Here is a 140,422-nt window from a genome sequence, read left to right on the forward strand (position 1 = left end):
GGGGGAGGCCTCCCCTCTGACCCCAGCCCCAGGGTAGCCTGCCTGCACCCCAAACACATCATCCCCAGCCCCGCCCCACCCCAGAGCCCACACCGCCCGCACCACAACCCTCTGCCCCAGCCTGAACCCCCTCTTGCACCATGAACCTCTCATCCCTGGCCCCACCCCACAGCCCTCACCCCCACACCCCAACCCTCTGCCCAAGCCCCTCCCACACCCCAAACCCCTCATCCCCAGCCTCACCCCTCACCCCCCACATTGTGCAATATAGGGAAACTGTTAAACACGTATTGTTTCCTGTCCGTTTTTACATTATTTTAAAAAATATATATCGGTGTACAAGGCAGTTGCGGGAGGGCGGGGGCGGACGGACGACTTGGACCCATTCTGGGCACCACCAAAAATTATATAAACCTGCCGCCCATGGGTCCAGCAGGGTCCTGCTCACAGCCCAGGCTGCAAGGCGGCCTGGGATCTGCAGGCACCGCTGTTGACTCATAGGAACAAGGCACCCCAGGGTACTTCCTGGCCGAGACTGATCCTGCCACCCCAGCTCAGACCTTCTGGGCTTCCCTGCAGCCCCATCTGGCTCCAGTAGCAGCTCCCCCCTGCACCTTGGCCCCTCCCCACCCTCCTGCCACCACACACCCTCACCTCTGGCTGTACAAACATCTTTAACAGGAATTAATCAGTCAGCCATGAACCCTGGCTGCTGCTGAGTCACCGCCTCAGAGCCCAGATCTGCGCCTCTCCTGCCTGGAGCAGGGTCTGGGCAATCGATTCACTGGGATATTCCCATCCTACAAGTGCAGACATCTGTTTGATAGATTACAGCCTTCTCCTTTATAGGATGAGCTCCAGTCCCCGTGGTGTTTTCTTAAACCCCCAGCTCCTGGAGTCATGTGATCGTGTGAGACTGCTTTCATAACTGTTGTTCTTTGAGAGGTGTTGCTCATGTCTATTCCATTCTAGGTGTGCGCCACGTGTGCGGTCGTCGGAGATTTTTGCCTTACTGGTATCCATAGGGTCTGCTCGGCTGTGGTGCCCCCTTGAGTGTCGCACTCATTTGTCAGTATATTAGGCTCCGCCAACCCTACACCCCCTCGGTTCCTTCTTGTCGGCAACTCTGACAGAGGGGCAGGAGGGCGAGTAATGGAATGGACATGAGCAACACATCTTGAAGAACAACCGTTATGAAAAATAGGTAACTGATTTTCTTCGAGTGCTTGCTCATGTTGATTCCATTTTAGGTGACTCACAAGCAGTATCCCTGGAGGTGGGCTCAAAGTTCACGGTCGTGCGGTATGCAGCACTGCTCTGTCAAAGCCAGTATTGTCTCAAGCTTGCTGGCTAAGCGCATAATGAGGTGCGAACATGCGGCCAGACGACCAGGTAGTGGCCCTACAGATCTCTGGGATTGGTACCTGTGCCATAAAGGCCGCTGACAACGCTTGTGCCCTAGTTAAGTGTGCTGTCACGATCGCCAGCGGAGGCACCTTCGCCAGCTCATAACAGTAGCGGATGCAGGCCATGATCCAGGATGAAATCCTCTGAGCAGACACTGGGTGACCTTTCATTCTGTCTGCCACTGCAATGAATAACTGCGTTGACTTACAGAACAGCTTTGCTCTATCTATGTAAAAGGCCAGCGACCTCCTGACGTCCAGGGCGTGTAGGCTGCGCTCCTCATCTGACGCATGAGGCTTTGGAAAGACGGGTAAGTAAATGTCCTGGCCAGTATGAAACTGGGAAACGACTTTGGGCAGAAATGCTGGGTGCGGTCAAAGACTGTATAGGGCAACTCCAAAGTGAGCGCCCTGATCTCGGACACCCCGCAGGCCGACGTTATTGCCACAAGGAACAAGACCTTCCAGGAGAGAAGCAGGAGAGAGCAGGAAGCCAGAGGCTCAAATGGAGACCCTGTGAGTCTCGGCAGCACAAGATTCAGGTCCCAGGGAGGGACAGGATCCCGGACATGCAGTAGACACGCTCCAGACCTTTCAAAAACCATGCCGTCATGTTGTGAGCAAAGATGGACCTGCCTTGGAAAGAGGATGGAAAGCTGAGATAGCGGCCAGGTGGACCTTGATCGATGACATGGACAAACCTTGGAGTTTGAGGTGCATCAGATAATCCAGGATCTCCTGCAATGGGGCCTGCTCGGCCTGAATATCCCGTTCTGAGGCCCAGCATGTGAACCTTTTCCATTTGGCCAGGTAAGTCGCTCTGGTGGAGGGTTTTCTGCTACCCAGTAAGACCTGCTGGACACGGGCCAAAGCATGCCCGTTCGTCCGTGCTTAGCCATGCGGTAATCAAGCCATCAAGTGCAGCACTGCCAGGTTCAGGTGCAAAAAGCTGACGTGGTTCTGGGACAGCAGATCTGGCTAGAGAGGCAGTTGCAGCGGGGCAGCTACCGAAAGGCTCAGCAACGTGCCGAACCAGTGCCAGCGAGGCCACACAGGGGCTATTAGGATAATTCTCATCCTGATCTTCAGAAGGACTCTGTGAATCAGTGGCACTGGCGGGAAGGTGTACATCAGCACCCCCAACCACGGAATGACATAGGGGCCCCTGCCCATCCCCCGGATCAAACAGAACACATGGCATTTTCTGTTCTGCCTGGATGCGAACAGGCCCACCTGGGGAATCCCACACCTCAGGAAGATCAGGCTGACCGTCTGCGGATGGAGTGACCACTCGTGGCGAGACAAGAAGGTTCTGATGAGGTGATCCACCAGGATGTTCCTGGTTCCAGGCAGGTACGCGGCTACCAGATGAATGGCATGCCGCACACAGAAGTCCCAAAGGCAGAGAGCTTCTTGACAAAGGCCCGAAGACCTGGCACCACCCTGCCTGTTGATGTAATACATTGTGACAGTATTGTCCATCAGGACCTGAACCACCTTACCCTTCAGGTGGGGCAAGAAAGCCTGGCAGGCCAGGCAAACCACTCTGAGCTCCCTGATGTTGATGTGGAGGCCAGACTGTCCCGCACCCAGCGGCCTAGACGCTTAGCTTGCACAGGTGGGCATCGGAGACCAGGATCAGTGACAGGGATGGGGTTGCGAAGGGAACTCCCTCCAACACTGACCCACAGTCCAACCACCCATCCGGGGTGACCCAATCTGATCCAGCACCCTGACTACCCAGTCCAGGTCGTGCCTGTTGGGGACGTAGACTGACGCCAGCCACGCTTGCAGAGGCCGGAGATGGAGCCGGGCATGATTGACTGTGTATGTACCTGCAGCCATGTAGCCCAACAACCGCAGCAAGTGTGAGCCATGGTGAGCGGGTGGTTCTTCACATGGGAGATCAGATCTGACAGGGCCTGAAAATGTGCTTCCAGCAGGAAGGCTCTGGCTCGCATGGAGTCGAGAACTGCCCCAATTCGCTGGACCGGCATTAAGGTGAATTTTTTCTCGTTCATTAACAGGCACAGCTTGCGGCAGGTGGAACTCACCAGATCGAGGCTCCTCTGCATTTGCTCCCGAGACCTGCCCTTGATGAGCCAGTCATCGAGATATGGGAAGACCTGGATCCCTCAACATCTCAGGTTACATTTTGTGAATGCCCTCAGGGCCAATGAGAGGCCAAAAGGGAGAGCAGTGAATTGGAAATGGTGTCCACCCACTATGAAACGTCTGTGACCTTGGTCCTTCAAGTTGAGGGTCGCGTACCAGTCTCCTGGATCCAGGGAGGGGATGATGGAGACCAGGGAGACCTTGCGAAACTTCAACTTTCTGAGTGACTTGTTGAGGCCATGCATGTTCAGAATGGGTCTGAGGCCTGCTTTTGCCTTCGGGATTAGGAAGTAGCGGGAATAAAACCCTTTTCCCTTCATGTCCCGAGGGACCTCCTTCCCCACCCCCAGGTACAGGAGGTTCTCAACCTCTTGGACAAGGAGTTGCTCATGAGAAGGGTCCCTGAAGAGGGATGGGGGAGGGGGTGGGTGGGAGAGAGGGCAGCTAAAAATTGCAGGGTATAGCCCTGAGATACTATGTCCAGCACCAGTGGTCCGAGGTGACCCCCGACCAGGCTGAACAATAGGGACGAAGACGGCTGAGGAGAGAACAAGTTGGATCTGGGGAATTTACTGGGACGTCGCTCTCAAGCGCACCTTCAAAGTGAGCTTCTGGCCCACGGCATGCTTCATTCGCCAGGCCGGGCTGTGCGGGTGAGCGGGAGGAGGAAAGGCAGCGACGACTAACGCTTGTGTCTCGGTCCCTGCTCCTTGCAAACCCCTGACAAGGCTGACAAGGCCTTGGGGACGGGGGCGGCCGGAACTACTTCTGTGCAGACTGCGGCGTGTGCATTCCCAGCGAGTGAAGGGTGGCCTGAGTGTCCTTCAACCCATGCAGCCTTGCGTCAGTCTGCTCCGAAAATAGACCGTTCCCTGGATCGAGGTCTGCATCTCGCGGGACAGGCCGGTGGTCTGAAGCCAGGAGTTGCACCTCATAACCACTGCCGACGGGACCACCCTGACTGCCGAGTCACACGCCCTCTGGGGAGAGCACCTAGCCACAGGGTGCCGAATTCCTGGGCCAAACCCTGCAGGAGGGCCTCCTTGAACTTATGGAGGGAGTCCCATAAGTTACAATTGTACCTGCCCACAAGGACCTGATGGTTCGCCACCCGGAATTGCAGGCTGGCTGTTGAATACATTTTTCTCCCCAAAAGGTCCAGTCTTTTGGCCTCTTTATTTTGGGGAGTTGAGCTGGTGTGCCCCTGCTTATCCTTTTTGCTGTTCCACAGAGACAACCAGCGAGCCCGGAGGTGGGTAGGTATAAAGGTACTCAAACCCTTTGGCCCGGACGAAGTACTTCTTTTCGGCCCTTTTGGATGTGAAAAATCTAGTGCCCATCTATAAAAAGGGAAATAAGGGCCTTGGCTACACTCGGGACTTCCCAGCGCTGCCGCGGCACGAGTGTAGCCAAGGCCCTTCCCAGCGCTGGGAAGCGCGAGTGTAGTCGCGCCGCCAGCGCTGTGAGACCTCTCTCACAGCACTGTATGTACTCCACCTCTCTGAGGGGGATAACTTGCAGCGCTGCGAGCGAGCGTGCAACGCTGCAGGCTCGGATTATACTGGCGCTTTATGGCGCTGTACTCGCTGCGCTCAGGGGGGGCGTTTTCACACCCCTGAGCGCAGCAAGTTGCAGCGCTGTACAGCGCCAGTGTAGCCAAGGCCAAGGACAACCTGGGAAATTACAGACCAGTCAGCTTAACTTCTGTACCAGGAAAGATAATGGAGCAAATAATGAAGCAATCACTTTGCAAACACCTAGAAGATAATAAGGTGATAAGTAACAGTCAGCATGGATTTGTCAAGAACAAATCCTGTCAAACCAACCTGATAGCTTTCTTTGACATGGTAACAAGCCTTGTGGATGGGGGGGGGATGGGGGAGTGATAGACGGTATCATTCTGGGATGTATTAGCAGGAATGTTGTAAGCAAAACATGAGAAGTAATTCTTCCGCTCTACTCTGCACTGATTAGGTCTCAACTAAAGTGTTATGTCCAGTTCTGGGCATCACATTTCAGGAAGGATGTGGACAAATTGGAGAAAGTCCAGAGAAGAGCAACAAAAATGATTAAAGGTCTAAAAAACATGACCTATGAGGGAAGATCGGAAAAAGGGGGAGGGGGGTTCTTTAGTCTGGAGAAGAGAAGACTGAGGGGATGTGATATCAGTTTTCAAGTACATAAAAGATTGTTACAAGGAGGAGGGAGGTAAATTGTTCTTCTTAACCTCTGAGGCTAGGACAAGGAGCAAGGGGCTTAAATTGCAGCAAGGGAGGTTTAGGTTGAACATTAGGAAAAACTTCCTAACTGTCAGGGTGGTTAAGCACTGGAATAAATTGCCCAGGGAGGTTGTGGAATCTCCATCACTGGGGATTTTTAAGAGCAGGTTAGACAAACACCTGTCAGGGATGGTCTAGATAATCCTTGGTCCTGCCATGAGTGCAGGTGGCTGGACTAGATGACGTCTTGAGGTCCCTTCCACTCCTATGACTCTATGTTCAGAGAGAGGCGAATAAAGGGGTGAGATGGCAGGATCTGGAGTGATGAACGGTTTGGAGAAGGGCACTCAGGCATCACCATTCACCCTTGCTCACAACATGAGACTAAGGGCCAGTGCAGGGACACTCCAGGGCAACACACTGAACATGGAGACAAGGAAATGCTTTTTCACACCCCAGAATTGATCTGTGGAACTCACTGCCACAAGGTGTTGCTGAGGCCATGTGCTTAGCAAGGCTCAGAAGCGGATTGGACAGTGACGTGGGTGATGACAACCAGAGTTCCATTAGCCAGGCTCAAAGCCAGGACGACTCTGACTGCTGCCCATTATACTAAAGCCCAGTTGTTATTCCGTGTGAGCACCAGACTCAGTGCAATGGGGCCCTGATCCCACCCAGGGCCCTGGACACTACTGCAAACACCACCATGCAAGCAGGGCCATATTATCCCAGCACTAGGCCCTAGGCAGGCAGGGCCCTACCTTCCACACCAGAGAATGGGAACAAACCTGGTGCATCCCCAGTACTACATGGGCTGCCTACAGCTGCACCAAACATCACACTGCACGGATAACTCTCTCCTAGTCAGGTCAGACAGAGACTGGCGCCAGCTGTTCAGTCACTGCCCTATTAACCCCTTCATGTCTGCCCCCCACCCCAGGCTCCCCGCCATCCATCTCGCAGCCAGCTCCCCCGTGTGGGCACTCGCTGCCAATTCCTGTCCAGTGCCTGGTGACGAGAGCGAAGCTCCAGCTGGTCTGGTTCAGGGACCTGTCGCAAGTTGTAAGATGGTCGCTGGGCAGAGCGGAGGAGACATGGGCAGTTGGACGCAGGGCAAGGCCATGCAGGCTCCCAGGGGAGCCCTGGTGCAGGAGCTGCCCTCATGGCGCTGGCCACCCCACTGCCCACTCAGGTTTGGCCCAGTCACCCATCCATCAAGACGGAGGGGCAGCTGGGCCAGACTTGATTGGTGCTGCAGCCTGATGCGTGGGGTCCCAGCATTGCTGAAGTTCGCCCCCGCCCCATTTTGGTCCCTAGGCACGTGCCTGGTGTGCTTAGGGGTTAACCCAGCCTCCACACAGGGCACAAGCCAGGTCTACCTGCAGGCGCGACAGTGACATTTCCCCATGGCAGCTGTTCCAGAACGGCCCACTAGGGGGCACTGACCTCAGCAGCGGCTGGTCCTAGCCCCTGAAGCTGCTGGAGCAGGGGACGAGCCGGGCGGCCAGGCCGACCCGACCCCACTGCCTGCCCCACACCTGTGCCCCTGGCCCTGTGCCCCGCTCCCTGGCCCCCTGCCCTGACTCCCTGCCCCACATCTGCGCCCCTGGTCCCCTGCCCTGACTCCCTGCCCCACATCTGTGCCACCTCTTCCAGTGCCCCACTCCCTCACCCCTGTCCCTGTGCCCCGCTCCAACTCCTTACCCCACACCTGCACCCCCTGTTCCCCTGTCCCGACTCCCTGCCCCACACCTGTGCCCCCTGTTCCTCTGCCCCCGATTTCCTCGCCCCCTGCCCCTCCCCCAACTCCCTATCCCACACCTGCACCCCCTGCCCCACGCCCACACCTCCTGCCCTGACTTCCTGCCCCGACTCCCTCGCCCCCTGCCCCTCTCCCCCAAATTCCTATCCCACACCTGCACCCCCTGCCCCACGCCTGCACCCTCTGCCCTAACTCCCTGCCCCACACCTGTGCCCCATTACCCTGCCCCGCTCCAACTGCCTGCCCCACATCTGTGCCCCCTGCCCCAACTCCCTATCCCACACCTGTTCCCCTTACCCTCCTGCCCCGACGCCCTCACCCCCTGCCCCTCTGCCCTGCTCCAACTCCCTACCCCACACCTGTGCCCCTTGCTCCTCTGCCCTGACTCCCTGTCCCCTGCCCCTCTGCAATTCCCTGCCCCACGCCCACACCCTTTGCTACCCTGTCCCGACTCCCTCACCCCCTTCCTTGACTCCCTCACCTTTTGCCCCCATGCCTTGACTCCCTGCCCCACACCCGTGCCCCCCGCCCCACTCCCTCACCTCAACTCCCTACCCCATGCCTGTGCCCTTTGCCCCACACCAGCACCCCCTGCCCTGACTCCCTTGCTCCCTGACCCCCACCCTGGGCCCCCTGCCCCTCTATCCCGGACCCCTCTGTCCCCCACCCTGCTCAAGCCCCAGCAGGCGCAAAAACAGCTCCCTCCTCTCCACAGGGGTGTGACGCCCCTGAGGGAGCCGTGCCAGGGCTCAGACCTGTCCTGCTCTTATCCCGAGGAGGCCCACGCAGGGTGCCCGGACCATGCCATGGGGCAGGGAGGGCAGCACAGGGCCGGTGGTAGCTGCTGTATTAGCTCCATTTCCATCACTTGTTATAACTCCCTGTGGGCAGAGGGGCCTTTGCACGCTGTGCACGCACAGACGGCAGCCCAGGAGGGGGTCGGCTCGGGGTGGAGGCCCCTTGTGCCCAGCACAGACACCCAGAGCCATTTCCACTCCTCCTGTCAGTGCTGCTTGAGCAGCAGCAGATGGGGCTGTGGGCAGGGACCGTAACCCCCCCATCCCCCGGGCTGGATGGGGCAGGCAGGAAGGGCCCAGCCCAGCTGTGCGCTCACTGGGCCAAGGGCCAGGGGCACTGCAGGGAGCGGTGACTCAGCCTCCTGCCAGCGGATGCATTAACCTCCAGCTGCAGACAGAGTCTGGGACCCGCACAGGCAGGCAGGAGGCTTCCCTCTCTGGGTCCCGTGCCCGGCTCCTCCCCAGTGTAGGGGATGCTGGCAGGGTGCCCGTCCCATGAGCGGGTCCTGCAGTCACTGCTGGGCATGTGCTGAGATGGGGGCTCCTGGGCCATTTCCCCCCTTCTGCTTGGGGTGCCGGCTGGGTTGGAAGGAGCCCTGGCTTCCCTGGGGGAGTGACTCAGCACAGAGCATGTTCCTCGAGGTGCCTGGGCACATGGGACAGCGCCAGGCCGTCTGGGCCGGGCCGTCCCCTGGAGCTGTGCCAAGCCATTGTTCTGGGGCCCAGACGAGGGCACGAGCCCTCCCCCCTCTGAACCCAACAACCCGGATGCAGAGGGACCAGGTGCTCCCGCCTCAAGGCTCAGCCTGCAGCAGCAAGCCCCCACCAGACCCCCACCCTGCAGCACTCGCTGGGCTCAGACCACAGCCGGCCAGCAGCTCCCGGGGAGTCACCCTCAGCCTATGGCTGTCAGCCAGCCCAGCACAGACCCTTTGTGCTGCCCTACACCCCCAGCTGGGGAGCAGAGACCCGGAAGGAGCCTGGGGTCCCACTCGCAGGGGCACATATGGCTCACCAGCACCTGCAGTGCAGGCACAGCGCAAAAGGAAGTGATGGGCGAGCCAGGCCCACACGCAACTCAGAGCAAGTACCGGCGAGCACCCTGTGACCTCAGAGTGCCTGGCCCCCCAACAAGGCACAGCCCCACCTCAGCCCCCACCTCCAGCCTCGCTCTCTGCAAGGCGATGCTGCTCCCGCAGGGCACAGGAGGGCATGTTTGTGTGCGCATTGACCTGCCCTGGCCAACGCATTGGGCTCCCCACCTTCCAGCACCTGGCCCTAGGCCACCCCTCCAGCTGGCCCAGTCTCTGCCACCTGCAATCCATGCCCTGCTGCATGGCCTGAGTCAGGGCCATCCCACAATCCATCCCCCCTGCGGCCATGCCCTTCCGCATGCTGGCCCACCTCCCAGGCAGCCCATGCCTTGCTCTCTGTGCTGCACCATTCCCGATTGCCTCCATCCATTGGCACCCAAACGAGATGCTGGTGCAGGGGCAGTGGCTGCACTCGACCTTGGACCACGCCAGGACACCCCCGAACCTCAACACTTCACAGTGCCTGACTTACCTGCCATCAGCAGCCAGTCCCCTCTGCCAGGGCAGCCCAGGCGGAGAGCTGGCTGACTCGGAGCCATGCTGGGACAGGGGCTAACCCCATCTGCACAGGGCAGCCCAGAACAAACATTCAAACGCAGACTGGAGACAAGAGCCGCCCGTTCTGGAGGATCCCTGCTGTGGGCCAGCCTCTGCCCAGCTCGCTCAGCAGCCCTTCCTGGGGCTGGGCTGCAGGGCGGAGGCTAGCGCTAGCCAGCCTGCAGCATGGAGGTGGGATGTGGTAGCAGGCACGGAGGGTGAGACCATGCACTCAGCCAGGAAAGGCTCGCTGGAGCCTGCTCCCCGGGGCACAGCGCACCTGGCATGGAGGAAGCAGGCACCCAGCAGCAGCAAGGGAACCTGGGTCTCGTGCATCAGCCCCCGGCCTTGGGGAGCCAGTGCCAGCTGTAGGGCACCAGATGCTTTTGAGTGCTCGCCCTGCCAGGGGTGCCAGTTGCACCTGGGCAAACATCTCCTCTGGACAGAGGGACACTAGCTTGGCTGTACCGAGCACAGCCGCTACGGCCAGGACTGGATGGAGCCTCCCTGCAGAGCCACAGGCTGGAGCCAGACCCACGCCCAGAGGAATGGCTCAGCACCGGTGCTGTACTACCTCTGCACATGGCGCCCCCGTGTGCTGCTCCTGCACTCACCTGGTGCTCGAGAGGCCCCCGCCTGGCCAGGTGGGCAGCCCCTGCCTGCCCGCTGCTCTTCTGTTCCCCCAGCTCCACTCAGGCTCATCCGGCTCCTGTGTCCTGAGGCTGCAAGGGCGCTCTGGATCTACAAGGTGGGTCTTGCTGGCTCTGGTGGCCGGTGAGTCCCAGCACCACACATGGGCAGAGTAGCCGAGCCAGGAAGGGCCCCCAGGAACCCCAGGAGAACCTGCAAGGCTCCAACCCCTAATGGACACATGGGGACAGGGAAGTGCTGCCAGCAACACCCCAACCCCTGCAGGTGGGGCTGAGCACCCCAAGCACTGCTGGGCCTAGCAGGGGCAGGGAGACCAGCCACTCCCTATAGCACCCCACAGAAAAACAACCAGCTAGCTATCTGCCTTGCCCAGGCCAGGCTGCCCTGGAGCCACACACCAGGGCCCCCCAGGCTTAGCCCCCATACCCCTTTAAACTCAGCAGCCCCACCTCTCTTCCCCCCAGGCACAGGCCAGTCTGCTCATTAACAACCCTGCAGCCACCTGCTGCCTGGCTATTTCTCCGCCCTGGTGGCCAGCTGAGCCCAGGTTCCCTGGGACCCCTTTGCAGGGAGTACAGCCTGGCTCAGCCCCTCTCCCACGATGGCCTCTCTGCAGCTCCAGCAGTTCTGCTGCCCAAGTCTCGCTACCCGCCTGGTGTGGCGCTTCCACCCGCTGGTGTGGCATGGGCTGTGCCTGGGCAGTGCTGCGCTGGGCCTGGCCGGGCTGCTCCTGCAGGCTGTGGTCAGGCACCGCCGGGGCTGTGGCAAGGTGGCTGGCAGAGGCTCTGAGCGCAGGCTCCGTGCTGCCAGGGGGATAGTAGCTGCCATTACTGTCAGCAGCTGTCTGGGCACTGCAGGTGAGAGCAGGTGACTTCCCAGCTGCACAGAGCCCTGCTGCTGGGCTGCTCTCACAGGCTCCCCTGCCTTCCTCTTTCCACCAGGGATCCTGAGCCGCTCCGTGCTGTGGCTAGCAGCCCCCCCTGGCTCTGCAGGCGAGCTGCCCATGAATGGGACGGCAGGCTTTGCCGGGCCACTCTGCACTCTGGCTGTGGTATGTAGCATGAGCCCTGGGTGCTGTGTCTGGGGGGCTGGGGGAGGTGCTGTGTCTGGGGGGCTTGGTGGGGGGCTGTGGCTGGGGGCACAGTATCTGGGGGGCTGGGTAGTGGGCTGGGAGAGGTGCTGGGGTTGGGGCAGTATCTGGGAGGGCTGGGGGAGTTGCTGTATCGGGGGGCTGGGTGGTAGACTGAGGGAGGCGCTGGAGCTGGGGGGGCTGCTTGGGCTGGGGGCAGTATCTGGGAGGCTGGGAGGGAAGTGTCTGGGGGCACTGTGTCGGGGGGTTGGGTACTTGGAGCGCACTGGGGGGGCCGTGGCAAAGGGGAGCAGGGCTGGAATAGTGGGTGGATGGCAGAGCTGTGTGGGGCACAAGGAGGGCTCTGGCTCCCTTGCAGGTGGGGGACCCGCTGGCTTGGGGATAGCAGGGCAGGGCACAGCCCTTTCACATCTCCTGTCACCCCTCAGATGTGGGTGCAGTACTTCTACACGGCTCACTTCTGGGCCTTGTTCTGCTACGCGCTGGAGGCTGTTCAGTTGCTGCGGAGACCTGCAGGCTGCAGGTGGGGCCACGCGCCTTCCCTTGCACTCCCCGGCCCTTTGGGGGGGACAGGCCCCTCCCCCCCCCACGCCCCATCCTTTATTCCCTCCCCATCCTCTGAGGACGCGGCCCTTCCGCAGCTCTGCTCGGGAGCCAAGCAGGGGCGCCGGTGACTCCATTTCCCACCCCACTCAGTCCCACGTCCTACAGCGCTTCGTGCTCAGGCCACCCTACTTCAGCTTGGGCCTGTGAGCAGGAGCCAGGCCTGGCTGCAGGGGCCCCGGCGATGGCTGGCACTGCCCCAGCGGGAGCTATGCTGTGGGAGGGCCCTGCCAACCACTCTCCTCTTGCTTTGCTCAGGTCCCTGACTCCCTACTACCTGTTGTGCTGGGGCCTGTCCAGCACCCAGTGCCTGTGGGGCGTCCAGCAGCTCCTGTCCCCCGCCAGTGCCAGGTAAGCTGTAGCCCCTCCCCTGTCCTGCCCCTGCCCAGTCACAGGCTCATGCCCCCTTCTCCCCCAGGTGTGACGCGCAGCGCCCACTGGCACAGATCCTGGCCGTGGCTCACTACACTGCTGCCTACGTGCCGCTCTCGCTGGTCCTGCTGGTGAACCCGCTGCTTCTCTCCAGGGCCCTCTGTGCAGGTGAGCCAGCCCCACGCCCTGCCCCGGGCCCTCCCGGGAACACTGGCAGTGGAGCAGGGGGCTAACGGCATCTCTCCTGCAGCCACAGCCCTGCTGAGGGGGCAGACGGGCAGGTACACAGCCAGTGAACGGCTCCAGGAGCAGCAGCTTAGGAGGAGATTCACCAGCATCTCTGTCACCTTCACTGCCTGGTAATGCCCCCCCCCCCCCCCGGCGCCAGCCAGCGCTCTGCCCCCCCCCCCGCCAGCCAGCGCTCTGCTCTCTTTCCTTCCCCCCCCCCTCCCCAGCCAGCGCTCTGCCTCAGTGCCTGGTAATGCCCCACTTCCTCCCACCAGCCAGTGCTCTGCTCTCTTTCCCCCCCCCCCCCAGCCAGCACTCTGCCCCAGTGCCTGGTAATACTCACCTTCTCTCCCCCCCCCCAGCCAGCACTCTGCCCCAGTGCCTGGTAATACTCACCTTCTCCTCCCCCCCCCCCCGCCCCCCCAGCCAGCGCTCTGCCCCAGTGCCTGGTAATACTCACCTTCTCCTCCCCCCCCCCCCCCAGCCAGCGCTCTGCCCCAGTGCCTGGTAATACTCACCTTCTCCCCCTCCCGCCAGCCAGCACTCTGCCCCAGTGCCTGGTAATACTCACCTTCTCCCCCTCCCGCCAGCCAGCGCTCTGCCCCAGTGCCTGGTAATACTCACCTTCTCCCCCTCCCGCCAGCCAGTGCTCTGCCCCAGTGCCTGGTAATACTCACCTTCTCCCCACCCCCACCCCCACCCCCCAGCCAGCGCTCTGCCCCAGTGCCTGGTAATACTCACCTTCTTCCCCCTCCCGCCAGCCAGCGCTCTGCCCCAGTGCCTGGTAATACTCACCTTCTTCCCCCCCCCCCCCCAAGCCAGCGCTCTGCCCCAGTGCCTGGTAATACTCACCTTCTTCCCCCCCCCCCCCAGCCAGCGCTCTGCCCCAGTGCCTGGTAATACTCACCTTCTCCTCCCCCCTCCCCCCCCAGCCAGCGCTCTGCCCCAGTGCCTGGTAATGCCCCTCCCTCCCCCCTGCACCAGCCAGCGGCTGCCCGGCTGCCTACAGTGTCCCTGCTGGAGGGCTGCCGATTCAGTGGGGAGGGGTGGCTGCTGTAGCCCTCCCCCGATCAGTCAGCAAGGCCCCATCTTTGCTCCCCGCAGCTGGCTAGGGAATGTGGTGAATGACGGGCTACTCCTGCTGGAGCCTGCATGGCGCACGGAGACCCTGCGGCTGCTGCACGTGGCCATCCGAACCTCCTGGATCATTGTGGTGGGAGAGGGCAGGGGGGGCAGTAAGGCTAGGCTGCCCTGGAGTCATGTATGGGGGTGGTGGGGTGCCTGTGAAGGGAGGGGGTAGTGGGGGTGGGGTGCCCTGGGGTCACTTATGGGGGTAGCGGGGGAGGGGTGTCCCGGGACGGGGTAGCGGGGGAGGGGTGTCCCGTGAAGGGACGGGGTAGCGGGGGAGGGGTGTCCTGGGACAGGAGTAGCGGGGGAGGGGTGCCCTGGGAGGGGGTAGTGGGGGAGGAGTGTCCCGTAAAGGGAGGGGGGCAGCAGGAATGGGGGTCCTATGTGGTGAGACCAGTAGGGCAAGAGGCTGCAGGGCCATGCTCACCTGATGGGGGACACCACACGTTGGGAGGTGGGGGGTTGCTGTTGGTGTCAGCACAGTTGCACTGGGGCCCTGCCTGCGCCTGCCCCCTCACTGACCCCCTCCTTCCTCCAGGCCATCCTGAACCCCGTGTCAGGGCTCCTGCTGTCCCTGGCGTTGGTGGGCTGGCAGCGGGCAGGCCAGCCGGTGGGCAGAGCAGCAGCGAGGACTCTCCTGAGCCTGTCCTGGGCCTTGCGGCCGCGCCTGGCCAGCTGCGGGCCCCCAACCTGCTCGACCTGCCGACCTCCAGGGCGTCCCTGGGTGAGTAGGGGCAGAGCAGCCCTGCCCCCGAGGGCACTGCAGGCCAGGGCGGGCAGCAGCCCGCACTAATGGCTCTGCCTGAAGGTCAGGGCTAGGGGGGCCGTGTGACTCACCCTGCCCTCGGGGGCGCCCCTAGCTGGGGTGCAGGCAGACTGCTAGGGAGCCTGGAGCAGCTCGCGTGGCGGGAGCCAGGTGCACCTGAAATGCTGAGTCTCTGCCCCTGTAGGACTCTGGTCAGCCGCCTGCCCCTCACATGCAGCGGCTGCAAGGCAGGGGGCTTCTCGCCTCTTTCCCCCCCCCCCCCCCCCGATCCCGTTTCTGGTGCCGTCTGCATCTTGTACCTCCTCCCCAAATGGAGCTGGCCTGGGGGGACAGGGAGAGCAGAGCTTCCCTGGGAGGCAGTGGGGCTCAGCCCTGTGTTGGCCCAGGGTGGCAGCTGGTTACAGGATGCCGTGGGGCTGGCGGCCCAGCATATCTCCCTCCCTTGGCAAGACCTGCCCCCACCCTCATGTCTCCCCCTCCCCCTGCAGAGTTAATCTCCGTGTGGCAGAGACCTGTGCTCTGCGCCCAGCCAAGCTGCGATGGACGGCTGGAGGGAGCGGCAGGGCGAAGCTGAGGGCGCCTGCCCCACGGGATGGCTCAACGGCTGGACGGACGGACTGACGGCTGCTGCAGTGTGAATAAAGGCTGCTGGGCTCAAGCCCACTCACTGCACCTCCCCCAGCTTGGGCCAGGCTGGCCTGGGGGGCTGAGTGCCTGGGGGAGGGGGCCACAGCATCTGCCTGGGCTGCAGACGGCTTCGCCTGCTTCCCCAGGCTGGTGTGGGGAGCAGACTGGCTTTGGGCCTCAGCCAGCCAGGGCCTGGCAGGAAGAGCCCCTTGTCCTTTGAACTTGTAGCACAAACTGTGCCCCACTCCCCCGCTCATACGAGGGGTTCCTGGGCCTCGGGGTGGAAGCTCTGCCTGCATTTCTAACTACAGCGGGAACAGGCTCAAACCCCATCTCCCCCCCCAGCCATTCCAGCCTCTGTCCCCCTTCCACCCAGGGCTAGGGGGCTCTGCACCCCACCCTTGTATTCAGGGGGTCAGGCAGGAGCGTGAGGGCAGATAGTAGCTGGGGGGACAGATGGGGGTGGAGGGAGGGCGCAGCGCACGAGCCCAAGATTGCACCTAGCTGACTCAGTCAATTTTATCATACCAGCCACCGCCCCCAGGCCCTGCCCTGCCCTGCCCAGCTTGGCAACTCACTGCTGATGCAAACTTCCCCCCCCACCCCGCCCTGCTCCCCTCACTAGCCACTGCCCTGCTCACACGGCCAGCCACAGCCAGCACCCTGTCCTGCCCCCCACAGCACCCCTTGTGGGAGACGCCGGGCTGGAGCAGCCAGGAGCTTCCCCCCACAGGCAGGGCCCTGCCCTGCCCCCCCCACAGCGCCCCCTGCTGGGAGAGGCTGGAGCAGCCAGGAGCTCCTCCCACAGCCAGGGCCCTGTTCTGCCCCCCCCACAGCGCCCCCTGCTGGGAGACGCCGGGCTGGAGCAGCCAGGAGCTCCTCCCACAGCCAGCGCCCTGCCCTGCCCCCCACAGCGCCCCCTGCTGGCAGAAGCTGGGCTGGAGCAGCCAGGAGCTCCCCGCACAGCCAGGGCCCTGCCCTGCCCCCCACAGCGCCCCCTGCTGGCAGAAGCTGGGCTGGAGCAGCCAGGAGCTCCCCCCACAGCCAGGGCCCTGCCCTGCTCCCCACAGCGCCCCCTGCTGGCAGAAGCTGGGCGTTCCCTGCAGAGCTCAGTTTCATAATCTGTGCTCGTTGTTTGGCTTCCACTCTGGGCCAGGCCCTTCCCTTCCTGTGGGCAGAGCGAGCGCTGAGCCAGGAGATAATGCTGCTGGCAGCCACCCCCTGGCAGGACCGGACCCTCTGCCCTGTGTCACTCCTCCTGTGAGCGTGGGGGCTGTTCCAGGACACGGGGAATCATTGGCTCTGGGGCTGTTTAATTCCCCTGGGGGCTCAGGCTGCAGCCCAGCTCTGGGACCCTTCACCTCACAGGGTCCTAGAGCCTCGGCTCCAGGCCAAGGCCAAGGCCAATGCCAAGCAGCTACACCGCCCCATAGCGCCCGCCCCACGAGCCCGGGTCAGCGGGCGTCTGAGTGCAGAGCACACATCCCCAACGGGACATGCCCAAGCTCCACAGAATGAGTGTGGCCCAGTGGGGAACTGAACCTAGGTCTTCACCCAGGCTTGCGCCCTACCCACTGGGCCAGCCTTCCTAGCCAACTGCCCCCTCCCAGCTAATCCCACCTCCCACCTCTCCTAATGCTAACCCCCCACCTGCCCCCCGACACAGCCCCCCAACCCCCTCAGACACAGCTCCACAGCCAGCTCCCGATGTCCCTGATACAGCCCCCCGACAGCTCTCCATCCAGTTCCCCACTGCCCCTGAGACTGCCCCCCAGACAGCACCCTCCCAGACACAGCCCTCCCAACCTGAACAACCTGCTGCCCCCCACAGCACACCCAATATGACTCCTCAGCTCTAACCCACCCACAGCCCCCCAATCCCCAACCACCCTACCTAATACAGCCCCTTCTAACACAATCCTCTATCCCACACACTCCTTCAACCTCCCCCCACGCCTAACCAGCCCCATAGCTCCCCTACCCAACTGCCCTTCCAAACCAACTCTAACCCAGTCACCCCCAATGACCCACACACAGCACCCTCAAACCAACACAGCCCCCCAACTTCTCCTGCCACCTCGTCCCTCCCAACCCCCTCCTGCCCCACACCAAGTTGTCCCCCCCCCCCCAAGCCATGTCGCCTGAAGGCTGGGAGCTGGGTCCCTAGCTGTGCTGGGTGGGGGGAGGGCCCAGCTGCCCCAGGAGCAGAGGGCCTAGCTCAGTGCCCGGCCGCGAGCTGAGATGAAGGCTGGTGCCGAGTTTGGAAGCTGCATTTCTTGCTGTTCCCTCCTGGGCCAAACAGGAGCCAGGGTCCGGAGGTCACCAAGTGCCAGGGCAGGCAGGGGTTGCAGAGGCTGCTTTTGGCTCTGTGTTCAGCTGCAGAGACCTTGGAGCTGGGTGCAGGCCCCAGTGTCCGAGTTAATCGGTTACAGCCTGTATTTGCCTTTGCAGCTGTCCCCAGCAGGGTTGGACTTGTTGAAATTCAGCGTCCCAGGGAAGCCGGGAGGGCCTGGGCCGAGGCACCGAGTACTAGGCGATATTTGGCCGTGCGGACCCCGCCAGCCATTGTCATGGGGAGACAGGAGAGGCTCATGGGCTAGGGGGTCCCTGCCTGGGGGCCCTGCCGGAAAACTCGGGCTGCTGCAGCCCCCAGCTGGAGTCAAGTCCAGGCCCTCCCATGCTCTCCTGCAGGTGGGCCTGGCACTGCCAGCTCTGGGCTCTCCCCTGCCTGAGGAGTCCAAGCTCAGCAGTTAGTTCTGGTGCAGCTGCCCTGGTGTGGGGCGGAGGGCACGTGGCTCGTGGCTGACCAGGGAAGGGCTGTGGCAGTCAGTGGGTGCGGGCCTGTCTGCCTGGCCCAGAGAGGGGATCCTGCAGAAAGGCAGGGCTGGCAGCCAAGTGGCACAGCTGGACACACCTGAGGCTGTTTACCTGGAAAGTGAGCAAGGCTGGATGGCGTCAGCCCCACTCCCCGGCTGATTCCGAGGGCTGGCCTGTGCGGCAGGGGAGGGCCAGTATAAAGGTCCCAGCGCTGCTGAAGCACGGCACTTGCAAGAGGATAATTGCACAGTGCCCTACCTGTTCTTCGGTGCCAGCGGTGAGTCTGGGGCCCTTCTCCACAGCATGCGCTGCCTCAGCCTTCTCCAGAGGCTGGCCCCCACTCCCACCCCCTGGGAGCGGGCTCTGGCTCCAAGCTCTCCATGCTGCCCCAAGAGCCTTAGGCAAGGGGTCCCGGAGGTAACCTCCCTAGCTGAGGGGGTCTCCTTTCCACAGCCCAGCCCAGCCCAGCTGAGGCAAGCTCTCCCCTCCCCTAGGGCTGGATGAGAGGTCTCTTACCTCCCCTGTCCCTTCGCCAGCTGGAGGAGCAGTTTGGGTAGGCAGGGAGCGGAGGGTGGTGTTGGCCAGCTTTCTGCCAGGGATGTGGGAGGAAAGGCGCTCGCCCCCTGGGTGCCAGTGGCAAGGGGGGCCCAGGCAGAGTCAAAGGGGTTCTGCTGCTTTTCCAGGCTTTCATTGTGGGGGTGAGTGTGGCTTCACCTGGACTCTCAGCCACAAGCGAGAGTGTTTTCTGCTCCGTCTCCACCACACTCTGCCGGCTGCCCTGCCCGGGGAGCCGTGGCTGCCCCAATCGCGAGCCAGGAGGCATGTGAGTGGATTTACTCCTCCTCTGTGGCTCCCCCTGTAACGCAGTCCCTGCTGAGGCCCGTTCTCCAGCCGCCTTTACCATATGGGCAGCTAGCTCACAAATGCCCCAAAGGGCTCTGCAGCCCTCTGAAGCCCCAGCTACCGTCCCAGCTCAAGGGCGCTAAGCACCATCCAGCAGCTCCTGGGGGCGGTGCAGGTTCCTCGGCGCGGCTGCTGGATTTTCCCAGCCATGGAGCCTGGGGCCAGAGGAGACAAACCTCAGATCCAGCCTGCTCCTCGCCTAGGGGCCTCCAAGCCTGCTGTTCCCACATCCGACACCCACCCCACGCTCCTTGGGCAAACGGGCCACAGCTGAGCCTTGGTGCTACTTCAGCTGCCAACCCCAGAATGATGCCCAGCGCCCGCTGACCCTCTGGGGGCAGGGCTCCCCCCTCCCATCGCTGCCCAGCGCCCGCTGACCCTCTGGGGGCAGGGCTCCCCCCTCCCATCGCTGCCCAGCGCCCGCTGACCCTCTGGGGGCAGGGCTCCCCCCTCCCATCGCTGCCCAGCGCCCGCTGACCCTCTGGGGGCAGGGCTCCCCCCTTCCATCGCTGCCCAGCGCCCGCTGACCCTCTTGTGGGACATCCTGGGCCATTTCCCAGCATGCTCCAGTTGCTTTCCAAGCGAAATCCTTCCCTCCCGTGCTGCCCCATGTGGCGCCTGGGCTGGGGAACAGTGGGGCACAGACCCACACCAGACTAGACGCTGGGGTCTCTTCTTAGTCGCTGGGCCATTTCCAGTGAGACAGCCTGAGCGCCCACCAACCCTCTGTGCCGCCCCAGCAGGCAGGGTCCCTTGGTGGCCATCGCAGCCCCAAAGCAAGAACTCAGCTGCACTCTGGCATGGACCTGCCGTGGCTGGGGGAGAGGCGCCCTTCCCCACCAGCCCCAGCACAGACCTGCCCCGGACTTGCTGCAGCCGGGGGAGAGGAGGCCCCCTCCCTCAGCCTAGCCCAGGCCCACCAGAGCTGCCACAGCTGGGGAGAGGAGCCTCTCCTCCTGCCTGCATCCCAAACCCCTCATCCCTGGCCCGCACCCCCCAGACCCCAAATCTCTGCACCAGCCCTGAGCCCCCTCCCACAGCCCAAACCCCTTGACCCCACCTCAGAGCCTGTCCCCCCGCACTCCAACCCTGTGCCCCAGCCCTGAGCCCTCTCCTGCACCCCGAGCCCCTCATCCCCCACCCCAAAGCCCACACCCCCAGCCAGAATCCTCACTCCCCTGCACCCCAACCTTCTGCCCCAGCCCTGAGCCCCCTCTCACACCTTGAACCCTTCATCCCCACCCCCATCCTAGAGTCCGCACCCCCAGCCAGAATCCTCACCCCCCCTGCACCCCAACCCTCTGCTCCAGACCTGAGCCCCCTCCCACACTCTGAACCCCTCAGCCCCACCCCCACCACATGAATTTTGTTATGTGCTCCAATATGACGGTCATGTGTCACACATCACCTCCATAGTGGTGCACATAACAAAAATAATTCCACACGTGAACATAACAAATTAGAGGAAACACTGCCCACAAGGACTCTAAGGTGACCAGCAGACAGGTTTACAGCTGCCCAAGAGAGGCAAGTTATTTGCTGCTTTAGGGATGAGGTCCTTTCCCTTTCCTTTAGCTGGGCCTAGTGGGCATTTCCTGGGTTTATTATAATACTGTGGTTTGTCTACAGCTCAGATTGATCCAAAAACAGCTTTAACTCTGACCCCCATTAGGGCCTGTCTCCTAGTCAGCCATTCACCACCCCTTGCAGCCAGCCACCGGGGTTCTTCAGCAGCAGCAGTGTCTGCATGATCACAAACATCCCCTCACGCTACACGTACTGCCCTGAAAAGCCCCCGCTACTGCCTGAGAGCGCCCCACACCCTGGGCCAGCTCCGCCTACGGCAGTGGACCTCATTGTGACGAGGGACACAAACCGCTCTAGCCTTGGAGTGCCCGAGACACAGACGCCTGCTGCAGCTCAGCCCCAAGGCTCTGTCCCTGTACACACTCATGCCTGCACCTAGATGGGCTTGTGAACAGCGTGAATGAAACTGCCCGTGTGGACTCTCTGAATTCAGCTGAAGCCTGGCTTGTATCAGTGGGGAAGTGAGCTAAGCTACATTGGTACAAGCCAGGTTTACACTGAATGCAGAGCATCCAGGCAGGGCCTTGTACCTTGTGCCTGATTAACAAAAGGGGAGATTTTAAACCAGAGCAACTTTGAACATGGACTAGTCCCAGTTCTATTTCACTGCACAGGAATAAGGTGGTTACTTATAGCCCATCATTTTTTTGGGAGACTCTTGAAAAGGATTGTTTATGCTCTGCAAAATCCCATACAGGCTCAACACATCACTCCTTCTCCCATAAATAGAACGCTTTGGCAACAGGGCAGTTAGTAGCTAGAGAACAAGAGTGGACAACATCTCTGTCTCTTTGAGCCCCAGGATTGTCATGCCCCTGTTAAATCTACAGGGCCTCTAAATCGGGGCCTCGGCTTGTCAAGCGACAGGCAATTGTGGGGTGCCAGAGATCTAACCTCCGTTATGGGACAGTCTGGGAAAACCAGCGCTGCCCGGGGAGGCTTCCGAAGAGCACGGCCATCTCTACGGGGGCGAAGAACACTCGGTCACACCTTTGTAAGGACACCAGCCACGTAGCAGGGCCACCCCCTTGTGCACAGAATGGCGCTGCAAGTACCCTAGTGCTCCCCTCCCCCCACCCCCAATTCTTGGTGACTTGGCCCCCCAGCTCAGCCACAAGAGGCGCCCCACCCCACACCCCGTTGGGGTATCAAAGTCCAAACCAAGCCAGTTTCCTGCCCCAGCGTAAGCTAGACACAGCCTGGCTTCCTGAGGGTCTCGCTTCTCTTCATTTCTTTTTAGCCCAACCTCTGGACTCAGCCCTCCTGAGCCTCGTGGGGCAGCCTCCTTCCTGGGCTGTGCGGGAGCCCCACAAGAACCCTCGTCAGAGGGCTCCCCAGCCTGCAAACTCTCTGTTTAGAGCTGCCTGCCCTCTTCTCCTTCCCAGGGCCTCTCCCTGCACAGCTGGGCTCCCTCCCACTGGCAGCCCTGCTCACTTCGCAGCAAACTCCACCACTTTCCCTCTCCCCTCTCGGCCTCTCCCAGGGCTCCTCCTTGGCCTCAGGCCTGGGCGCAAACGTTCTCCCTTGGGGCAGGCTGTCACGGACTCACAGATCGTGCCCACTCTTGGCCCCGTGCGGTCCGTGGGGGGTGCCCCTTCCAGTGCGACAGCCCTTCTCGGGGGTCCACTCTCTCTCGGGGTCAGGCCCCTCCACCTCCTGGATCCGCACCTCTCTGAGCCTTAGCACGTCTGTCTCTGCCATGGGCCCCCTCAGGGAGTCCACTTGCTCTGGACCCCCGGGGCCTCCACCCCCGAAGGGGTTGATGCCACCCTGTTCTCTAGACCGGAGTGACGCTCAGCCAGCATGAAACAGGAGGGTTTATTGAGAGTTGAACACAGCACAGGAAACTCTCAGGGCCTCAGGCCTGGCCTCCCTCAGCCCAGCACATCCCAGTCTCCCTGCATCCAGGTGGGCTCTGCCTGCTCCCCCTCTCCAGCCCAGAGCCCCCCTGATCCCAGCTGGGCATCTGAGATCACCGGCTCTAGGCCCCGCCTCTGTTCATTGTCTTCTCTCCAGGTAAACGGAGTTGTAAACCGGGGCCTCCTCTCCTCGCTTCTGTCCTCTGGCTGGAACCGGCTGGTTAGGTCACAGGGTCCTCACTCTGCAGCCCATTGTCCTCCCACTGGCCAGAACCGGCTGCGTCTCCTCAGCTGGGCCTCCGGGTCGCCAGGTCACCGGTCAGTGGGGTATCCATCCTCCCGGCCATCGGCTGGGTCCCCACATCCTCTGTCCAGTCCTCTGCAAAACACACTCCCTCTCCCCTCACCTCGTTAAACCAGTAACACCCAGGGAAACTGGGTCCCACCCCCTCCGCATGCAAACCATTGAACCTCCGCAGAAAACAAGAAAAACCCCCACTACGTCACACAGGGTAAGCCCAGTCCTGCTTTCCAGGGCTTTCCCTTGGCCCCCCGGCGTTGGGGCTCTGCTGGGGCATCTCAGCCTGCAGGTCTCTGCCCAGCTCCCCCTCACCAACCCACTGGCTGCCCATCCACTTCTGTCTCCCGCACGCCCGGATGGGCCCCTTGTCCCCTGACCCTGTGGGGTGGTGGGCTGCATCTGGCACAGGGGCAGCCCCGGAAGGGCCAGCTCACCCTGTGACATGTCTCTGTCCTGGCGGATGCTGTCCCATGGGCACATGGGGATTACGTCTGCCAGAGGCAGGCGATGGGCCGAGATGGGCCATTGGCCTGCAGCAGTCAGGGTTCAGGTATGTTCACACCTCTTGGGCTGTCTAGGAACCGGCTTCTCACTGGGCCCTCCTCTGGCCAACGCCTCCTGTGGCCGGGACCATCCTGCGGCGGCAGCAGCTTGGTAACCCCCGCAGGGAACGTGGCGCGTGTTTGGGAGCAGAGTGCTCTGCTGTGGCCAGGCTGGTGCCTGGGGAAGCTCCCGGGACTTACCGCTGTGGCGTGCTGGCCCAGTCTGCACTGCTCCTTGCACTCCCTCAAGCCAACTCCTGCAACCTCAGCAAGCTGCCTCTGGGCTCTGCATGTGGGCTCCCTTAGCAAGGGCCATCTGGGCAATGCTGTGTCGGGCCCTCTAGCCCAGAGCCCCTGCCATGGGGCCTGTGCCAACACTGCCCCACAGAGCCTGGGCGTGCTGGAGCTGGGTCGTGGCTGGCCTGCAGTCCTGCTCCTCATGCTGTGCTCCACGAGGTGCATTCCCAGCTCTGCCCCGCAGGGTGGGAAAGTTCCTGTCCCCACAAACCACGCAACAGCTGCTGGCCGGGGCAGCACCTGTGAACAGTCACAGACCCACTCCCGCTCAGGGAACTAACCCTCGCTGGACCCGCTGGCTGTGTTCCCCAGCGGCGCCCCAGCCTGCTTTCCATGCTGCCTTTGGACCTGTCTGCTCCAGCCTCTCTCAGGAGCAGGGAGACCCAAACGCTGAGCCCTGAAACCAGCGCCCAGACGGGTGCATCACGGACCCTGCCCTGCCCCCCACTCATACAGATCTAGTTAGGGTGACCAGATGTCCAGCTTTTAAAGGTTTCAGAGTAGCAGCCGTGTTAGTCTGTATCTGCAAAAAGAACAGGAGTACTTGTGGCACCTTAGAGACTAACAAATTTATTAGAGCATAAGCTTTCGTGGGCTACAGCCCACTTCTTCGGATGCATCCGAAGAAGTGGAAGCTTATGCTCTAATAAATTTGTTAGTCTCTAAGGTGCCACAAGTACTCCTAGCTTTTAAAGGGACAGTCCAGTCTTTTGGGACCATTTTCTTCTATGGGCGCCTATTACACCCCACCCCGTCCTGTTTTTTTCACAGTTGCTATCTGGTAACCCTAGATCTAGTTAGTAACGCCTGAATTGCAAACACCAGTCCCTGCCCCGCTGCTATCATCGCCCAGCCCTGGCCCCGTCTAGCCTGCCCCACCCACTGGTATCGCTGGCCCGACTCCCTGCCTTCCCCCGCAGCCCATTTCCACCCCCCCCCCAAGGCTCCTCAGCCCACCTCCATCTCTCCCCCCCAGCTCCCCTGACTGACTCCACCCCCCAGGGGCGGCTCCAGGCACCAGCGCGGCAAGCGCGTGCCTGGGATGGCAAGCCGCAGGGGGCGGCAGTCAGGGAGCCTTCGGTGGCATGTCTGTGGGAGGTCCGCCGGTCTCGTGGCTTCAACGGCAATTCGGCGGTGGGTACCCTGAAGCTGCGGGACCAGGGACCTCCTGCAGGCATGCCGCCGAAGGCAGCCTGCCTGCCGTGCTTGGAGCGGCAAAATACATAGAGCCGCCCCTGCCACGCCCACCTCCATCTCCCTCCCCACCCCCCGGCTGCCTCCAGAGTCCACCCCCACCTCCATCTCTGCCCCGGCTTCCCTGCTGGTGTTGCCACGTGCGTGTGGTGGGCACATCCCACCCGCTCTCCAGCCCCCTTCCCTGGCGCTCTCTGTTCTGCAGGCAGAGCTACTCTTATGGGCGTCTCAGCCCTCCCTGTCTCCTCTCTGCTAGCTCATTATTATGGCCACCTTAAAAGCATCACGTCCCTCACTCTTCCAGCTCTGTGGCGCATGGCTCCTATGGGCTAAGTTTGTGCAGCATCTGGCCCGGCCGGGCCCATGGCGATAATACAAACAATTTTAACCCTGCTGCCGGTGCGGGGTCGGGGTCCGCAGCAAGGCGGGCTGGGTTCAGTTTTCTAGGGGTTCCTAAAAGGCCAACCTCAGCTCAAGCCCCCACTCAGAAACTAGGGAACCTATACGCCCCCCAGGGCACCTCTGATAGGCAATAGAGTCCGTCTCAAGCCCTGCGCCCATGGGTTCAAAACCAACCCTTGGCAGGAGGGGAGACAACATAATAAATGTGGGCCAGCCTGCAAGTAATAATTCACTTACACCCCTTCAGTCAGACCCAGGGGTCCCTCTCATTTGTTATGTCCATGTGCAGAATGAATTTTGTTATGTGCACCACTATGGAGGTGTTGAGTGACACATGACCTTCATATTGGAGCACATAACAACATTCCTGTGGCAGGGGTGGGGCCAAGGGGTTCACAGTGTGGGAGGGGGTTCAGGGCTGGAGCAGAGGGTTGGGGTGCAGGGGGTGTGTGGGCTCTGGGATGGGGGTGGGGATGAGGGGCTCAGGGTGCAGGAGGGGGCTCAGGGCTGGGGCAGAGGGTTGGGGTGTGGGCTCTGGGATGGGGTGGAGGATGAGGGGTTTGGGGTGTGGGAGGGGGCTCAGGGCTGGGGCAGAGGGTTGGGGTGCAGGGGGGTGTGAGCTCTGGGGTGGGGCCAGGGATGAGGGGTTTGGGGTGCAGGCTGCCCTGGGGCTGCAGTGGGGAGAGAGGACTCCCCCCAGTCCTCTCTCGCCGCAGCAGCTCGGGGCAGGGGGAGGGGCACCTCTCCCCCGGCTGTGGCAGGTCCACGCTGGGGCCCGGCGACGAAGGCACCTCTCCCCACCGTGAGCCCCTGTGCAGGGCTTAATAGGCAGCTGCGCGGCTGCACAGCTCGTATGGAACGTAGGTCAAACCCTCCCGCCCCAGGTCCTTCCCAGCAGCCCAAGCTCAGGCCTTCCCCAGCCGCTGCACCTGGGTCACGGTGCGCAGCGGTGGCTGGTCCCCGTTTTCTGTCCTAGGTGGGGCAGCAGCTCCCCAGCTCACAAGATTTATAGGTTCAATTGTGGGGCAGGGAGGTGACACCCCCATAGCCACGGCTGGGCTCTTGTGGATGGTCACTAGCCATCCAACTCCCCTGAGCTCTGCACCAGCCGTCAGCCTCAGGACAGGCCATCTGGAGTCACTGCGTAGCACAGGCACAGCGACAGTGACACCCGGCCTTTGCCAGCAAATCTCCCCCCCCCCTCGTTTCCCACCTGTGCCCAGCTCTTTCCAGCCGGGCCAGGCCAGAGCTCCGTCCGAATGACCGCAGCACAGCCAGGGCGGGTCTCTTGTCCCGCCCTTTCCCAGGAGAGTCAAGAGTGTTTTATTGCCCCCAAACTCAAAACTTACCTGTATTTTAACCAAAACAGCCCCAAATGCCACAGAACTGAAATGCAAATGAGGCCTGGACCCCGCAGTCAGCTCCCCAGCAGAGAGCCCCCCCACCCCCCATTGGAGCCCTGGCTCACCCTGTGGGGCCCCCTGCTCCCCCAGGTGCGATGGGGAACTCCCTGCTCTCTAGGGCTCCAGAGCTTGCGGCTCCCACAAGAACTTCCTCCTGAACACGCTGCTGCTTGCTCTGCTCCTGCAGTCTGAGCCCTGCCCTGTCTCCCGTCCCAGGTGCTTGGGGCTCTTGGCAGAGCCCGGAGCTCCTCGCTAGAGAGCAGCCCAGGAGCTCGTAGGGGTGCCGGGGCGTGAGCAAGGAGCCGCGCTCCTCTGGCCTGGCTGGCTTGCTGCCAGCAGATTCCAAATGCCATTTTTGCTCTTCACACAACAAAGCAGCAAGGAAGCACACAGGTGTAGAGGAGTCCCATTACCCATGCCCCTCTCCCCATGCCGTGCCGGCCTAGCCCCACACACACTCCTGTGCCAGAGGGGCTGGGGGCTTCTCAAACGCACAGCGCAGCCAGGGCCACTGGAGGCTCACAAATTATTGACAGGAGACGCCCCAAGGCTCATGCAGTCCGACCTGCAGCAGGGGCAGGCTTTCCATGTGTCAGCACTGGGCTCGTGGCTCGGGCACCGGGCTGGGACTCAGCCCATCAATTCCCAGCTGTGCGACCCGGGAAGTCACTGACTCTACTGGTCCCCGCTCCCTGCTGGACAGGGCCGCCCAGAGGGGCGGGGGGGGGGGGGGGGGAGGGCAAGTGGGGCAATTTGCCCCGGGCCCCACAGGGGTCCCCACGAGAATATAGTATTCTATAATATTGCAACTTTTTTTTATGGAAGGGGCCCCAAAAATTGCTTTGCCCCAGGCCCCCTGAATCCTCTGGGCAGCCCTGCTGCTGGAGAGGGGTGCACATGCAGGAATGGCAGTACCCAGCAAGAGGGACACGAGAGAGGCAGCTCTCCCATGCCTGCAGAGCTGTCTGGCAAAGCCGTGGTGTTCCCCCCTGCGTGGCAGACGCCCGTCTCTTGCTGCACAGGGGGATGGCTGTTCTTGGCCTCTTACGGCTCGCGCTGCAGCAGAGGGCATGACAATGCGAGGCCTCGGGTGGCCCCAGAACAGAGGCTCCTGGGTGCCCAGCTGGGACACCGGGCTCTGGCACAAACCGTGTTCTCGTTCCAAGAAGGAGCTGCCAGTTGCCAGATGTTTGTCAGAAGCCACCACGCAGTGACTGATGCCAACTCTGCACCATGGCAAGGGGCTGTCCTGCACCTCCCCTCAGCCCTCTGACCCACCTCCTGGCAGCAGCTGTGCACCTGAGCTCCCACAGCCAAGCACCTGAACTTCCCTGTTTAATGATGCTGGTTCTGGCGGGACACAACTGAGAGTGCCACTTCATGACAAATTGCTTAAAACAGGGCAGTTACAGCCCAAGGCTGGTGTTTTTCCACCTCTAAGGCAAATCAAACCAGCCAGCCAAAGAGGACTTTGGTTTTGCCCCACTGACTAACCACAAGTCACACAAGCAATTCCCTTAGACACTCTAGTTTCCCAGTATCACCACCAGTGCCACAATGGTTATGAAAACCAATACCCCAGTAAAAGAAAAAAAGTTCTCCTGATCCCCAGGGACCAAGCCCCAGACCCAGGTCAATATACAAATCAGATCTTACCCACAAATCACACTGTTGCCAATCCTTTAGAATCTAAAATCTAAAGGTTTATTCATAAAAGGAAAAAGATAGAGATGAGAGCTAGAATTGGTTAAATAGAATCAATTACACACAGTAATGGCAAAGTTCTTGGTTCAGGCTTGCAGCAGTGATAGAATAAACTGCAGGTTCCAATCAAGTCTCTGGAATACATCCCCCGCTGGGATGGGTCCTCAGTCCTTTGTTCAAAGTTTCAGCTTGTAGCAAAGTTCCTCCAGAGGTAAGAAGCAGGATTGAAGACCAGATGGAGATCAGGCATCAGCCTTATATAGTCTTTTCCAGGTGTAAGAACACCTCTTTGTTCTTAAATTACAGCAACATGGAGTCTGGAGTCACATGGGCCAGTCCCTGCATACTTTGCTGAGGTACAAGGCGTATCTGCCTTCTCTCAATGGGTCCATTGTATAGCTGATGGTCCTTAATGGGCCATCAAGCAGGCTAGGCAGAGCTAATCTCAGCTTGTCTGGGATGTCACCCAGCAGCACAGCATAAGTTTGCCATACAGACAGTATAGAGCCAATATTCATAACTTCGACTACAAAACTGATACATACATATAGACAGCATAATCATAACCAGTAAACCATAACCTTGTCCTAGACACCCCATTTGACCCCCTTTATACAAGATTTGGTGCCACTACAGGACCATGGTTGCAACAATGATCTATATGGTCCCAGATCAAATCAATAACGTTACACCCTGGCTACATCCTGGGCTGCATCCGCCAGGGAGCTCTGGGTCCACGGCGAGCCGTCCCATCAGAGCGAGCCCGGCTTGTTCACTGGGCGAGCCATCCCTTCAGCAAGCCTGGCTTGTTCTCTGGGGCCTGGGGCCATGGCGAGCCCGGCTTGTTCTCTGGGCCCTGGGGCTATGGCGAGCTGTCCCTTCAGAGCGAGCCTGGCTTGTTCTCTGGGTGAGCCGTCCCTTCATAGCGAGCCCAGCTTGTTCTCTGGGCCCTGGGGCCATGGCGAGCCCGGCTTGTTCTCTGGGCCCTGGGGCCATGGTAAGCCGTCCCTTCATAGCGAGCCCGGCTTGTTCTCTGGGCCCTGGGGCCATGGTAAGCCGTCCCTTTAGAGTGAGCCCGGCTTGTTTTCTGGGCCCTGGTGACAGTCACCTCTGCAGCGGGGGCGTGAGCTAGCGTCGCCCTGAGGCAGCGTGAGGCTCTGGCCATGGGGGGGCAGTGGAGAGAGCATCCGGTGGGGTCCCTGGCATGCCAGGAGGGCAGGGAGCCAGACTCGTTCTTGTGGGCAAGGTGGGAGCGGGCGCGGGGCTGGGCCCGGCTGGAATGCAGGACACTGGCACTTTGTTTGGCAGGGGGTAGGCGGAAGTCAGGGCATTTGATCTGAATTCTACAGTGTGTTGTTCAGGGTCCCATAAAGGCCTCATTGTATGTGAATAGTTTATAAAGCAGCATATGACTTCCCAGTGCAGGGCAGCGGCAGATAGAGACAAGGGCAGGCAGCGCGGGGGGCTGAGCTGCGCAGAGACATGAGAGCTTAGCGGGGACCCTTCCGGGCTGCTCAGAAAGGACACACTCCTCACCACAAGGTAACACGGCCGCTACAGGCCCCGACCCATCTCCTGCTCCTGCCCCTCTGCAGAGCCCTGCACAGGAGTCAGTGGCGCAGGCGGAGCCGACGGGCAGAGGCAGGTGATGGCTGCAAGTCGCGTTTCTGGGTCTGTCTGGGGCTGGCAACCCCAGCAGGGGAACGGACGCTCGTCCGCTGGGCCCGCTGCGGCTGCTCCCAGTGCTCTGGCAGGGGACGGGGAGGTGTTGTTGGGGTCCTGGTGCCATTCTATTCTGATGGCCGGTGCAACGTTCTCCCCCGTCGTGGTGCTCTGGCTAGCGGTTGGGAGAAGGGGGCAGGCAGCAGGGGGCTGGGAGACATCCTGGTGGAAGTGGGTGGCCCAGGTACACCCAGTCACAGCTTATCAGCAGAGCAAACAAGGGCTGGGGCTGTGTGGGGGGAGCCAGGGGCTGGCCTCAGGCGGGGCGGGAGCGTGCAAGGGTAACACGTGCCCTCACTTCCTGGCATGCAGCAAACAGCAGCAAAGGCCCATGCAGTTCCCTGGCCCCGTGGCACTTGGCGCATGCTGCTCCCTAGCAGGACGTGGGGTGAGCCAGGTGCCCTGGCCCTGGAGAGCACATCACCTGCTGCTGCTTAGTGCTCCGGCCCCAGCAACACCTTTTGGGGCTTGACCCTTCCTCAGCAAGAAACTGACCTGCCCAGACTGAGGCCCTCTGTCCTGCTGAGCGCTCTGCTCCTGCCCGGCCGGGCTGCGGGTGGAGAGCAGAGCCCCTGACTGTGCCCCATGCTGGGGGTCAGCGCAATCAGCGCGTGCCAGGGAAAGCTGCACCCCCCCGCACTCCTCCCCACTCCTGAGGGGGAACAGCTGCCCACAGTCCACCCCAGTGCTCCAGCCGCTGGCCCTAAATCCCACACCAGAGTGCCCTGGGCTCTGCAGGGTGAGGGAGTGCTGCAAATAATATGCAAATGAGCAATCCAATCAGCACAGACACCCCAGGCCCCAATCGCTACATGACATTCAATGTGTTCTAAGCTTCTCCTACCTCAGCTTCACCGCGCTGCAGCCGGGGGGGCTGAAATCAGGGAGAAGCTGGAGGGTCAGACAGCTGGGGCAAGGGCAGGGGGGGTTGGAGCTAGAGAGCCCCAGGAGGAGGGAGGGGATGAGCAGATTAGTTGGATTCTCCTGTGAACGATCAGCCATGAGAGGGAACTATGTCGAGAATGAAAAGCACATTGTTAGTGTAACCCAGACACCTCCTGGGTGTGGTGTCTGTCCCATCTAGTGGCACCGAGACCATGTAGAGAGATTAATGAGTTTGCTCCGCAGCCTTAGCTGAGCCAGTTGGCTTTTAGCTCATGCTGCAGAGGCCCCAGGTTTGATCCTGCCTGCCAACGACTGGGGTCTGTCTGTGTTACGTTAGGTTTCAGAGTTAACACTTCACTGAGGTGTCCGGATTAGTCCCCAGCTCCCTGTGCTCGTTTCAGGCTGCCTGCAGACTCTGGCAGAGAGCCTGGTGTTTGTTTCAAAGTGGTCAAAATTCTGCAGGCTTCCTTTACAGCATGAGGGCTAGAAACACAGACCAAGAGTGTCACTAGTGGTGACTCAGTGTGGGTGCCCACCTGCAGACAGCCAGGCCTAACATACAGCGTGGTCGGCCCCCCAGCTACCACTGGCCAGGCTGTGCGGACACTCACATCAACAGAGGAAAGGGCTAAGTAAGAAGCCCGGTGAATGCTGTCCCTGGATCCTCGACTGCTTTTGGCCTCTGGTCTCCAGTCCTCTCAGTCCACAGGGCCCATCTCTAGGGTCTCTGGGCTGCTAACCATCTCCTGCTGCTGTCTCTTGCAGGTGTGAGGCACAATGAATTGGGCAGGCCTCTACACAGTGGTGAGCGGTGTGAACCGCCATTCCACTGCCATCGGGCGCATCTGGCTTTCTGTCATCTTCATCTTCAGGATCATGGTGCTGGTGGTAGCAGCTGAGAGTGTCTGGGGGGATGAGAAATCTGCCTTCACTTGCAACACACAGCAGCCAGGTTGCAACAGCGTCTGCTACGACCACTTCTTCCCCATCTCCCACGTGCGCCTGTGGGCCCTGCAGCTGATCCTGGTCACCACACCCGCCCTGCTAGTGGCCATGCACGTGGCCTACCAGCAGCACCAGGAGAAGAAGCTGCTGGTGCTGACGGGGCACGGCGACACCAAGCACCTGGAGGAGGTGAAGAAGCACAAGATGCGCATCTCGGGCTCCCTGTGGTGGACGTACATCTGCAGCGTGATATTCCGACTCCTCTTCGAGGCCGTCTTCATGTACATCTTCTACATGATCTACCCTGGTTACCAGATGATCCGGCTGGTCAAGTGCGAGGCCTACCCATGCCCCAACACCGTCGACTGCTTCATCTCCCGGCCCACCGAGAAGACCATCTTCACTGTCTTCATGCTGGCCACCTCGGGCATCTGCATCATCCTCAACATGGCCGAGCTGGTGTACCTGGTGGTGCGGGCCTGTGCCCGCCGGGCCCAGCGGGACTCCAACCCCACATCGGGGAAGAGCTCCTTGTACGGCCACAAGCTCTCCACCGAGTACAAGCAGAACGAGATCAACCAGCTGCTGACGGAGCAGGACGGCTCCCTCAAGGACATGCTGCGCCGCAACCCGGGGCTGCAGGAGAAGAGCGATCGCTGCTCCGCCTGCTAGAGGCACCAGCCCCATTGGGTGGGGGCCCTGCCATGGCACAAGGCCCTTACCCCTCAGCCCTCCACCGGGAGCCATGGGGGACAGGCTCTGCAGGGAGACGAAGAGTATTGAACGGAGCCTGTTGGTACACTCATGACTGCCTGAGCTCCGGCCCTGGGACACTGCCAACTTGTGCACAGGTGTCGTGCCAAGGCCTTCACCCCTCACTGCCATGGGCCCATGGCCACGCACAAGCCCAGTCATCACACCCTGAAACCCGTCAGAAAGGCTGGGGCGGCTGCAGAGCGCTCGGAATTTGCCTTAATTCATTGTGTGATGTCCCCCAAGCCCCACCGGTGCCCCCAACAGAGGCCCTGTCTCCTGCAGGGAAAGGAGCCATCCTCATTGCGGGGCCCAGCCCCCGTGGCTGCTGAGACAGAGGACACCAGGTGGGGCCTGGCAAGTGGAGTGTCGGAAATGTCGGCCATTAAAGCTGTGTTTTCAGGAGCTGCCTCTCTCCCTTTGTCACCTGGGGTTTGGTGAAGGCTCAGGATCCCCGGGGCGGCGGGACTGCAGGCCCCTCCCAAACCCTGCCAAGCCGGCCCACTGGGCCAGCTCCTTCCTGTCCTGCTGGGGACTGGGCCAAGCACAGACTGAACAGAGAGCTGCATCCCCCCAAACACCTGCCAAACCCTCCGGGCTTCTCACGGCAGCCAGGCCCTTCCCCTGTGTCCTGCATGGCAGTGTGGTATCCGGGGGCTGCTCGGACCCTGCCCAGCCCCGCAGTGCTGCCAGAAGGCTGCAGACCGCCCAGGTTCTGTGAGCATACTGTGAGTGTCCATCTGTCCTGGGCCCACAGCTCCTTGGTCAGCATGGGATGCCTTTCCAGCAGCATGTGCAGCAGGACAGCTTTCTCCCCCAGGGCCAGGACCCATCTTGCTGCACATGCAAGTCCCAGACCCCTGTGCCCCCTGCCCCTGCTGGACGGGGCACACTCACAGGCCAGAGACCACTTCAAAGCCCAGCTCTGTGACATACCAGGGCACAATCCAGACTAGTTGGGGGCTGTGTCACCCCTGCCCTGCAACCTTGGGTGCCTTGCTGTAGCAGCTCCGACCCGGACTCTTCACAAACAGCCTCCAGCATGCAGGGCAGCCCCTGAGTGTCTGTGTGTGACTGCACCCAGCCAGCCACACCCTGGCTCTCACCAGCCTGGGTTACACTGCAGGGTGACCCCAGCACACCCCCAGTCCTGGATCTTCCCCCAGAAATGTACGTCCAGCCCTGGCCTGGACAGCAAATATATTAAATCCAATATTCCTTTAATGGAATAATATGCCAGTTAATTAGCTTAGATAGTTCTTCAGACACTTCACTTAAACACACTGGCTTAGATAAAACAGCCAAACATGTTTATTATCTACAAGGAGAGAGATTTGAAGTGAGTACAAGTAACACGGCATAAAAGTCAGAAATTATTAGAAGAAACTAAAGAGAAACCCTTTGTTGGTCCCTTGCTTAACAAACTACAGCAAGGTCAAGCAAAGCCTCTCACCACATGCTGCAGCAGATTACTGTCCAAATGCTCAGGTCAAGACCCTCCCCAGAGTCCAACAACTGCTTCCTTTTGCTCTTCAGGCACAGTAAATGTGATCGGGGGGGGGGGGCACGTTGGGGTGTTTGGCCCTCCTGTTTATGGTTTCAGTCCCCCAAAAAACATTTCCAGTTGGTACCAGGAGCCAAAATGTCTAGATGGAAGGATGTTCCCTGCTGTTTTTTTCTCACCTGTTTGAGCTTCATTTCCCTCCCTGCTTGATGATTCTGTTTCCTGCTTAAATGCAAACGAAGCAGAGTGCGCTACTTTGTGTAGGACAGACCTGTCTGCCTGGGCTGGGCTGTGGGGTGTGGAACGTGTGCGAAGCACCATCCAGGGAAACCCTACCACTACACACACAATGGTGGCACATTTTACCAGGATGCTACTGAGCAGCAGATGAGTTTTCACAGGGCTCCTGTGCAAAGGTGATTCCAAGAGTGAGCAGGTGTGAATATAGCCCCCACCCCCAGCCCTGTGGGTGGGGCACATTCACAGGCCAGGGATCCCCTGCAGCCCAGCCTACAGGTTGTGCCGCATAGGATAGAGTTGGGGCTCAGGGAAGACATCAAGGGACCCCCCCTCAGAAGTGGGAAGGGGGGCTGCTCCCTGCTAGCCTGGGGCTGGGGGGCAGGTGTGGGGGGTCTCAGCTGTATGTTTCTTTAATTTTCATGAGTAGTTTTCTCCCCTGGCTAGCTGGACATGGGGCCACTGAGGGGAGGGCAAAGGAGGCGCTAAGCCTTATGTGTGGGGGGGGACACACACCATGCTGGAGAAGAGGACGGGGGCACCATGCTTGAGAGATCTCCATGCAGCTGAGGCAGTGGAGTGTGCCGGGTGCTGCGTGGTGTGGGGCAAGGACGTAGCCCCAGCCCAGGCCTGTCCTGCCCCCTTGCTGACAGTACCACACTTGGGCCACGCAGACAGCCCCTCAACCTGTCCCAGACAGACCGCCTGGGCTGCCCTGTGGAGGGCAGGCAGCATGCCCACCACAACTGGCCTTTGCACGGAGCAGATACAGGGGCCTTGTCCCTGCCCAGAGAGCAGCCGGGCAGCGGTTGCTGTCCCCGGGCACAGGGCAGCCCCAGACGCATTCCCAGCCTGCCGTATGGAGGCAAGCAGCGTAGGGTGCAGTATGACCAGTTCCACCAAAGCTGGAGCCTAAACACCTGAATGAATCTTAGTCTACCCTCATACTTTTCCTGGGCTTATTGAGAATATGAAATAAGAGAAATCCAAAGTATGACTCCAACCGGTTCCCATGCGTACAGGTCAGTCAGACTTTTGAATTGGTGGGAATGGATTTAACAGGGCCATTACCGGCAACGAAGGAGGGATACCGGTATATACTGACAGCCACAGACTATCTTACAAGATGAGTTGAAGCATTTCCACTTCGAAACAAATTGGCATCTGAGTTGTTAAAAAAAATGTACGAAATTATACAGCAACTTGGATGTCCACAGCGTTTACTGACAGATCCTAGGCCAGAATTCAGTAATGAGGTAAATACTTTTTTCTGAGGTTGTTTTTGACTATGTCTTCAACCACACTTTCAGATCACAGATAGTTGACAGTAAACATGGGCTTCATTGCCCTGGGGAGTTTTTCTTTATGGGCATTTTTGCTGACAAGTTTCTATGAACTCCCACTCAACTTTGGCAAGGATTACTACTGGTCACCCCATCAGGGTTGCTATAAAATTTTATTCTTTCATCTCTTTATACCCACCAAACCTGTCCAAAGGAAAGTTTATGGCATAACATTTTTTCTTTCAGTATAACCTAGACATTTGCAAAAAATTGGGACTACAGCATAGCTTCACCAGCCCATACCACCACAAACCAAATGGATTGGCTGAAAACACAAACAAATCCATCAAAAGGTAATTTTACGGCTGGGAAAATTACAGTATTAATAGCAAGGAGAATGCACTATGACAGAAGCTACAAACTGCTTCAAAATGTTAGTACGTCGCAAGTCCACTTGTCTTTTATTTCAAGAAAAAGTAATCGTACCAATAAACTAGGATGGCCTCTTTATGCCTTTTGGATCACGTATAATTTCTCTCAGTAAAGACAGTCCTTTCCCCTCCCCCCACAAATAATTAGGTCCTATGATGATGTCACTTGAATAGATATGTGGGCAGAGTTGGCATCGGGCTTTGTTGCAAGGATAGGTTCCTGGGTCAGTGTTTTTGTTCAGTGATGTGTGGTTGCTGGTTTGGGCCCAACAAAGAAAATAACAGAACACCATTAGCTGTCACCTTCAGCCCCCAACTAAAACCTCTCCAGCGCATCATCAAAGATCTACAACCTATCCTGAAAGATGATCCCTCACTCTCACAGATCTTGGGAGACAGACCTGTCCTCACTTACAGACAACCTCCCAACCTGAAGCAAATACTCACCGGCAACCACACACCACTGAACAAAAACACTAATCCAGGAACCTATCCTTGCAACAAAGCCCGATGCCAACTCTGTCCGCATATCTATTCAAGTGACATCATCATAGGACCTAATCACATCAGCCACGCTATCAGGGGCTCGTTCACCTGCACATCTACCAATGTGATATATGCCATCATGTGCCAGCAATGCACCTCTGCCATGTACATTGGCCAAACCGGACAGTCTCTACGCAAAAGAATTAATGGACACAAATCTGATATCAGGAATCATAACATTCAAAAATCAGTAGGAGACCACTTTAACCTGTCTGGTCATTCAATGACAGACCTGCGGGTGGCAATTTTGCAACAGAAAAGCTTCAAAAACAGACTCCAAGGAGAAACTGCTGAGCTGGAATTGATATGCAAACTAGATACAATCAACTTAGGCTTAAATAGAGACTGGGAATGGCTGAGCCATTACAAACATTGAATCTATCTCCCCATGTAAGTATCCTCACACTTCTTATCAAACTGTCTGTACTGGGCTAGCTTGATCATCACTTCAAAAAATTTTTTTCCTCTTACTTAATTTGCCTCTCAGAGTTAGTAAGACAACTCCCACCTTTTCATGCTCTCTGTATGTGTGTATATATATCTCCTCAATATATGTTCCATTCTATGCATCCGAAGAAGTGGGCTGTAGCCCACGAAAGCTTATGCTCAAATAAATTGTTAGTCTCTAAGGTGCCACAAGTACTCCTGTTCTTTTTGCGGATACAGACTAACACGGGTGCTACTCTGAAACCTACATCAAATAGTTTCTAGCAAGGTCGGACCTATCGCTGCTCCAGGTAGCAAATTCCTACAGATATCTGTTTCACACACCCTATGGTGTAAGAAACTGCTTTCTGTAGGAATTAGCTAAATCAAATAGCAGTTTTTTAGCAAATTAGGAGGAGTCAGCAAATAAGAACAACCTTATGTTCTTGGTGGTGATGGGGGACTTCAACTACCCAGACATCTGTTGGGAAAATAACACAGATTATCCAACAAGTTTTTGGAATGTATTGGAGACAATTTTTTATTTCAGAAGGTGGAGAAAGCTACTAGGGGAGAGGCTATTCTAGATTTGATTTTGACAAATAGGGAGGACCTGGCTGAAAATTTGAAAGTGGAAGGCAGCTTGGGTGAAAGTGATCATGAAATGATAGAGTTCATGATTCTAGGGCAGTGGTTCCCAGACTTTAACAACCTGTGAACCCCTTTCACTAAAATGTCAAGTCTCACGAACCCCCTCCTAAAAATGAATATTTCCAGGGATTTTCTCCTTTACCTGAGTATAAACGATAAAAGCAGTGATCTTGGAAATACAAAATTTGTTTTTATGATATGCTTATTAAATAATTAATAATAGTGTGTATCATTAGAGTATTTTTATTACATTATGAAAATGGCAACACACTTCCAAGCTCTCACTTTCGTAGCTTGTGTCACTTTGAATAAGCCTGTTATAAGACAGGACTCCTAGGTTTCATCAAGGAGTATCAGATGTGAAACAGCAGTAAGGTATTTAAGAAGCCAACTCAAAGAGTTCCTCCTACACAAGCATTCAGGTCTTGAGCAGTCCAGGCAAACAACGCACATTACAATAAAGCTTAAACTTATTCTTCATAATAATTTTAAAAACAATACTAGCTGCCTAGTTAATTTTAAAATCAGCAAAAAATATCCACCTCCCTTTCCATTTCTTATAAGGAGTCTTGAAGTTTAAATTCCTCAGTGTGATAGATATGTTTGCTTTAGGGTGACTGGACAGCAAATGTGAAAAATTGGGACAGGGGGTGGGGGATAATAGGAGCCTATATAAGAAAAAGACCCCAAAATCGGGACTGTCTCTATAAAATTGGGACATCTGGTCACCCTAGCTTGCTTTGATCTGCTTAGCTCTTGGAAGTCCAGGGGCTCTGGGCTGCTGGCCCCAGGCTGCCTGGGGTACCTAGGGACAGCTCTGTCCACCATTAGGGCATTTTTTCCTGAGAACCCCCTGTAACATTTCGCAAACCCCAGTTTGGGAACCACTGTTCTAGGGAATGGTAAGAGGGAGAACAGCAAAATAAAGACAATGGATTTTAAGACGGCAGACTTTAGCAAACTCAGAGAGTTGGAAGGTAAGATCCCATGGGAAGCGAGTCTAAGGGGAAAAGCAATTGAAGACCAGTCATAACTATAAAGGGAAAGATAACAGCTCTCCTGTGTATAGTACTATAAAATCCCTTCTGGCCAGAGACTCCAAAATCCTTTTACCTGTAAAGGGTTAAGAAGCTCAGGTAACCTGGCTGACACCTGACCCAAAGGACCAATAAGGGGACAAGATACTTTCAAATCTTGGAGGGGGGGAAGGCTTTTGTTTGTGCTCTTTGTTTGGGAAGTTGTTCGCTCTTGGGACTAAGAGGGACCAGACATCAATCCAGGTTCTCCAAATCTTTCTGAACAAGTCTCTCATATTTCAAACTTGTAAGTAAACAGCCAGGCAAGGCGTGTTAGTTTATCTTTGTTTTCTCAACTTGTAAATGTACCTTTTACTAGGGTGTTTACCTCTGTTTGCTGTAACTTTGAACCTAAGGCTAGAGGGGGGTTCTCTGGGCTCTTTAAGTTTGATTACCCTGTAAAGTTATTTTCCATCCTGATTTTACAGTGATGATTTTTACCTTTTCTTTAATTAAAAGCCTTCTTTTTAAGAACCTGATTGATTTTCCTTGTTTTTAGATCCAAGGGGGTTGGATCTTGATCCACCAGGAGTTGGTGGAAGGGAGGAGGGGGAATGGTTAATTTCTCCTTGTTTTAAGATCCAAGGGGTTTGGATCTGTATTCACCAGGGAATTGGTTAAGAGTCTCTCAAGGCTACCCAGGGAAGGGAATTAGCATCGAGAGTGGTGGCAGCGGACCAGATCTAAGCTGGTAGTTAAGTTTAGAAGTTTCATGCAGGCCCCCACATTTGTACCCTAAAGTTCAAAGTGGGGAAGCAGCCTTGACAAGACCCTTGGCAGTTTTTCAAAGAGATGTTATTAAGGGCACAAGAGCAAACTATATCACTGTGTAGGAAAGATAGGAAGTATGGCAAGAGACCAGCCTGGATTAACCAGGAGATATTCAATGATCTAAAAATCAAAAGTCCTACAAAAAGTGGAAACTAGGTCAAATTACAAAGGATGAATATAAACAAATAACACAAGTATGTAGGGACAAAATTAGAAAGGCCAAGGCACAAAACGAGATCAAACTAGCTAGAGACATAAAAGGAAACAAGAAAACATTCTGCAAATACATTAGAAGCAAGAGGAAGACCAAGGACAGGGTAGGCCCATTACTCAACAAGGGGGAAAACAACAGAAAATGTGGGAACGGAAGAGGTGCTTAATGACTTCTTTGTTTCTGTTTTCTCCAAGAAGGCTGGTGGCGACTGGACGCCTAACATAGTGAATGCCGGTGAAAATGAGGTAGGACTAGAGGCAAAAATAGGAAAAGAACAAGTTAAAAATTACTTAGACAAGTTAGATGTCTTCAAGACACCAGGGCCTGATGAAATGCATCCTAGAATACTCAAGGACCTGAATGAGTAGATATCTGAGCCATTAGCAATTATCTTTGAAAAGTCATGGAAGACAGGAGAGATTCCAGAAGATTGGAAAAGTGCAAATCTAGTGCCCAGCTATAAAAAGGGAAATAAGGACAATCTGGGGAATTACAGACCAGTCAGCTTAACTTCTGTACCTGGAAAGATAATGGAGCTGTAGCGAGGCCGTATTGGCGAACCGGGAAGTGGGCGGGCTCAGCCCTGCAGAGGGATGAGCCTCCCCTAGCACCAATGTGGGTGGAGCCAGAGGGTCCTGCGCCCACCCCCCACAGGTCATGGCGCAGGACAGGAAGTAGAAAAGCCCCGCTGCAGAGCTCACTTGAAGGCCAGCCGCCGGAGAGGCCAGATGCCTGTGACCTAGCTCTGGGTTGAGGAACGCCAGCAGGCCGCGCCTACCCCTCGCCAGCTACCCCGAGGGGCAGCCGCGCCTACCCCTCGCCAGCTACCCAGAGGGGCAGCCGCGCCTACCCCTCGCCAGCTACCCAGAGGAACCGATGGTGCTGGAAACCGCCGAGGACACCGGCCAAACCCAGGTACCTTACGAGGGGGAGTCCGGAAGTAGCCCGGGGGCAGCCGACCCTGGTCTGGCCGCAGCAGGGCCAGAACCAATGTCAGTGTGTTGCGGTCAGGATCCCCACTGACACAGCAGCGAGTCTTCTGCCGCTGTTAGGGCCCCGGGCTGGGACGCAGTGAAATGGGTGGGCCTGTGTCCCCCCCGTCACCCCACTCACGGGTAGCAGTCTCCCCCTCGCACCAGATGCTCAGAAGCCTGAGCTCCTGACTGTTTGTTTGCTGCCCCGCCCTGACCCAGGGCCTGGGCTCACACTGAACTATTGGCTCAGCCCCTGCCTAAGGGCCTGAGCTCCTGACTGTTGGTTTGCTGCCCCGCCCTGACCTAGGGCTTGGGCCCATAGCGAAGCAAATAATTAAGCAATCAATTTGCAAACATCGAGAAGAAAATAAGGTGGTAAGTAACAGCCAGCATGAATTTGTCAAGAACGAATCGTGTCAAACCAACCGGATAGCTTTCTTTGACAAGGTAACAAGCCTTGTGGATGGGGGGAAGTGGTCTACATGGTCAATCTTGCCTTTACTAAAGTTTTTGATACTGTCTCCCATGACCGTCTCATAAACAAACTAGGGAAACGCAACCTAGGCCTTCAGTAACTGCTACCAGTAGCGCATTCCTATGGAGAGCAGTTTAATACACTACACCTGCTGCAGTTTTTGCAGTTACACCGGCCCCACCCAGCAGCTGCAATCAGCCCACAGGAGCCCACAGGCAGAGAGGGGCAGTGCCTGAGGCCCCAGCAATGGCAGGGAAATGAGTCAGTGACACAGACCCAGAGAAACCTGCCCTCCCCCACCCCCCAGGCTGCAGAGGAAGGCAAACAACCCAAGGTCCCTGCCAGTCTGGCCTGGCGGAAATTCCCTCTTACTCAAGATAGTTAAGTCCAAAGCAGATTGCAAAGAGTTACCAAGGGATCTCACAAAACTAAATGACTGGGCAACAAAATGGCAGATGAAATTCAATGTTGATAAGTGCAAAGTGATGCAGAGTGAAAAACATAACCCTAACTATCCATACAAAATGATGAGGTCTACATTAGCTGTTACCTCTCAAGAAAGAGATCTTGGAGTCATTATAGATAGTTCTCTGAAAACATCCACTCAATGTGCATCGGCAGTCAAAAAAGCGAACAGAATGTTAGGAACCAATGGAAAGGGATAGCTAATAAGACTGTAAAAATCATATTGCCACTATATAAATCCATGGTATGCCCACATCTTGAATACTGTGTGCACTTCTGATTGCCCCATCTCAAAAAAGATATATTAAAATTGGAAAAGGTACAGAGAAGAGCAACAAAAATGATTAGGGGTATGGAACAGCTTCCGTATGAGGTGAGATTAAAAAGCCTGGGGCTCTCTCTCAGAAAACAGATGACTAAGGGGTGAGTTGATAGATGTCTATAAAATCATGACTGGTGTGGAGAAAGTGAATGAGGAAGTGTTATTTACCCCTTCTCATAATACAAGAACCAAGGGGCAACCAATGAAATTACTAGGCAGTAGGTTTAAAATTACACAAGGAAGTTCTTCTTCACACAGCGCACAGTCAGTGTAGGAACTTGTTGCCAGGGGATGTTGAGCAGGTTGTGGGTTCACAAAAGAAATTAGAGATGTTCCTGGAGGACAGGTCCATCAATGGCTACTAGCCAGTGGTCAGGGACCTGCTCTGCCCTGGGTCAGAACAGTCCCTGGCGCCTGGGCTTGGTGTCCCTGCTGCTGGGGCTGCAGCGTGTGGGCACGTAGCCAGGCTGTGCCCGGGACAGGCAGAGGGGCCGTCCCACAGCTGGCCCAGGACAGGGTTTGTGCTGGGGACGTGTCTGGTGTTTCATGGATCTCACTGGGCAGGCTGAGCCCTGGTACCCCATCTGCCCAGTGCCCTGCCCTCTGAGCTTCTACAAACTCGGGGGAAGGGGCAGCTAACTCCACCTCTACACTATAAATATTAACAAGGGGGCGTGGCTACACTGCATGCCCTACCCCCACTGCAGCGAGAATGGCAAGGAGGGCTTTGCAAGCCTCTACCCCTCCCTGTGCAGGATCCCAGAGGGGCCCTGGTCCGCTGAGCTTTGTTGTGCGGCTGCAGCACAGGGCTCTGACCGGAGTGCACCCCAGCTGGCCAGGTGAGCAGGAATGTGCCAGGGGCTGCACTGGGCGCCCCCGCATGTTGGGGCATGGTTCCCCCCCCCCCAGTTCAGGCAGAGCCTTCCATCCTTGGGCACCAGGCAGCCGCGTAGAGGAGCCCAAGGCACCATGTGAGGACAGCGTCAGAGATGGGGCATTTGCAGAGGCTCCCAGGCCCAGCAGCGCATGGAGCAGGTCGGTCAGGAAAACGACCCTCCAATGGCATTGAGGCGGCCAGAGCCAGTGAATTGCTTGGGCTCGGTCATAGAGAGCTCGCTGCCCCTACACCCTTCCCTGCAGTAGGGATTATATTTAGAAACGTGCTCAAGCCAAAAATAAAGAAGTAAAAAGATTTCCCAGTGGCTGTTTCCGTTGTCAGTCACGGTGACAGCCACAAAGCGCCTGCTCCAACATAACCTGCATAAAACATGCTAGGCAGACAGACAGACTTGCACGCCTGCCCCTTGCCAGAGACCAGCCGGACACCTCTGCCCCCGGAAGAGGAGCTGGGACACGTCCTGCTGGGGCTGCGGGGATCTACTACCCCAGAGGCACGGGGCAGCTGAGTTGCCTCCACGGCCAAGGATCTGCAAACGGTGAGGGGGTTTCTTTGCCTTTTGCCTGGCCTGTGGTCTCAGGGCAGCTGCCAAATGCACTAGGCACTGGTGTCTGCTCCAATTTGCACAAATGGGCCCCGACCCTGCCCTCCATTGGTCTGTGGGAGAAACCCCGGCCCTTTGCCCCAGTCTCGCCCTTGTGTGGCCCTGGCTGCATGGGGAGCAGCTTTGGGCTGGGCGTCTGCCTCAGCTGCCTGTGGTGCAGGACGGGCTCCTGGTGCAGCGCTTTGCGAGCCCCACGTAAAGGGCTTGAGCAAAACAGCTTTGACTTGAACTCTAGCCTTGGAGCTTTCAACCTGGGTTAATCCCTAGAAGAGGAAGTGCAGTGCAGGCTCCCCCCTACTGCCCAGCCACCTGACTCCCTCCACAGGGACCTGCTCAGCTGTTCTGTTCAGGAGGCCACTGATTTCCAGCTGCCCTGAGAGGCTGCTGCAGAGCTAGGAACAGAACTGAGCCATGCTGAACCTGGGGCCACCTCAGAGCCGGTCTCCAGCAGTGAAAGGGCTGCAGCCCAGTGCTGCTGTCAGTGCCGCCAGTCCCCAGCAATTAGTGCTCTTAAAGCGGGATACCGGGGCCAAACGGGGGTTAATCCTGGAGGGGTTTTGCAGCCACAGGCGGCTGATGGGCTCAGGTAGCCTCAGGTTAACCCGCTCCCTGCCCTGGCTTTGCTCTTGAGTCAGGCACATGGCTTTTACAAACACATCCCTGGCAGCAAAAGACAAGCATGGCTGTGAGCTGGATCAGGCATTGCTGTTCTGGGACCCCAGGGAGGAAGCTCCAGATGCCGGCGTGTGCAGCGGGACCCAGGGAGGGATGTGCCCAGTGCAGGGTGCCCCCATGCCAGCTTCTCCCAGGTCTGGAGCAGCACAGGGTGCCGGAGTCTCTGGGATGCCGACGTCTGGGCGTCTTCCTCTCTTTTAGGGTGAGCCGATTTGCACTCATGGGTGACTGGAACCTGCTGGGGAGGCTTCTGGAGAGTGCTCAGCAGCACTCCACAGTGGTGGGGAAGGTCTGGCTCACTGTCCTGTTCATTTTCCGTATCCTTGTCTTGGGGGCAGCTGCCGAGAAAGTCTGGGGGGACGAACAGTCGGGCTTCTCCTGTGACACCAAGCAGCCAGGCTGCCAGAACGTCTGTTATGACGAAACCTTCCCCATCTCCCACATCCGCTTCTGGGTGCTGCAGATCATCTTCGTCTCCACCCCCAGCCTCGTCTACCTGGGCCACACCCTGCATCTGGTGCGCATGGCGGAGAAGGAGCAGCAGCGAGAGGAGACTTGGGGGGCCCAGCAGGAACCCCTGGTGCAGCATAAACCTTCCATCAAAGATGTTCATGGCAAAATCCGCCTGCGGGGGGCCATTCTGAGGACGTATGTTTGCAACATTGTCTTTAAGATGCTCTTTGAGGTGAGCTTCATTGTGGGCCAGTACGCACTGTATGGGTTCGAACTAAAGCCCCTCTACACGTGCAACCGCTGGCCCTGCCCCAACACGGTCAACTGCTATATAGCCCGGCCCACCGAGAAGACCATCTTTATCCTCTTCATGACGGGGGTGGCCTGCCTGTCTCTGCTCCTCAACCTGATAGAAATGTACCACCTGGGCTTCACCAAGTGCAGGCAGAGGCTGGCAGCCAACCGCTGTCGGGCACCCAACCCCAAGGCCAGCTCCAACGCTCCCAGAGAAACAAGCAGCCACCACATTCCCCACTGTCCTGCACCCTACAGCCTTCCCCATGCCGCTGACCCCAGCCTTCCCTTGCAGCCTTACGCCAGCCAAGCTGCTCCCTCAGCGGGCGGGGACAGCCGTGCAGCACGGAGCAGCCACGAGACAGGCACCCAGGGTCCGGTCATGGAAGAACTGTTGCAGCAAGGCAGCAGGTCCAGTAAATCCAGCACTAAGCTGAGACCCAGTGACTTGGCTGTTTAAGGAGGCGGCCCATCCCTGCACTGAGAGCCTGTTGCACTGGCCCAGGGCTGACAGGCAGGGGAAGGGGGCTCTTGTACCAGACAAGCACCATTACCACGAGGCTGCATCACAGGGCGCACAGCTTGGCTTAGGAGCCTGTTGTGTTTCCATGGATACCACCATGGAAATATTGGACCCATAATACAGACACCAGTGTCCAGGAGCCTGAACTCTGGGCCAGACGTGCACAGCTCAAGCCCTCTCCCTTCAGTGGCGCTGCAGCAGCCTTGTGGCTGTCGGGGGCAGGAGGCAGGGAGCGGGCCGGGAGCCGATGGGGGTAAATGCTCTATACTTGATAGGACGCAGGCAGGGCCTGTAGCTTTTCCTTCCCCATGTGACAAGGCCTCCGGGCTGCATTGGACCTGGGCAGCCCCACTGGCATTTCCCCTTTTCTGGATCGAGAGCTGCCCCCGCCCTCCCCGCAGCCTGACCTCCGCTCCTGGGCAGTAACATTGCTCAAGAAGGCCCCAGCAGAGACTCCTAGTAGGTGGCTCCTCAGGGCCAAGAGACCCTCCCAGGCCCCAGCAAGGAGAATGGGACTGGACATAGCCTCTGCCACGCACCTGGGGCCAGCTGGGTGTTCCACAGCTTTGCAGGCTGCTGCTGTAACAGCCTGTCAGGGAAGATGGTGCTGCTCCGAGCAGGAAGGCCTAGGCCCCGCTGCTGCTGCCTCCTAGCCCCAGGGCTCCCTCCCCAGCCGGGGCGACTCTCAAGCCATCTCTACCTCCGAGGGCAACGCATGTGGGGAAGCAAAGACTGCAGCTGTGATGTTCAGGTGATGATGAGGTTTCAGCAGCAGCTACAGCTGTTGGGCAAGGCAGCACTGGACCCCCGTATTTGGGCACCCCCTGTTGTGATGTGACTGAATTCTCTCTCTTGTGAAAAGGGGAGGGACCACCACTGCAGCTGGAACTAGGGCTAGCCCAGGAAGCTTCTTCCAAGGCTGACAGCAGCTGGCGAGACGGCGCCTGCAGGGCCCACCATTCATTTCAGCCCCCCAGCGCTAGATCACGTTCATCTCATTGCAGGGAGGCTCCGTGAACCTGGACCTAGGGCTGCTTGGCTGTCTCCTGTCCACACTCTCCTCTGGTCCCACGCAGGACTGGTCAGATTGCCAGAGGGAGAATTGTAGCCTCTGGAGAAGGCTGTGTTGCACACAGGGTGCCCCTCATGCCCTCAAGGGCACAGCCCAGCCACTCCCTGCTTAGCTCATAGGAGATGGAGGCAGGAAGGCCATGGCCCTCCCTTCCCCCATGCAGGCCAGGCCTGCTCCTATGACAGTTCATAGCTTCTAATGCCAGAAGTGACAGGCCACCATGGGGTGGGTTTAGGCCCCAGCTCAGGCAGAGCTGGCACGCCAACCCATGCTGGGAATTACAGCTCCCAGCTGCTGGATAGGGTGCCCTGGCAGGTGAGCTGCCAGACCTGGTCCTACATCCGTCACAGACCCTGGCATGGATGGCGGGGGCAAGGTGGCAGGGATCAACCATAACTCCCTGATGACTGAGCCCTTGAGACAGGCAAGGGGGCAGTGGCCCTAGCCTCCTCCCTGGAGCAGAGGCAGCCCCTGCTCTGCCCTTCAGTGGATTAAGGACAGCAGCTGCCGGCAGGTTTTTGCATCTTTATTTGAAATGAATGGTTTCTAGAGACACAAGGTTAGCCTAATGCCCCGTTAGCACTACAACAAGACCGGTGACTGGCTCACTCTTGACATGGAGACAGAGGGCCCCGGGCCAGGTCCCAGAACAATATATACAGACTCAACAGACAGTGCCGAGTCCCATTGACAGCTGATAAAAAAATCAAAACAAAACACCAAGGGGAGGGAGCCAGAAGGGAACAGCAAAGCTGGGGCAGGGGCTGGGCAAGGGAGAGACCCAGGCAGGCTCCACTCCTCTGTCGGCCTGCGGCCCCCCTCCACTGCTTGCAAGTTCTGGCCTGGCGCGGCCCAGCAGGATTCTCAGTCTAATGCAGGCTTGGAGGAGACGGGCCCAGCAGCAATGAGTCCAGGCACAGAGGCTACCTCCTCCATCTGATAGTGTCAGGCTAGCAACGGGGGCACCGTCCATTCTGCTAGAGCTTGGGGGGCAGGGAGGAAGGGAGGGGCCCCTGCTCGTCAGCTCTGGCAGCGAGGATGCCCCTTGGCTCCCATGCCCGATGCAGAATTCAGACCTTCAACGGCCCCCAGTGGCTGTTGTGAGTGCACAATGCAGGGTGAAGCCACAGCTAATGCAGAGCTGGGGAAGGGAGATCCCAGGAGCCCCCTGGGCAGTGAGCTCTGCGCTGCTGAAGAGGAGAATGAGATGAGGAACCAGAGACAGCACAGCCAGGCCCCTCTGGGAACGCAGCCCCCTCCAGCAGAGCTGGGAATGGTCCAGCCCACAGAGTCAGCGTCTAGGAATGGCCCTGCTACCCCGGCTGGCACGGCTCCTCCCAGGGCCCTGCGTGCTGAGCATGACTCACTTCCCCACTCCTGCTGCTTGGGCAGGGAGCTGACTGTAGGCTCAGGGCCTCCTGTGCGGTCTGCTAGGCCCAGCCTGTCCCCACTGCACTGAGCAGTCTCTTCCCCATGTTACACCAGGCAGGGGGAGACTGAGAACGGCCCTGGGGAGAAGGGACAGGCAGGGCTCACCGGGCCAGTGCCCTTTGGGGTTCCTGGCTGGGAGAGGGACTGGCTCTGTATCTCCACCCCGGGAAGACAGGCGGGGGAAGTGGGACACTGCCCCAGTCAGGCAGAGCACAGGTAGGGCCTGGGTGCCAGGGGCTGGTGGGGGAGGGGGACGGCATGTTACTAGCATCAGGCAGGGATGTTCAGAGTCCTACATGCGCTGAGCTGGACAGCGCTACCACATCTGCAGGGCTGGGAGCGGCACTACACCCCCATGCCATGCCATGCCACACTCACATGCCACAACCCTGGCCAGATACGAGGAGCAGGGGAGACACCTTCCCAGGCCAGAGCAGACCCAGCCCAGCGGGCTCTGGGTGCCGCCTGCCCATGCTCCAGCCCTGGCCTGCGCTCAGTCCATGTCCTCCTCCAAGCCGCTGCCCCGGCTGTGCTCCTCGTAGATCTCCCGGACGGCCAGGATGCGATTCAGCATGCTCTCCAGCATGCTCCTGTCCATGGGGATGACCGAGTACCAGAGAGGTGACTCTGCAATGCATGACCGCTCTGGCTGCAGGTAGAAGACGTCGTTCCGGTTCCGCAGGCTCTCTGGACTGTGGCAAGAGAGGGGCAGAGTGAACCTCACCCTAGAGGCCAGAAAGCCCTGGCCTCCTCAGCCACCCTGAGCCCATAGGGTCCTTCCCTCTTGACCTGGAACCCAGCAAGCCCCCCAGGGGACCAGCAGGCCTCAGTGCCCCCCCATTCACCCAGGAGACAAGGAGAAGCCTAGAGCCCACCTGACTGAGGTCTGTAAAGGAGGCACTAGCACTTAGGGCACTGCTCGTCCTGCAGGGAAGGGCCCATGAGCCGGTCTTGGAGCTCCTCTCCCAAGGTGATCTGGGACAATGCTCATGGCAGGCAGGAGTGGGGGGTCCCGAGGCACGACAGCCACCTCCTCCTGCCAATCTGAGGGGAGGGAGGGACGGTGCCCACTGAGACGAGTTACTCAGCCCAGGGGCTGTGATCACAGCACTCCGGCAACGGCAGACACAGGCCGGACTTGGGGATTTGAGAAACCAACCCCTGGAGACGCGCTCTTCAGGCCTCCTGCTTCACTGGCAGTACCCTGGCAGTCAGTGCTCTGCACAGCTCTTTGCAAAGGCAGCACGTCAGGGGCAGCCTCGGGCTGCTCTGCAATGTCCTTCCAGCCAGTCGAGGGGCCAGACTGGGCACATGGGGCTGCAGGAGAGCAGGGGACGCCCCAGCAGATGGGCGGTGGCTCTCTCTCCCCGGGAAACTCACCATTTGGAGAGATAGAATTCATAGAACTTGACCGGGCACCGGAGTGGGTTCATCCTGTTCTCCCGCTGCTCCAGGATCGGCAGTTCCTCCTCTCGCTTCCGCTTCCCAGAACTGCTGTCTGCAGAGAGAAGCCAAGTCAGAGCAGCGCACACGCGGGGCAGGGGCGGGGAGACAGACACGCGCAGGCCCCTACCTCGCCCTTTTTTCTGCCGGACGGGGGCGTAGTAGCGGATGCTCACCACCTTGGTGGTGCCCCGGGCTGTAGTGCACTTGCGGGACTGGCGTACCACATTGGTGAAGGACAGCTGCATGTGCTCCTCCGCAGTCTGCAGGCCGAAGAACTTGGTGTTGAAGAACATGAGGGTGTTGAGGAGGACAAAGGGGGAGTACACCCCCAGCTGCTTACACTCCCAGAGATGCTCCTCCTCCACACGGGAGAAGATGGTGTCTGCAAGCACACAGCGGAAGAAGCTGGGTCACACGCATCTGTCATGCTGCGGGTTCCCCGGCAAGGTCTGGCCTGGCAGGGAGACTGGAAGGGATGTGGCTGCCACCACCAGCCCAGCTTCAGCCATGTGTGTCAGGGGAACATCAGCCAGGGCACTGGGGTCCTCCCCTGGATCTCTCTCCCTGCCTTGGGCTGAGGGAGCTTGGCCCAGTGGCAGGACAACACCTGTTACAGCAGGGACCCTTGCCCTGGGGAGTGCCCATGTCCAGATGGACTAGCCAGAGGAGCCATGCTTGCAGCGCCAACTGACACCAGGCTGGGAGCTGTCCCGCTGTCCCCTCCCCAGCCATGACCCAACCTAGGTTAACCCACCACAGCACAACTGGTGCAAACCAGCCCCAGACCAAACCAAGGGCCCCCGCCTCGGTACTGAGTGTCACGCACAGCTGCATGTGCTAGTACAATCAGAAGGAAAGGGAGAACAGCAGGCAGGACAGGATCAGGCAACTCCCATGCAAAACCAAGGCAAACTGCTCCAGCCCAAGAGCCTCCCCTGGCAGGCAAGAGGCTGGGACAGTTAGCTCGACTGGTAGCAGGGTACATGGAGACAAGGGCACCCAGCCTGGGGCCCAGAATGGGGGCGCCCTCTGGCTGCCGAGCACTAGGGAAAGCACAGCCCTTATGTAGGTGTCTAACCAGGGGCCGAGTGCCCTGGAATGACTCTCTGTTACTGCTTGGATTATGCCAGGAAGGTCACAAACCTCTGGCCTGGGAGTTGGGAAGCAGACAAGGGTTCATAAGCCCCCTGATCTGACACAGTGCTTTCCAAAGGCTGGGGCAGAGCCTTCCCCTGCTATGGAAAGCAGCAGCCTGGTCCAAAGGGGCTGGATGGAGAGTCCCCTGATGTATATGGACAGAGAATGTGGTTTCCACGGGCACCCGCTAGCCTGGATTCAACCCTCATTCAGCCTGAGATGCTGAATCCCAACTGCCGACAATCCCTGGCCCAGCTCTGCTGTAGTGTCCTGGGGGGAAGATTACATGAGGCTCCAAGATGCAGCAGAGGCAGTGGCCTTCCCCCTCCAGGAAGAAGAGTGGGCAGGCCTGGCTTTGTGCCCTCAGGAGAATTCAAGGATCCACTTGCCTCCCATGGCAAACTTCCCCAGGAAGCATCCTGGGGGAGGGGAGGAGGGGAAGGGGCAAAGGTGGCCCCTGCTTGGCCAACTCCAGCCAGGCCTGAGAGCTTGACCTGAGTGGCTGCTAATAAAGGAGCGTGTGGCCTTGGGACACGTACTGTTTGGTAAGAGTGTGGGCTGCCAGCCACTCAGGGACTTGTTCAGCTCCTGCACGAAGGTCAGGTAGTAAAGGTCTGTGAAGATATTCACCATCCGGTTGTTCTCCAGCAGGTACTAGAAGGGAGAGAACACATGGTTAGTGTCGGGCACAGGATGGAATTGTTCTGTACTATAAGTGTGATGCAGACGTGTATTTCACTTGGTGCGCGCCCAGTGCGCTGGAGCTGGAGAATTTTGCCTAGCATGACCCATAGGAGGCAGCACTCGTGCCTCATGTTCAAAACCTCCCCCCGGCTATCTAAGGTGGCTGCACCCTCCCGCACCTCAGTTCCTTCGCACCGAATGCCCAGAGACTGGACTCTGATGCAGAGGGGATGGAGGGTGGCTTGTAGAATACATGTCTGCATCACATCTCAAAAAGCCAGTTACAGGAAGGAACCATTTCTTCTTCTTTGAGTACATGCAGCTGTGTATTCCACTTAGCGGGCTCCCAAGCAGTAACCCCCCCAGGAGGCAGGGCTTGGAGTCTACGTACAAAAGGATCACACGACCATCTACCAAAACTTGCATCTGCCCTGGAAGATATGGTAATGGTTTGTAAAGGTACGTAACAACAACCACAGAGCAGCCCCGCAAATATCCAACACAGATGTCACTGAGGAATGCTATTGATGTTGCTTGTGCTCTCATAAAATGCACTCTTACCCACTGAGGTGGCATAGCCAAAGCTATTTCATATGCAGTCTTGAGACAGGACATTATCCATTTAGAAATCGTCAGTGACGAGAGCGCCTGACCCTTAATGCGATCTGCTTATGACACAAACAGGCGAGGCATGAAACGGTTTAGTTCTGTCCAGACAGAAGGCTAGACATCGTCTGACATCTAATGGATGAAGACGCTGCTCCTCCGGAAGTGAATGCAGGTTCGAGAAGAACACAAGCAAATATCCCGCCTGGTTCAAATAAAACTGAGAAACCACTTCAGACAAAAACGCTGGGTGTGTTTGTAAAGTCACTTTGTCCATGGGGAATTACATATAAGGAGGCTCTGCAATCAGAGCCTGCCATTCACAGACTCTCCGTGTGAATATTATCGCTACCAGGAACTCAGTCTTCTGACACAAAAGCAGAAAGGAACAAGATGCCAGGGGTTTGAATGGCGGTCCCATCAAAGCTGCTAGAACTGCAATATGGTCCCAAGAAGAACTGGCTGTCAGACCAGAGGATGGAGACAAAGAAGCCCTTATAAGAATTTTGCTCCCATGGCACGGGAGAAGACTAATGTTCCCTGAATGGGGGGGGAGGGGGGGGGATGAAATGCTGATATCGCTGCGAGACGCACTCTCAATGAGCTAAGCGCAAGACCCAATGACTGATGGTGCAGCAAGTACTTCAAAAAACAACAGAGGTCCTGTGGCACCTTTGAGACTAACAGAAGTAGTAGTAGTTACTTCTGTTAGTCTCAGAGGTGCCACAGGACCCTCTGTTGCTTTTTACAGATTCAGACTAACATGGGTACCCCTCTGATACTTGACAAGTACTTCAAGAGGTCCTAGATTGGGCTGCGAAATTCAACCACCACACTGAAAACCATTCCATTTCACCGAATACGCCATTCTGGTAGAGGGCCTTCTATTGTTGAATAGGACTTGTTGAAGAGTGGCCGAACGCCGCACTTTCTCCTCGTTGAGCCACACCATGGCATGCAGGGAGCTAATCCCGGGATGCAAGGTGCAGCCGTGATTCTGAGTGAGTAGGTTGGGATGGAGAGGAATGGATATGACAGTGTGAGAAGGCCGGAGAACCAGCACTGCCTCTGTCACGCTGGGACCATGAGAATGAGTTTGGCCTGATCCACCTTCAGCTTGAGGATGACCTGTGAGAGGATCGGGATCAGGGAAAAGCGACTGCCAGCTAAGGTGGAAAGTGTCGGACAGGGAGCCCGGACTGAGGCCCCCTCGAGAACAGAACAGATGGTATTAGCACAGGTCGATCGCCAGAATGCCCCAAGCTGCAAAGATAAACCAGAGGACACATGTCTTCAGGGACCACTCATGACTCAGGGAAAAATTCCTGCTGGGAAGGTCTGCAAGATGATTCTACACCTGGGTAAGTGGTCACCTATCAGAGTGATCCTCTCCTCAGTGGAGAACTGCTACTGCCTGATTGCCTCTTGGCAGAATACCCTGGAGTATGTTCCCCCTTGCCTGTTCACATAATACAACACGGTGGTATTGTTAGTATGTGAACCACTGAGCCCTGATACGGTCCCGAAAAGTGTGACAGGCATCGTAGATGGCCTGAAGCTCCAGCACATTGATATGCAGTGAGGCCCCTGTTCCCATTACAGACTTCGAACTTTCAGCAACCCCAGATGCACTCCCCAGCCCATCAGGGAAGCATCTGTGACAACAGACCTGGGTTGTAAGGGCCAGACGAAGGGAATGCCCTGACAAACATTCTCTGGAAGTGTCCACCACTGCAAGGAGTCCAGGACCAGTGGAGGGAGACGGACCAATCTGTCCAAAGAGTGAAGAGTCGGATAGTAAACTGTCCTGAGAAACATTTAAAAGGGGGAAGATGCAACCTTACAAACTGTACCAACTGCATGAAAGTGGACATGCGGCTCAAGAGCCTCAGTGCACAGCCCAGCTGTTGTGGAAGGCTGAGACTGCAGACTGCGGTAATGGTGGCAAATCGCCTGAAAACGGCCAGTTGACAAAAACACTCCCGAACTTGTCGAGTCTATTAGGGCCCCAAGGAACTCAATTTTCTGAGTGGGAACCAAAGTTGACTTCCCCATGTTTAGGATGAGACCCAGATGGTCAAAAATACGCAGTGTAGTGTTTATGTGAAAAGGATTACCTCTCTGGACCTGCCCCTCAGTAACCAGTCATCCAGGTCTGGGAAGATGTAGTTCCTTTCTTCCTGAGGTGCCATGCAGTGCCCAGGACCATGCATTTAGTAAAAACCCGAGGGGCAGAAGAGAGGCCAAAGAGAAGCGTCATATCTGGAAAATGACGTTCCGCTATGACAAGTCGCTGCATGGAAGTCAGCATCCTGAAGGTCCACAGCAGCAAACCAGTCATTCTGAGACACCATGCGGAGAATAGTTGATAGAGTGACCATTCGGAACCTCCTGTACCTGATATTGTTGAGGCAGTGAAGGTCAAGAATGCGTCTTACCCCTCCTCCCCTTGGATTTGGGCACCAGAAAGTACTGGGAATAGAGGCCCTGACCCCGGCGTTCCAGCAACCAGTAGAGAGAGAATCTGCACGAGGAGCAGTACCTCATGAGAGGGGTCCCTGGAGAGGGATGGAGAGGAACTGGATGGCACAGCCCAATCTGATGGTCCTTAGGACCCAGCTGCTGGTGATCAACCTGCAAGCACTAAGAAAGCGAGGCAGCCTGTCCCCAGAGGGGATGGGGACAAGGAAACAACGACATGAACACTGCTCCAGACCAAGGAGTCAAAATGGGTGCTTGGGTGGCACTGGGGGAAAGCGTGTTGACTGGCCAAACCCCAGACCCGAATGCCTCCTCCTCTGGGACCTCTGCACCTTTCTGGGGTAGTCCCACTGTTTCTGGGGAGGGAAAGGCTGCCCAAATGTGCGCTGCAGACGATGCTGCTCCTGACGACCACTGTAGTGGCATTTCTGCACTGCTGGCATATATCCCCCAAAGACCATAGGGAAGCCATAGAGTCCTTGATGGAGTGCAGCATCTCGGCTGTCTTGTTCAAGAAAAACACTCAGCCATTGAAGGGCAAATCCTCTATGGCTTGTTGCACATGGGGAGCAATGCCCGAATTCTGCAGCCAGGACGCCCTTCTCATGGTCACTGCCAAGGTCAAAAGCATCCACGATGTCCAGTGTGGACTGCAATGAAGTCTTAAGCTATCAAGCAGACTTCGGAGAGAAGTACACGGAATTCCTCAATGGAGGCTTTGGGCAGCTGGTCTGCAAACTTAGAGATAGCTGTTTAGTTCACAAAGTCATATTTGGACAGCAGTGCCTGCTGGTTAGCAACCCGTATCTGCACGGAGAAGGAGGAGGTGCAAATCTTCCTTCCCATCACATCCACCCGTTCACAGTCCTTAGCCTTTGGAATGGACTTAAATCTGCCCTGCCGGTTCCTATTGTTCACCTTGGTTACGACCAGGGAATATAGGGCTGGAGAGGAATAGAAACCCTCAAATTCCTGCACCTGAATGAAGTAGCTTTTCTCCAACACTTTGTAGTAGGCAGCACCGAAGTTGGCATGCTCCAGAGCGCACTGTTCCTAGGGAGGACGACTCTTCCAGGGGCAGATAGGTAATATCCAACAATGTATAGGTATTCTCCTGCAGGAACTCCGCTTGAACACCCAGGGAAGAAGCCAGACCACACCGCAAAACGTCCTGCTATGCCTTGAAATCCTCTGGTACTGAAAGAGGAAGATCCAGGCACCTGGGAATCGTCTGAGACAAAGACGGAGTGGTTAACTGAGGCCATGCCGGATTGTGTTCCAGGACTGATGGGCCTGGACGGGACAACTCTGGAGGCTCTGCAAGGGGAAGGCTCACAGGTACCTGGGGCTATGGTGAATCAACAGCCACCATCACAGACCTGCCCAGTGATCTCACCTTAGAGCAAGATGAGGAGAGGGACCTCTGGATCAAGGAGCATCCCACAGATTCCATGGAGGCCACTGGTATGGATAGGGCATTGGTGGCCAGTAGGTGTCAGGCCAGGGGACCCCATCCTGACTGCAAGACAAGCGCCAATCCTGGTACCCATATGGCTCCATGAACGGACCCCGATGCAGGTCAGGTGATGGACAGTGAGAGGAGGAAGATTCCAACCTGGACGCCAAGGAGTCCAAGGCTTCAGGGGATCAAGGTGGCATCTGCCCTGAGCGTGTGAGCAACCAGTCTGACTCACCTGTAGCCCAGAATGGAGAGGGAACTGGGGCCGACAGTGGAAACAGAATCACCGGCACTGAGTTCACCTCCATAATGTCTGGTGCTGGAAGTAGTGTTAACCCCAAAACCAGCAGTGGTACCGAGGTGACTGAAGGTGCCACAGTGGAGAGCGACGAGTGCGCGCTGACAACAGGGATGCCAAAGTTGCTCCTGGCACCAAGGAGATCCCTTGTGATGAGCCTGGTCCCAGCCCTAGCCCCACTTCCACTGACTGTGGAAGGGAAACATTGGTGTGTGGTGCTGACAGACACACAGGTCCATCAATGGCTATTAGCCGGACGGGCAGGGATGGTGTCCCGAGCCTCTGTTTGCCAGAAGCTGGGAATGGGCGGCAGGGGAAGGATCACTTGATGATTACCTTTCTGTTCATTCCCTTTGGAGGCACCTGGCATTGGCCACTGTCGGAAGACAGGTGTGACATTGCACTCCATATGTTTTATGGAACTATGTTTATAAGTGTGAATATAATGTAACTGGAATATGCTTTATGCAAAAGGTCTCTTGTAAGGTATCATTACAAAGCTTATAATCTACTGAGTGTGTTCATCCTATTTGTATGAATGTATCATTCTTGTATCTGAAGCTAGAAATATGAAGTATTACTCTGAAGTCCTACTGTAACTATGCAAAGTGTGGGCCATTAATGGTGGTTTAGAATCTTGATGGCTCCCATTGACCAGGACAATTGGTTGTAAATGGCTCTGTTTATTTGTAAGCCTTCCTATGTTCATGTGAGTCAGGCCGGAAAGAATGGAGGCTTGGGGTCTCACAGGACATATGACCATGTCACCTGGTACTGGAATCCATCTTAAACCTGGTGCTTTTCCATTTAGGAGGGGTAGGGACCCAGAGAGACAAAAGATTCCTGCCTTGTGCCAAAGCCATAAAAGGGGATGGAACAGGACAAAGGGGTCTGCAGTCATGAGAAATCCCCTAGTTACCACCTGAGCTGCAACTAACAAGAACTGTACTGGGGAAAGGATTGGGCCCAGACTAAGGAGTCTAGTCTGTGAAAGAAGGTTATTGGAACATCTCTGAGGGCGAGATTTACCTGTATTCAGTTTCTAAATTAGGCTTAGACTTACGTGTTTTGTTTTATTTTGCTTGGTAACTTACTTTGTTCTGTCTGTTATCACTTGAAACCACTTAAATCCTAATTTTTATACTTAGTAAACCCAGAGTAAGTGATTAATACCTGGGGGAGCAAACAGCTGTGCATATCTCTCTATCAGTGTTATAGAGGGCGGACAATTTATGAGTTTACCCTGTATAAGCTTTATACAGAGTAAAATAGATTGATTTGGGGTTTGGGTCCCATTGGGAACTGGGTGTCTGGGTGCTGGAAATAGGTGACTTGCTGAGCAGTTTTTGGTTAAAGTCTGCAGCTTTGGGGGCGTGGACCAAACCCTGGGTCTGTGTTGCAGCAGACTAGTGTGTCTGGCTCAACAAGGCAGGGTTCTGGAGTCTCAAGCTGGCAGTGGAAAACGAGCTCAGAAGTAATTCCAGCAAGTCAGGTGATAGTCCCAAGGGGGTCTCTGTGATCGAACCCATCACAACAGGAAACTGGGCAAGATGGACCTTTGGTCTGACCCAATATGGCCATTCTTATGTTTGGTGCAGCAGCCTGCCCAGTCAATGGGCTATAAACGATGCAGCCCTGGCAAAGTCCTGGACCCAGGGAGAAGTTGGGACAGAAAAGCAGAGGTCCATTGCCACTTACTATGCCACTGGCGCAGAAACAGCCAGTGCCGGCATCACCCTCGTCAGTACTGGACTCAACAGATGCCATGGGACCAAAATTGGAGACAACAGGACAGGGTCTCTGACCTCCCTGTGCAGTAGTGGGGAGAGGTTGACGGAAACTGCTTCATTGCATCGTTTCGATCCACACTCCTTCTGGAGGAGGCAGACAAGTCCCCACACAACCTGGAGCAGCCACGATCAGTCTTACGAGACCTCTTGCTTGGCGCACTCAGAGGGAGCGACTCCTCCATCTCTTCAGAGAGGCGCCAGCTCCAGAGTGCGAAACAGCAGCACGCAGAACCTGAGGGCAACGTCCGATCCCATGTAGGCCTTGATGCCGAAACAGGCCATGTGGCCTGTTCAAGCAGGGGCTGCTTCAGACCAAGATCTCTCGCTACCCGAGTCCGTTTGGTGAATGATTTGTGAACTGACCACCACTCCTTGCCGTGGGCTTTGTCTAAGCACAGCAAGCTCTGTGTGTGGGGATCGTTGCTGGGATCACTCCCCCACACCATGGACAATGTTTAATCCCTGGTGATGGCCTCACAAGGGAAATACTGAAACTAATGCTAACACACATCAGACTAAGGGCACTATTAAGTAGACCCAACTGGAGAAAGGCACTAAGACATAGTGAGGTTGTGAGGTTAGGAGCCACACAGAGCTCCGGACAGGAAGAAGGAACTGAAGGGGTAGAGGCAGCGCTGCTTGCAATAGCCAGGGGAGGGACTATCAGCATGAGGCACGAGTGCCACCTCCTACAGGTACTGCTAGGCTAAATTCTCCAGCTCTGGTGCGCTGGGTGCGCACACACCTATGTGGAATACATGGATGCATCTGACCAAGGAAGACTGCTGCAGAGACTCTACCACAGGGTATCATATTGCCTCTATATAAATCTATGGTATGCTCACATCTTGAATACTGCATGCAGATGTGGTTGCCCCATCTCACAAAAGATATATTGGAATTGGAAACGGTTCAGAAAAGGGGAACAAAAATGATTAGGGGTATGGAATGGCTTCCATATGAGGAGAGATTAATAAGACTGGGACTTTTCAGCTTGGAAAAGAGATGACTAAGGGGGGATATGATAGAGGTGTATAAAATCAAGAGTGGTGTGGAGAAAGTAAATAAGGAAGTGCTATTTACTCCTTCTCATAAGACACAAACTAGGGGTCACCAAATGAAATTAAACAGGCAGCAGGTTTAAAACAAACAAAAAGAAGTATTTTTTCACACAATTCACAGTCAACCTGTGGAACTCCTTGCCAGAGAATGTTGTGAAGACCAAGATTATAACAGAGTTCAAATAAGAACTAGATAAGTTCATGGAGGGTAGGTCCATCAATGGCTATTAGCCAGGATGGGCAGGGATGGTGTCCCTAGCCTCTGTTTGCCAGAAGCCGGGAATGGGCGACAGGGGATGGGTCACTTGATGATTCCCTGTTCTGTTTATTCCCTCTGGGGCACCTGGCATTGGCCACTGTCGGAAGACAGGATACTGAGCAAGACGGACCTTTGGTCTGACCCAGTATGGCCATTCTTATGTACAGCAAAATTAATAGGCAGCAGGTTTAAAACAAACAAAAGGAAGTACTTCTTCACTCAAAGCACAGTCAACCTGTGGAACTCGTTTTCAGGGGATGTTGTGAAGGCCAAGAGCATAACTGGGTTCATAAAAGAATTATCTAAGTTCATGGGGGCAGGTCCATCAATGGCTATTAGCCAAGATGGTCAGGGATGCAACCCCATGATCTGGCTGTCCCTCTGACGGCCAGAAGCTGGGTTTGGACAGGGGATGTATTACATGATAATTGCCCTGTTCGGTTCATTCCCTCTGAAGCATCTGGCACTGGCCACCGTCAGAGACAGGATAGAGGGTTAGATGGACCTTTATTCTGACCCAGCCTGGCTGTTCTTAGTACTGGTCAGAACACACATTGCAGAATTAGAGGGAGTTCAGAGAAAGGTGAGGAGAGTTAGAGGCCTGGAAAAAAACACCTGAAGAGAGAGCCCCCAGCGCGATCCTCACACAGTTAGAACACAAGAAGCTGCTAGTTACTAGGGGTCATGGGGGGAGCAGGCCAGGGGAGCCCCCTGCCCCTGGGTACAGGTTTGGGTGGGGAGGGCCCAGGAAAGAGCCTACTGGTACTGGGGAGAGGGAGGGGTGCAAGGCCTGCCCACACTCTCCCATTGCGTGGTGTTAGGGTGGAGCACACGAGGCCAAGGGAGCCCCCCTACCTGCTGGATGCCGAGGCAGAGGTAATAGATGCTGTCTGGCTCATAGCGCTCGCCGTTGGGCCGTGTTATCTCCTTGACGAACTGGGCAAGACCATAGTTGAGCTCGGCAGCCGTGCAGGCCAGGATATCCTCTTTGATACGCATGGGCTTAGCTGCAGAGACAAGCAGATCAACCTCAGGCAAGAGCTCTTGGGGGGTTGGAGTGCTCAGCGCTGACAAGGGAGCCTGGCTGCTGGTGTCAGGGACGGGTCCCTGGGGCTCGCTGGACTCAGGAGCTCCTTGGACAGGCTTCCCAGGCCCACTGGGCTCCGCAGCCTGATGCTGCAGCCCCTCCCCAGCAATCCCTGGGGCAGAGGTAACACTTACGCCCAAAGCGCAGCTCCTCTCCCTTGCTGGACTCCCCGCCGGCGTACTTTGTCTGCACCCAGCATTTCCAGGCATTCACCCCATATGAATAATTCAGTCCTGTGCAGCTCGGCTGGCTGCTCATGGAGTCCCGGGAGCAGCTTTCGGAGAGCACCAGACGCTTCTGACCCTGCAGAGACATGCACCGTAAGGCTGGGAATGCCAGAGCACACGGGTGCACAGGCAGGTGTTCCTGACAGTCCCAAAGGACCCCAGAACGCCCACAGACTCATAGAAGCGTAGGACTGGAAGGCCTCTCCAGAATGCCCACGACAGTAATGGTTAGGGGAACCAGCTGTGAGACCAGGCTCAGGTGCCTTGTTAGCATGTTTGGCATGCAGGAACACCCCATTATCACAGGGTATCACAACAGACAGGTGCAGCCACTGCTGGGGCAAAGGACCAAAACCTGCTACCAATGAGGGCAGACCGGGGGCAGCCACGGAGCTATCACCGAAAGGAGACAGCCAACCATCAGACCAGCCCTCTCCCACGCAGCAGGAGCTGCAATATCGGCACTAATTCAACATGTTAACAGAGGCTGTGAACTCCCACAGCAAAGCTAAAAAAGCCTAGAAGCTCTGAGGGCCAAAGCTCTCCGGGTCAGGGAGATCAGTGATATGCTCAGCTGAGCATTTGATCTTCACACGACATTCCCAAGGTTTGTTTAGTACCCACAAAGCCTGGGAGCAGTACAGACACAGCAACAGGCAGCCCTACACCCTAGAACAGGCTGACTACTATGTTCAATTGAACTCAGGGCCCCTCTGCAATTAGAGCCGAGTAGCCTGGCTCCTTCAGAAGGAAAATCTACATCAAGAGGGTGCCTAGCTGGACACAGAACCATAGAATCGTAGGACTGGAAGGGACCTCGAGAGGTCATCTAGTCCAGTCCCCTGCACTCATGGCAGGACTAAGTATTATCCAGACCACCCCTGACCGGTGTTTGTCTAGCCTGCTCTTAAAAAGCTCCAATGATAGAGATTCCACAACCTCCCTAAGCAATTTATTCCAGCACTTAACCACCCTGACAGTTAGGAAGTTTTTCCTAATGTCCAACCTAGACCTCCCTTGCTGCAATTTAAGCCCATTGCTTCTTGTGCTATCCTCAGAAGTTAAGAAGAACAATTTACCTCCCTCCTCCTTGTAACAATCTTTTATGTACTTGCAAACTGTTATGTCCCCTCTCAGTCTTCTCTTTTCCAGACTAAATAAACTCCGTTTTTTCAATCTTCCCTCATAGGTCATATTTTCTAGGCCTTTAATCATTTTTGTTGCTCTACTCTGGACTTTCTCCAATTTGTCCACAGCTTTCCTGAAATGTGGCACACAGAACTGGACACAATATTCCAGCTGAGGCCTAATCAGTGTGGAGTAGAGTGGATTACTTCTTGTGTCTTGCTTACAACACTCCTGCTAATACATCCCAGAATGATGTTTGCTTTTTTTGCAACAATGTTACACTGTTGATTCATATTTAGCTTGTGATCTACTATGACCCCCAGATCCCTTTCCGCAGTACTCCTTCCTAGGCAGTCATTTCCCATTTTGTATGTGTGCAACTGATTGTTCCTTCCTAAGTGGAGTACTTTGCATTTGTCCTTATTGAATTTCATCCTATTTACTTCAGACCATTTCTCCAGTTTGTCCAGGTCATTTTGAATGTTAATCCTGTCCTCCAAAGCACTTGCAACCCCTCCCAGCTTGGTATCGTCCACAAACTTTATAAGTGTACTCTCTATACCATTATCTAAATCACTGATGAAGATATTGAAGAGAACCGGACCCAGAACTGATCCCTGCGGGACCCCACTCGTTATTCCTTCGAGCATTTTTGTGAACCACTGATAACTACTCTCTGGGAACCGTTTGCCAACCAGTTTTGCACCCACCTTATAGTAGCTCCATCTAGGTTGCATCCAAGGAGAGAACCTGGCATCCAGGCTGCAGTCCATTCAATGGCAAAGCTCCCTTGCACAGCCCACCTCCTGCCCCCCATACGGCCCGAACTGAGACCAGAACCCCACAGGGTTCAGCAGGCAATGTCCACCAGCTGCCCTGGGCTGCTGCAGCCCCGCATACGCACATGCAGCGCTCACCTTCCGGATGGTGCGAGGGAGGTCTGGATCTGTGGATACATCATCTGGCCCGACCAGGCCACAGTCAAAGAGGAAATCCACACTGGGGTTAATGTCCAGAGGGTCTGACGGGAAACAAGGCAGCACAGGAGGGTTCAGGGGTGTGGGATTTCGCCAGCCATGCCATCCCCCCAAAGGGACAGAGCCAGCCAGGCTAATGTGGGCATTACCTACGGATCCCCCCAGGGAGATCTCCTAGCCCCAGCCAATGGCAGGCAGCAGCACTGACAGCACCAAGCCATAGTGCATGATAACACCTAGGCCTCTGAAAGAATTCAGCAAACTACCCTCTTGAGGGGGGTTCCCCTGCTGTGCCATGGTCCCAAATGATCTCCCTCTTCCAACGCTGAGGCCAGGCCGCACCTTGCTGTAGACACGCTCCCTCAGTCTCATGGCACTTGGCTCATTGGAGTCTCCCACTCTGCTAAGTACTCCAGGGATCTCTGACCCACATCTGCGAGCCAATGAGCCAGGAGTGAGCAGATGCCTGAGAACAGCCCCCTTCTCTGCTGCTCCTTCCAGTAGGTCACAGTCCCAGGTCACCCCAGAAGGGGCCACCTTGGCTGCCATGCTGCGTTCTTCCTGACTGAGGGAAGGTGCCCTGGGCACTGGGGGAGGAGAGTGGGGAGCATCACCACAGCTGCCTGGCTGCTGGTTTGCAATGGGACATGCCAAGAGGCAGGCTCTAGTCCCCCCTCCCCCGTGGCTTTGCAGAGGAGTTACTGCTTCCGAGGCTTTCCTGGCCCCCCTGGGCATCTGGGAGCTGGGTTACAGCCCCCAGTGGAATTGTCTGCTCTATTTCCTGCCCATGCTTCTGGCCTCCGCACATTGGATCACTCTGCTGTTTATTCAGCCAGATCCCTGGAGCAGATTTAGCGAAGGACAGACCTAACCCTTTCCCTGATGGTCGCCTCGCCCAGCTGAGCGGTCACTTGGCACTAGCCTTCAGCCAAGCCCTATTTAGGGGACACTGTCACAATCTAGAGCAGCCAAGCTCACTTTGAGACACACCACAGCGGAGGCAGGAATCTCCAAGGGATCTGGCACAGCCACACCCCGCTTCGTTCCTGGCCTCACCTTTCTGCAGGTTTTGCTGCTAACTTCATCTGCGTCTCCCTGGCATTACTCCTTATTCCATGCAGTGTGGCCCTCCCACTCCCTGCCCTTCATAGGCTGCACCAGTGACCCTGACTTGCCAGGGCCCAGGGTCACTGCTGAGCCTCACTGGCTTCCCTGCAATTGTGCAGAGACACTTCAGCACGTTCACTGCCCTCTTGGCTTCTCCTCATGCTCATGTTGGAGGGACCAGCTCCACCCCCCAAACGTATCAGCCCCTTCTGCCTCTGGCCCTGTGTGCCCAGCTGGCCATTTGTTCTTTGACAAGCAACAGTGTCTCTGTAAATGCTGCCTGAGCAGCAGGGTCCCCAAGGCAGTCTGAATGCATCCCTGGGCCCCACGCAGCCTGCTCTTACTTTTGGGGAAGTCGGCCTCCAGGTCCTGGCCAGGCTCATCCAAGACATTTGCCATCTTGACAGCCATGGCTAACACATCATCTCTTGCTGGCCCAAACAGGTCGCAGTCCTCCAGGAGACCCTCCGCGCTCTGGTTACTCACCAGGTCTGCGGACACAAGAGCAGCTCAGGATACTCAGGCTCCAAATTAGCCTCCCCCACCCCCTCCAATTGGAAACAGACATAATGGGTCAAATGACACTTGCAGAATTAAACAGACTCTCTTAGGCTGAGGCTCTGTGCTAAAGTGCAGCTGACCTCCCTAAAAGCCACGCTGCGGAGCCTTCTCCAGTGCTTGGAGTGGCCCTATGGCCTCTCCCAGAGACCAAGTCAGAGGCTGCAAAGTAGGACTCAAGAAACTTGTCAGGTGACTGTTTGGGAAATGCTTACTCCGTGTGCAGTGCTGCACGCCCATAGCCCGCGAGGGACAGGGACTCGCACTCCTGCCAGGACTCCATTTTAAAATAAATAATTTGGAAGTGAACCCAGGATGGTTAAGGAACATGTGTAGTACTCACATCCCCACCAGACAGCGCTGCAGGCACCGTTCTCTGCCAGAAACACAGCTCTTCAGGTGCCTTCTCAGTGGCATCCATCTTAGTGGTGGTGCTCCCCACAGTTAGCAATCCCCCCACACCCCAAGCTGTGCAGAAGTTGAAGCACAGACAGAAGGGCTGGCTTTTGTAGCAGCTGAGCCCAGGCCAGCTCCGGAGAGGGGCTCCAGCACAGGGAATGGCGATGAAACCTACCGCACAGGTCTGAGGATGCCTTGTCCAGCTCCTCAGCCTCTGCAATCATCTCGGCCATGGCCAGGATGTCAGCCTCCAGGGGGTTGGAAGGGATCTTCACCTTCAGCTCCTCGATGGTCTCCACTATCTTATCCGTGCTCTCCAGCGTGGTGGGCAGGAACATTGGCACAGGCACCTATCCGTCAGCAGGACAGCAGGCAGAGGTCAGAGCCAAACATGGCCTCTGCTTTGGGGCCTGCACCCGACAGCAAACTCTGGCTCTGCCAAGTGCACCCAAAGCCAGGAGGGAGGAAGGAAGGGGGGCTCAGAGAGGCCCGTGCAGAAGAGATTCAGGGGAAGGGGAGCATGAGCAGATGGGTGTGTTGCTTACCGGGACAGGCATGGAGAAAGGCACGGGTACTTTCTGGCAGTACATATGCATAGGCACAGGCACGAAGATCGGGACGGGGATCGGCAACACAATCACCTGTGGCTTCCAGTCTGCCTCTGGCACAGAACAAACAGCATGTCAGTGCCTTCTGCTGGCTGGCATGGGGACCAGTCTCTCTCTCTTGCATCCCACCTTGGTTCTATTCCTTACAGCACCCCCTGCTAGCTGTAAGTCTCTCACTCTCCTCCATATGCTGACACCCACTGCAGCGCTACCAGGTCCTGCATGCACACCCAGACACGAGCTCCCTGAACTCACAGGCAAATCCTGCATGATGGGCTATTGCTGCAAACCCTCCTCTCCTAGAGAGCCAACGGCCAGGGACACATCTTACAGTGCTAATGGCATTTAGATTGCTCACTCCCCCAAGAAGGGAATGCCACAAGCACACCAATGGCTCGCCAGGACAGACCTCTTTGGCAGTCTATGTGGAGCCCGTTGGCAGGCTGGCTCAGATGTTGCTGCCACCCAGAGCCTGCACGTGGTCAGCTTGCCGCCCCTCCTCCCCCCCGACCCCAAACGAGACCGGCTCTCTGGAGTGACATGCAACAATCCATCAGAGCTGAAAATCCCACTTGGCCCTAGGGAGAAGGCACATGGCTACTGTTGGGATGGATGCAGCACCAGCAGGGGCTAAGCAGTGGGTATTGCCGGGGAGGTGGCCAGTTAGCAAGCAAGAGGTGCAGAATTTCCTGTCTTTCCAAAGGAAGGGGGGGAGGTTGCAAGTACAGGTGGCACAGGTGCTATTTGAGGAGGAAGCTAGAAAGCGGACTGGGCCAACTTACTCTGCTCTCAGCAGGGGCAGACCACTTCTCTTTGGCTGGCACCTTCTAGTGAGTTGCTTCCCCTCCCCTCCAGGCTTTCAGCACAGAAGTTACAGCCACTCCCACTCCCCTCTCAATTTGGTGCTGGGCGTTCAGTGAGTTTACACACACTCAGTCAGGAGCTTGTCCCAGTGGTCCCTGCAGCCCCAGGAAGACACAGCACATGCTCTTACCTGTCTGACATCCCTTGGACTTCACTTCTATCTTGCAGGACACACCTCGGTTCTGCATCAATGGTTTGCACATAGCAGCCTTGTTCTTCCGAGGCGTGGCTGGAACTGGTGGCGGTGGGGGAGCTGGGGACATCTGGGCTGAGGAGGCCTTTGCAGACACCTGTCGAGATCCAGAAAGGGACAAGTCTGTGTCCTGTGCTAGTGAACCCCCCTCTTCCCCAACAACCCACATGGCAAGGGCCCAGTCCTCATGGCCAGGGCCCTTCTCCCTGAAGCTGCTGCTGGTGGTGCCTCCTGCTGCCACCGTTTCAGGCAGTACCTGCAGACCCCCAGATACCCACTCCAGCACCATTCACTGCTCTCAAGCCAGACACCCAGCAGGTGCTTGTACCTACGGACACACCCCATGCCAGGGAGCCAAGCCCTGAATGGGCTGCACTGCCCAGGGGCGCAGACCTGGCCAAAGGAGCGGCGAGCTCAGAGCCGGTGACCAACGAGCCCCAATCAGCAGGGAGCGTAGCACCCATCAGTCCCACCCTAAGGAGCAGGGAAGGAATTTGGTCTTTTCAGGGTCCCAGGCTTTCGCAAGTGAAACGAACAGCCACAGTCCGGGAGGGGGAAACAGGGTGAGGGCATGCGTCAGTCAACGCTGGGAACCTCTCAGAGCTTTACATTGATGTGCCTTCCCACGGCGTTCATCTGCTCTCCTAGGGCCAGTCAGCCATTGCCACTTGCCCATGCAGCCGTACTGCCCTCCCCACAGGCTGGTTCCCAGCAGCACACCTCAGGCTCCTCTGCCCGTGCACAGAGATACTGTCCCAGCCTCAGATGGGGCCAGGGCCACCCTGGAAACACTGGCCAGGTCCTAGAATTTGTTACCAACTCAGGAAGTCCCCCTTTGGGACAAATGCAGCCCAAGGGCCTCTCCCAATGTGTTCCCCCTCAGGCCTCACCATATTAGTCTCTGCTTTCTGTGGGGAAGAGCCAGGAGGTTTGGGCTCGGGAGTCTGACCTGCAAGGGAAAGAGAAGAACCATGAACACATGCTGCATTCTTTCTCGCCTGTGCTCTCAGGCTGGCGGGTCCCATTGGTGGGCCTGGACAGAGCAGCAGCCACTGGCCAGAAGAGCAGGGACTGACATGCTCTCTTCTCACTAGCCCAGGGCCAGTCCTGGACCATACTTGCCAATGTTTCTAGCCCGATGAGGTTGCAAATTTTGGACCTTAAAAATCACATCATCGTCTCCACTGTTATCTTGCTCTCCCCAGCACTCCATCCCAGCTGTCAGCGCTGGCCTGGCACCTACCCATCCCACAGCGGGTGGGCAGCAGATTCCAGACTTTTATTCCCAGCTTGACCACTGACCTACTGCATGGCCTTAGCTGAACCACTTCCCCTCCCTGTGCCTCAGTCTCCCCACTGTAAACCAGGATACGCCCTTTGCAAAGTGCTTTGGGATCCTCAGGAGGAAGGTGGCAGAGAAGGTCAAATGATTAACACTACTGCCAAAATCTGCCCTGCCGTGCCCCCCGGGAGCGAGGATGGCATAGCCCAGTGCACTCTGAAGACAGATGGCCTGACTCAGGGATTCTGTCTGGCAGAGGTAATAGCAGACCAGGTCAGGAAACCAGCCAACCAGCTACTAACCATAGAGATGAATGGTCTCCCCAAGCCCCTCTCAGGAGTAGTTTGTTGTTAGCTCCTTCACCCACGTCTGCCAGCGTGTCCAGAATTACCCAGCAGGCATTAGACTGAGAGTGCTGGTGGGCAGGGACTGCCGTACACTGTACTAACGCAGCTGGAGCAGCAATGGCAGGCTCAGCTCTCCGTGCAGGCTTCAGCAGAGCTCAACATGCTAAGGAGCAGGAGTCACAGAGGCACCTGTCCCCCACAGTGCGCTCCTCCCTGAGCAGAGCAAGGAGCTGCCAATGGCCCAGCCCTGTCAAGGCTCATGGGACCAGCCCTTCTTGGGTGCTTGACCCACACAGATCTTCTGTCTCTTTAGGAACAACAGAGAGCTGCTGGGGAAATCCGAGCACAGCCCACTTGATGGGTGTGTGTGTGTGTGGGGGGGGGGGGCAAGTCCTGCCCCAAGACTCCTGCCACAGGTCTGGCAAAGGTCCACAGCTGCAGAATCTGCAGGTCTCTTGGGGGACCTCCCACCTCTCAGCAGACAGGCAGCGAGCCCAGACAGAATGGAGCCCATAATGTGCCTGTCTCCAAGAGACCATGGCTGTCAGCAGGGAGAGCCAGGGCTGTGGGGCATGAGCTAGGCTGGGTGACAGGCATCTCTGCAGCAGAGCAATCAGAGGCCTACAGCAGCACCCCACCTGGCCAAGGACAAAGGACCCGCTGCATGAGGGGCTGGGAACCTAGAAGGTCCCTCACAGAGCCCCACAAGCTAAGTGACCAATCCCCCATCTTCTGGGTCAGGTGCTCCTCTGAGGCACACTGGCTGGTTCGTGGGTTCCTCCTGCCATCAGGTCAGGAGCTCTCCAAGCCCCCATTTGGGAAGATTGCCATTCTGCATAGGAATGTCTGGCCGGCCCGAGAGGGAGGAAGTGCAGTAGGGCCTGTTGGAGAGCCAATCCTTCCCAGTGGGAGACTGTCCACAGCTCTGGGACACAGGTCTCCCCAAAATCAGCCCGAGGCTCTGGTGCTCACACACAGAGACTTAGTCCGAAGAAGGGGCAGTGGCAACCTGCAATTCGCTAAGCAGTTCCAGGGGCACCATCTTTCCAGAAGCAGCCACAAGGTCAAAGGGATGCAGAGCTCCGGAAAGCCACATGGCACAAGAGCCTGAAGAATGTGCCTGGGACAGAATCAGAACTGCACAAGGCTCCAGGTCTGTCCCAGGCACAGGCACTGGTTTCTTACCACTCATGGCCCTCCAGAGTTCTTCATCTCTTTGACCCTGCAGCTGCTTCTGGAGAGACGGTGCCATCTCCACAGCACTGGGGAAGAGGGTGTTGGTCCCAACATGCTCCTTTGTGCTGTCACCTGAACCACCCGGAGCACTGCTGGTAGGAAACGCCTTTCCTGGTTTGGGCTGCTGGAGCTGAACCTGTACAGGGCCCAACCAGAATACACATCCCTGCAAGAGGAGCTCTTTCCTGCTGTCTCTCTGTGCTCTGGCAGGTCACGCTGAACCCATCAGTTCTGGGACAGGCATATCACCCTCCAAACCTGGGATCCCCGGGGGAACCCTGCTGTAGACATGAACTCCGTGGGCTGTCGATCAGAATCTAGTTAGTTACAACACACAGTTGGCTTCTGACCTACCCATTTCCTGAGACCTAGCTCCTGCCCAGCTCATCTTGGGAATCAGGGGTGGCATGCAGCAGTAAGATCCTTCAAGCCTTTCACTTCCTGTGTATGTACTGCTCTGTGCTGAGAAAACATCCTTGTAAAGTCCCAGCCTCCCTTCAGGAGGCTCCATGCCTCTTCTTGGGCTCACACACAAATGGCACTGCCATCAAAGGTGGACAGCACTGGGTGCATTTCAGATGAGCCACCTATTCGTCACTTTCAAAGGGGATAAAGAAGATCAGCAACACGGGTTGATGGGCTGGCTGATTACTGGGCTTGGGGGGAGAGGGGGAGTCTTACAGATGCCCTGCAGCCTGTGCTGCAGAAGCAATGGCCATGGCGTGTGAAACAGGTCCTTCCCTAGGGCCAGGGGGGCGAATGGCTTGCTTGCCCAGGCGGCTCGTGTGAGTGCTCCACAGGGCAGCGTTACAGGCCCCTCCAGAGTATGCACTACCTCAAGGGCAAGGAAGGAGGTGGCGGGAGGAGTCCATGTTACCAGCTATGGATAGTGCAGCTATCAGCTTCCCCTCCGGCTAGGCAAGATCAGAGCATGGCAGGGGAAATGGCAGGCGTAACACTCGCCCTCTGTCGGGGGAGCCTGACACATCTTGCCTGGCTGGATCCTCAGCTCCCAGATGTCTCAGTACTACGAGGGGCCAACAGTGCTTTATCCAGGTAGCCATAAGTTCCAGGTCCCTGGGGCCACCAGGGTGGGTCATTCCAGCACGCAGGCCCTCCCGCCCCCCTCCGATGTGCAGGGCCTTGCCCTTGCTCCTGGCCTTTGTTGCTCCAACATGCTTTAGGTGGGGTGACCCCTAGACAGCGCTCAGGGACTTCACTGGCTACAGAAAAGGCTGCCATTTACTGAGTGCTGCTTCTCACCAGGAGTACATGGAACAGCTCTGCTGTTAGCTGCCCTGCCATCCATCTGGTTTATGGTGCCGGTCCATTCCTGTCCCCTTCTCCTGGCAACAGAGCCTGGAGACTAGGGGCAGAGCCCTGGTCTCTGGAGTGTATTTCCTCACCTTGGTGCAGGTGAGCCAGGGATCTTCTCAGTAAGGAATATTTGCTCTTCTAAGGCTGTAGTGCTTGTGTCAGCAGGCTCAGGGTTTGGCAAAAGTTGATGCTGGGTCCATCTGAAGTTCAAGTCATTTGATCTCCCAGTATTACAAAAGCACTACATGTCCTGGGCACTTTGCAAGCCTAAACCAAATCAACTGAGTAACACAGGAGGAGGTCCTGGCCCCAACAACAGCCAAGCAGAGCAAGGCTACGTCTGTGTCCCCAGGACGGGGTTAGCTGTGTCCCCTCATGGTACCAATCGGTACCTGCCATCCAGGGAGATCCCAAGGCACTTTGCAATGTCCTACCACTGATTTACACAAGTTAACTACAGGAAACGGGGTAACAGGCAGAGAGAATTCAACCTCCAACTGGAACTGCTGGAACACAGCACAGGATTGTCCAGGACACTGGGGTTAGCAGCCCCAGCACTACCCACAACAGCCTGGGATTGCGGAAAAGCAGAAAGACTTCCATGTCATGTCTCATTAAAAGAGCAGCACAGCTCCCTCTACTGTCCTGCTCCGTTACAGGCTCAGTTCTGACTGAGGGAAGAGCCCCACCTATAGCACCACCAGCACCACAACCTGCAGCACCCTGGGTGTTCCTTGAAGGTCTCCCATCCAAGCACTGACCTGGCCCAATCCTGCTTAGTTTATGAGATCTGAGGAGGTCACAGCTCGGAGGTAGTGCGGGGCTGCAGGTGGATTATCAAGTCAAACCACGCTGTCCCCTAACCCTTTAAATCAAGCTCCCAGCTGGCAACTTGAGGAAAGAGGCTGGAGTCGCCTGTTAAATCCCTGAGCATCCTCGCTAAGAGTGAGAGCTACAGGCAGCATGCTGGCGCCGGCTCCTCCCATGTGGGCCCTGTGTGTCATAGAACCATAGACGTTAGAGATGGAGAAGCCCCAGTAGGTCCCACTCAGTCCATCCCCCCAGGGGCCAGTGCAGGATTGTTCCCTAGTGTCTCGTCCAGTCCCAGCACTGGAGTTTCCAGTTCTCCCTGTCTCTCTCGGGCTGAGCTCTGCTGGGCTCCCTCCCTCCTTCCTACTCACTGTTCAGCAGGCTCTCGGGCCCCTTCTGCGTGTCCAGGTTGGGCTGGTTCTGTTGATTGTAAAACCTCAGCAGACACTGCTGGTTGCAGAAGTGTTTGATTTGCCCCCGCCAGTGGATGGTTTCCAGCAGCTTCCCCTGACGCTTGCAGGCATGGCACCGAGCTGCCTAAAGCCCCGAGTGGTAGGAGACACAAACAACCAAGTAACTAACTACACCCACTCTGCATGCAGAGAAAGAGGAACACTTGATAAGATGCTGTGAGCTCTCCCACAGAAGTGCCCTGTAAGCAACAGCAGTGTAAGCTTCTCTACACCACCACTAGCTGTGGACTCCCACAGTACAAACTTCCTCAGAGCAGTGCTCTGGCAGGATCAGCTGTGAGCTTCCCCACAGCAGTGTCCCACCATTGCTAGCCTGGGACTCCAGCATCGGGAGCTCCCCAAAACAGGGCCAGCTGGGGACTCCAGCAGGGCCAGCTCCCCACAGCAGGACCCAGTTCTCTGGATCAGTGCCCACACCAGCAAGTCAGTGCAAGGCTGCCAATGCCGATACTGACCTTGAAGTACCATAGCAAGTATTTGCTCTTGCAGTCTTCACTACAGAAGTCCCAGGTGCTGCCCTCCAGCTGCTCGGTGACCGCCCGCTGGCAGGTCTGGGAACAGTAGGTGCAGGTGATGCAGCACAGACCCAGGTTCTTGGTAAAATCCTGTTTGTAAAGAAGCACACACCCTGCGGAGAAACAATAGGAGTGAAACCTTCCCAGGATGCACTGGGGGACTCCCTGACCTGAACAAGACCAGAAGCCAGGCGTGTGGAGACACAACAGAGCACAACGTTGTCGGGAACAATCCTGCACTGGCCCCGGGGCTGGGACGACATGGGACCTCCGCGGATTTGCCATCTCTCACCTCTTTGCTCCTAGGAAGAGCATGACTCCAAACAAACGCCTCCAGCCTCCTGTGTGCAGGAACTTGCCAGGCAGGACAAGGTCAGGCCAGGCCAGCCCAGGTGCAGGAGTGCAGGTGTGTGATGACAGGAGGTGCGGAGCTGCCACCTGCTGTCTCCCCCAACCCTCAGACAGAGAAAAGCAATGAGACAGCCCTCCCCAAGCTGACATTGGACGGCAAGGCCTCTTCCCAGGTGCTGGCAGCCAGAACTCCACCCCTGAATCAGCCTCCCTGCACTACAAGGCAAGGCCTTTGCCCTGGCACAACAGACCTCCCTCCATTCCACTACAAGGTCTCTCCTTTCCCCAAGCCACAGGGTCGGCAGCAGGTGCCTTCCTCTCCCATGCTCCCTCCATATACCTTCGCTGCAGAAGTTCTTCTCCACCCCAGAGAAGCGGATCTTCTCGTGCAGCAGCTTCTCTTGCTTGCAGTGCTCACACTGGGACACCACCCCACGCAGCCGCTTGAAGTCCTCACAGCAGTCCTTGCAGCAGAACTGGTACACTTTGTCCTGCCAAAGAGACCGCTGCCTGGGTCAGCCAGCCTGGCCAGAAACCTAGGCTGGCTAGGAAAGCAGGAGCGGAATCATAGTGCTGGGTAGACAGAGTTACAACGTCCCCAGTGTAGGAACTGGGGCAAGAGGGACTCACCCTGAACCCAGCCCAGCCTGTGCCCTGAACACCAGGAGAATGTCTTCCATAGCCACCCTCACAGGGCTATGGCTGCCAGCTAACCTGGTCGAGAACAGGCTGACCTGGGCTTTGCCACTGCCCAAGGGTGGCTCCACTCCTGTCCCTCCTGCTCCCTCTTCAGAGCAGCGAAAGGAACCTGAGGAGGCTCCGCAACCCCTCTGGTTTGGGCCTCAGCCCCATGGACCCAGGGCCCAAGACCCTGCTGTCCCTTCTCACCTGCCAGTCCAGAATCTCTGGCTTCCCGCTGAAGAGATTGTGACAGTAATGACAGTTCAGGTGGATCCCCCCCTCGGGGCTGGTACGCTGCAGGGAGAAAGGGAGAAAGTTAAAGGAGAAAGGGCACGTAGGGGGCAGATGTACCCACCGTGCCCACCAGCTGGAGCATTCCTGCCCAGCCCCACCACACTCACTGGCCAATGTATCCCCACCCACCTCTGCCTGCCAGCACATTCTAAGGTCACTGAGCTTAAGGACAGAAGGGGACCATTAGAGCATCTAGTCTGACCTCCTGATGGTGACAGGCCATTACATTCCACCCAATTCCCCTTGTATTGAGCCCTAGAACATGGGGTTATGTTGAAAGCAGATCTTCCAGAAAGGCATCCAGCCCTCATGTGCAGACCTCAAGAGATGGAGAATCCACCACTTCCTGGGGAGTTTGTGCCAACGGCTAGTCACCCTGCCTGAAACGTCGGTGCTTTATTTCTAATCTGAACGCATCTAGCTTTGGCTGCCAGCCACTGGTTCTCGCTCTGCCTTTCTCTGCTAAATTAAAGAGCCACAGAGTGCCATGGATTTTCTCCCCACAAAGGTGTTCAGATACTGTGGTCAACTCACCTCTCAAGTGTCTTTCTGACAAGCTAAACACATTGGCCTCTACATCTCTCCCTAGCACATGTTTTCTCCAGCCCTCAAATCCTTTTTGTGGCTCTGTTCTACACCCTCTCCAATGTTTCAACACTTTTTAAGGTGTGGACACCAGAGCTGGATGCAGTCCAGGATCAGCCTCACCAACGCCTTATTCAGAGGTGACGTCCCCTCCTAGCTCCCCCACTCACTATGTCTGTTTACACAGCCAAGGGTCACATTAGCCCTTTGCCAGAGCATCAATATAAGAACATAAGACCGGCCGCAGTGGGTCAGACCAAACGTCCATCCAGCCCAGTATCCTGTCTTCCGACAGTGGTCAATGCCAGGTGCCCAGAGGGAGTGAACCTAACAGGTAATGATCAAGTGATCTCTCGCACTGGGAGCTCCCACTCAGCTGCTTGTCTGCTATGACCCCTAAACCCTTCACAGTCCCCTTCCCCATGGTTGGCATTCTTTGTTCCTAGATGCATGAACTTGCATTTGGCTTTATTAAAACACATGTTGTTTGAATGGGCCAAACCAGATGGCTCTGTATGCTTGCCTGTCCTCAACATCATTTACCACTGCCAAGCTTTGTGTCATCCACAAACCGTATCAGCAAGAATTTATATTTCCTTCCAGATCATTGATGAAAATGGTGAACAGTGGACCTAGGAGACCGATCCCTGCGGGACCCCATTAGAAACATCCCCAGTCAGTAATTCCCTATTGACAGCTGCTTTTTGAGATCTGTCTGTTAACCATTCTTAATCCATTTAACATGTGCTTGACGGATATCATAGAGTGGTAATTTTGTAATCAACACGTTGCGTATCACTATGACAAACCCCTTACTAAAGTCTAACTGTACTACATCTACACAGTTCGCTTTCGTCAGCCAAACCAGGTTTGTTTGACAAGACCTATTTCCCATAAAGCCATGATGACTGGCATGACTTACATTTCCATCCTTTAATTCTTTATTGATTGATTCCTGTATTTGCTTTTTCATTACTTTGCCAGGGTTTGACGGCAGGCTAACTGGACTATAGTTACTCAGGTCATCCTGCTTGTCTTTTTTGAACCATTGCATGACATTAGCTCTCTTCCAAGCCTTCTGGAATTTCCTCAGTATTCCACGATTCACTAAAAATGCATGTCAGTGGGCCAAGGATCTCCAACTCTCTTAGGACTCTTGGTCAACATTATCTGGGGCTGCTGCTTCCTGGGACTCCTACAGGGAGGGCACACTGGAGAGTCCCAGCTGGGGCCTAGGAGTTGCACGGACTGTGCTCGTAAGTAACCCTGGTGCTGGTCCCACCCTCTGCTCTTAGGCTGGCTGCAAGATGTAGCTGGTTGTAATTTACTCCTAGGCCCCAGCTGGGACTTTCCAGTGTGCCCACCCTGGTGGAGTCCCAGGAAGCAGCAGCCTCTGCTGGGAGAGGAGAGGGGAGGGGGATCCCTCCCTGACAGGAAGCATGTTTCAGTACCTGGAATTTGGTCCAGCAGCTGGGGCTGCAGAACTGGTACACAACCCGGTCAGTCTTGTTGTAATAGCAGGGCTCAGACAGGCTCTTTCTGCAGAAGCTGCAGGGCCTAGCGGGACCTAGCAAGACAGAGACAGTGATGGCAGCAGCGTGGAAGGTGGGACTGGAGGGAGAGAATGGGCTGCACGTTCCTATCCCATTTTCTGCAGGTCTGTTATAGTGGGCCTGGTACTCAGACACCCTGGTGCAACAATCCCAGGAGAACGGGGATGCTGGGCTTTGCCAGGGCAGAAATGCTGCCTCAGGGGAAAGGGAGGTCGCAGCCTCACTCCAGCTTGGTGACCAACCCGGCTTACCTAGGGCAATGTCAGAGATCCCCAAACGTGTGACACCTCTCTCTCTGCAGGCTCCCCCTAAGCCTCACTCCGACAGGTCAGAGGTCAGCGACACAGGGCCCTTTGGGGCAGACGTTCTCTTACCAGTCAGACCCGACTGCTTCACTTTGTGAGAGGTGGTACAGCAGATGGAGCAGAACAGGCCCATCTTGCCGCTCCGATCCACGTTGGGCAGCATGTCGAAGTTCTTACACAGCGTTTTGCACCACATGCAGGGGTACACGCGGGTATTCTTCTGCAAGCATAAAGCAGAGGGTGGCTACTGGAGAGCTCAGGCCCCTGCTTTCCTCCATCCCATGTCCTAGTCCATCCTCACCCCCTCTCCCTCCTCCCATCCCCTTCAATGGCTCCACAAGGCAGTTCTTCTACAGCAGGTTGACGTGAATACACAACATGGACGACAAGCTTGCACTCTGTTCCCCCCTTGGGTCACAGGCCCTGGCACGCTCCCCTCTACCATCTGAGAACCCACCTAGATCTCAGGCTAGCCTGGGGCACACAGCCGCTTTGTAGGGACCCCATGGCTGGATGCAAGAGAGGCCCCTCAGTAGGGGTATTGTCTAGTTCACTGAATCCTGCACAGCACAGCAGGATAGAACCAGCTCTGGGCTTTCTGGCCACCATAAGGAGCCAGCTCTGTGCCTTTGACAATCAGCCTCGCTAGGCAAGTGACCAGGAGCGCCAGCCCACAGGTCCCAGAGCCAGGCCGATTTATCCAACCAGCCCACAGGTCCCAGAGCCAGGCCGATTTATCCAACCAGCCCACAGGTCCCAGGGCCAGGCCGACTTATCCAGCCAGCCCACAGGTCCCAGGGCCAGGCTGACTTATCCAGCCAGCCCACAGGTCCCAGAGCCAGGCCGACTTATCCAGCCAGCCCACAGGTCCCAGAGCCAGGCCGACTTATCCAGCCAGCCCACAGGTCCCAGAGCCAGGCCAACTTATCCAGCCAGCCCACAGGTCCCAGAGCCAGGCCAACTTATCCAGCCAGCCCACAGGTCCCAGGGCCAGGCTGATTTATCCAGCCAGCCCACTGGCCACAGGGACAGGCCTGGGGAGCTGCAGCCCCAGCAGCAAGAGTAAGCTCAATGCACCTCTACTGGTCTGCTTTGAAGAGAGCCTTTGGATCTCTTTTCTTAAGAAACTTCCTGAGTGTTGGAGGAGCCAAAAGCGAGACTGCTCAGAGTTGCTGCTACTGCAGAGGAAGCGCCCTGCACTGAGCCAGGGGAAGGCTGGTAAAAGCCTCGGGAAAGGGAGATGGATGCCCCCAAAGCCCCTCCCTGTCTCCAGGAACTCCTCACCTTCTTGTAGCTATTGAGGCAGGTGGAATTGCAGAAGCGTTTCTGCTGGCCCTCGTGGAAGAGGTACTCCAGTGGCAATCCCTTGTTGTAGATGTAGAGGCCGCAGTTATCACAGCAGTTGGTTTTCAGCCCCTTGGTGGCTCGGAATTTGGTGAAGCAGGCGTCACTGCAGAGCCGGTGCACCACGTTCCCATTGCTGACCTCGTGCTGGATCTGCACACACACCGGCACCAGGCACTGCCTCAGAGGCAAGCACAGGCCCACCCTGGCCATTCCGCAGGGGCCTGGCCCTCGAGCTGGCCTGTGCCTCTGGGCAGGAAGGGCCATTACTCTAGCAAACCCATGCAGGCTGGCTCCCATCCCAACAGGACGATGGAATGAGCGGCACGGGGAGCTGCAAGGGGCAGCATGGGGAGAAGAGAGCAGAAGCTGCGCCTCTGGGGCTGATGGGTAGAAAACAATGGAAAAGGAAGAATCTGAAAACAAGCCCAAATCTGCACACAGGCCACAGCCTGAGGCCATAGGAGTCCCTGGCAGGTTCCCCAGGCCAACCCAGATACTGATAGGCTCAACCAAGCCCCTATAACTGGATTAGGTAGCTCACAAGCACCTGGAAGGTGTGGGCAGTTGCATTAACTCCAGCTCCAGCAGATGGCTTCAAAGCTTCTTAGGCCAAACACTGGACAGACCAGGGCTCTGCTTACCTCCCCAGGCTTGTGACAGACACTGCAGCGGCTGGTGTCCGAGGCCTCTGCAGGCTGAGGGGCTGGTCTCTGCTGCTGCGCTTCGTAGAGGGAGAGGCACACAGAGGTGCAGAACTCATGGAAAGAAGCACCTGAGCCGATCTGGGCCACAACAGAATCCTTGGTGTTCCAGATCTCTCTGGGGGGCAGGAAGGGACTGGTTAGCGCAGGGGACACCCCCACTCCAGGACAAAGAGGGAGGGTGGGCCGTAATGCAAGGGGCTCCAGGACAGGGGGATGTGAGGGGGATCAGAAAGTGCAGTTAGAGGGAGTGGAGTCCTGGGGTGGGGAACGATAGGGTATTGGGGGGAGATCAGGAGTATGAAGGGGGGCAAGGGAGCAAGATGGGGTGACGGGGGAAGAGTAGACAAGGGATTCAGCAGGAAGGGTAGTGGGTTGGGGAGAGTGTGAGGGTGGGAACGAGGGAAGGTAGGCAGGGGTAAGCAATACTGTGAAAGCAGGGCATATGGGTAGATGGATGAGGAAGGCAGGGTGAGATGGGGGCGAAGATGGCTAGTCAGATGGAAGGCGGGGGGGAAGGGGGCAAGAGGGCGGATAAGGCAGGGAGAGCACACACTTTTTACAGAAGGTGCAGATCTTCTTGCCGGGTGGTTTCTTGGAGAAGGTGGTGAGACAGGAACTGGAGCAGAAGAGCTGAGGGAGCCCTTTGCGCTGGTAGGCTGTCTGGCCCTTCTGCAGTGGGGTCCGGCAGTTGGCACAAGTCATCTTGGTGACGGTGGAGCGGGCAGCCCGCTGAGCCATCTGTGTGCGTAAGGACATGCGGGTCGAGCGCCGGGTACGGAAGGGAACAAAGTCCTCATCATTGGGATCATCCACCATAGCATCCGAGTCCTCGTCAGAGACCGGGACTGTGAGCAGGGAAAGGGAGAGACAGATTCCCTGTTAGGGACCGCAGCATAACCCTATGTCCAGACTGGGGACAGGGCTTTCTGGAGTCCATTTCAGGGTGCAGAACCTGGAATTTCCTCAGCAGGGAGGAGTAAGGGACCTTGGAAAACTGTAATGTGCTGACAGGGGATGAAGCAGGAAACCCGCAGGCTCACTGAGCCTTGGGCACTGCTGTCTCCACAGGAAAGGCACGATTCTTTGGGGCCAAGCAGCAAGTTCAATTGCAAACACTTAGAGCAGACTGCAGAAATCTCTGCACATTCCACTGTGCATTACAGAGACCAAGGCAGCTCCCCCCAGCCCCTTCCCACAAAAGAGAAGGGAGCAGGTGGCACAGCCAGGGTGCGAGGGGCACAATTCCTCCCCACTCCTAGAGGAAGGTGCAGCAGATGCCACAAGCACTTTTAGACTCTGCATCTCAGAGGCAGACACTGCATGTTTTCCCCCAGGAAAGTCCCTACAATGAAGCCCACCTCCTGATCCCCAGGTGGGGTGGGGAGAAAGGGACAGAGCTGCCCAGGGGATTGTGCTCCTGGCTGGGAAGGGGCCTCTCAGAGGAGTGCGCACACCACCCCTCACCTCTTCCCTCTCCCCCGACTTAGAATTGGGCCGAGTGGCCAGCCTAGGTTACTTACTGCTCTCGGAGGAATTCACAGTTTCAGGCCTGGCTGCCTCTGATCTCCTGGCTCGTTCGCTTCTCTTCTGCTCCTGGAAGATACCCAGAGAATATTCAGATCAACCATCTTCTGGGGTGACCATGGACAGAGAGCCTCGGCCACTCCCAGGGCCCAGCTTTAGGGCTCTTCTTTCAAACTAACTGCAGATGGTTCAAGCTTTGCTGAAGCCCAGCCAAGGTCCTGACTGGGGTTAGCAGGGCAGGGGGACCGAGCTGGCTTAAGAGAAAGGAGCTGTAGCCTGGCAGGTGGCAGGGAGCTAACATTGAAGCCACCTGCACAGCACAGAGAAGGTGTCTGCCCCAGGAGACATGCACACTCCTTCCCATGCTCACTCAGAGGGGTGGCCTTCAAGTGCTATTTCAGACAGAGACACTTGTCTGAACTCTTCTCACCTTCTCAGTTGGCTGTTCGCTTCCCTTCCCGGCCAGGTCTTCTCCTGCAACGGAAATACAGATGACACCTGAATCCCAGACCCTGATTCTCTCCAGAGCAGGGGAAAAGCTTCCTGCTTGGCCCTAGTGCCAAGGTAGCCGCAGACATCACCAACCGCACCAGCATGGGCTGAATCCAGCTCTTTGGCAGGGGGACCAGTAGCCAATAGGAGCAAACTTCAAGCTACGGCAGCCAATGAGCGCACTCATTTGCACCCAGGGCCCTGACTGCCAGAGCTATTAATCCCTCCTATTGGGGCCACTTACCCAGCCCACCCAATTAGCAGGCAATGCTGGTTCACACACAGAAGAGACCTAAGTTCCCTGTAAGCTGCGCAGCCGCGCAGCAGTCTATTTAGAGCCGTGCAGGCGCTCAGGGAACTTGCCTGGAGACCTGCCACAGCTGGGGACCAGCCGGGGAAGGGGCGCACCTCCTGCTGTGGCCAGGGTGACGTGGATCCAGCTGTGGCCAGAGTGGCCCAACCCAGCCCCAGGTGCAGCCGGGGCACCCCTCCCCAGGTCCGAACTCAGCCCAGGCCCAGATGTGCGGGGACAGAGAGAGGGGCGCCTATCCTGCAGCTCCAGCCCAGGTGCTGCTGCGGGGAGAGAGAGCTGGGGGGAGTCCTCTCTCCTCGCCGTAGCCTCGGAGCACCCTCCTGCACCCCAAACCCCTCATCCCTGGCCCCACCCGAGAGTCCGCACCCCCAGCTGGAGCCCTCACACCCTGCACCCCAACCCTCTGCCCCAGCCCTGAGCCTCTCATCCCTGGCCCCACCCCAGAGGCCGCACCCCCAGCCAGAGCCCTCATCCCTCCGCACCCCAACCCTCTGCCCCAGCCCTGAGCCCCCTCCCACACTCTGAATCCCTCGGCCCCACCCCCACCATATGAATGTTGTTATGTGCACCAACATGAAGGTCATGTGTCACACATCACCTCCATAGTGGTGTACATAATAAAATTTATTCCGCACATGAGTGGGAAAAATTAGAGGGAACACTGGCAGGAGACCCCAGGGTAAGTCGAGAGCTGATCAGTCTCCAGTTTACTGGAGCAGAGGCTGCCCACCACTTGTCATGCAAGAACTTCGCCCCGGCTTTGGAAAACCTACCTGGGGATGATGACAGTGTGGTCTCCTGTGCTTTCGGCATGCTGCTCTCTTGTCTGAGGGCATTACCTCCATCCTCCTCCCCCTCCTCAGCCTGGCCTTCGTCAGTGTGCTCCGGGGGCAGGGCAGGGCTCTGTTGTAGCCCCTCTTCTGCTGCTGGCTCCTCTTTTTGCACAGGGGAGCTTTTCCTTGGTGCCTTCAACCTTGTTTTCTTTGCCTGCTTAAGACTGGGCTGTGGCGAAACCGCTGGCAAACTTGAGAGCTGCGTTGTAAATTCCTCTGTGGATGGTGCACAGCTCAGCTCCCCTGCAACAGGAATGGGCTGCAGGGGGGACTCCAGGGTATTGCCATCACAAAGCGCAGCAGTGGCAGCAGCACAATCATCTTTTAGGTCCCCAGAGTCATATTTTGGTTTATCTTCCCCTTCTTTCCAAGCTTCTGGCACAATGTCTTCCCTAGCCAGCACAGAGGAGTCCCCATGCCCATCCGCCATGTCCTGGGAAGAATGTGCCTTGTACAGACCCTCCAAATCCCCTGGTTTATCTAGAACCATCAAGTCAGTGGCTTCATCCAAGTCATCTAAGACACCAGGTTTCTCCAGAACATCCAAGACACTGGGTTTATTTAGATCAAGATTGTTTGATTTGCTTAGGTCAGCCAAACTGTCTGCTTTCACCAAAAGGTCTAAGTCCCCATCTGCAGTGACCTGCTTGGTCTGATCCCATTCCATCACAGGGGGTTGAAGACCTGACCCTTGCTGTGTAGAAGCTGTCTGGGAGCCCAGAAGGTCTTCCCCAAACTCCATGTCAGCAGGGAGATCACCAATCAGTGGCTTATCAGGCAGAGAAAGTGGGTCCAAAGATCCAGGAAATTCACTGGAATCCATTTAGAAGCAGCAAACAACTGGGAATGAGAAAGAGCCAGAAAGTCAATGTTACAGTGTCTAAATACAGCATTACACACTCTTCCAGGCTGTACCAGGAGATTCCTGGTGGGAATCTAGCACAGACCAGGAGACAAGCGACTCACCTCCACTTCTCACAGTATAACAGGGAGTTACAAACTTCTGGAGCCAAAAAGCTGCCTTGGGCTCTGCCTGACTGGGAATTTACCAACACATGCCTTTGCTCCACCATGGCCAAGATTCAACTACGAGGGTGAGTGAGCATGTTTACAGCAGAGAAACACAGTGAGCTACTACAGAGGAACTGTTCCAATTCAGAGGACGCTGTGTAGCTATCCAGCAATCTGTAATGCGGTAGTGGGACAGGTGCCTCATCGCCCCTTCAGTACTTCACCAGAGACAGACCAGGGGGCAGGAGGGTCAGTTCTCACACAGCTGCCCACTGTTACTACTTAAAATGCCTTTTCTCCCTGCCAGTTCATCTCAACACCAGGAGCCGCCCCTCCCCTGTTCTCACTGTAGGAATCCCCTACAATCTATGTAGCCCACGCCATGGAGACAGACTAACCCCAAGAGCTGGGAGTCAAAAAGCACAGAGACACAAGGACATATCTCTGGGATCCCAGCTGTATAGGTGTAGGAGTTGCGGAGTGTTTGGTTTCTGCAGAAAGAAACCTTCCAGTGGGGAGTAAGGCGGGGTATGAGTGAAGACAGAAATAACCCTAAGAGGCTAAAAACCACTGACAAAACATAACAGAAAATCATAATCTAGTACCTTGGGGAATTACCCTGAAACTGGTACAGAGCAAGCTGGGCAGCAACGATGCACTAATCTGTGCTACCCCTGCTGAAATGAGATCACTTCTGGGCTCCTCAGTACGTGAGAGATTGGAAGTTGAAGTCAAAGGAGAGCCACAAACATGATCAAGGGCTGGAGGAGCTGGAATTATGAGCAGAAACAGAGAGTGAAATACATATGTCTTAGCTAAACAAGGAAAACTACCATCAACTATATGACAGGTGTAAAAACCAAAGAGGGAGAGGGATCCTGGGAAGTGCCCAGCCCGACCAAATCTATGGTCTAACCAGTGCAGCATTCTTTTTCTGACAGGCCAGAACTGGACACTTCAGAAGAAGGAGCAAGAACTCCACAAGAGCAGATGTAGGATAAAGCATCATTCTAATCCCTAAGAGTTAGAAATTGGTCTAAGCTCTGAGGCAGGAGGTTTAATGTGCCTTCCAACTTTCGTTACCAATCACTATTCTAACTTTGGACATTCTCAACGCTGTAAGTGTCCACTCGCGTCTTAAATGGTCAGTGTTTGGTCTCAGTGACACCCTGTGGCAGCAAGTCCCACTGGCTAATTACAAACTGCGTGAAAATGTATTTCCTTTTCTCAGTTTTGGATCTGCCACCTTTTAATGTCATTAAAATGTCCCTTTGTTCTTCTGTCATGAGAAGGGAAAACAGGAGCTCCTGATCCACCTTCTCTTGACCAGTCATTATTTTACAGACCTTTATCACGTCTCCTCTTTAAAGGTAACAATCCCTATTTTTTCCAATCTCTCTTCAGGCAAGCTGTGGCAGCTCTATCACTTGAGTCTCCTAAACTGGCCCCAAAATAGCTAGCAGAGTGCAGGTACTCCTCCTCAGCTTGCTCCATCTGTAGTACCTCTGAGTCTCTTGCCCCTGGGTCCTCTAAGTTCCGGTGGCCAGCACAAGACTCCTCCTCTCACCCTGCGCCATAATACCACTTGGAGGATGCTCCCTATAGCTCTAGCACCTACGAGGAAGGAATTATTACAGCCTTTAGTCCAGCATCCTCTCTGGAGGAGCTGGGACCTGCCACACTAGTTGGCTGTGTAGAAGTCACCTCACAGCTCAGGTGAATGGAGTTCATACGGTCAAAGATGATTTTACTATGAAGAGAAGGTAACCCCCATCAAGCAGCCGACACCTCTTGAGAGGGCTTATTTCACTCCTGTCACAAGCCCACACGGTCCAGCATAGACTATAAATAGGGTGCAGCAAGGATGAACCCTCCAAATAGTGTTCTCTCTCAAACAGGTTTGCAGTGCAAGATGACGAAGGGCAGAGTGAGACTCGATCAGCTCCTTCTTCTCTTCCCATCCACAGCAGAAAAGCCAGGCATCACTCAAGAGGCAGTTTATTTCAAACTAACACACAGGGAATATATGTATGGAGCAGGAACAGACCTGGAGAAACTGTCTTCAGAAGGAGGTAAAAGTCTGACTCTGTAGCCAGACGTAAACATTTTCAGTTATCAACTAAAATAAGAATAGCCAAATATCCTACTTCAGGGTGGCAGCTGAGCACTGCTGCCCTCAGGAAGGGAAATGATTCATCTGGTACTCTCCTTCTCTGAAGACATCATCTCCCACAGCCCTATCTCTTCAGCATGAGAATGGCACAGCTCCCCTTGTCCCATTAGGGCACCAGTAATAGAGAGCCAGGCCCCCTACTACTGTCGCATGCTACTTCCTGCCAAATATAAATGCTGCCCTCTGTCTGTTCCAGGCAGTTCCTCTGGCTGGATAGGAGGTAAAGCTCCCAGGATGAGCCAGTTCAAGAACATAAAATCTAAAATGCGCCTCAGAGAAAGGAAAAGAGGGAAAAAAAAAAAAAAAAAAAGGAGTGCAAGAAAAAAGCCTCTCAATGAAGAAAAGGTCCAGAGCCTTAGGGGAGGTGAGAATGCTCCAGGGAGGAGATCTTCCAAGAAGCAGAACAAGTTAAATAATTTCTCCTTTTCTAAAGATGCCCTCTACCAGGATTCCCACTTCTGCAGAGTAAGAAGTTAGTACACCGCAGCAGCGAGCAGCAATAAGGTCAACACCAGCCCAGTGAACAGGGAGGGGTTTCATTTGATGTACAAAGCAGAGGAGAAAGACACTTCTCAAAACCACAATTAGGTGCAATGTACAAGCCTGCGGAATGAGCCACAGGTGCTAAACACACAGACAAGATTAGCCACTGTATGAAAACACCACAAAGCTTCATTTGGTGGTGGGAAAGTTTGATGTCCTGTAATAGGGGCTAATCAGGCCTAGTTCACCCGTGTTAAGGAGCTTCTTCTCTAGGAAGCCCCCGGCTAGGGTTCCACTAGGTTGCAACTCAGGGCCATTGTTTGGGACAGCCAGAAGCCAGTCCTCCGCAGTCCCTTGAGTTACTACTTGTACCTCTGTAGTCTTCCCCAGCTTCTTTGTCCTGCTCCTCCCTTTGCTGGGTGGGTTGGTTGGTTTGGCAGCTTTTCACCAGCCTGCTGAAGGACTCCTCTCCCTGCAGTCCCCCTCAGGACAAGTCTACACTACAAAATTAAGTCGAGCCTAAGTTACACCAATGTACAGCTGCAACAGTAATTAAACTGCTTTTGCACGTCCACACCACGCTCCTTGCGTCAGTGGTGTGCATCCTCACTACCAGCACTTGCACTGATGCAGACAGCAGACACCACGGGGAGCTCTCCTACTGTACAACTTGCCACCATCTAGCGCAGGATGGTTTGGGAAGGGTTTGCAATGTCTCATGGGGGCAAATGAGTCACTCAGAGGCAACTGGGAACACGGTTTCAACATCCCATGATGCAGTTTTCTCCATCCCATAATTTTATCTGCATCCTATGATGTCTGTAACTCTTTTAAAAAGCCCCACAAATCCACACATCTGCCATGTCTGTGAGAGGCATGGTTCCTGCACAGGTCTGCACTATTTTGTGAGCACAATGCGCCTGATCCTGCAGCATTTGCAGAGCCACCAGAGAAGGTGTGGGGAACATCACAATTCCATGGAGGCTAGCTTGTTGTGGAACACAAACAATTGAAGGTTGTTGCTAGTCTTCACAGAGCAGCTGCAGATGGGGAAGCACCAGTTCTGGGCCCAGGAAACAAGCACTGACTGGTGCGATTGTATTGTTACGCAGGTATGGAATGAGGCACATTGGCTGTAGAATTTTTGGATGGGCAAAGCCACATTCCTGGAAGTGTGTGCAGAGCTTGCCCCAGCCTTCCTGTGCAGCGACACCACAATGAGAGCTGCACTGACAGTGGAGAAGCAAGTGGCAATCGCTGTGTGGAAGATGGCAATGCGAGATTACTGACAGATCAGTAGCAATCTATTTGGAGTTGGGAAATCCACTGTGGGGGTTGCTGTGATGCAAGTTTTCAGGGCCATTAATCACATCCTGCTACAAGGGTTTGTGACTTTGGGCAATGTGTAGGACAGTGGCTGGTTTTGTAGCAATGGGGTTCCAAAACTGTGACAGGGTGGGGTAGATGGCACACATATCCCTATTTTGGCACCAGACCACCTTGCCCAAATACATCAACAGAAAGGGCTACTTTTCTAGGGTATTGCAAGTGCTGATGAAACACCAGGGATACTTTACTGACATCAATGCAAGATGGTCAGGGAAGGTGCGTAACACACATTTTTAACACAGGCCTGTTCAGAAAGCTGCAAGCAAGGACTCTTCCCAGACCAGAGGGTTACCACTGGGGATGTTGAAATGACACTAGTGAACCTGGAAGACCCAGCCTGCCCCTTAGTCCTATGGCTCACAAAGCTGTACACCAGCCCCCTTGACAGCAGCAAGGAGCACTTGAATTACAGACTCAGCAGGTGCAGCATGACAGCTGAATGTGCCTTTGGCCATTTGAGAGGACATTGGCACTATTTACTCACGAGATTACTCAGTGAAAAACATATCCCACTAGGTATAGCTGCCTGCTGCGTGCTTCATAGTATGTGTGAAGCAAAGGGGGGAAAGTTTCCACCAAGGTGGAGGTGTGGAACAGCTGTCTGCTGATTTGGAGCAGCCAGACACCAGAGCTGTAAGATCTCTCCAGGGAGCTATGTGACTCAGGGAGGCTTTGAAAGACCATTTTAATAGAGAGCCACAGTGATGTGTGCTGCTATATCATGCTCTGCCTGGGTTTTTTTTGGCAGCCCAGTCTGAACCTTGTAATGAGTGCTCTGTGTGTGTAGTAATATAACATTGCAAATGCACCTATTGCTATTATCTGTGAAGGTCAGCCCTAGCCATCATATGTTGTGAGCTAATAAAAATGAATTAAGTTTCCATAAATAGACTTTTATTCCAAACAGACATATCTGTAACTGAATGAAACTTTATAAATACAGGGAAAAGAACCTTTGAAGAAGAAAGAACAGTTATTTCCATTTCATATACACATACACCAACTGTCTGTCACAGGGGGGGAGTGATAGGGGTAATGCAGCACCCCTGGATACCACGTGGAATGTGGGAGGACAGGGGTGTGGGGAGGTGCCAGAATGCAGCTCTCTATGGGCTGCAGAGGGAGGTGAGCATGGGTCTGTTGACGCTGAAGATCAACAAGAGTCTTCAGCATGTTTGACACTTGAGAAGCACTAGCATCTCCTATGCTGCACGTCTCTCTCCTTTTCCTGCGCTTTTCTCCTCTCCGCTTTATCCCTGTCCATTCTATCCAGGAGGGTGATCCTCTAAGCCCTGTGCCCGGTATCCGAAGCACTAGAGGCTTGCAGGATCTTTTGGAACACATCATCCCATGTCCTCTTCCTTCTCCTCCTCCTCCTGTGGCACAGCCGCTCTGCTGGTCTGGATGGAGAGACCCTCAAGGCCACATTTCCAGCTGCAAAAGATGCAATGCACAAAGGTACTATTGTGAGTGTATTCACAAGATAAATGGAAACTTGGCATACTGAACTCACTCCCCTTGATCCACACAAGTTACAGGCACTACATTCTCACTTCTCCTTGGGATTCATAGAGCATAGGGCAGTTCCTCTACCTCTATTAGCTATTTCACTACCTCTTCTAGCATGATCAAAAAAGAATAAATGAACAGACAATACCAAACCAATATCAAAGCAAATTGCATACTTACCAGAGGTTCTCTCTCCTGCATCAGGCTTGCCGGTGCTGGACATCAGAAAGAGGTCCTTGCTCACCATGCCACTGGATCCACCCTGGTCGCCTGTACCCCATGCTCCTCCTTTGCCTTGTCCAACACCTCTTCCTCACTGTTCACTTCGGGGGCCTGTTACTCCAGCTCCCCTGAAGTATCCATAGGGCTCTTGGCGGGGTGGTGGGGTCTTCACCGAGAACGGCATGCAGCAATTTGTAAAAGCAGCATGCCTGCCGCTCTGCGCCAGAGACACTATTTGCATCCCTTGCCTTCTAGTACGCTGCCACAGCTCCTTGACTTTTATGCAGCACAGCTGCGGGTCCCTCTTATAGCCCTTCTCCCCCATGCCCCAAGCGATCTGCTCGTAGATATCAACATTTCTGCGGCTAGATCAGAACTATGCCCCCACTGCCTCTTCTCCCCACAGATATCCACTACTTTTGGTGTACTCCAGGAAGAAGTGTGTCTGCATTGTTGAACCGGCATGGTCAGTTGCTAGATGAGCTTTCCATACCAAGCAAACAGGAAATGGAATTTAAAAAATGTGTGGGGCTTTAAAAAGGAGGTGTGTCTACCTGTGTACCTGGCCCCCGGGCAGTGGAATTCAAAAAGATGACCAGAACGGTCACAGTGGGGTACTGTGGGACACCTCCTAGAGGCCACTGAAGTCAACACAAGTAATGCAGTGTCTACACTGACACCACATCGACTTAACTGGTACACCTCTTGCAGAGGTGGCGTCATTAAGTCGGCATAGAGAGCAAGTCACAACGGTGGGAGTGACATTTTAGTGTAGACTCTTACAGAGTTAGATCGACATAAGCTGCCTTGTGTCGACCTAACTCTGTAGGGTCGACCAGGCGTCTACCTGCCGCTGTGGAGTTACCAAACCAGCTCTGGCTGAGCATGCAGGCAGTTGCTTTGTTAACTCCCTGAACCTTCAGCCAGCATGGAGTATATAGATGCCACAAGTCCTCCCCTATCTTGTGAACATGTTCTGGAGCACAAGTCTGAAACGGGACTCCTTCCTGCAGGCCAGTCCAAATAAAAACACCTTGTAAACGCATGGGGAGAGGACCCCAGATCAGCCTTGCTGATGTCTACCATAGAAACACCCCTGAGGCAGGCCGTAGAGGCACCTGTGTCGAGGCATGCGGTCCAAGGCCCAGGGCTGTCCCTAAGGGGGGTGCGGCACCCAGGACATAGGCACTGAGTTTCTAATCTGCCAGGGGGGTGCTCCCCCTAGGCCCCACCCCCACTCCACCCCTTCCCCCAAGGCCCTGCACCTACCTCTTCCCCACCCCCTCCCCCAAGCACACTGCAACCTTGCTCCTCTCCCCTCCACCCCCAGCGCCTCCTGATGCCACAAAACATCTGATCCGCGGCAGGCAGTAGGCGCTGATCGGTGGGGCCTGCTGGTGAGCAGGAGGCGCTGGGGGAGGTTCTGTGAGGGGGGCTCCTCCTCGCCTCCCCCCGCCTGCCTGCCACCCGCTGCTTGCCTCCCTGTTCGCCTCTTCACCCCGCTCACCCACCTGCCTTACCTCACCGCCCAAAGCACAGGACCCGGGGCAGTCGCCCCAATTTTCCGTACCCAAGGGACAGCTCTGCTGAGCCAGTCTTCTCATTTCAGGCAGTCAGGACCAGTGTTCCCTCTAATTTTTCCCACTCATGTGCGGAACGAATTTTGTTATGTGCACCAATATGGAGGTGTTGAGTGACACATCACCTTCATATTGGTGCACATTACAAAATTCATGTGGTGGGGCCGAGGCATTTGGAGTGTGGGAGGAGGCTCCAGGCTAGGGTAGAGGGTTGGGGTGAGGGGTGCGAGGGCTCTGGCTGGGGGTGCAGTCAAGGTTGAAGGGTTTGGAGTGCAGAATGGTGCTCCAGGGCTATGGCGGGGCGAGAGTACTCCCTGCAGCTCTCTCTCCCTGTGGCAGCTCCAGGGCTGGAGCTGTAGGATAAGCACCCCTTCCCTGGTCCCAGCAGGCCCAGGCTGGGGTTGGTTCGGGCCCAAGGGGGAGGGGCACCCCGTCTGCGCCTGGGTTCAGGACTCTAGGCCCCATCTGGGTCGCACCACCAGGCCAGTCCCACATCTGGGGGTGAGGCGGGCCACGCCTAGGGGCGGGCCGGGCCACAGCAGAGTTGAGGCCAGCAGAGGGGCGCCCCTCCCCCAGCTGGTCCCCGGGCGGGTTCCTTGAGTGCCTGCGCGGCACTAAACAGACTGCTGGGCAGGTTACAGGGAACTTGAGTCAGGACACCGTAACATGAAATGCAGTAAGACTTCAGCTCACACAGTATCTTTCTGTGAACAACACTGCCCAGCATATTGGTGTCCAAAACTAGTTGGACTATCGAAGAACAACTAAAGGACTTCAGCATATAGAAAAAGGCTTCACTGAGGTGAGCATGTGGGTGAGGGAAAACTTAATAGGCCAACAGACTACTGAAGCGGAACTCCATCACCACAAAGTGGGTTCTAAGATAAGCCCAGAGCACCACCATATCCTTGTAAAACCTGGAATAACGTGCACCAGCGGCTGGGGCATGACTGCAGTCATTGTTCAGTTTCATTAGCTTTCTCAGGACCGCGCTGATACCACTTGAAACAAGGCTTTTTAGTGAATGGTTTGAAGAGCAATAAGCCCTGCATAAGGCCAATAAGGAGCTACAGATAGTGCCTGGCTGTGACAGGTTCATGGCAGGCTGAAACAGTTGCCCAATGTACCTGGATGGAGTTAGTTGGACTCAGGCAGAAGTAAGGGGTCTCTTTGTACCTCACTGCAAACTTTTTCCACTTGGAGTTGTAGGTTCTTCTGCTAGGTGGCTTTCAAGAGGCCACAAGTTGCCTGCTTAAAGACACCATGACTACAGATCTCTGCCTTGCCAGGAGCCATGCTCTGAAAGCCAGATTCTCAGACCGAGGATCAGCTTTGGCGATCTGCAACAGGTCAATGAACCACACCTATCTGGGAGGGCAGAGGGCTTTTGGGATCATTGAGCGTCTCTCTCTCTCCTGGACTTTGCCAGAAAGTCTCCTTTCATAGGCCTGCCCAGGAGGCGTCCCTTTATAATGTGGGATTTTCTTAGTGCCACGAGCAGGACACTAGTGGCTTATTGTTCATGGGAGTGCTGAAGTGATCCACCTTTGGTGCCCTTTCCATGGGGGAGATGTAATCCACGGACCACTCTCGAGGATCTACCACAGATCTGTCTGCAATCACATCTTCCTTTCTTCAATCCTTAGTGGAACAAAGGATCTGGTCCAAGAGGTGAATATATAGTAGAACCTCAGAATTACAAACACCTCAGGAATGGAGGTTGTTTGTAACTCTGAACAAAACATTATGATCTTTCAAAGGTTTACAATTGACTTAATCCAGCTTTGAAAATTTGCTATGTAGAAGGAAAATGCTGCTTTTAACAATTTTAATGTAAATGAAACAAGCACAGAAACAGTTTCCCTACCTTGTCAAATTTTTTTTAATCTCTTTTTTTTTTAAGTAGTTTACATTTAACAGTACTGTATTTGCTTTTTTTTGGTCTCTGCTGCTGCCTGATTGCATACTTATGCTTCCAAATGAGGTGTGTGGTTGACGGGTCAGTTCGTAACTCTGAACTGCCTGGTAATAGCGACCATAATGTAATTAAATTTAACATCCTTGTAAGGGGGAAAAATGCCAAAAGAAACCCACCACGGCAGCATTTAATTTCAAAAGGAGGAACTGCACAAAAGTGAGGAAGCTAGTTAAGCAGAAATTAAAAGGAAAAGTCACAAGGATGAAATGCCTACAAACTGCATAAAGACTATTTAAAAACATCATCACAGAGGCTCAAACTAAATGTATATCCAAATTAAAAAACAAGCAAACAAAAAAAACCCAGTAAGATGACCAAAAAAGTGCCACCATGACTAAAACAGCAGAGTAAAAGAGGCACTTAGAGGCAAAAAGGCATCCTTTCAAAATCAGAAGTCAAATACTACTGAGGAAAACAGAAAGGAGCATAAACCCTGGGAAGTCAAGTGTAAAAGTATAAGGCAGGCAGGCCAAGAAAGAATTTGAAGAGTAACTATCTAATGATAGCTAATAACAGAGAAAACAGAAAAATTATTTATTTATTTGTACATCAGAAGCAGGAAGCCTGCCAAACAATCGGTGGGGCCACTAGACGGCTGAGTTGCTAAAGGAGCGCTCAAGGAAGACAAGGCAATTGCGGAGAAGCTAAATTAATTCTTTGCATCAGTCTTCATTGCAGAGGATACGGGGGAGTATATCTCCAGCCATACTTTTTAGGTGACCAATTTGATCCACTGTCCCAGACGGAAGTGTCACTAGAGGAGGTTTAAGAACAAATTGATAAATTAAAAAATAATAAGTCACCAGGACCAGATGTTATTCACCCAGAAGTTCTGAAGGAACTAAAATATAAAATTGCAGAACTACAGTATGTAACCTCTCTCTTAAATCAGCCTCTTTACCTGATGACTAGAGATAGCTAATGTAATGATTTTGTTTGTTTGTTTTTAAAAAACTGCTTCAGAGGTGATCCTGGCAATTACAGGCCAGTAAACCTAACTTCAGTATCATGCAAATTGGTTTAAAACTATAGTAAAGAACAGAATTATCAGACACGTAGATGAACACGATATGTTGGGGAAGAGTCAACTCAGCTTTTGTAAATGGAAATTATACTTCACCCATCTATTAGAATTCTTTGAAGGGGGGTCAACAAGCATATGCACAAGGGGGATCCAGTGGATATAGTGCACTTGGACTTTCAGAAAGCCTTTGTCAAGGTCCCTCACCAAAGGCTGTTAAGCATAGTAAGCAGTCATGGGATAAGGGGGAAGGTCCTCTCATGGGTCAGTAACTGGTTAAAAGACAGGAAACAAGAGTAGGGATAAATGGTCAGTTTTCACAATAAAGAGAGATAAATAGTGAGATCCCCAAAGATCTGTACTGAACCAATGCTGTTCAACATATTCATAAGTGATTTGGAAAAGGGGGTAAACAGTGAGGTGGCAACATTTGCAGACGAAAAAAAAGTTACCCAAGAGTTAAGTCCAAAGCAGACTGTGAAGAGTTACAAAGGGATCTCACAAAACTGGGTGACATCATGGCAGATGACATTCAATGTCGATAAATGCAAAGTAATGCACATTGGAAAAAAATAATCCTAACTATACATATAAAATGATGGAGTCTAAATTAGCTGTTACCACTCAAGCACTGGATAGGTCCCTGAAAACATCTGCTCAAAATGCAGCAGCAGTCAAAAAAGCCAACAGAATGCTAGGAACCATTAGGAAAAGGATAGATAATAAGACAGAAAATATCAGAATGCCATTATATAAACCTATAGTACACCCACATCTTGAATACTGCACGCACTTTCAGTAGTCCCATCTCAAAAAAGATGTATTAGAATTGGAAAAGGTACAGAGAAGGGTAATGAAAATGATTAAGGGTATGGAACAACTTCTATACAAAGAGAGATTAAAGAGACTGGGACTGTTCAGTTTAGAAAAGTGACAATTATGGAGGGATATGATAGAGGTCTATAAAATCATGAATGGTGTGGCGAAAGTGAATAAGGAAGTATTATTTGCCCCTTCACATAAATACAAAAACTAGGGAGACAAGGTGGGTGAGGTAATATCTTTTATTGGACCCACTTCTGTTGGCAAGAGAGACAAGCTTTTGACCTGAAGAGAAGCTCTGTGTAAGTTTGAAAACTTGTCTCTCTCACCAACAGCAGTTGGCCCAGTAAAAGATATTACCTCACCCACCTTGTCTCTCTAATATTCTACTACTAGCACAGCTACACCACCACAACATACAAGAACTAAGGGTCACCCAAATGAAATTAATAGGCAGAAGGTTTAAAAAAAATAAAAATAAAATAAAAGGAAGTACTTCTTCACACAAAGCACAGTCAACCTATGGAACTCACTGCCATGGGATGCTGTGAAATCTAAAAGCATAAATGGATTCAAAAACGAATTAGACAAGTTCATGGAGGATGTCTAATGGCTAATGTCTAATAGCCATGATGGTCAGGCATGCAACCCCATGCTCTGGGTAAACCTAAACCTCCAACCGCCAAAACCTGGGCCTGGATGACAAGATGATCACTTAAAATTGCCCTGTTCTGTTCATTCCCTCTGAAACATCTGGCAGCGGCCACTGTCAGAGATAGGATACTGGGATAGATGGACCATTAGTTTGACCCAGTATAGCCGTTCTTATGTTCCCTGCCAAGTGCCTGCTGACAAAAAAATGGGAGGGACACAGCTTGTTCCCAAATCTGGACTGCCCAGTACCTCCTTGTCTGTTGACTGAAATGGGTATCAGGTTGCCATGCTTTCCATGAAGACCATCACTGGGGATACAAGATCACTGAAGGTCTTTGGGATTAGGATAGGACTCCATCTCCAGAACATTTATGTGCAACTGCTGTTCCTGAGGAGACAAAGTTCAATGAAGGGGTAGTCCCTCAGCTGCAGTTTAGATAGGAGGTGTTGAGACATCCAATCTGTTACACAGATATGAAATGGAAGCCCTTGTGTTGCTTATTTCCAGTGGGATCCCAGGGTCTGCTGAGGTTGCCTCATGTGCAGATTGTGCCATGGAAACTACAAACACAGTTGTAGCCACTAGATAGAACATTCATAGCATGGCCTGTACTGTCACCTGCTGACTTTTCATTATCTTTTCTGCCAAGCGAATTAGATGTTGGATCCCATCCTAGGCAGGAAAGATTTGAGTTGAGATATCTAAGAGGGCTCCTGAATATGACAATTGTCTTCTGGTGCAAGTTGGAACTTTAGTCATTAAGCTTCTTGATAAAGTATCCTAAGAACCCCACGGGATATACACACTGATCTTTGACACCAACCAGAGCAGTGTCCTTAATCAGTTAATTGCCATGGCAGGGGAATGTCGGGGCTACCTACAGAGACCAGGAGTCCACAACTACCAAGCATTTAATGAAAACACAGTGCTGATGCCAGTCCAAAAGTGCAGATAATGCTGTTCCCCTACAACCAATCAGATATTCCCAGTGCTTGAGGCGTTTCCCTTTGTGCACAGAAGCATCATTAAGGTCCAGGGCATTCAAGCAGCTGATTTTCTCTAGCACACACGATGGCTCCTAGGGTAACCATCTTAAACTTTTCTTTTGCCAGATACCGATTCAGATTTCCAAGATCCAGGCTGTGCTGGAAATTTCTCATCTTTTTGACTATCAGAAAGTATCTAGAACAATGAAGGTGTTAAACAACTTCTACTAAAGTTCAACATTTTTAAATCAGCAAGTCCAGGTGAGATGGGGTGACGACTCACCAGCGTGACGCCTCCTGATGGTTGTCCAGGGAATTAGCTCTTTCTCCAGCTTCGGAGCGACCTCTGATGGCTGATGTCTTGCCTGCCGCTGGCCCCTGTGTCCCTCCCAGACCCCGGTGCCCTTTGTCTCGGGGTTCTGCTCTCTGCAGTACCCACGCAGTCTCTGGGTCTCCCCTCCCAGGGGAACTCCCAACCCTCTATCCCCAACCTTGCCTCAATGGCTACTGCCAGTCATCATCTAGCCCCCGCTCCCTGGGGCGGACTGCAGTCTCTAAACCACTCATCATTGGCAGAGGCAGCTGGCCCCCTTGCCAATCTCTGGGTTGCCCCTCTGCAGCCCCAGTACCTTTTGTGGGCTCTTAACTCGGCCTGCAGCCTGGGCTTTGCTAGGCTGGAGCTCCCCAGCTCCCTCTGCCCTTCCCCAGCACTACTCCACTCTAGGTAACATCCTCAGCTTCCCAGGCAGTCAGGTCCTTCTCTCTCAAGAAAATTAGAGGAAGTGTATGTCTGCAGCTTCTGACCCACAGCCCTCTTATAAGGCCCAGCGGGGCCCTGATTAAGCTGACCATAGCTGTGGCTGCTTTCCCTACCAGCCCAGCTTTCCCCACTGCAGCTGCTTTATCCCCTTCAGGCAGATAACTTGCACCCAAGAGTTTTAAATGAATTGGCCAAGGAACTCTCTGGACCAGTAATGTTAATTTTCAGGTTTCAGAGTAGCAGCCGTGTTAGGCTGTATCCGCAAAAAGAACAGGAGTACTTGTGGCATTTAGTAAATCTTTAAATAATGGGAAATTTCCAGAGAACTAGAAAAAAGCTTATCTTGTGCAATATTTAAAAAGGGCAAGCAGGACACTGATCTCAAGCAAAATAATGGAACAGCTGATAAGTGACTCAATCAATAAAGAATTACAGGATGATAATATAATTAATATCCAGTCAACGTGATTTTAGATAATAGGTCTTGTCAAACAAACTGGATATTATTTTTTGAGACGATTACAAGTTTGATTGATAAGAGTAATTGGGTGGACAAAACACCCCTAGAGTTCTGTAAGGCATTTGACTTAGTACCACACAACATTCTGATTCAAAAATTAGCACTATACAATATTAACATAGCCAGATTTTAATACACTTATGTGCTAACAGATGATTCTCCATTAACATTTTGAGATCTATCAATGAATGACTGTGTTGCGAAAGACTGGTTCTCAGCCCAATGCTACTCAATACTTTTATCAAGGACCTGGAAAAAGTAAAAGTTTACTTACCAGTAACTTTTGTTCTTCATGAGTCAACTCTGATTTCATACTTGGAAGATTGGCACCCCCTTGTCTGAGGGGCTGTCCACTGGGGCTGCATGACCTTAGTGACATTGACATTCAGTTTCATAACTCATATCAAGGGAGCACAGCCCCCAAACATATCAGTTCCTTCCTATCTGCCACCAAGAGCATTAGGGAACTATGGTGTGTGGTCAGCCCCGCAGATCTGGGCTAATCCCCTTGGTTTAAATAGTTATAGCTCAATTATTACTGCTGATAAAGTTGGCAGAGGCCATTAAGGTTGATGGGAGTGGTATGAGGAGGACAAGATCACTGTTACAGAGAAATTCAGATCACTTGATAAATCAAACTCCATACATTTTAATACAACCAAATGCAAGGGCCAACATACAGGAACAAAAGAGTAGGTTATACTTACAGGGTGGGGCCTGTATCTGGGAAAGCTGAGCCTCTGCAAAGGATGTTGTAGATAATCAACTGAACATGAGCCCCCATTGCAATGCTGCAGCTAAGATGGATAATGCCATTATTGGTTGTTGTGGTGATGTAAATGACTCCCGCACCGCCATCAGGCAAGGTGGTGTTACAGAACTCCTTTGGTCACAACCAGCTCCAATTTGACAAGCCTCTGAGGCTCGTCAGGTCTTGGGGTTGGCCCTTAAAAGGGAGGAATCCAGGCTAGTTGAGGAGGCCCTCTGAAACAAGCAGACCTGGAGCACAGGGCTCCCAGCCCCGGGCCCTAGGTTACTGAAGGAAAGGCTTGAGCACGCTGCCTGGCCTAGCCTTTGGAGAAAGAAGACGGAAAAGAAAACCAGCCTTTGTTGGAACCCCCGGGACTAAGCCTTGGCTTTAGCTATAGGGGCCAAGACTTCCTTTGGGGATCTGAATGACTGGCTTCCCCTTATTGGCACAAAGCCCCGAGGGCGATGGAAGTATTTTCTTTTTCATTTGGACTGTTCTGTACCCACCAAAGGGGGTGGACTCAAGCAGCACAGATGAAGGGACATCCCGAAGGGGATTTCAAGTAACGAGGTAATGATGTAGGAGGTAAGTGAAATGCCCTTCCCCACTTCAAGGGTGCAACTGGGGAATGTAGCCTTTGACAGATGTAGAAACAGGGAGAGCAGGAGGAGGGAGTGGCATTCCCCCCATGCATATGGCACTGGTGAGATTATTGCTGGAATATAGGGTCCAATTCTAGTGTTTACACTTTTAAAAGGACATTAAACAAGAGGATTCAAGAAAGAGCCATAAGAAGCAGACAAGGTTTGGAAAGCTTGCCTTCCAATGAGAGACGTAAGGAGCTCCATCTATTTAGTTTATTGAAAATTAAGTTAAGAAGGGACTTTATCACAGCCTAGAAATATTTACATGGGGAAATTTCTGATAGCAGATGGCTCTTTCATCTAGCAGAAAAGGCAGAACAAGATCCAATGGCTAGAAGCTGAAGTTGGACAAATTCAACCTGAAAGTAAGGCACAAATTTCTAACAGCACAGGTAACTAACCACTGGCCAACAGAGATTCTCCATCATTTGCAGTCTTTACATTCCCAGTGTCTTAAGTTATTGGACTCAATGCAGGAATCACTGGGTGAGGTTCTCTGGCCTGAGTTATGTAGGAGGTCAGATTAGATGAGCACAATCGCCCGCTCCTGGCCTTTGAATCTGTACCAATCTTCTAGCTCATACGAGTCTAAATAGCAGCCATCCACGCCATGATCCCTCAAGCCTGCCCCCCCATGCAGCTGGAATGGTCTACACAATATGGGTCATCCCAAGCTCTCTGGAAAACACCATCACTGGCTTTGCCACAACTATCCGTGCCAGGGACACCAGCACCAAGACTAGAGTTTCTTGCACCTGGAGCACCAAACTCTTGGGGTTCAAGCCTCAGGTCTTGGTGCAGTAGTTACTCTGATTCATCAAGTGATCGTACACCTGCCAAGAGAGAGCAACAGGATGCCCTGAAGTCGGTATTGTAGGCTTCAGGATAGTTTCACAAGAGCAGCAGTAATCAAACTAGGTTGCCCAGAATATACACAGAAACTTTATCCTCCTCCCTGCTTCAGCCAAGTGAATGCAGGAGGGTGAAATCCAGAAGCCTTAAGGCAGAACTGTCCAGAGTTGGGGCTTTGACAGGGTGTGTCAGAAAGCCCAACTTACAGGGCCACTCTGGGATGCCTCAGAGGGCTTGAAGGTACTCCACACGCCTCTTCACCACTCAGGTACATCCACTGATGTGTCCAACACCTCGGCACTAGTGGTAAACTCTGAGGCAGACAATATCCGCATGCTCAGCAGCCTGTGACAGATTTTGGAGCAGAGGAGCAGCCTCCTTCCTCCTTGTTTTCCCTTCTTCTGACACCAACGGCCCTCTGCTGATACCTATGTCACCTCTTTGCCAAGTGATGGCAGATATTAGGGCTTTGCCCATTAGCTTCCCAGTGGAGAAGTGAACAATATGGAATCTGGGTGTATTCCAAGTGTAACTCATTTTATTTGCATACATACACCAGCCCCGGAACAGAAATGCAGGCAATCCCTTTTTTTCAGGAATATCAGCCCAACTCCAATGCCTGATTCCCAGGGAGCAATTCGGTCTCAAGAATTGACCCCAGTCAGAGACCAAGGCAGAAAGCAAACTCTCCTGCAGCTTGCACAGCTCCCTCTCCAAGAACCACTGCCTCTACCCAGAACCTCACCTGTAAAACAAACGCCACCACAAGCATTTCTTTGCAGACCAAAAACCTGCCACCAAAAGACACCTGCCAAAACAATACCATACACAAAAACAGGGTGAGTGAAGAACAAGCATCAAACAGAGAGACACTTAAGTGGATGTCGCTCAGTGTCAAGTCACCAGCCAAGAGACAAAAACAGGTATTGGAGCCCTGGAAAAGGCCAAAGAATAGTGGCTCCTCAATGCCAAGGAAATTGCCCAAACATGCACCACCATGCCCAGGCAATGGCCTCAAAACTTCCCACAGATGACCACAGCTGCCTGGAAAGCAGTTGCAGACACAAACCACCACCAGATGAGTATAGCTGAGACATGGGGAAGAGCTGGAGTGCTGGTTTGATGAGGTGCAGTCCCTGAAGCAAGCTCATTTACTAGCTGTGATGTTGAACATTTGGAGACATTTATACTCCGTGGGGATGGCAGACAAAACTGCCAGTAAGCAGCCTGGCACTGATGCCATGCTATTTTCTAGGGCCCCAAAACCTGAACAGCTAGGAGAGGGTTCTAACGAGTCTTGAGCTAGGAACCAAAGACCCATCAGTGAGAATCCAGCACAGATCAGGTTCTTAGAAAAGGAATTTTCTCCCCATATGCAGGTGTATACAATTGGCCGGGAGCATTACAGGGAATTTTCACCTTTCCCGAGGTGAATTGCATCAGGAATTGGTAGAAGCAGAATGCTGGTTTGGATAGACCAGTGGTTCCCCCCCCCCCTACATTGGTAAATCCTAGGTTTCTCTTCCTTTACGTTGATTAACTCCAAGTATGGGCAATTGGAGAGGCCCATGAGCTCTGGCCTGGGGATAGCCACAGGAATCTGCTGGCAGGGTCCATGCCCATCAACCAAGAACACTTTTCATTTGGGAAGGAGGAAGAGGTAGAGAATGGGGTCTCTTACGCCAGATCTATACCAGCAAAGCGCTCCTAGTGTGGACTCAGCTATACCCTCTAACCCTGAGCAAAACAAGCTAGACTAGTAAAAGTGCAGTTTTGCCACTGTGTCTACCCTACAGGCTGCTGCCAGCACAGCTATATCAGTCAGGGATCACACCACTTCACAGCTCAAACTCATAGCTCCGCCAGCAGAAGTCTGTAGCCTAGACACAATCTTAGGCTTCTCTCCCACCCACCCAATTTAAAGCTATAGGACCTAACTTTGATCCTTTGTCCCAGATGCCAGATTTTTATTGGGAGTCTGGAGTGACCAGCTGTTTGGGTGGGATTGTTACACTGCCCCCAGCAGCCCGGGGGGGGGGGGGGGGGAGGGCAGAAATGACTTTAGGCACAAAGGGAACTTGGAATGGGGCCTGGCTTGTGAATGGGCAAGAGGCATGGTTGGAGCAATGGGGTGCAGCTTGGTTTGGCTTTTGCTCCATCAACCCCAGAGGGCAAATGTGCTACTGTCCCTTTCAAGATGAGAAATTAAGCTAGGATGGAGGTGATGACAAAGTCATGCTCTAATCAGGAGCTTTGAATTTGGGAGGTAGTTTGAGGGAATGGCAGCACAGTTTACAAGGAAGAAGCAGAGTGATGAGAAGTGAGTGAGCTGCAGGCTAGAATCAGAGCTGGGACAACACATCAGGAAATGAGAGAAAGCTTCTACTGGGGCAGAAAAGTAACTCAAATAATAGCTCCTTCTGACTTAGTTGAGAGGGTCATCCCCACCCTGTATCCCAGAGCCATGCACCATACCCCATACCACAAGACCACTCCCTGCAGCCCAGAGCCACATCTCAACCCTTACCCTGAACAAGTCCACATGGCAGGTAAAACCCCACCTCCACCCCACAGAGCCATACCCACTCCCATCAACAGCCACAGCCCACCCCTTGCAAGCATGTTCTGCAGGCACCACCAGCAGATATGTCCCACCACAACCAATCCAACAGCAACCTCCAGGCAGAGCTTTGCCCTGCCCCACCCCATTCCCACTCTCCCAGGCACACCCTCTGGGTAGAGCTGTTGCTTTAGGGACACAAAGGCATCTCCTCCTTTTTCCCCACTCTAGGGCCTACAACATAGCTCAGGAAGAGGGAGCTGGAGTCTAGTGTGACTCCAGCATCAGCAACAGTATTTTTAGGCACTCTCAAATACAAACTTTTTATTCTCACGTGTGGCGAGCCAAGCACATGGGACACTCGGCAGATAAAGTCTCTGCCCAAAGGGCATGCAAACCAGGTGGCGAAGAGGAGGGGAAAGGGCTCTGGAAAAGCCCTGCTTGACTCTGATGTGGAAAAAGGTATTGGGAAAACAAGCTCAATAGGTGTAAATGTTCCAATCCCATTTGGCGTCTGAGGGAAACAAGAAGTCCCCCAGGCCAAAGCACAACCTACAATCAACCACTGTATAGCCAACCACGGGCAACGCACCATCTTAGCTGGGCTAACCAAAGGCTTGCAGGGCTTCTAATGATGTCAGAACATGGGGGTAGAAGAGACACACTGTATTTCCTGGAGACCCAGAGCAAGCACTCAACGCCAGCACAGCCTGGTCTGAAATTCTGGGCAGTGGGGCAGACTAGGGACCCAGACTGCCCCACGTGCTGGCAGGCATCAACACTCAGCTGCGGCCACCTGCCACCAGCACAGACAGAAACAATCCTAGAGACAGCTCCTCATCTGCTCCACCCTTTCCCCATAGACCCCTACCATCTTCTCTCCCACTTCCCTAGAACACAGGTACCCTCCCCCATGAGGGGAGCAGCACCCGCCCCTGCGCTCCCAACCCTGTTCCCCCTCCCCCATGAGGGGAGCAGCACCCGCCCCTGCGCTCCCAACCCTGTTCCCCCTCCCCCATGAGGGGAGCAGCACCCGCCCCTGCGCTCCCAACCCTGTTCCCCCTCCCCCATGAGGGAAGCAGTACCCGCCCCTGCGCTCCCAACCCTGTTCCCCCTCCCCCATAGCGGCTCTGTAGATATATGCTCCCTCCCTCCCCCTTGCGCGGAAAAGGGGGCGGGGTAGGTGCGCGCCCCCTCCCCCCTGCGCGGAAAGGGGGCGGGGGAAGGGTCGGTGCGCGCCCCCTACAATGCGCGGAAAGGGGATAAGGGTCGGCGCGCGCCCGTCACCATGCCCAGAGGGGGCCCCTCCTCCCAGGGGCCCGGCCCCTCTCCGCACGGGCACCCCAGCCCCGCCCCCACCCGGGAGCAGAGGCAGAAGGCACCCCGCGGGCGAAGGCTGGAGCCGCCACCCCCTCCCTATCCGGGACCGCGCCGCCCCGCAGGCCGCGCTAAACCACCGCAACCAATGAGGACCCGCCCCCAGCTCGACCGCGGCTCGTACCTGGCTCGCCGCGCCGCCCGCACTGCCCGGAGCCCGGATTCGGGTCGCGGCCCCTTTAAATGGAGGCGCCGCTCCGAGCCCTCAGCGCGCTGCAGCCCAAGGGGGGGCGGGGGCGACTCCCCATTGGCTGCGGCGGGAGGGGGGTGGTTCCCTATTGGCTGCGGCGGAGCTTGGGCTCGCGAGACTCCCTTTTAGAGGGCAGCCCCGAAAACCCGGAGCGGACTCAAGTGTCCGGGATCGGAGGCAGAACCTGGGATCTGCAGGGCGGCCCGAAAACGCGGGGTGGATTTTCGGATCGGAGGAGGATAAAGCCTAAAGAAGCTGGAGCATAGCCCAGAATGGGGGGAGCCCGGGAAACTCGGTGTGGCAGCCGGGCCCGGTAAGGGACGCTGCCTCCGCAGCTGCCCCCCATGCTTGCTTGTGGGGTGAAATCCCGGCGCGGAACCCGGGATCAGGAACGGCACCGTTTGCATCGTCCCCTCCTGGGGGCTGCCCGCAAAGTGCGGAGCGGATCCTGCCGCCGGAGCGGGAGTACACCACCCCCCGGAGCCGTCTGCCCCGTTAACCCTCTCGGGCCCGGGAGAGGCCGCTGCGAAACGGGCCCCGCCTCGAGCCCCGCGATGGCTGGCCTCGGCCCCGGGCGGCCCTGCCCTGCGAGCGCGCGGGAGCCGCCCCCCGGCCCGCTCCGGCCCCTACCTGCGCCACTCGGGAGCCGCCCGGCCCGCTCCGGGCTCCGCCGCCGCCTCCCTGGAGCTGGAGCGTCTCCCCCGGGCGGTGAGTGACAGCGCGGCCGGGCGGGGCTTCGGCGGGGGCCCGGGACACGGCACCGCCCCCGGGCTGGGCTGCGCCCGGACCCCCGCCCGCCCCCGGGCACCCGCCCACTCCCACGGACCCCCGCCCCCCACGAACCCCCCCCACTTCTCCTCACCCGCCGGGCCCCGCCCACTGCCGGGCACCCCCCCATGGCCCCCTCCCCTCACTGACACCCTGACTCTCCTCATCCCCCGCCCCCCACGGACACCCCCACTTCTCCTCACCCGCCGGGCCCCGCCCACTGCTGGGCACTCCCCCCATGGCCCCCTCCCCTCACTGACACCCCCGACTCTCCTCACCCCCCGCTCCCCACGGACACCCCGACTCTCCTCACCCGCCGGGCCCCGCCCACTGCCGGGCACCCCCCAATGGCCCCCTCCCCCCACGGACAACCCCACTTCTCACCCGCTGGGCCCCGCCCACTGCCGGGCACCCCCCCATGGCCCCCTCCCCTCACTGACACCCCCGACTCTCCTCACCCCCCGCTCCCCACGGACACCCCGACTCTCCTCACCCGCCGGGCCCCGCCCACTGCTGGGCACCCCCCCATGGCCCCCTCCCCTCACTGACACCCCTGACTCTCCTCATCCCCCGCCCCCCACGGATACCCCAACTCTCCTCACCCCCCGCCCCCCATGGACACCCCGACTCTCCTCACCCGCCGGGCCCCGCCCACTGCCGGGCACCCCCCCATGGCCCCCTCCCCTCACTGACACCCCCGACTCTCCTCACCCCCCGCTCCCCACGGACACCCCGACTCTCCTCACCCGCCGGGCCCCGCCCACTGCCGGGCACCCCCAATGGCTCCCTCCCCCCACGGACACCCCCACTTCTCACCCGCCGGGCCCCGCCCACTGCCGGGCACCCCCCCATGGCCCCCTCCCCTCACTGACACCCCCGACTCTCCTCACCCCCCGCCGCCCCACGGACACCCCGACTCTCCTCACCCGCCAGGCCCCGCCCACTGCCAGGCACCCCAATGGCCCCCTCCCCTCACTGACACCCCCGACTCTCCTCATCCCCTGCCCCCCACGGATACCCCGACTCTCCTCACCCGCCAGGCCCCACCCACTGCCGGGCACCCCCCATTGCTCGCTTCCCTCACTGACACCCCCGACTCTCCTCACCCCCCGCCCCCCACGGATACCCCGACTCTCCTCACCCGCCAGGCCCCACCCACTGCCGGGCACCCCCCCATGGCCCCCTCCCCTCACTGACACCCCCGACTCTCCTCACCCCCCGCCCCCCATGGACACCCCGACTCTCCTCACCCGCCGGGCCCCGCCCACTGCTGGGCACTCCCCCCATGGCCCCTCCCCTCACTGACACTCCCGACTCTCCTCATCCCCTGCCCCCCACGGACACCCCGACTCTCCTCACCCGCCGGGCCCCGCCCACTGCCGGGCACCCCCAATGGCTCCCTCCCCCCACGGACACCCCCACTTCTCACCCGCCGGGCCCCGCCCACTGCCGGGCACCCCCCCATGGCCCCCTCCCCTCACTGACACCCCCGACTCTCCTCACCCCCCGCCCCCCATGGACACCCCGACTCTCCTCACCCGCCGGGCCCTGCCCACTGCCGGGCACCCCAATGGCCCCCTCCCCTTACTGACACCCTGACTCTCCTCACCCGCCCCACCAGGCCCCACCCAGTGCTGGGCACCCCCCAATGGCCCCCTCCCCTCACTGACACCCCCGACTCTCCTCACCCCCCGCCCCCCATGGACACCCCGACTCTCCTCACCCGCCGGGCCCAGCCCACTGCCAGGCACCCCAATGGCCCCCTCCCCTTACTGACACCCTGACTCTCCTCACCTGCCCCGCCAGGCCCCACCCACTGCCGGGCACCACCCATTGCTCCCTCCCCTCACTGACACCCTGACTCTCCTCACCCCCCGCCCCCCACGGACACCCCGACTCTCCTCACCCGCCAGGCCCCGCCCACTGCTGGGCACTCCCCCCATGGCCCCCTCCCCTCACTGACACTCCCGACTCTCCTCACCCCCCCGCCTCTTCTGCCCCACTCCCATAGGCCCCCTCCCCCAGGTACACTTCCACCTCACATGTGCACAGATCCCTGCTGGGCCCTGCCCGTTTATGGGGCCCCCCCAGGACCCCTTCCCCACCGCTCTGGACCCCCGCTCCACTGGGACCTGCCCACTTCCAGCATTCCCCACCTCACCAGGTCCACTCCCCCCCCCCCCCTCCTGGGACACCCCCAGCTCTCCTCACACCCCCAGACTCCCGCCCTGCTGGGCCCTCTCAACCCACAATACCCCCACGTCTCCTTATACCCCTGGGACCCACCCACTCCCTGGTATTCCCCATCCCTGTTCACCCATAGTCCCCCTCCCATCACCTCTCTCACAAACCCCATCCTGCCTGGACCCCTCACCCCCCATTCCTCACCCACACCCTGGACCCCTGCCCCCCAGACACCCCACCACCCTCTAGGGACACATTATCTCACACATATCCCTGTGGGGGGACCCACCCCCTCGTGGGGATCCTCCCTCCCCCAACACCCCATTCCACACAGTCCCCCTCCCCTCAGAAACAACCCCATCTCTCCTCACACATATCCCTGGACTCCCCAACCTGACTCTGCCCCGTCCCCCAGGAACCTGCCTACTCCCAGACACCCTCTTCCCCACCACTTCTCTCTCTCTCACACACACACGCACACCCTTCCACCGGCCCCACGGGGACCCTCCCTCACAGCCCGCCCCCAGAGATCACCCCTTCGCTCATACCCCCTCATCCTCCCCATTCTCCTAGGGACTCCCCAGTGACACCCCATCTCCCCTCACACCCTCCGAGACACCCCATCCCCCCAGACACCCTCCTGCATCTCCTCACACATCCTGCCCTCCTCTCCCATCCTCACACACACACCCCTCTTTCCCCAGGGACACCCCTCCATCTCCTCTCACACATACATACACACACACACACCTCTCTCTCCCTGAATAACCCCATCATTCCTGGACCCTCCCAGGGGCTGCCCACCGCTTCATACACACACTCCCCTCTGCTTCTGGGGACTCCCCATCGTGCCCCTCCCTCCCACACTCCCCTGAACACCCCCCATCCCCTCTCACACCGCTCTCCCCCCAAGGATTCCCCATCCCCTCTCACAAACACACCCCTCTTCCCCAAACATGTCCCATACCCTCTCATACACACAGCTCTCTCCCCCAGACCCCCTCCATCTTGTCACACATCCTCCTAGCCCCTGGAGACACCCCCATCCCCTCATGCACACACACCCCATCTTCTGTGGACCTCTCCATCCTCTCACACACCCCTCTTCACCTGGACACCCCCCAGAGACACTCCCCATTCCCCTACACACACATACCCCTTTCCCCCCAGGACACATCCCATCATCAAGAGCACACCCCATCATCCCCTCACACATCTTCCAGTCCCCCAGAGACATCCCGCCTCCCTCCCTCACACCCCCCATCTCCTGGGGATCCCTTTGTCCCCTCACACACCCCGTTTCTCCCCAGACTTCTTCCGTCCCGTTATACAACCTCTCCCTTCAGGGACACTCCCCTCCCCCACCCTACCTTGGATGCCCCTCACACACACACACACACACACCACCCTCGGGGATGGCCCCACTGCCTTGCACACCTCCCTGGTACATCCCTATCCTCTCTCACACACACATCATCCTTTCTGAACACTATTGTTTCCTGTCATTCCTCCATCCTCCACTCCTGTCATCCCTCATGAATACCTGTATCCTCTCACATGTACCCATTCCCACACATGAAAACCCCCATCCACTCTCTCACACACCCATCCCCTCTGGATGCTATTATTGCCTGTCACCCCCCACCCCTCACAACATCCATTCCCTTCCTTACCCATCATCTGGTGTGCCTCCTCTCCCCCATTCTCGTGGGTACACCCCCATCTTCCCCCATCCATTCACCCATCCTCCCCTTGTATACACACCCATCTCACTCTCACCCCCATCCTCCTGGTACACCCACCTCCCTTCACCCATCTGCCCAATTCCACACAACCCAATACCTTTCACATGCCCTCCTTATTGATTCTCCCCTGAGATTCCCATCAACCCCCTCAATTTACTTCTTGGGAACACCCCCATCCCTTCACCCATCCCCCACCACTCACTGATCCTCCCTATCCCCTCACACACACCCTTCACCACAATTCCACACATCTTTTGAGATTCCTTCCATCCTCTTCCCCTTAATTCCAGCTGAGATCCCCACACGTGCCCTCAATTTACTCCTTGGAAACATCCTCATCCCTCCTCACTCCAATCCCCTCCCAAGGACACTCACCTGCCCCCTCAATTCCCAACCCACAACTCCCCCCCCCATCCTCTCACTTGCTTCCCCACTCCTTCCCTGGGGAACCCCAACCCCTCACCCAACATCTCCCCCTCCAGTTTCATGCCCCCAAGGGGGGTAACCCAATAGGGAGTCACAGTGAGAAAGGGCTGCACTGCAGGCACCAAGAAAGTGAGACAAGGAGCTGGGACTGGAGTCAGAAAGGCAGAGGGCAGTAATAGGATACAGGGAGGAGGATGCATGGCTGAAGCTGCAGGGAAGGAAATGGATTTTAGCTGCAGTGTGTTAGATAGAAGAAGGGAGAGCCAGGAAGGCTGAAGAAGAGGCAATTACAGGAGTCCAGGCCAAAGAGAACCAAGGCATGACCCTGGGTTGTGGCAGCAGAGATGAAGAGGAAGAAAATGTTTAAAGATGTGATACAGAAAGACAAGATAACTTGGACAGGAGGAATGGGTAGAGTCACAAGATAACCTGCTTCACCAGCAATGCCAGCTCACCTACCTGTTCATCAACTTCTCACACCTTCCATGCCACCCCTTTTTCACTGAACACCTCCCTCAACTGATCTGGATGGCCAGTAACTGCCCTCTCCTGCTTTAAATCTCCACTCAAGTCTAGAAGAAATCTGCCAGTTGGTGTCAGCTGAGATGAGGGGGAGAAGGGAATAAATCATTTGCAAGATAGGAAAAAATACTTGCTTTATTGTATGTATATAAACAGTGTATCCCTCTATCCCCACCCTTCATATGACATATGTCTTAGATGGTAAGCTTCATAAGGCAAATGACTCTCTCCCTACATGTGCAGTACAATGGGGCCCTGATCCTGATTTTGACCTCTGAGGCCTATTTGCAATGTAAATATTAAATTATATACAAAAAAAAGTCAAAATATTAAGGTTGCAAAGTGAAACACTCAAAATCTAGGAAGCACTTGTGCATCCTTAACACTGGCCCTTTGTGTACAGAGCCATTAAACCCCAAGAAAGAGAGGGCCTCAAAGAGTAAGAGAGGGATCTATGGTGAGATTGAGGAGAATAAGAAAGGAGAAGAGACTGTTAGACATGGAGGGGAAGAGCAGAAGCAGGGGAGGAGGGGATCAAGGAGGGAGTTGGAGAAGAGGAGGTCAATGCGCTGGGCATAGAGAACTCATTCAAGATGTAGGAAAGAAGTGGGGCGCTAGAAAGCGAATTGGGATCACAGAGAAGTTTCCTCTGGGGCAGCAGTGCCCAAACCATGATCTATGCAGAACTTAATTGTCACATTCTCAAGAGAGCTAAAATATATAAATACTTCCCTGAAGTGATTTTCACCTCTTTGTGTTTTATTGATTTACACTCTAGCCAGTGGTTCTCAAGCTATGGGGTGGGTCTCCCAAGGGAGGCCAGAGAATGTGTCAAGGGAGGCAAGAGCTGTGTGCTTTTATTTTATTTTTTTTAATAGCTCTGGCTGTCAAGCCACCTACCCCCACCCCTGTGGCTTGAGCTCCTGAAGAAGGGCTGTGCCCACCCAGGAGGTGGGGAGAGCCAGAGCCCCACCCTGGGGGCTCAGGCTCTCCTTCCTTCCCCCCCACCCCCGCACATATCCTTCACCTGGAGGGGCGGGGCTCTGGCTCTCAGTCCTGGGGTGGCAGCAGCAGCACAGAAGTAAGGGTGGCAATAGGGCACTAAGTCTGTTGTGAAAAGTGATATTGACAAATCAGGGTGCTGCCTTCAGACCTGGGTGCCTGGCCAGCAGCCACTGCTCTCTGCTCTGCCTTCAGAGTTGGGTGGTAGTAATCGCTGCTCTCCGAGCTCTGGTCATATGTACTGGGGGGGAGGGGCATAAATGACTACAGGCACAAAGAAGGGGGGCCCCAATCAAATACGTTTGAGAACCACTGCTCTAGACTTAGAACAGTGTTTGTGTGTATACAGATGCAGGCACACACACAAATGCAATCAGATGGAGATAGTAGTAGTAGTTACCACTGGTATGTTATGGGGTTTGAAGGTACAGGCAGCTGGGAAGGAAACTGATCACGTCAGAGGAGACGGGTCTGTGCACATGGGATGGGAGCTAAAGCCTAGTGATCATCAGTGGGAGAGGAGATGGGGGAATGGGTAATGGCCAGTAGGAAGGAAAGTAAGGCTGGGCAGCCTCCAGTGGGAAGGGAAGTAGGGCTAATCCAATGGTAGAGCTATGACCTGGCAAGAGATGTTAAGATAACAAGAAGGGTTTCTTCATGTATTTTAGCAACAAGAAGAAGTCAAGGAAAGTGTGGGCCCCTTACTGAATGAGGGAGGCAACCTAGTGACAGGATGTGGAAAAAGCTAATGTACTCTATGCTTTTTTTGCCTCTGTCTTCACAAACAAGGTCAGCTCCCAGACAGCTGCACTGGGCAGCACAGTATGGGGAGGAGGTGACCAGCCCTTTGTGGAGAAAGAAGTGGTTCGGGACTATTTAGAAAAACTGGATGAGCACAAGTCTATGGGGCCGGATGTGCTGCATCCGAGAGTGCTAAAGGAGTTGGTGGATGTGATTGCAGAGCCATTGACCGTTATCTTTGAAAACTCAGGGTGATCGGTGGAGGTCCCGGATGACTGGAAAAAGGCTAATATAGTGCCCATCTTTAAAAAAGGGAGGGAGGAGGATCCGGGGAACTACAGGCCAGTCAGCCGCACCTCAGTCCCTGGAAAAATCATGGAGCAGGTCCTCAAGGAATCAATTCTGAAGTACTTAGAGGAGAGGAAAGTGATCGGGAACAGTCAGCATGGATTCACCAAGGACAAGTCATGCCTGACTAACTTAATTGCCTTCTATGGGGAGATAACTGGGTCTGTGGATGAGGGGAAAGCAGTGGATGTGTTGTTCCTTGACTTTAGCAAAGCTTTTGATATGGTCTCCCACAGTATTCTTGCCAGCAAGTTAAAGAAGTATGGGCTGGATGAATGCACTTTAAGGTGGAAGAAAACTGGCTAGATCGTCCGGCTCAATGGCTCCATGTCTAGTTGGCAGCCGGTTTCAAGCGGAGTGCCCCAAGGGTCGGTCCTGGGGCCGGTTTTGTTCAATACCTTCATTAATGATCTGGAGGATGGCGTGGACTGCACTCTCAGCAAGTTTGCAGATGACACTAAACTGGGAGGAGTGGTAGATACACTAGAGGGTAGGGATAGGCTACAGAGGGACCTAGACAAATTAGAGGATTGGGCCAAAAGAAACCTGATGAGGTTCAACAAGGACAAGTGCAGAGTCCTGCACTTAGGACGGAAGAATCCCAGTCACTGTTACAGACTACAGACCGAATGGCTAGGAAGCAGTTCTGCAGAAAAGGACCTAGGGGTTACAGTGGACGAGAAGCTGAATATGAGTCAACAGTGTGCTCTTGTTGCCAAGAAGGCTAACGGCATTTTGGGCTGTATAAGTAGGGGCATTGCCAGCAGATCGAGGGACATGATCATTCCCCTCTATTCGACATTGGTGAGGCCTCATCTGGAGTACTGTGTCCAGTTTTGGGCCCCACACTACAAGAAGGATGTGGAAAAATTGGAAAGAGTCCAGCGGAGGGCAACAAAAATTATTAGGGGGCTGGAGACATGACTTATGAGGAGAGGCTGAGGGAACTGGGATTGTTTAGTCTGCAGAAGAGAAGAATGAGGGGGGATTCGATAACTGCTTTCAACTACCTGAAAGGGGGTTCCAAAGAGGATGGATCTAGACTGTTCTCAGTGGTACCAGATGACAGAACAAGGAGTAATGGTCTCAAGTTGCAGTGGGGGAGGTTTAGGTTGGATATTAGGAAAAACTTTTTCACTAGGAGGGTGGTGAAGCACTGGAATGGGTTACCTAGGGAGGTGGTGGAATCTCCTTCCTTAGAGATTTTTAAGGTCAGGCTTGACAAAGCTCTGGCTGGGATGATTTAGTTGGGAATTGGTCCTGCTTTGAGCAGGGGGTTGGACTAGATACCTCCCGAGGTCCCTTCCACCCCTGATAGTCTGTGAATCACTAATGGGTGGGAAGTGTCTATTAGACAATCTTTCTGATAAGAAGTTGGTTCCACGTAATGAAACATTAGGTGAAGTAGCAGCATTCTTGAAGGTGGAAGAAAGAAAATGAATAATGGTGATGGAAGGAGTGAGACGAGGAGACAGGCTGGGATCCAGGATTGGAGGCAGTCAGAAGCTAGGAGACGTCACAGGTGAACACAAAGTTCACGGTAGCAAAAACTCAGGTGTTAGGAACCCTCGTTGTAGTCTCACAGCTTTATGAGAACTCCCTCCAGCCTTTATTAATCTATCCGAGTAGAAACAGATTGTTTTTCTATTTAAATAGTATTTAAAGTTCAGTTATTGTCAACAAAATATGTACATCCAAATCAGTGCTACTGTCTTTGGGGACCACATAAGCTTATTCTATGTTTTAGTTGTGTTGGTTTTGTAAGGCTTGGGAGAAGGAGCCCATACTCCATTCTGAGCCGATTTAAGATGGAGTCACCGAGAGCTGATAAAAATTGAGCCCACTATAATAGAATAAGAATCTAACACCAGGCATGCTGGGAAGAAATTGAACTCTTTTTCCAGTCCCACCTGGTCTGGGTCAGTGTTTCAGCGGTCACATGGCAGTAGTCATTATCAACTGATACCAGTGGCTGTTGTTATACCCACAATGCGATGTTTACGGTCACTCTTCAGAGTCTAAGTCTATGTCCACACTAGCAATTTGTTGGACGGAGGTGTGGGAAAAAAAAAAAACCACCCCGACCAACATAAGTTTCACAGACAAAAGCACAGGTGTGGATAGCGCTATGTCGGTGGGAGATGCTGCCGACATAGCTACTGCTGCTCATTGGGGGTGGTTTAATTATGCTGATGGAAGAGCTTTGTCCCGTCAGCATAGAGCAGCTACACAGGAGACCCTGCAGCAGTGCAGCTGCACCACTGTAAGGTCTGTAGTGTAGACATAGCTTAAGACTTCTTTCACTCACCAAAATCCCCACAATGGCTAAAGATGGGATTTTCAAAAGCATTGGATATTGCCGTAACTGCTCCCATTTAAGTGAATGGGAATTTTACCATTTGTTTCACTGGGAATAGTTAAGCCAATACCCTTTGGAAAAATCCCACTCTAATTCTGAAAGCTCCAACCCTGGCCTACAAGTGTGAGCTAGGGTTGGAGAAGAATTTAAAACAGAATTTAGAGGAATGACAATCTGCTCTGAGCCTGCTCCTGGGCACCTGCTAACAAAGCTCTTCCACACCCAAAGTTGCACCAGTTTCACTAAATCAGTGTAACATCCCATCTTTAGACCCATTCTACACTTAAAATTTAGTTTGACATAGCTATATTGCTCAGGGATGTGACAAAACTACACTGCTGAGTGCCATAGTTATGCCAAGTTAACCTCCAGTGTAGATGCACCTAGGCTGATGAAAGGATGCTTCTGTCAACCTAGCTACCATTGCTTGGTGAGATGGTGTTCCTACACCTGCAGAAAAAACCCTCTGTCACCGCAAGCTGTGTCTGCACTATGTGGTTATGCCAGTATAGTACGCATAGTATAGACATGGCCTGAGTGAAACTGGTACAATTCTGAGTTCAGACAAGCCGAAAGTTGCTCTTGTTCTGTACTGAAGGTTCAACTGCCTTTAGCTCCTGCCCTTTTGACTGAGCCCTACAGAAAACTGTCCCCAGCCAAACAATAGCAGTACAAAGGGGCAACTCAGCCCACCTTCAGAACTTTGAAATGTTAATGCCATTGAGCACAGGCAATTTCTCAGATCTTCTATTCTCCTGGGATTTGGTCAGTGTTGTTCTCATGAAACCCCCACACATGCTGAAACATCACAGAGGTCAAGAGGAATGTCTCCTCCACTTCACACTGCTAGTGCTAGTATTACAGAGATGGAATCTACATGCTGGGGGATGCAGTGCCTCCTAGCTTCTCCCTTTGATGCTAGCTGCTACTGCTGCTTATATTGTAGCAGGTGCATCTGCACACATGGGGCTTCTGTAAGACTAGCAATGACTGCTGATCTCCTGAGAACTCTGGTGAAGCTAATTCCCCCCCACCACCAAAAAAAAATCAAGGAAATTAAATGCAAAAAGACTCCATTAATGCAACATTAAGGCTGTGAACATAACTGCACAAGAATTAGGTAAGGGAAATGTTCCCTTTTTTGTTACAGTTAAGTCTTACTAATAGAGTATAACATTTAGTACAAAGTGCTCTTACCAGGCCTAATGTGCATTGTAAACTACGAGGTGTTCACATAGTTATGTGATGCCACATGCCAGTTAGATATCAGACAGGAGGTGTGTGAATCACTTTTTCTCTTGAGGCAGCTCTGACCAAAATTACTTGTGTCAGGCTTGGTCTACACTATATACTTACTTCTGTATAACTATGTCGCTCGGGGTGTGAAAAATCCACACACCTGAGTGACGTAGTTATACTGATCTTAACACACACACACACACACACACACACACACCTGTGTAGACAGTGCTATTTCGGCGGGAGAGCTCCCGCCAACATAACTACCGCCTTTCGCAGAGGTGGATTATTAAGCCAATGGGAAAGCTCTCTTCTGTTGGCTTGGAGCATCTTCACCAGACACACTGCATTGGTGCAGCTGCCCCAGTGTAAATTTGTAGTGTAGACCTGCCCTCAGTTTAGCTCTCTGTTTGAAATATGTGAATTGGAGTTTTCTACCAGGCAGGAATGTTAAAAGTTAGCCAGTATCCTGCCTCCCAGATGAGCCATCATTCCTGGCCAGGAGGTAGAGTTCTGGGAAAGCAGGGGTTCGTTCTCTTGTAGTGCTGGGGAGTGGAGCAAAGATGGATTTTCATCCTCCCTAACTCCTCATCCTGAAACTACCAGGCCAGGGTGAGCAGTAGCCCTCTCAGCATGCAAAATAGGGACTGATGACAAAACATGGGAAGTGTCTCCAACATGGGGCACTGCTTACCCAAAGTATATATTAAATGGCACATCATTTGGGGGGTTCTGTTAATTATTTTCAATAATACCTTTGTTAAACTACTGGTTGTCCTGTGTTACATTCCTTCCCTTTCTCTGTGTATACATTTTCCTAGGAGTCTGTTTCCCACAGAGGGACACTGTCAACTTTGGGCATAAAAAATAAATAAATAAAAAACAAAATTTGCACCACATTAACTATAACTGTATGATTAAAGCAGTACCATCTCCCTAGGGTGGATGCAGTTATATTAGTGTAGAGGTGCTTTTATTCCTGTACACAAAGGGGAATAACTACTTGTTTAAGTCACCTTTATAGTGGTTTAACTGAATATACAGTAGGCTTTTACTTGTTAGCAAAATAATTATACAAGTCACATCCATAACCAAAATAGTTACATCAATAGAAATTTCAGCTGTTGACCAGGTCTTAAAAATGTTTTGGTTGAAAACACACACATTTCCTTACCTGTGTTTTCCAGTTGCTTCTCCTCCACCCATCTCCTATCCTGCTGCTGCAGGCCCTAGGAGGGTTTCCCTGAGCTGAACTGTATTCCCACTACTGTCACCTTTGCTCCCCTCCACACTAACTGTACAACCTCTGTCCCCAGCCAGATTGTGTAACCTCATCACCTTTCCTGTGGAACACTCTACCGCACGCCCCCCCCCCCCCCCAAAAAAAAAAACCCACCTGTGCCTGCAGCCAGGCAAGATTACAAGTCTGGTTAATAAAGGTAATAGTACTGATAGCACTTTTGTAAAGCAGCTAAGTACTGCACAACATTCTGATTAAAAACAAGCACTAAACAAAATCAACATGGGTCATATTAAATATATTCAGAGCTAACAGATAAATATGAAAACATACTTGTTCATTAACTATTATCAACTGGGGGTTGCTCAGGCCTTGGTTCTTGGCCCAATGCTATTTAATATTTGTAATCAATGATCTACAGTATAAAATAATTGATAAAGTTTACAGATGAGACTAAGGTTGGTGGATTAGTAAATGAGGGTGACAGATTACTGTTTCAGAACAATCTGGATCATTGTAAACTGGATGCAATCAAACTACATGTGTTTCTGACTGAGCTTGTGAAGTTCTCACTCAGCATTTCTCTGTCTGTAACACAATCAATTCCAAAATTTCAGGGAATGCTCTAGGCATCAATGGCCAGAACTGTATTGATTTGGGGGGGGATATCAGAAAAATGGGGGAGACACAAAGCTCCTGTCCGCTCTTTAGCACAGCCAACCAATGCAAGCACCTCTGCAATGGACTACAGATCAAACAACTCGTTGATGGCACCCGTTAATGCCTTCTAGCATAACAATACTCCTATTTCATTGCTGTGTATCTTCCCAACAGAGTTAAATCATTCAGGATGTCAAAATGTTAGTCTCCCAGACAGAAAGAACAACTGTGAGGGAATGGAGGTGGTGGTGGGGGAGGCTGGGATGTGAACGCAGCCCCTGGCATGAGGGAGGAGAGAATGAGGATCCTGGTATGGGGGAATGGGAAAATGGAGCACAAAAAGCCACTCATGGGGAGACTGGGGGAACTTGGTTTGGGGAAGGGGCTCACACAGAGCCCATGGCATGCGGGAAAGACAAAAACCCTATCATGCAGGAAGAGGGGAGATGGGGGAAGAGGCTAATGAGATTTCACACAGTCTCTCTGACGTGGGGGAAGAATGGGGGACTCTGGAATGGGAAAAGGGGGCCACAGAGAGCCCTGGCATGGTGGAGGAAAAGGGAATGAGGGCACATAGCATCCCTGGCTGGGGAAGATTGAAAGACCCTGGAATAGGAGAAATGGGGGGCATAGGGGAACGAGAGTAATGGAGCACACAGAGACACTTCCGTGAGGAGAATGGAAGGCCCTGGAATGCACACAGAACGCCTAGTTGGAGGGAGATTGTGGGAAGTTGCAACAAGTTCCTGAAATAGAGGGGGATGGGAGGGTGACACCCACCCACAGCTCTTGGGGACAGGGAGAATGAAGGATGCTAGTAGGAGCTCCTGATGTGTGTAATGTACTTGGCCTACAGAAACTACAAAGCATGCAATCCTCTACCAATACTTCCAAATACAAGGTCTTACATCTAGAACACAGAATTCAGGTCACCCAGGGTCAGGGACTGTACCCTGGAACACAGTGACATCAAAAATAATGTAAAAAGAACAGGAGTACTTGTGGCACCTTAGAGACTAACAAATTTATTGGAGCATAAGCTTTCGTGGGCAGTAGCCTGTTCTTTTTGCAGATACAGACTAACATGGCTGCTACTCTGAAAAATAATGTAGGGGCCCATTGTAGGTAACCAGTTGATTATGAACTCCCAGAGCAAAGCTGTAGCAAAAAGGACTTAACACAGTCCTTAAACTGGGGCATATACTTCGGGAGTAGGGAGGTTACAGTACCCCTGCATACCACATTGGGGAGATTGTTACTGGATTACTGTGTCAACTACTGATGGATGCATCCTTTAGAAAGAATGCTGAAAAACTGGAGAGGGTTCAGAGAAGAGCCACAAGAGCAAATTGAGGAGTGGGAGACTTAAGATCAATCTATTTAGTTTATCAAAGAAGCTACTTGGTTGTGATCTATAATTACCAACACAGGAGAAAATACTGGATAATAGAGGGAATCTAGCAGACAGAGACAGAATAATATCTAATAACTGGAACTTGAACTCAGTAAAGTTCAAATTGGAAATAAGATGCAAATTTAATTACCTATTAGAATAATTTTGCCAAGGGATGCAGTAAAATCTCCATCACATGGAGTCTTTAAATCAAGACTGGGTATTTTTCTAAAAAGATCTGCTCTAGTGGGAAATACGGAGTGACATTGAATGGCCTCTGTTACTCGGGTTAGGCTAGATGAACACAAGGCTCCTTTTGGCCTTAGTATCCTCTGTATCTCACGCCCCTGCTGCCTACCACTCAACGATGAGCTCTCTGAGGCAGGCTGATATTTAATCCCTGGCTGCTGGGCTGTGGGGTAAATGGGAGCTAGATCCACAAACAGGCCTTAGGATCTACATTGCAAACCCTAACTTTACAGACCCTGTTAGTCTGTATCCGCAAAGGTGCCACACGTACTCCTGTTCTTTTTACAGACCCGGCCACCTAGCGGCATCAGAGCCCCCGATGGGTGCCCGGGCTCCCAGACACTGCCGTAGCAGAGCGAGAGGCTGAAGGCCCCAGCAGCACGCTGGGCAGGAGTCCCCGCAGCGAGCCAGCAGGAAAGGCCCGGAGAGGGACGGGGCCTAACCCGGGGCCTGAGGAGGTGCCTCCGAGGGGGCAGCTGAAGCTGCTCCACGCCGTAGGAGAGGGACCGGCCGGGAGCGAGCGAGCGGGGCCGCGCAGACCGGGCCGGGCCGGGCGCGCTCCCCGGGGACCATGGCGCTGTGGGACAGAAGCGGCCCTGGGCACCCCCCCGCCCGACCCTCCAGCCCAGCGGTCAGGGCGCCCCACGCGGCTTCCCGCCCCAGCACACAGGGGCCGGCGGCCGAGGCTGGCAGCGGGCGGGGCGGGGCGCTGCCCTGTGGGCTCGGGGACAGGGAGGCCCCAGCCACCCCCCTCTGCTCGGGCGGGCTCGCGCCGGGAGCAAGGGTCACAGCTCAACCGCCGCTCGGGGCGGGCGGGGCCGCGGCGCCGGCCCCCGCATTCGCTGCAGTGGACTGACAGCACGCTGGGCAATGCTTGCAGCACTGTCTCTTTAAGCATCCCCACGCTCGACGCTTGCGCATATGCCGATCTCAATGCGCCTGCGCACGCGCAGGGATTGGCTGGTTCGTTCCTTTGTCCCTACCTCGCCTCTCACCTAAGCTTGGTGCCTGAGGGGATGAGTGGCAGCTAGTTTCGCGGGCTGCGAAGACTGCTCAGCCAATAAACTCCGAATAGAGGTGCGATCTCGTCTTTGGTCCCGCCGTGCTCCGTTCCTTCTGTGATTGGCACTGCTACGAGCCACTGAACGGAAGGTGTGAAGAGAAGGTTGGCCAATGGGGCAGCAACATGGGCGGGCGTTGGGTAGCTGGTTAGGCTGTCCGATTTCCGGCCGCACGCGCTCTTTTTTTCTAGGCTACTAGAAGGCGAGAAGGCCGCAATCCGTGGTGGGAGCGAGGGCCCAGGAACAGGTGAGGCTGGCGGCGGGGGCGGCCCGTGAGCGGTACCCTGGGCTCCGGATGCCCCCACCCCACGGCGCGGGAGGCAGAGGCTCCGGGCGGAGCCGGTCCGGGGACGCAGCGGGCTCCCGTGGGTTCGGCTGCCGGTAGCCTTCCGCCCTGCTGGGCCCGCGCGGCGAGGCCGTGGTGTCCGGCTGATGCGCCTCCAGCAGCGGCTCGTAGCAGGGCCGCGCCGCGCCGGCGGGAGGCCTTGGCTGCACGCGAAGCGGAACCGGTTCAACTTCATTTTAAAGTCCCACTTCAGGATAAACTGGTGCCACTTCCTCGTGTGCCCCCCTCCGCTCCCAGTTAGCTGCCGCCCGGCCCCGGCCCCCCCGCCCGCTCTTCACTCTTCTCCTCCAGCCTCGCTAGCTTTCACACACACACACACTTGCCCTTTTCTTCCCACTCGGGGCATCGCAAACCTTCCTTAATCCCGCCTGTTTGTCTGCTCCTTGTCTCCCACGCAACCTCCCCGGTTGCTTTTGCGCGGCTCCTCAGTTAACTGTAAGTAAACGACTTATTTGTGCCAGTGTTTCTTGGTGGCTTCACAAATTATATGTTGCTTTTTTACTACCTCCCCTTATGCTTCTTGTAGGCACAGTACCCCGCTTGTCATTCTTTCTGTAGGTGATTGGAGATCAATTTATCGCTTTGCATAGCCCTCTACCCCTCATGTTCCTGCCTCCATTGACCCCGCCACACACACACACACTTGCCGTAAATGCACCAACGCGGGAGAATTATCCAAGTTGCAATTCATTCTGTCTTATGCATTCTAAAAGCTGCTAACCAGGTTGTAGTTGCAGGTTTTTTTTCTTTGTTTTGTTTTTTGGTATATATTTGAACTGTCTGCAGCTCCTATGTACAGTCTGTATGGTGCTTCATGAGTAAAATAACTTCTTTTGACTGAGTGTATAGTTTGAGCATGCTGTGTAATGATTGCAAATATCTTGTCTGGTTACCTTACAACCACTTTGACCAACTTGGAACCTGTCACAGATTGAAGTGTCACTAGAGGGGTTTTTGGAATTAATTGATAAACTTAAGAGTAACAAAAAGAACAGGAGTACTTATGGCACCTTAGAGACTAACAAATTTATTTGAGCATCCGATGAAGTGGGCTTTTTGCGGATACAGACTAACACGGCTGCTACTGTGAAACTTAGCAGTAACAAGTCACCAAGACCAGATGGCATTCACCCAAGAGTTCTGAAATAACTCGAATGTGAAATTACAGAACTATTAATTATGGTTTGTAACCTGTCCTTTAAATCAGCTTCTGTACCCAATGACTGGAAGATAGCTAATGTAATGCCAATATTTAAAAAGGGCTCTAGAGGTGATCTCGACAATTACAGACCGGTAAGTCTAATGTCCGTACTGGGCAAATTACTTGAAACAATAGTAAAGAATAAAAATGTCAGACACATAGAAGAACCTAAATTGTTGGGCAAAAGTCAACATGGTTTCTGTAAAGGGAAATCATGTCTTACTAATCTATTAGAGTTCTTTGAAGGCGTCAACAAACATGTGGACAAGGGCGATCCAATGGACATAGTGTACTTAGATTTCCAGAAAGCCTTTGACAAGGTCCCTCACCAAAGGCTCTTACATAAATTAAGTTGTCATGGGATAAGAAGGAAGATCCTTTCATGGATTGAGAACTGGTTAAAAGACAGGGAACAAAGGGTAGGAATAAATGGTAAATTTTCAGACTGGAGAGGGGTAACTAGTGGTGTTCCCCAAGGGTCAGTCCTAGGACTAATTCTAGTCAACTTATTCATAAATGATCTGGAGAAAGGGGTACACAGTAAGGTGGCAAAGTTTGCAGATGATACTAAACTGCTCAAGATAGTTAAGACCAAAGCAGACTGAGGAACTTCAAAAAGACCTCACAAAACTAAGTGATTGGGCAACAAAATGGCAAATGAAATTTAATGTGGATAAATGTAAAGTAATGCACATTGGAAAAAATAACCTCGACTATACATACAATATGATGGGGGCTAATTTAGCTACAACTAATCAGGAAAGATCTTGGAGTCATCATGGATAGTTCTCTGAAGATGTCCACGCAGTGTGCAGCGGCAGTCAAAAAAGAAAACAGGATGTTAGGAATCATTTAAAAAAGGGATAGAGAATAAGACGAAGAATATCTTATTGCCCTTATATAAATCCATGGTACACCCACATCTTGAATACTGCATACAGATGTGGTCTCCTCATCTCAAAAAAGATATACTGGCATTAGAAAAGGTTCAGAGAAGGGCATCTAAAATAATTAGGGGTTTGGAATGGGTCCCATATGAGGAGAGATTAAAGAGGCTAGGACTTTTCATCTTGGAAAAGAGGAGACCAAGCGGGGTTATGATAGAGATATATAAAATCATGAGTGGTGTGGAGAAAGTGAATAAGGAAAAGTTATTGACTTGTTCCCATAATATAAGAACTAGGGGGCACCAAATGAAATTAATGGGCAGCAGGTTTAAAACAAATAAAAGGAAATTCTTCACACAGTGCACAGTCAACCTGTGGAACTCCTTGCCTGAGGAGGTTGTGAAGGCTAGTACTATAACAGGGTTTAAGAGAACCTCCATGAATTTATCTAGTTAAGTCCATTCATCTAGTTAAAAGCAACAGAGGGTCCTGTGGCACCTTTAAGACTAACAGAAGTATTGGGAGCATAAGCTTTCGTGGGTAAGAACCTCACTTCTTCAGATGCAAGACATCTGAAGAAGTGAGGTTCTTACCCACAAAAGCTTATGCTCCCAATACTTCTGTTAGTCTTAAAGGTGCCACAGGACCCTCTGTTGCTTTTTGCAGATTCAGACTAACACGGCTACCCCTCTGATACTTAATCTAGTTAAGTCCATTAGCCAGGATGGGTAAGGAATGGTGTCCCTAGCCTCTGTTTGTCAGAGGGTGGAGATGGATGGCAGGAGAGAGATCAGGTTAGGTTCACTCCCTCTGGGGCACCTGGTATTGGTCACTGTCGGTAGACAGGATCCTGGGCTGGATGGACCTTTGGTCTGACCCAGTACGGCCGTTCGTATGTTAGGCCTCTCCACCACTCCTAAACGAAGCAAACTTAGCATGGAAGTAATTAGTGGCAAATGAACGTGGATGCCCAAGGTAACTTTTTATTTAAACAAGTACTATGGTGCAGCTTTCTAAGCATTAAAACACCAGTACTGATTGCACAGATGCTTATAGTAAACAGTGTCATTGGGGGAAATATTTGTGGGGTTTTTTTGTTGTTTTTTGTTTTTTTGAAGTCTGATTATCTTATATAAGTTCTATTAACCATCAAAATAACCGCCACTAAACATAATATAGATAAAATAAGAATGGCCATACTCAGTCAGACCAAAGGTCCATCTAGCCCAGTATCCTGTCTTCTGACAAGTCGCCAATGCCAGGTGCTTCAGAGGCAGTAATCAGAACAGGTAATCATCAAGTGATCCCTCATCTGTGGCTCATTCCCAGCTTCTGACACAGACTAGGGACACCATACCTGGTTAATAGCCATTGATGGACCTATCCTCCATGAATTCATCTAGTTCTTTTTTGAACCCTGTTATAGTCTTGGCCCTCACAGTATCCTCTGGCAAAGAGTTCCACAGGTTGACTCTACATTGTGTGAAAGAATACTTCCTTTTGTTTTGCCCAATTAACCTAATTTTATTTGATCACCCCTAGTTCGTGTGTTATGAGGAGGAGTAAATAACACTTCCTTATTTACTTTCTTCACACCCATCATTTATAGACCTCTATCATATCCTCCCTTAGTTGTCTCTTTTCCAAGCTGAAAAGTCCCACACATATTAATCTCTCCTCATATGGAAGTTGTTCCATACCCCTAATCATTTTTGTTGCCCTTTTTCAAATCTTTCCAATTCCAATGCATCTTTTTTGAGATGGCCTGACCGCACCTTCATGCAATATTCAAGATGTGGGCATACCATGGATTTATATAGAGGCAATATGATATTTTGTCTTATTATCTATCCCTTTTTAATGATTCCCAACATTTTGTTAGCTTTTTTGACTGCCGATGCACATTGAGTGGATGTTTTCAGAGACCTATCCACAATGACTCCCAAGATCTTTCTTGAGTGGTAATAGCTAATTTAGACCTCATCATTTTATGTGTATGGTTGGGGTTATGTTTTCAAATGTGCATTACTTTGTATTTATCAACATTTAATTTCATCTGCCATTTTGTTTCCCAGTCACTCGGTTTTGTGAGGTCCCTTTGTAACTCTTCGCAGTCTGCTTTGGACTTAACTAATTTTGTTTCATCTGCATATATTGCCACCTCACTGTTTGCCACTTTTTCTAGATAATTTATGAATATATTAAATAGGATTGATCCCAGTACAGAACCCTGGGGGACACTATTATTTACTTCCCTCCATTCTGAAAACTGTTTATTCCTACCCTTTGTTTCCTATCTTTTAACCAGTTACTGATCCATGAAAGGACCTTCCCTCTTATCCCATGACAGCTTACTTTGCTTAAGAGCCTTTGGTGAGGGACCTTGTCAAAGTCTTTCTGAAAATCTAAGTACACTCTATCCACTGGATCTCCCTTGTGCACGTGCTTGTTGACCCCGCTCAAAGAATTGTAGTGGATTGGTGAGACATGACTTCCTTTTTCAAAAACCATGTTGACTCTTCCCCAACAAATGATGTTCATCTACGTGTCTGACAATCCTGTTCTTTACTATAGTTTCAACCAGTTTGCCCAGTACTGAAGTAATTGCCAGGATCGCTTCTGGAGCCCTTTTTAAAAATTGGTGTCATGTTCTATATCCTCCAGTCATGTGGTACAGAAGCTGATTTAAATGATAGGTTACATACCACAATTAGCAGTTCTGCAATTTCACATTTGAGTACATTGAGAACTCTTGGATGAATAGCATCTGATCATGGTGACTTATTACAGTTACTTTATCAATTTGTTCCAAAACCACCTCTAATGACACCTCAATCTGGGACAGTTCCTCAGATTTGTCACCTAAAAAGAATGGCTCAGGTTTAGGAATCTCCCTCACATCCTCAGCCGTGAAGACTGATGCAAAGAATTCATTTAGGGTTTGTCTACACTGGCACTTTACAGCGCTGCAACGTTCTCGCTCAGGTGTGTGAAAAAAACGCAAGTTTCAGCGCTGTGAAGTGCCAGTGTAGACCGTGCACCAGTGCTGGTAGCTATTCCCTTCATGAAGGTGAGTTTTTTAGAGTGCTCTCTGCCGTGACCACACAAGCCACATTAAAGCGCTGCCAGCGAAGATGTGCCCTTAGTTTCTCCACAATGGCCTTATCATACTTGAGTACTCCTTTAGCATCTCTATTGTCCAGTGGCCCCACTGGTGGTTTAGCATGCTTCCTGCTTCTGATGTACTTTAAAAAGGGACATGGTTAACAAAAAATCATCCTGGCCTGAATTTTTACTTGCTACTGTTACAAGGAATACATCTTATTAGAATTGAATGCTTAGAGAGTTTTTTCAGTTTTCTTTTTGCATTTGAGTGCTTCACATGTATTTCACTTTCCCCTGTGTATGTGGTTCTTTCACATAGCAACATGAGAGAAATGATCTTAAAAAATAGGAAAATATAACTGCAGAGGTTGGCATTAGGACTTTGAATCAGGACTGAAAACCGACTAGATTTTAAGTTAAACTTTTCCCTTAAAGGCGGATCTCTTCTTGGTTTTGCAGTATTTATGTGGCTAATAGGTCAGAAAGAGCACTTTAGTTGGAAATATCATTGGCTACACAGGTTAATTTAAATCAGATGTACTATGTTCAAATTGTATTTCCTTCGTATTGTCTGTTTCCCCCCAGGTGTCTGGGGTTGCAGAGACTGGAAATACTTCTGTTCTGATAATTATATCTGTGGTTGTGCTCAGGAAAGTAGCTGTAGTGTTGTGTGCATTGGAGGTTGCTGGTTTGTACTTTGAGGATATATAACCGATGATATATTTGCTCTCAGGTTGGAAAAATGCAAGGAAATAAAGGCTTTAACATGGAGAAGCAAAACCATGCTCCAAGAAAACAGCATCAGCAACAACATCAACAACCACCTATTCCTGCTAATGGACAGCAGGCCAACAGCCAGAGTGAGTAGATTACACAAGTCAATCTTGGTTGTTGTAGCCCTCTGGGCTGCTGAAGTGCCATCAGCATAGGCCCTGATTTAAGTTTCACTTTAAACTGTCACAGGTTCTTTTCCCTATTTGAGATAGGATTAGTTTGGATCCTCTTCTGCTGTCAAGTTCCTCTGGATTTTTTTATTGCCAATCCTTGCCCTGTGAATAAACCCAGAGCTTTTTACTAAATCTGTAAACAGAGGAGATTGCATTCAGGATTACGCTTTCAGTCAGTTCAGTTCTGCTCTTATGGCAGAGGTGGCCAACCTGAGCCTGAGAAGGAGCCAGAATTTACCAATGTACATTGCCAAAGAGCCACAGTTATACATCAACAGCTCCCAGTGCCTCCCACCCGCCGGCAACGTCTCCGCCTGGCACAATCAGCTGTTTCGTGTGTGCAGGAGGCTCTGTGGGGGAGAAGCGAGGGCATGTCAGGGGAAGGGGCAAGGGCCTTGAAGGAAAGGGATGGAGTGGGGGCAGGGCCTGGGGCAGAGCAGGGGGTTGAGCAGTGAGCACCTCCCCACCCCACCCCCGGCACATTGTAAAGTTAGCATCTGTAGCTCCAACACTGCAAGGAGCCGCATATTAACCTCTGAAGAGTTGCATGCAGCTCCGGAGCCACAGATTGGCCACCCCTGTCTTATGGCCTGTTCAGATGTGTTGAATGCTGGCAGTTCCCAAGGGCTTCACTGAGATTTTTGGCACTTAGTGCTTCTGAATCAGGCCATTAATGTGCATGTTCAGATTCCTTCCTTGCTGCTTATAGGATCTTCCAGTAAATCTAACTACCTGGAGGACTGCAGATCTCTCCAATCCTTTGGTGTTATCACTATGGATTTTACAAGAAAGAAGTGGCTTGTCTGTGACTGGCACTCTTTCCTCCTTTTCTCTCGCCCTCACCCTTCTTCCCAACGTTGTACCAGAGGACCACCTAGCACAATCCTTCCTAGGTACTGGTGGGATAGAGTTGCTGTCAGCATAGATGCAGTTCTAGTAGGAAGGTTGTTGTAGTGTTCCCCAATCACACATCAAATCACAGATCGCATCAAAACTTCTGAGCAAAGTGGTCTCCTGACTTGGCTGCTTGAGACTCCAGCATCAGAGGGCCAATAGTACCAGTCAGGGTTGCTGTGCCAGTAAGTCCAATCCACTGAAGTTTACTCTTGTTCAATATGGGCTGGAGCTCTATGGGATTGTTGGGTTTTGGTGATGGTGATCTTGAGCTGGAGAAGTGGGGTTTAATGACCTTTGGGGCCTTAACAGATCTAATTTAATGGTTCAGAAGCATGTAGTGGTGAGGGTCTGAAGCTGCCATTTATGGATGACTGGGAGGGTGTCTGGTTACAGTGATAACATAACTATCAAATTAACTGATTTATGTAGTAGATTCCACGTTCAAAGCACAAGTGTTGTTAAAAAATAGAGCTGCTTAAGTGGTGTGCATGATAAAGTGGTTGGCCAGCCTTCTCCCTACTAGAGTGGGATAGTTTTACCCTTGCATTCTAATCTCACCCATTAAAAGCTGAATAGAGTGACAATGGGAGATCATGTCCCTATTCATGTGTCTTACAGGTCATCTCAAAATACCGTTTTTGTGATTATTGCCTGAGACCATAAGCCAGAGCACTTCGCATATTTTTTCCCACCATTGTAGTATCTGTGCACTTTCATACTCCCTGCCTCACTATATTTTATGATTTATCATTAATTTGCTGGCTTTTTGGTTCTGTTTTAGCCACTGAGTGTTACTTGAATATAGACTTTGACTAACTTTGCTGACTTTTCTGAGGTCCCATCCATATTGCTGCTTTTATAGCTTCCAGCTGCTTTCTCTCCAGTTTGGAGATAGGGTCTGGGTTCCAGACTCTTTCTAGAGCATTCCCAGGCTGTAGGTGGCTGAAATGTTATCTGTTTTTTTTCCCCCTTTTGCATCTGTTGTACTAGGCAAGACTTGTTAATGTAAGTATCTTTTGAATGTTTGTTTGCCTGAATCACTGCTGCGTTCTGAATTCATTCCAGGATGATGATAATCTAGCAGCCTATGACACTGCAGCTTTTCTGTAGATAGCTAAGCTGTGGTCTTGAAGTCCACGTGCCAAACATAGCTACTCTTACTGTGGACTAAGCATCTTTTGATGCAGTAGTCAAGTTAGGAAGGCTGCTGCATTCTTCCAAGGTCCCTACTTCCCGCTTTGGGCTCTGCCTCACATAGTGGCCGATGCCTTGTTACGATGCAGTGCTGTTCCTGCAAACTTCATCTTTCATCAGAATGTTGGCCCATGCTGAAATACTGTCTCCTTGTTGCTATGGAGTTGGTTGGAGATGTTTGAGACTTGGGTGAGTGGGTGGAGTTAGCTATTGTTGTATGTCTTTATGCTCGCTGTGATGTAACATAGTGGAATTTATCCCCCCAATTGTAGAGCGACTGTGTACCTTATTCCCCTCAGATGAAGGCCTCACTATTGACCTGAAGAATTTCCGGAAACCTGGTGAAAAGACATTCACCCAGAGGAGCCGCCTCTTTGTGGGGAACCTGCCCCCAGATATTACTGAGGAGGAGATGAGAAAGTTGTTTGAAAAGTATGGGAAGGCAGGTGAAGTCTTCATACACAAGGACAAAGGCTTTGGATTTATCAGGCTGGTGAGTCGTTATTGCTACCTTTCGGGTGTCCTGTGTTAGCGCTCTGACATTAGGAGAGTGGTGCTCGTTGGAAATAGTAACCATGTTCACATATTTTGCTAATCAAGCTGGTATCTTCACATAGATGTTTAAAATTAATTCTGGTGATCTGGAGTATGGGATACATTGGAACCAATCTAAGCAGCTAGTGTGGATGGGAGCCTGTTCGGAGGGAGAGTATGGGTGCCAATCAGCTTCACTGCAATTCCAGCCATTCATAATATGCAAGTGCCTTTAAGGTCTCATTATGGCTGGAGAGAAAGGAGATACAAGTTTGCTGTTACAGGTGAAACTGGCAAAAAGCAGGGTACCTTTAGGTGGAAGTCATTGACTTCATCATTTTTCTTGATGGATGTGAGGAAGCTGTTTGTATACAAAGACCAGCCTCTATAATTACTGCTAGTGATGGACAGTCTTGAGCCTGGTGGGTCTCTGGTTGATCAGATTGAGGGAAGTAGTTTAGAGCAAAATTGCTTGGTACTAACTGAAATAGCAGCTGAGGTTGCCTCTGTCCTGTCTCTTCTCCTCCGCCCCCCGCTCCATATTCACTTCTTAGTGAAATTGATCTCTGTTTTGTCTTGTGCCTGTCTCGTGGTTGGTTCTTAGATTTTTAATATTCTGAATTATACAGCAGGTTAGTTGCTGTACAGTTATATGAATTAAACAAGGATACTTCATTTATTTCAAGACAGCTACTCCAGACATGGGAATAAGGTCTTGCCCATCCTCCAAATTAGTGTCTTGGCATCCCATTTAGGAACGGAAGATGTAAAACTGGGGTAACAGCTGTGCTTTTGACAAAACCTATATTTTGAGTCCTATACAAGTGTTTTGCTTATATTGAACATCAAGAAACAGGAAGGAACCATCTTGACACTTATTTGTCTTGAAACACAAAATGGGCAGCATGGTGAGAAGCTGGAAGCTTTTAAAAGTACTATGGAGATAATGAGTATATAATGCAAGTTTGCATATTTTCCAAGAAGTCATTAGTCAGGTAACGGATCTTAAGATTTTGAAAGACTCCTGCCTTTCTTGTACTTTCATATACTGAGCAGTTCCTGTGTCCGTCATCAGACTAGACTACTGGGAAGAATCAGGAAAGTAGCAGTTCTCGCTGTGATCCTAGTGCTATTCATAGATGTGTGCTTAACTAATATTAACTCCTAGCTACTGTCTGTAATCCTTGCAACATTCCTTTTAAGTTTTGTACCTGATGTTATCTGCTTTCTTTTTATTTTCTCTCCCCAAACTTCACACGTGCTCCCTGAACTAGTTTAACGGGCACCTTGGATAATGGTCAGAAGACTTTATTTTATTACAAACATTACTAAGGCATCCTTTGTGGTATAAAGAGTTCTTTGTTCTTCTCACTGTAGTGCTTGTCCAGGGAAAGACAGGCTAGTGACCCTGTCCTCTGCTTCTGTGGCAGGAAACATGTTTCCATACTGCACTGCAAATTTTAATAACTTTCTTGTCTTCAGGAAACTCGCACTCTAGCCGAGATTGCGAAGGTAGAACTAGACAACATGCCTCTCCGTGGGAAGCAGCTAAGAGTGCGCTTCGCATGCCACAGTGCATCACTGACTGTCAGAAACTTGCCTCAGTTTGTGTCAAATGAGCTCCTGGAGGAGGCCTTCTCTGTGTTCGGCCAGGTGGAAAGGGCTGTGGTTATTGTGGATGACAGAGGAAGATCGTCTGGGAAAGGCATTGTGGAGTTTTCAGGGAAACCTGCTGCTAGGAAAGCTCTGGACAGATGTAGTGAAGGGTCTTTCCTGCTAACCACGTAAGTGAGGCGAGTGAGAAGTGCTGTTCTGGAAAGTGCATAGCTTGGCCAGGGCGGGTGCTGGCTTGTGAAACACTGATGCATTAACACTAGAGTGGGGCTATGTGTGGTATGGGGCAGACAGAAGGCAGTATGTACTTAAACTTAAGTTCTATAGTGACAAACTTCCTGTCTCATATCTGGACCATGTTAGAATAAATCTGTGCACAGGCTTATGTTCAAAACTACCTTGCTTCCTGGAGGCTGCCCATGGGATTGAGTATGCTAATCTGGGAGCTGCTGCTGTTGAGGTTTCTCATAGACAAAGCCTTCTTTGGGCAGTTCAAGTAGTCCTGAAGAAGCAGAGGCTATTCCTCCTCTCTTAAAGTATGGCTGGCAAGTGAATAAAGCTTGTGTATGTTAACTGTGCAGTCTGGATCACCCCAGAATTGATTATGGAAATGGGCTTTTGTTTCGCAGTGGGTACTTCTGTGATACAACGTTGCACCCAATCCTGTCAGCAGGCACAGATTCAGTTTCAGTTGTTTAAATGACTAAGTTGTGTGCATGCGTGCATTTGTTCTGGCTGCAGCACACTAGCCTCCATGCTTGAGTGTTCCGGGGCACCTAGCAGGTCTGCAGATTTCAATGGCCTTCTGGGAGTGGTGTTCCATTCTTGGGAGTGGAACTAAATCTGGAATGTGCTTTGCCCCATTGGTCCCAACAGCCAGTGAGTCGAACCTTTTATGTATGGTACAAGGCCCATCGCGCCAATGCTTTTGGTTAGGCTGGGTCGCTGTTTTGGGGAATGCTGAGCTGACTGTTTAATTTGTTTGTTTCCTTTTTGGGTTTAAAAAAAAAAGTCAGTTAATTTGGTAACAGCAGTTATTAAAGCACAGGGTATATTGCGTTTGATTTATAATCCACTTACTCTAAGTAACATTTTATTGAGGTCCTTGTTCCCTCACTACCATCATCCTTGCATACCTTGCCTTGTTCCAGAAGGTTTGTAGATGGCACCTTTCATTCCCCTGCTAGGATACCCTGAGATCAGTATCCAAACACCTTCAACTTCAGAAAGCAGCTCAGTTCAGTTCAAACTCTTTTTTTTCCCCCTGTGCTAGTCTCTCCAGTATATGTCTGTGAGAAGCCAATGGTGGGCTACAATTGGAGGGTCTTTGGACTCTGCCCAGACTATTTGGAAATCTTCACTTGTATCACATCTTTGTTTAGTAACTATCACTGGCTGATTCAGGACTCAGAAGTAGCTATCTTAAAGAAAGAATACAAGAACTAGTGGTCACCAAATGAAGTTAATAGGCAGCTGGTTTAAAATAAACAAACAAGAAGTAATTCTTCACACCATGCACAGTCAACCTGTGGAACTCCTTGCCAGAGGATGTTGTGAAGGCCAAGACCATAAGAGAGTTCTAAAAAGAACCAGATAAATTCATGCAGGATAGGTCCATCAATGGCTATTATCTAGGATGGGCAGGGATGGTGTCCCTAGCCTCTATTTGCCAGAAGCTGGGAATGAGTGACGGGGATGGATTACTTGTTCTGTTCATTCCCTCTGGGGCACCTGGCAGTGGTCACTGTCGGAAGACAGGATACTGGGCTAGATGGGACTTTGGTGTGATCCGGTATGGCCATTCTTATGTTCTTAAGAGATTGTGGAAGCAATTTCAAACAAGTCACACTCAAAACCCAGACAGTACCAATGTATAACTTGGGTGTGAATATGGCTTTCACTTGTATTCTGGCTGTCATTGTCTTAGATGGTTTTCTTAGGCCCTGTTATTCTGAAATTTCATTGGTAGAGAGAGAACAGTATTTTATAGCTCTAGCTAGGATTAAAAAACACACAGAAGCTGGCCTGCAGTGCAGCCATTGTCTAGGTAACACTGAAATCATGTGGTCTCTTTTCATTCCAGATTTCCTCGGCCTGTCACTGTAGAGCCAATGGACCAGTATGATGATGAGGAGGGACTGCCGGAGAAATTGGTCATCAAAAACCAGCAGTTTCACAAGTATGTGTCCATTAAGGAAGGAAGAGGGGTGTTAGTGGTGTCTAGAGATTGGTGTCTTAATCTTTGGGAGAGTGCATCCTCACAAGCTAGTAAAAAGCTCTTTTTATTGCCTTAGTATATTTCTCTCTTCTCCTAATCCTAAATATGTTTCTTTACTAACTTATGCATGCCTCTAGAAAGCACCATTTCTGTTCAGGCAGCTGAACTTTTCATGAGTAGTTGCCCCTACACTAGGGAGGTGGGTGAAGGGCAGAGAGTAACTAAGACTACCTTTTAGTTTCTTTCTTCAATGTTGTGGAGAAGACATGCCAATGCTTCAGATAGGATCCTCTGCTGGAAAATAGCAAGATGCAGAAAGAGCAGCTTCCCGTTCGTTGCAGTTAGAATTCTATTTCTGTGTCAGGCTGACAAGATGGCAGCTCCTTGGATAAGATATTCTAAGTGTGTTACTGATCGCTCCCTTTTGTAGCTGTTAATTAGAATGTCTCGTATTTCATTTGTATGAATCTTTATTTTCCTCATTGGCTTTGCTCACGTTTCTTTATCTCCCCCTTCTCCTGTTCTCCTGCAGGGAGCGTGAACAGCCTCCTAGGTTTGCACAGCCTGGTTCTTTTGAGTATGAGTATGCCATGCGCTGGAAGGCTCTAATAGAAATGGAAAAGCAGCAGCAAGAACAGGTGGACCGCAACATCAAGGAAGCACGTGAGAAGCTGGAAATGGAGATGGAAGCAGCTCGCCATGAGCACCAAGTTATGCTCATGAGGCAAGGTGAGAGCCAAGATCATCAAAGACCAATAAAACATTGGCCCGAGACCACTCTTAGGATTTCTTCTTAAAGCCAGGAGTGTCTAGCACAGTAACCAGACCAGTGTTGGCTGAAGATGGGCCTGGGGATGGATGTCTGACTGATAGACAATGACTGTCTGGCAAGCTAAATGGATCTGCTGTACAGCATAACAGACTTCTGTTCTGCTATCTTCTGTAGGATGGCAGCTATAGAGTCCTAGTTCCTCACATTTGTGAGGCCATACACTTAACTCAGTGGTTCTCAAACTTTTGTACTGGTGCCCCCTTTCACACAGCAAGCTTCTGAGTACAACCCCCCTTATAAACTAAAAACACTTTTTTTTAATGTTTAACACTATTCTAAATGCTGGAGGTGAAGCAGGGTTTAGGGTGGAGGCTGACAGCTTGCGACCCCCCACGTAATAATCTCGTGACCCCCTGAGTTCTCCCAGTTTGAGAACCCCTGACTTAACTTGATGGCATTTCTTTGTGTATGTCTGTAATGCAGTAGCTTGTGAATGCTGTATCTTGATCAATTTCAAAATCCCAGGGAATGTCCTATATATCAGTGGTGAGAACCCTACTGATTTTGGGGGAAATTGGAAATCTGAAAAGTGAAATGAGGGACACCCAGAACCCCTACTGTCTGTTTAGCACAGCCACAGCTTCAAGCACTTCTGCAGTTGTTCATAGATTAGATTGATTGAATGGCACTCTTTTCACACTTTCCAGTATAACCAAATATTTGTGTCTCATCTCTGTGTACCCCCCCCCAGTAGAGTTTAACATGTTGACAGGCTGAATTACTTCTCTCCCAGACAAATAATAAAGGCGCGGGGCGTGGGGGGGAGGGATAATTGGAGCATGCCCATGGAATGGGGGGTGTACAGAACCCTGGCAGTGCAGGGAAAATTGTGGGATCCTGGTACGGGGCAGATGAGAACACAGACCCAGCAGGGGGAGAAAAGAATGAGGCAGACAGCCCCTGGCATAGGGAAACTAGGGGCACACAGGATCCCCACCATAGAGAGATTTCAGGACCATAGTATGGGGGCACACAGAACCCTTGTCCTGTGGAAAACCGAGGACATGGAGGGAAGTGGAAATGGCTTGAACACACAGCTGCTGGCATAGGAGGAGAATGGGTGCCCCTGCTATGGAAGGAGAGGAAATACAGAACTTCAGGCGTGCAGGGAGGGAATATGGGACCCTGGTATGGGGGGGGGGAGGAAGGAATAGGGGGGCCCCCACAGAACCCCAGTCAGGAAGGAAGGAGTGCAGGGAATTGCATGGAGTCACTAAAATAAAGGGGGATGTAATGGTAGCACCCAGGGACCACTTGGGGGAGGGTGGAGGATTGCAAGGAGCCCGTGGTGTGCACAATGAGCTCAGGCTAGAAAAACTACTAATGTGCTACCCCTGGTATGGAAACGAACTGGTAAGTTAAGTTCAGGTAGAGATTCACGGAAGTTGGGGGAGGTAATGTTAGTCTGGTCACCTAGCAGCCTGCAGAGGGAATGACATTTGGCCCAGTGATTGGCTTCTACTGTCACCTCTTCCAGACTTAATGAGACGCCAGGAAGAACTAAGGAGAATGGAGGAACTGCATAACCAAGAAGTGCAGAAACGTAAACAGCTGGAGCTCAGGTAAAGGGAGGTGCTGGCCATTCATATTGCTGTGAATTAAATGCATCCCCTTAGACCGGGGGTAGAGCATTATCCAGAGCAGTTGGACACGCAATTTAACAATATCATTTCCAAACATTGTTGAGTCATCTTCATCCATAAGCAAAGTTTACAGTAGGTTTAGGGTGCAGGATTGTTTAGGGGGTATACCAGTGACCTTGAAGGACACTGACTAGTACTTGTTTTTTCACTGATAGACTCAGGTTTGGATTCTTACTGCTTGGCTTTCAGAAGTATATACAAAAGCCAGGTGTCTTTGCAGCAACTCTGATTGCTCTAGCACTGTAGGTGGGGAAACTCTTGCCCTAGCCTCAACTTTTTAATTCTTCCTGTCACCTAAGGATATATGAGAGACTCTCTCCTCTCTCAACTCCTTTATGGTCTTACTGCTTGGTTCTCAAGGTAAATCTGTAGGCCACCAGGAAGATCTTCAGACCAGTTCTTTGTGGAACACAGCTTGAGAACCACTTGGCTAATGTTTCCTGATTATGTATGGATAGCGTTTGTTTAGAAGCCTAGCGTATTCTCTGACTGAGATTTTTTTTCTAATAAGCTCACTAGAATTGAAAGGGATGAGAAATAATTGTAGTTTTCATGAGTTGTAGAAATTTATCATATTGAAGGGCTTAATGCTGCACTTGTCTGGAAGAACAGTGTCATCTTTACTGCTGACAAATGCCTACCGTGTAGCACTTTGCCCCTGTGATACAGAATCTGCTTATGTTGTGCTGAGTGACTCTAGAATCCTTTCCTTGCAGGCAGGAGGAAGAACGCAGGCGCCGTGAGGAGGAGATGAGGCGGCAGCAGGAGGAGATGATGAGACGCCAGCAAGAGGGCTTTAAAGGGAATTTTGCTGATGCGGTATGAGTTCTCCTACCTTTTGATTCACACATGGCTTCTGTCAGAAGGATAGTTGTCCAGACACAGGGCAGGATTTCTGTTGATAAGAATATAACCGGGCATATATTTTCTATAGAAGAGTACCTTTGTATGGAGGTACAAGTAACACAATAAGATGGGGATGGGATTGTCTTTTTACAAATCAGTTTGATCTTGTTGAGGATCACAAACACGAAAAATAACCATACTCATGGTTATTACATGGTCTCACTACAGGCAGAATTAAGATTGGTTGAGTGCCTTAACTGTGTTTCCCTTTTTTTTGTTCAATCTTTAATTTCAGGGGGGCTTGGGGGTGTGTTTAATGATTGGCTTTGGGATAATTACATCATCTCTAATGTAATTTACCCTACATTACTGGTATGTACTCTGTCTTAACTTCACCTGAATGCAGTTTTGTCTGGGACGGGGGTAGGCAACCTATGGCACGCATGCCGAAGGCGGCACACGAGCTGATTTTCAGTGGCACTCTCACTGCCCGGGTCCTGGCCACCTGTCTGGGAGGCTCTGCATTTTAATTTAATTTTAAGTGAAGCTTCTTAAACATTTTAAAAACCTTATTTACTTTACATACAAAAATAGCCTAGTTATATATTATAGACTTATAGAAAGAGACTTCTAAAAACGTTAAAATGTATTACTGGCATGCAAAACCTTAAATTAGAGTGAATAAATGAAGACTCGGCACACCACTTCTGAAAGATTGCCGTCCCCTGGTCTGGGGCTATACGGATGGAAATCCAACTGTTCATGGGAACTCACTTTCCTGCTGCTGTCCATGTAGGACCCAGAGTGTGTCAGTCTTGCTTTGCAGCAGAGCACATGCTAACAGGTCCTATTCTTGGAGCAGTGATTAAAAATTTCTTTCATGAAGATCTCTGCAGAGCCCCACAAGGAGTCACTTGCCTGGCCACAATAACATTGGTCTGAAGACTGCTGCATCCCGTCTTGGCAGTTTGTCTAAACATTGCTGAGTTTAGGGACCATTGTTGGCATACAGTGTGGTTGCCATTAAAAATCAGTACTTGTCAAGTTACCTCACAGTGATATTGGGTACTGCAGTTCCCCAAGCGTTAGAATGGCAAATGTCTCTAATAACTGATTCCTTGATACCAGTAGCACTAGTTCTAAGGCCACGTGTTTCACAGATCAGTAGGGCTAAAAACAACACTATTGGGAATTCACTCATTTCTAGCTCTGGCAGTTTGCAAGATCGGCTCTTAAAATCTCATTTCAGAAACCACCTTGCTTTCAATCTATTTTATTTCTGATGCTGTAATAGCTGCCACCTCGAACCATGGGAGCTAGAAATTGTAAACAGTGCCTTATACTAATAGCTTGGAATGTGCTTTCACAGGGTGGAAAGCAGTGGTGTCATATATGCAAGTTGAACTATTTATGTGGCCTACATGACATCCAGGGTTTTTTTTTATGTTTCTTTTCTTCGTGGTTGTGAAGAAAACTTTCCAAGTGTAAACAGCATGGCTGATGCAGTACTGTCTTCCTGAGGCTGCAAACAGTTTGAAACTGACTGTGAATTTCCTTGGTCCACATTGATCTCGTTAATATTGACTCCGAAGCCCATGATTACACTCCTATGTTCTCCCACATTTATCACCCCCTGATGTTTTGTTGTATCATTAGATGTAAGCTCCTTGGAGTAGAGATGGTCTCTGTGGGATGATCTGCTCCGTTTTTGAGCTGCTTTTACTCTTTTTTTAGAAACCGATGCAGCCCTCTAATATGGATTAACTTATACTGGTATAAAGGTGGCATAACTGTATCCACACTAGAGGGTATCCTGGTTTATCTGTACAAAATCATCACCTAACTGAAATAGTTAAATCCTGTACACAGTTTCTGTACAGGATTTATCAGGCCTAAACTATGTGCCTAGTACCCAGTACAACGGAGCCCTGATCGGGGCCTCTAAGTGCTACTGCAATTCAAATAATAAATAGTAGTCCTGGGCATACAAATGAAGGAAAATGAAACTGGCTCTGCTTCTTCTTGTGAACTGCTCTTGGGGTAAGGGGACACTGTTGGCTTTGAAGCAAAATAGCCCCTTTTGGGGCTCACTTGCCTATGCTAATAGCAAAAGCATCTGCATTCCTTTTAAAAAGTATGCTGTTTCCTGACCTTGGTGAGGTAGTAGAGTGAATTTCACCTAGTGTTAGCAATAGTCTGAGCAGCCAACAATGTCAGATCTCTTTACCTAGGCATCAGACATCTCTGTATACCAACACTTGTGCTTTAAAATTGCACAGTGCTTTGCTTCTGTTAGATGTTTCACAGTGCAGGTGGCTAACTATCCTGCAGAATTATACCTTTAAATTGAGATCTTATTTGTTCAGCAGTGAATAGTGGGGTGGATGGTTCATTTTCCTTTGCAACTTTTCCTAGAGAGTGACTTTTCTATCCAGTCTTCAATGATAGTCTGTTGAAACTCTCTGGGTTGTATTAGACAATGTCTTAAAGGATGTGGTGTGAAATAAGTCTCTCTTTCAGAGGGAGCCACCGGATATGCGCATGGGACAGATGGGCATGGGAGGTAAGAGCTGCCTGTGGTTATCTGTCTGCTCTGTTTCTATGCGTGTTCAGTTCCCCTGTCTGCAGACACTTGACCTGCTCTTGGAGTGTTTCATTTTGCTAATTCCATATTTAGTACACTTAAAACTTGCTGTAAATAACTTACCAATGATGTCTGTTCTCTTAAGTTTATATAAAGTAGTCTTTAAAGCATGTGACAGTTCACAGCAATCAAAGTGAGAAGTATTTGGTGGATACAGTAATGAAATTACTTTAGGTGGAAAGGTATGTCTGCAGAGGGCTTAGCTCAGTAAGCAGAAATTTCAGGTGAAATTGTAGGTAGAGTCCAAGTGGAATTAAGATTTCCCAAGGAGACTTGTGTCTACTTTAGGAATAGGTAAAACATGCAGAGAGATGCAGAGCTCAGCAAACAAAAAGGTCAGATGGGTAATAAGTATAACCCATTGATTGTATTTCCCTATTTCTAGTTCACAATCTTCAGTTTTAGGCTACTTGGGCAGAAATCAGTGAAAAAAGGTGTATTGGATGATTAATAGATGTTGAAATGTGATCTTTATGGCCGTCAGCTATCTGTGCTTTTTGGGTTGATTTGAGTTTTGACTGCAAGGGTAGTTAGGCTTGGTTCACCATTGTATCTGATAAATGCATGGCAGCCTGACTGGTTTAGGACTCCCTCTCTGGGATAGAACACAGCAGGAAGCTTGCGTAGGTCTTGTCTCACTACTATGAGACGTGTCCCCCAATTCCCTTATGTCTCTGCCAGGAATATTCTTCAGATCTCTCTTTCAGGTGCCATAGGTATGAACAATAGAGGGGCTATGGGTGCCACCGCTGTCCCCGCCGGTGCACCTCCTGCAGCTGGTCCTGGAGCTATGATGCCTGATGGAGCCATGGGAATGGTAATGTATCTGCAGCATTATTTTTCTAGCTACTCTCTTTTGAACAGTTTTAAAGAGTACAGTGTGGGGCTAGCTATGGAGACTCAGTTAGTAGCTTCTGTTGCTAAGGCTGAAACTTTCTTTACATCATAGACCTGCTTTTTGGCCCCCTCTCAAATCCTCAGAGGTCATTGTTCATATATGATATGTGGCCAGCATGGAACTTGTTGCCCCAATCTGAGGTGACTCAATCAGAATTCCTAACACTTTTCTGTCATATTGTACCTCAAAAATAACTTTCCCTAAAATGTATTTGAAAGATCTCAGTAACAGTTTTTGCATGTGACAGATCTTTTACGTGAGGAACGGTATATTTGGGAAACTTCACTGAACTGGGGATCTGGATTCTGGCAGACTATACGGTTCAAATTTTCAAGAGCTGTCTACCTAGCAGTTCCCATTGAGAACAATGGAGAATCCCCCTAAAGTGAGAACAGTGTGGGTTGCTGAGCTCTTCTGAAAGTCTGACCATTAAAGGGCACAGAATGACTGGAGACCTATGTTTGCTTATTTTTCCCTGCCGAAATGGTAACTTTTCCTTGCAAAGAGCCTTCAAAATGGGAAAACCATGGTTAATGGAGGCTTTTCGTTGTGACTGTTTTGAGATGGGGAGGAAGAATTAGGAGAAAAAAGACACACAAACCCCCGCCCCCCCCATCACCAGCAGTCAATTTTGTGAATGCACTATCTTGCCTATGGCAGTATCTCCTTTTGTCCTTTCCACTGGTGTCTTTCCTCTGCAGTGGATGCTGGGGAATTTTCATTTTCTTCCCCGCACTTCCCTGTAAGTGGAAATAAATGGAGGGATCATTGGGGCTTCATAGCCTCTCATAGTTATTTGACTTTTCTCCTCCCCGCCTCTCCCTAAATGCTCTATAAAGTTTAGGAGCTCTTCAGGTATCCTGCTCCTTGCTTTCCATCAGTATCATTTTAAGCCGTTTAAAAATGCAAAAACCCAAAGGAAATGTCAGATAAAAACTCTTAATGCTGAATATCTATCAGTACCAGAAGGTTAAAAATTCCATGAATTAGAAATCCAGAATTAAGGCTCTACTTAAAAGAAACCCGCAGCCAAACTGTGCTTCAGCAACAAGGCCACAAGAAAAGCAAATCAGGCAGTCGTCCATCCACGCATTTTACCTCAGCAGTCATCACAAACTTGAATGCTTTACTCTGAATCAGGCAGTGGCTATACCAGCTTTTGCCTTTATGTCCACACATAATGAAACCAGTCCATATATTCACTTTTTGAATTCTAACTGAACAAACAGAATACTAAATATAGCTATTCCTCCACTCTTTAAGATTCACTGGACCACCAAGTAGGCGAGTATGAAACCATATATAAAACCAGTGCTTGTTGGTGCATATTTTTGATACTACATCTGCAAGTTGTATGAAGGCAATATATTTGCCTAATAAGATAGCCACAGCCATTGTATGTGGACTACTTAAAGCCTTTATAAAAATGATGCAAGGAACAAAGATATGAAAGCTAGGTTGCTGTAGAGGCAAAGTTAAGGTTGTTGCATGTCTTCACTTCAATTCTAAGCTTTCAGATGTTTGGGGTTTCTTTAGTTTAACAAAGTTTGTGTGAGTAATTTAGTCTTAGGAAGGTAATGGAGTGGGAATGGTGATGACTCTTAAGAGGGTTGAACTAGATTAGCTTGTAAAGAATCTGGTTTTGATAATCTCCAGTGATGTCACATTAAAGCCTTGTAGCCAGCTTCAGAACGGGCCATGTCTTCCCTCCATATTTCTCTCCCATCTGCTCCACAGAGCTCTGCTCTTGCCTGAGGCACAGTATCACATCTGCAGCATGAGCATAGCAGCTGAATAAATATTTGGTGTCTAAAGAGTTCTAGGTATTTTG

At 53.3% G+C, this 140,422-nt stretch overlaps 4 protein-coding genes and 1 long non-coding RNA gene across 22 annotated transcripts in view; 4 read left to right on the forward strand and 1 right to left on the reverse strand.

The window, feature by feature from the left end:
* The first annotated feature begins 1,368 nt into the window (after nt 1–1,368).
* On the forward strand, nt 1,369–4,676 carry LOC135973480 (uncharacterized). The gene is made up of 2 exons (XR_010590323.1): nt 1,369–1,717; nt 3,434–4,676. It is a non-coding gene; the product is annotated as an uncharacterized LOC135973480 (long non-coding RNA).
* A 13,154-nt stretch (nt 4,677–17,830) lies between these two features.
* Nucleotides 17,831–33,114, forward strand: GJB1 (gap junction protein beta 1). Of its 3 annotated transcripts, XM_065557417.1 has the most exons (3): nt 17,831–18,489; nt 18,896–19,035; nt 31,777–33,114. In XM_065557417.1, exon 3 carries the CDS (start codon nt 31,789–31,791, stop codon nt 32,626–32,628), a length of 840 nt encoding a protein of 279 aa, XP_065413489.1. In that variant the 5' UTR covers nt 17,831–18,489; nt 18,896–19,035; nt 31,777–31,788; the 3' UTR covers nt 32,629–33,114. The 3 variants fall into 3 exon arrangements, with proteins under 3 accessions (XP_065413489.1, XP_023955563.1, XP_023955564.1); XM_024099795.3 differs by lacking the exon at nt 18,896–19,035 and having other exon boundaries at nt 17,836–18,489; XM_024099796.3 differs by lacking the exons at nt 17,831–18,489; nt 18,896–19,035 and adding an exon at nt 29,677–29,946.
* An 11,247-nt stretch (nt 33,115–44,361) lies between these two features.
* LOC101939606 (gap junction alpha-3 protein-like) lies at nt 44,362–47,420 on the forward strand. The gene has a single exon (XM_042851014.2). The coding sequence runs from the start codon at nt 44,482–44,484 to the stop codon at nt 45,466–45,468; it is 987 nt and encodes a 328-aa protein (XP_042706948.2). The 5' UTR covers nt 44,362–44,481; the 3' UTR covers nt 45,469–47,420.
* ZMYM3 (zinc finger MYM-type containing 3) lies at nt 47,115–103,669 on the reverse strand. Of its 8 annotated transcripts, XM_005286044.5 has the most exons (27): nt 95,478–96,731; nt 94,457–94,595; nt 82,982–83,146; nt 81,306–82,205; nt 80,158–80,201; nt 79,724–79,796; nt 78,757–79,048; nt 78,141–78,318; nt 77,437–77,649; nt 76,222–76,372; nt 75,746–75,861; nt 73,623–73,709; nt 73,075–73,225; nt 72,324–72,496; nt 71,767–71,932; nt 67,294–67,352; nt 66,341–66,500; nt 65,284–65,399; nt 64,914–65,088; nt 64,126–64,272; nt 62,615–62,718; nt 60,477–60,645; nt 60,111–60,262; nt 51,157–51,271; nt 49,608–49,862; nt 49,415–49,532; nt 47,115–48,726 (listed from the first exon to the last, which is right to left on the reverse strand). In XM_005286044.5, the coding sequence occupies exons 4-27, from the start codon at nt 82,186–82,188 to the stop codon at nt 48,528–48,530; spliced, it is 4,296 nt and encodes a 1,431-aa protein (XP_005286101.1). In that variant the 5' UTR covers nt 82,189–82,205; nt 82,982–83,146; nt 94,457–94,595; nt 95,478–96,731; the 3' UTR covers nt 47,115–48,527. The 8 variants fall into 8 exon arrangements, with proteins under 8 accessions (XP_005286101.1, XP_065413476.1, XP_023955572.1 ...); XM_065557404.1 differs by lacking the exons at nt 94,457–94,595; nt 95,478–96,731 and adding an exon at nt 103,479–103,669 and having other exon boundaries at nt 49,654–49,862; XM_024099804.3 differs by lacking the exons at nt 94,457–94,595; nt 95,478–96,731 and adding an exon at nt 103,479–103,669.
* A 14,938-nt stretch (nt 103,670–118,607) lies between these two features.
* The window catches only part of NONO (non-POU domain containing octamer binding), a 24,016-nt gene continuing 2,201 nt past the window's right edge, over nt 118,608–140,422 (forward strand). Inside the window, exons 1-10 of one of the 9 annotated variants that reach the window (XM_065557407.1) lie at nt 118,608–118,801; nt 125,058–125,184; nt 127,635–127,855; nt 129,379–129,680; nt 131,594–131,689; nt 132,261–132,457; nt 134,038–134,122; nt 134,920–135,022; nt 137,570–137,612; nt 138,401–138,510. In XM_065557407.1, coding sequence (XP_065413479.1) covers nt 125,067–125,184; nt 127,635–127,855; nt 129,379–129,680; nt 131,594–131,689; nt 132,261–132,457; nt 134,038–134,122; nt 134,920–135,022; nt 137,570–137,612; nt 138,401–138,510 — 1,275 coding nt within the window. In that variant the 5' untranslated portion in view covers nt 118,608–118,801; nt 125,058–125,066. Of the gene's footprint in view, nt 119,033–119,181; nt 119,567–125,057; nt 125,185–127,634; nt 127,856–129,378; nt 129,681–131,593; nt 131,690–132,260; nt 132,458–134,037; nt 134,123–134,919; nt 135,023–137,569; nt 137,613–138,400; nt 138,511–140,422 lie in introns of those variants that run through there. The other 8 variants (XM_065557405.1, XM_065557406.1, XM_065557409.1 and 5 more) reach the window with 8 other exon arrangements.

This window comes from Chrysemys picta, chromosome 9, assembly GCF_011386835.1.
Source record: "Chrysemys picta bellii isolate R12L10 chromosome 9, ASM1138683v2, whole genome shotgun sequence".
Taxonomy (NCBI): domain Eukaryota; kingdom Metazoa; phylum Chordata; order Testudines; family Emydidae; genus Chrysemys; species Chrysemys picta.

What these genes read in the sequence shown, in the direction of transcription:
- GJB1 (XM_065557417.1), top strand. Translation starts at nt 31,789, where the DNA reads ATGAATTGGGCAGGCCTCTACACAGTGGTGAGCGGTGTGAACCGCCAT.
- LOC101939606 (XM_042851014.2), top strand. Translation starts at nt 44,482, where the DNA reads ATGGGTGACTGGAACCTGCTGGGGAGGCTTCTGGAGAGTGCTCAGCAG.
- ZMYM3 (XM_024099805.3), bottom strand. Translation starts at nt 82,188, where the DNA reads ATGGATTCCAGTGAATTTCCTGGATCTTTGGACCCACTTTCTCTGCCT. An exon ending in GGAGGCCGACTTCCCCAAAA is followed by an intron (nt 62,719 to 64,125) that starts GTAAGAGCAGGC and finishes GTTTCCCGTCAG; the next exon opens with ACCCTCTGGACATTAACCCC. An exon ending in TCCCTCGCACCATCCGGAAG is followed by an intron (nt 60,646 to 62,614) that starts GTGAGCGCTGCA and finishes ATGTCTCTGCAG; the next exon opens with GGTCAGAAGCGTCTGGTGCT.